The sequence below is a fragment of the Siphateles boraxobius genome, unplaced genomic scaffold (genome assembly GCF_051911475.1).
Source record: "Siphateles boraxobius isolate OS27281-9 unplaced genomic scaffold, OSU_SipBor_1 7, whole genome shotgun sequence".
Classification (NCBI taxonomy): Eukaryota; Metazoa; Chordata; class Actinopteri; order Cypriniformes; family Leuciscidae; genus Siphateles; species Siphateles boraxobius.
Window position 1 is genome coordinate 40757501 of NW_027509197.1, and position 117500 is coordinate 40875000.

Sequence of the window (117500 nt, forward strand, 5' to 3'; positions counted from 1 at the left end):
TTGCATCGTGAGATGAGTGAATCGTTACATCCCTATTAATCATTTATTAATTTAGGGCATAACATATCGCCGGCGTCGAGTCGTCTCTTCAGAGGCGTTTAGTCGTCTTATCGCAGGTGTTGGGTCATCTCATCGCAGGTGTTGGGTCATCTGAAGTCTCCGAGAGAGGCTGGATACAAACTGGAGCTGACGAACATTATTTACCTCGGGACTAGCGTCCCGAGATAACCGCAGAAGAGCAGATGGGAGATAATTAGCATAGCTGCTGTTCATAATATTAATGCATTCGATCTGATTCAGCAGTGGTATAAAAGGTAAGCATTATGTGAATGCTTGGCTAAAGAGATGCGTCTTTAATCTAGTTTTAAACTGGGACAGCGAGTCTGAGCCTCGAACAATATCAGGAAGGCTGTTCCAGAGTTTAGGAGCTAAATGTGAGAACGCCCTTCCTCCTTTAGTGGACTTAGATATCCTAGGAATGACCAGAAGCCTCGAATTTAGTGATCTTAAAGAGCGCGATGGATTGTATAGCGATAGAAGGTCTGTTAAATACACAGGAGCTAAACCATTTAGGGCTTTATAGGTCAGTAGGAATACTTTGTAATTGATACGTAACTTAATAGGTAACCAGTGTAGAGATGATAAAATTGGTGTTATATGATCATATTTTCTTGATCTAGTAAGAACTCTAACAGCTGTGTTTTGCACTAACTGTAGCTTGTTTATTGAGGATGCAGGACAGCCAGCTAATATAGCATTACAGTAATCTAGTCTCGAGGTCATGAATGCATGAACTAACTTTTCTGCATCAGAAACAGATAGCATGTTACGTAGCTTTGTAATGTTGTTGTTGACACTCTGTCAATTTAGATGAGTTGGTGTTTTCATCTGGTCGTGATGAAATATATAATTGAGTGTCATCAGCATAACAGTGGAAATTAATTCCATGTTTTCTTAAAATATTACCAAGTGGCAGCATATATATTGAGAATAGCAGAGCGCCCAACACCGATCCTTGCGGCACTCCATAGTCTTCTGACGTTATCTTCGATTTTTCCCCACTTTTAAACAGATAAAATGATAACGTTCTGATAAGTACGGTCTAAACCAGCTTAATGCCTGTCCCTTTTATTATAACAAATAAAGGTTTGAAATATCTCACTTTGCATGTAATGAGTCTATATAATATATTAGTTTCACCTTCTAAGTTGAATTACTGAACGATATTCTAATTTTTCGAGTTTCACCTGTATAAGAGTAGAACAGTGGCTAATGTTTATTTACCACATCAATTTAGTTCGACGTTAACCGTCTGTTCTGCACATTTCACAAGTGACCGCTTCGTCAATCAAACACAGTCAAGGAACTGTAAAAAAATATATTTTCATTATTTGTTATCACAACTTTTTATCTTTTGTCAATTCAACTTAGATAATTAATATGGCTCAGATAACATAATGTTTTGAGTTTCTATTTATTAAACCAATCTACTTTATTGTATGAACCCATTTTTTTAATTGCAATGAACTCAAAATTTTAAGGCAACCCAGTTAACTTACTTATTTAAGTTAAGCCAACACTATATATTTTTTTACAGTGTGGTTAGCACAAGCTTTGATAGAATATCTGTTGCAAACAAGATAAAATACGTTGTTTGTTTTCCAAAGTTACAGACACCGCTCCTGTTGGTGTCTGTTGTTTTTATTGAGTTAAAGACGGTGAGATGAAGTTCTCTGTGTCTCTTGTTTTGCTAACAGAAACTAACATTTAATTAGACAGGCCTAATAAAATTGTATTTTATTTTGAGCTGTAAAAATATGTTGAGATGGTTTTTGACACTTATACCAACATCAAAACTTAAAATAAAACTCCAGAAAGCTGTATAATATGGGACCTTTAAACGGCATGACAGCATGGATCTGTGTATTGTACTGTATTTTGCTGATGCGTACGGTCTGAACCCAGTGTCCTCGTGTGTGTTGTCTGCAGGTTTCTCTCACTCGGCGTTCACGTTTGGCATCGAGTCTCACATCAGTCAGTCGAACATCAACGGTGCGCTGGTTCCCCCGGCGGCCCTGATCTCAGTCCTGCAGAAAGGCCTTCAGTACGTGGAGGCCGAGATCAGCATCAACGAGGTGAAACTTCATACATATATATATATATATTAGTGGTGGGCCGTTATCGGCGTTAACGTGCTGCGTTAACGTGAGACTCTTATCGGGCGATAAAAAAAATATCGCCGTTAATCTATTCTCAAAGTTGGGTTGGGATCATAAAATGAATTTTTCGAATATCGTTATATTTTCGCGCAATTCCATGTGTATAGCCTATATTTGACATAATTGACGCCGCGCCTACTGTCACAGATCGCGCAGCAGGGTATTTTCCTGTCAGGGACATAAGGTGTATACTTTTACTACATGTTACGTTGGGCGACGTTCCTCTCGTTACTTTATTTTAATGCAATACGTTGTTAAATGAGTTTATTCCAAGCGCGCTGTGTCCTTTGTATGGGCATGAGCGATGCTCAATTTACAAATGATTCTGTTCAAAGACTTCATCAAATAAGTTGTCAGATGATCTGTCTAAATCGGTTCGCGAATCAGTTGATCTGTTCAGTTCCTCGCGCACTGAATCGTCTGAATCGCTTTCAATCACACTCGGAGTCGAAACAGGAAGATTTAAGAGCATCAAGAGCGTTGGATGAAGTGGCCGTGGATCTACAGTCTAGTCTAGTGAAAGCAAATCTGCAAATGCATCATATTTTTGCCAGCGATGAAGATCTTTATTAGTTGAACATCTTCGTATGCTGTCTGTGAATGAATGATTCCACAGGACGATACATTCGATTTCATTTCATTCAGGTAATACATTTTACAACCAAACAGATTATCACGCCACAATAGCACTACTAAAAAGTATGACATTATCCGGTTTTTGGACATACATTAATTTATAGGCTACAAAAAGAAATCGCTTCAGAGCGTCGGCGCACTGGTTAACAGGTTAAATAAGCTACCATTGTCCACAGTTTATGAAATGAACACCCGCCATCCCGCGGTAATGTGTGCGTATTGCGCGTGTATTGCGCAGTGGCATAATCACACGAATAGTTTACATTGATTGAAACTAATTTGTTTAAAAATGAGGCTATTGCAGTAACAAGGCAGGTTCACATAAAATCATTATGACATATGATGACATTATTTTTTCATCTAACGAGCATTGGCGATGCAAAAACGGATTGTCGTGCGTATTGTTTTTTTTCTTCTTCCAATTAGCCTACTATGCTAAAAAAAGGACGAAAACATGTTACTTGTTCAATTAATAAACAGTTTGTTTGATGACAAATCGCTAAAGATGAAATTGGCCTCCCTTTCTGTCATTGCGTTTTTATTATTATTATTATTTTTTTTTTTACGATATTCGACTTTTGCTCCTCGATTGTCGAATGGCATTTTTGGCAGAAATGCACAGCCCTACGCGATGCGAACTATTCACAAAGACTTACTTTTAGTCATTATTTGGGTAGCACACATATTCTGAATGCCTTCGGGAGAATTCAAATGAGCCATTTTAAACTAGATTAATTTCAATATTAATCTAGATTAATCTAGATTAAAAAAATTAATCTATGCCCACCTCTAATATATATATATATATATATATAAACATCAATCAAATAGTGTTTCCTCTAGGATTTTTTCCAGCTGTGGTGGCAGGCCCATTTCCCCAGAAAGGGGGCGTCGCCCATGAGTGATATTCCCGTAGGCCACGCCCCCTTTCCCCAGGTGTTTAAACCTCTCCGAAGCATTATAATATGAAAGGCTCCAATAAGAGCGGCAAAACGATTATGCGCATCCCGTGTGCAGAATAATGCACTTGAAGCAATGCGAAGTCACAACGCTTCACATTGAAAAGCTCAAAGCACAAAGCGAAAACATTATATCTATCTATGCTCAGTGTATTATATCTATGCAACAGTTTATTAAGACTTTTCTACAGTGCGCATGAAGAACAATTCATAGTGCTGTAATCTAACACACCCGGGAGAAAGGAATATGAGTTAAAATGTGCAATAAACTCCAGCAAGATAAAGTCATTTTATGCAAACCATAGACCTTTATCTACAAATAAAGTAATGGGAACATTGAATATTGATCTTGAAGATGGTGTCATCTGTCGTAACCGAACGCGACGCGCTGTTGGAATGGAGAATGACTGACGAGAGATGAGATAAAATTAACTTTAACTTAACGACTTAAATATTTTATTATTTTGACCTCACATTATGCTATCGAATGACTTAAAGGGTTATTAGTTCACCCAAAAATGAAAATGATGTCATTAATGACTCACCCTCATGTGCTCCAAGCCCGTAAGACCTCCGTTCATCTTCAGAACACAGTTTAAGATATTTTAGATTTAGTCCGAGGGTTTTCTGTCCCTCCATTGAAAATGTATGTACGGTATACTGTCCTTGTCCAGAAAGGCAATAAAGACATCATCAAAGTAGTCCATGTGACATCAGTGGGTTAGTTAGAATGTTTTGAAGCATCAGAAATACATTTTGGTCCAAAAATAACCAAAACTACGACTTTATTCAGCATTGTATTGTCTTCCGGTTCTGTTGTGGATCCGCATTCAGTGCCGCTGCTGACGTAAGACGCTGCTGACGTGTGTCTGGTGCGCCCGAGCTTCGTTTACAGTCTGAGGGAGACGCACGCTGTAAACAAAACAATCTTCACAAACATGTCTAAGGATTTCCACACAGAGGAAGACTTACATTTTTTTGCCCAGCCATATTTATTTGAACCCGAATACACGGACGCACCAGATACACGTCAGCAGCGTCTTACGTCATCAGCGTCACAGCGGACTCGTGAACGCGGATTGACAACAGAACCGGAAGACAATTCAATGCTGAATAAAGTCATAGTTTTGGTTATTTTTGGACCAAAATGTATTTCTGATGCTTCAAAACATTCTAACTAACCCACTGATGTCACATGGACTACTTTGATGATGTCTTTATTGCCTTTCTGGACAAGGACAGTATACCGTACATACATTTTCAATGGAGGGACAGAAAGCTCTCGGACTAAATCTAAAATATCTTAAACTGTGTTCTGAAGATGAACGGGGGTCTTACGGGCTTGGAGCGACATGAGGGTGAGTCATTAATGACATCATTTTCATTTTTGGGTGAACTAACCCTTTAAGAAGTCTTGGAATATAGTTCAAAAAGTTTATGGTGCTTTACAATGCTTTTTATACCTTTAGTGGGGCTTGACAATAACACAATAGTATGCACAACAGCCCACCTCGCAGAATGAATGTAGAGGAAACACTGATATATATATATATATATACTATTGCTTCAATACAAACGAACAAGCGCGCCGTTATTTGTTGCGTAGTGATGTGTGTGTTCAAGTAAGCCAGATATGAGCAGATTCTGCGCAATACGCTGTATTTAATATACCATGATGACTCACAAGTATTTGCGCTAAATCTGCGCAGAACTTCCCCAGCAAAGTGAGTAAATATAATAACACACCAAATTGGCTCGTGATTTGACAGCGTTACCCGCCCAAGATCGTTTTTACCCGCATTTGGTGCGCGTTAATTTCGAAACCCTGATGGTGTTTGATTGTAATGTGTATGAATCTCTCAGGATGGCACCGTGTTTGACGGGCGGCCGATCGAGTGTCTGTCGCTCATCGACGCCGTGATGCCAGACGTGGTTCACACCAGAAAACAGGCCATCAGAGACAAACAACAACAACAACAACAACAACAACAACAAGCCATCGACTCCACCAACTCTACAGCCCTTCAGTCCCACGCCATGAAGAACGGAGAAACTCTCAACGGCGAGGAGAACGGCACACACACGATTAGTAAGTCATTTAATTTAATATTCTACTGCATAAACACTATTATATGAGAACTGAGCTCGACGATGACATCACGGTTGTTTCCAATATACAGGTGAGACTCGAAAAAAATTAGAATATCGTGCAAAAGTTCATTTATTTCATTAATTCAACTTAGAAGGTGAAACTAATACATTATATAGACTCATTTCATGCAAAGTGAGATATTTCAAGCCTTTATTTGTTATAATTGTGATGATTATGGATTATGGCTTAAATCCCCAAATTCAATATCTCAGAAAATTTGAATATTACATGAAGTCAATAAAAAAAAAAAGAATTTAAATACAGAAAAGTCGGCCCTCTGAAAAGTATAATCATGCATATGTATATATGTATATATACTAAATATATTAGTTTCACCTTTTCATTTGAATTACTGGAATACATGAACTTTTGCACGATATTCGAATTTTCACCTGTATAAATTAACTAAATGAATATCTTTTTTTTTTTTTACAACAAAAATTAACCATCCCTGAACTTACTGAAGCTGGGCTGTGATGCTATTTTCTTCAGGAAACAAACTTGAAAATGATTATTTTCCTGTTATCTCTGTAAAGATGCTTTATTTTTTTTTGTAAAAAGCGCTATATAAAGAAATGTGACTTGACATGTGTAAATTCATAAGTCGACAGCATTGCTGAGTATTTTCTCCTTAAAACTGCAGTGAACCAAAGACAGTCTCAAAAACACGCTTTGAAATCGCTGGTGTTTCTGACGTCACAAACTACCTTGTAATTATTAATGTAATAAAAGATTCTATTTCAAATAAATGCTGTTCTTTAGAACTTTCTATTCATCAAAGAATCCTCAAAAAGAACTGTTTTCAACACTGATAATAATCATAAATGTGTCTTGAGCATCAAATCATCATATTATAGTGATTTCTGAAGGATCATGTGACACTGAAGACTGGAGTAATGATGCTGAAAATTCAGCTTTGATCACAGGAATAAATTACATTTTAAAATATATTAAAATAGAAAACTGTTATTGTAAATTTTCATAATATTTAAGAATATTACGGTTGTATTTTTAATCAAATAAATTCAGCCTTGATGAGCAGAAGAGACTTTTAAGAACATTAAAAATCGTACTGATCCAAAACTTTTAAACGGCAGTGTATATGCATTTAAAATTTTAAAATATTAATACCACTTTATTTTACAGTGTCCTTCTTACATGTACTTGCTGTAGTAATAACAGTAAATTATGCATAATGACATGCAACAAACCCTAAACCCTACCCTAACCATGTAGGAAGTACATGTAGTTAATTAAAATTACTCGGTACTTAAATATATAATTACACTGGGTTACACTTTATTTTAAGGTGTCATTGTTACAATCGCATTCTCAGTTCAGTTCTGAAAGTGTGTGTGTGTGTGTGTGTGTGTTGTTCAGATCACCATGTGGAGTCCATGGATGTGGAAGACGAGGCCCAGATTCCCGCCAGTAAAGCCACGGTTCTGCGGGGTCACGAGTCCGAGGTCTTCATCTGTGCCTGGAACCCCGTCACTGACCTCTTGGCCTCCGGGTGAGCTGACCTCTGACCTCTAGGGCCGGGTACCGAACTGGGCTTTTATAATGGCACCGACCGAATTACGTCGGTACTACCGAGTACCGGTTCACATTAAATCAATCGGTGCCAAATTTCGGTACCTAAGATCGCATTTAAATACGAATCCTGCATGTTCTGCATGTCTCTGTGTGAATGAGACACACACTCACTCACTCACACTAAGCCCTCAGTACCGAGCCGAGCAGTTCCCACCTGACTTTTATGTTCGAGTGTGTCCGAGAAGGTGCGCGAGAGACCGAGTGTGACTTTCATTTAAACTTATGTAAACTAATATAATTTATTTTACTGGACAATTTAAAGCTCATAACCATTAATATTTTGTTGTTACCTGAAGTACTTCGAGTCCAGTGTTTGCATCATGCAGTAATTTGTCCTGAAAAGTAAATGTGATGTTTGTTACCTTAATAAATTTAAGGTCATTCCTGTTTTATTTCTGTACATTTTAATCATTAACATTAAAAGCACACTCTTTTTATGACTAAAATAACAGTAAAGGTTAAAAAAAACTGAATTCTCCAAAATGAAAACGGAAAAAACGGGAATTTGGGAAAAAATAAAATGGATTTTATAGGGCCCTACTTCTGCTATTACGAAACACAATTTTGCCTGTTTATAGAATTATCTCTTTAAATGTGATAAAAACACTAAATAATAATTTTGACTATGTATTGGTATGTAATTTACGGTGGTGTAAGGTGCTGGAAAGGCTTTAAAATGGACCTTGAAAGTGCTTGAATTTGACCTTCGAAAAGGCGTACGAACCCTATATATAGCTTGAAATGCTTTGGATAATATGTAATATGTAAATGGATAACTCTCACTAAAACGGTTTTTCTGTGTGTTGTGTGATTGGTTTGTGTTTCGGCAGCTCTGGCGACTCGACGGCCCGCATATGGAACCTGAATGAGAACAGCGGCTCGACTCAGCTGGTCCTGCGACACTGCATTCGAGAAGGAGGACAAGACGTTCCCAGCAACAAGGACGTCACCTCGCTCGACTGGAACGTGAGTGTGGGCTCTAATTGCGACAAAATGTATTTCTATTTTCTCGATTACGATTATTAGATGATATTTTGCTGAGTGTGTTTATTGTGTTGATACTTGGCAGGTTTAGGAAAAGTTTTTGATATTCTTCATACTCTATGTGGTCAGTTCACAGAAGTGACAGAAATTATGACGGAAAGAACACAGTGCTACAGCGAACACACAGCGCTACAGCGAACACACAGCGCTACAGCGAACACACATCGCTACAGCGAACACACAGCGCTACAGCGAACACACATCGCTACAGCGAACACACAGCGCTACAGCGAACACACATCGCTACAGCGAACACACAGCGCTACAGCGAACACACAGCGCTACAGCGAACACACGGCGCTACAGCGAACACACGGCGCTACAACGAACACACAGCGCTACAGCGAACACACATCGCTACAGCGAACACACAGCGCTACAGCGAACACACATCGCTACAGCGAACACACAGCGCTACAGCGAACACACATCGCTACAGCGAACACACAGCGCTACAGCGAACACACATCGCTACAGCGAACGCACAGCGCTACAGCGAACACACATCGCTACAGCGAACACACAGCGCTACAGCGAACACACATCGCTACAGCGAACACACAGCGCTACAGCGAACACACAGCGCTACAGAGAACACACAGCGCTACAGCGAACACACGGCGCTACAGTGAACACACGGCGCTACAGCGAACACACGGCGCTACAACGAACACACAGCGCTACAGCGAACACACAGCGCTACAGCGAACACACAGCGCTACAGCGAACACACAGCGCTACAGCGAACACACAGAGCTACAGCGAACACACAGCGCTACAGCGAACACACAGCGCTACAGCGAACACACAGCGCTACAGCGAACACACAGCGCTACAGCGAACACACAGCGCTAGAGCGAACACACAGAGCTACAGCGAACACACAGCGCTACAGCGAACACACAGCGCTACAGCGAACACACAGCGCTACAGCGAACACACAGCGCTACAGCGAACACACAGCGCTTCAGAGAACACACAGCGCTACAGCGAAAACACAGCGCTACAGCGAACACACAGCGCTACAGCGAACACACAGCGCTACAGCGAACACACAGCGCTACAGCGAACACACAGCGCTACAGCGAACACACGGCGCTACAGCGAACACACGGCGCTACAGCGAACACACGGCGCTACAGCGAACACACGGCGCTACAGCGAACACACGGCGCTACAGCGAACACACGGCGCTACAGCGAACACACGGCGCTACAGCGAACACACGGCGCTACAGCGAACACACGGCGCTACAGCGAACACACGGCGCTACAGCGAACACACGGCGCTACAGCGAACACACGGCGCTACAGCGAACACACGGCGCTACAGCGAACACACGGCGCTACAGCGAACACACAGCGAACACACAGCGCTACAGCGAACACACAGCGCTACAGCGAACACACAGCGCTACAGCGAACACACAGCGCTACAGCGAACACACAGCGCTACAGCGAACACACAGCGCTACAGAGAACACACAGCGCTACAGAGAACACACAGCGTTACAGCGAACACACAGCGAACACAGCGCTACAGCGAACACACAGCGCTACAGCGAACACACAGCGCTACAGCGAACACACAGCGCTACAGCGAACACACAGCGCTACAGCGAACACACAGCGAACACACAGCGCTACAGCGAACACAACGCTTCAGCGAACACAGCGCTACAGCGAACACAGCGCTACAGCGAACACACAGCGCTACAGCGAACACACAACGCTACAGCGAACACACAGCGCTACAGCGAACACACAGCGCTACAGCGAACACACAACGCTACAGCGAACACACAGCGCCACAGCGAACACACAGCGCCACAGCGAACACACAGCGCCACAGCGAACACACAGCGCCACAGAGAACACACAGCGCCACAGAGAACACACAGCGCCACAGCGAACACACAGCGCCACAGCGAACACACAGCGCCACAGCGAACACACAGCGCCACAGCGAACACACAGAGCCACAGAGAACACACAGCGCTACAGAGAACACACAGCGAACACACAGCGCTTCAGAGAACACACAGCGAACACACAGCGCTTCAGAGAACACACAGCGCTACAGCGAACACACAGCACCACAGCGAACACACAGCGCTACAGAGAACACACAGCGCCACAGCGAACACACAGCGCCACAGCGAACACACAGAGCTACAGAGAACACACAGCGCTACAGAGAACACACAGCGCCACAGCGAACACACAGAGCTACAGAGAACACACAGCGCCACAGCGAACACACAGAGCCACAGAGAACACATACGCCACAGCGAACACACAGCGCCACAGCGAACACACAGAGCTACAGAGAACACACAGCGCTACAGAGAACACACAGCGAACACACAGCGAACACACAGCGCCACAGAGAACACACAGCGCCACAGCGAACACACAGCGCCACAGCGAACACACAGAGCTACAGAGAACACACAGCGCCACAGCGAACACACAGCGCCACAGCGAACACACAGCGCCACAGCGAACACACAGAGCTACAGAGAACACACAGCGCTACAGCGAACACACAGCGCTACAGCGAACGCACAGCGCTACAGCGAACGCACAGCGCCACAGAGAACGCACAGCGCCACAGCGAACACACAGCGCCACAGCGAACACACAGCGCCACAGCGAACACACAGCGCCACAGCGAACACAAAACGCCATAGCGAACACACAACGCCACAGCGAACACACAACGCCACAGCGAACACAAAACGCCACAGCGAACACAAAACGCCACAGCGAACACACAGCGCCACAGCGAACACAACGCCACAGCGAACACACAACGCCACTGCGAACACAAAACGCTACAGCGAACACACAACGCTACAGCGAACACACAACGCTACAGCGAACACACAGCGCTACAGCGACCACACAGCGCTACAGCGAACACACAGCGCTACAGCGAACACAAAACGCTACAGCGAACACACAACGCTACAGCGAACACACAACGCTACAGCGAACACACAGCGCTACAGCGAACACACAGCGCTACAGCGAACACAAAACGCTACAGCGAACACAAAACGCTACAGCGAACACACAGCGCTACAGCGACCACACAGCGCTACAGCGAACACAAAACGCTACAGCGAACACAAAACGCTACAGCGAACACACAACGCTACAGCGAACACACAACGCTACAGCGAACACACAGCGCTACAGCGACCACACAGCGCTACAGCGAACACACAGCGCTACAGCGAACACACAACGCTACAGCGAACACACAACGCTACAGCGAACACACAGCGCTACAGCGAACACAAAACGCTACAGCGAACACACAACGCTACTGCGAACACACAACGCTACAGCGAACACAAAACGCTACAGCGAACACACAGCGCTACAGCGAACACACAACGCTACAGCGAACACACAGCGCTACAGCGACCACAAAACGCTACAGCGAACACACAACGCTACAGCGAACACACAGCGCTACAGCGAACACAAAACGCTACAGTGAACACACAACGCTACTGCGAACACACAACGCTACAGCGAACACAAAACGCTACAGCGAACACACAGCGCTACAGCGAACACACAACGCTACAGCGAACACACAGCGCTACAGCGAACACACAGCGCTACAGCGAACACACAGCGCTACAGCGACCACAAAACGCTACAGCGAACACACAGCGCTACAGCGAACACACAGCGCTACAGCGAACACACAACGCTACAGCGACCAAACAACGCTACAGCGAACACACAGCGCTACAGCGAACACACAACGCTACAGCGAACACACAGCGCTACAGCGAACACACAGCGCTATAGCAAACACACAGGAAACATAATTTCTTCATTTATCCTTGTAAAGAAACCTCATTGCTGAACTGCTACTGTCTGCTGTCTCAGACGACGACATCACTTCCTGTCGGCCACCGTAACTTCTGTTGGTTGCAATTCGTAACCTCACCACTAGATGCCGCTAAAAATCACACACTGAACCTTTAAAGAAAACTACCGAGATATGATTTTTTTGTCCATATCAACATATGATGGTGAATGTTTCATTACAGTTCATTATTTTCTGTTTCTGTGTCTGTAGAGCGAAGGCACTCTCTTGGCAACTGGATCTTATGACGGATTTGCAAGAATATGGACAAAAGACGGTAAGTGTGCTAACACTGGGAGCTAATGAAGCTCACGAGAGTTTGATGTGATCTGATGTTTTAACAGGTAATCTCAGTAGCACACTCGGCCAACACAAAGGACCCATATTTGCACTGAAGTGGAACAAGAAAGGCAACAGCATTCTGAGCGCTGGAGTCGACAAGGTGAATATCTATACGTCTATACGACTTCACAAAGAAACGCCAGTGTTTACGCTACGTTCACTAGTGATGGGAATTACACCTTTATCTTATTACACCTGTGATTATAGCTCTAGATCTCGTGTTAAACTGCTTTTAAAGGTTCCTAGAAGTGCTGGTTAGAGTATAATAATGATAGAAACACTCCCCTCTTTAAACGTTTTTAAAAATCTCTTATCGACCAATAAGAGAAGACTCGAAAAGTCTTTAATTGTACAAACATCCTCCTTTAGATCGTGCTTCACGTGTCTTTAAATCTGAACTGATGACTGATTATTGTTAGTAATATTTCAACTTGGTTATCCAGACATTATTTATCAGAAAAGTATTAAATATGATCAGTCTTTTGAGGTTTATTTGCTCGTCTCTCAATCATCATTGTATTGCATTGCGTTGTTTTAAAACTACAGAGCTTTGATCATAAAACTAAGCATTTAAATATCGTCTTACTAAGACATGTTATTGGCAGATATTAATATTTATATGCATTTTATGTAAGTAATATCTATAGTAGTTGGAAAAAGTGTGAAGTTTTTATTTAATTTTTTTTATTTATTTAAGGTTAAAATAATAAATAAACCAAAAATAATTTTATATGTTTTAAATTAGATTAAAATAGAATTAAAAAAATTATAATAAAATAAATCTAAAAATTATTTTAATAAATTAATTAAAATGAACAAAAAAATCAATAGAGATGAAAATGAATAAACATTAGATTAAATATATTCAATTAGATTCAAATAATTATAAAAAAATATTCAAATAAATTAGATTAAAAGAAAAAAATTAAATAAATATTAGATATAAAGAAAAAAGTAACTATAATAAAATAAATGTAAACGAAATAATAAAAATATAAGATTATAATAAATAAAACTTATATAATAAATTAGATTAAAATAAATGTAAAAATAATTATAATAAATTGTATTAAAATACAAAAATGTGACCATACATATTAAATTAGATAAAAATAAATTTGAAATAAGTAAAAAATAATAAAATAAATCAAATTATTCCGATAAATTTGATTACAATAAACAAAAAAATTATTTGAATCAAATAAAAATTAGATGAAATATATTACATTTGATTAAAATAAGTGTCAAAATTATTTAAATAAATGTTTGTTTATTTAAAGGAATAAAATAAATGCATATTAGATTATATTAGCCTCTGAATAAAACTGAGCTTCATATTTGCACTATATTAGACTAAAAGTCTGATGGATCAAATTTGATACTCAACATAACGGTGGCCGCGGGTCCTTAAAAAGTCTTAAAATGTCTTAAATTCAGATTCGATGGGTCTTAAATATTTCTGGTTACATTACCGCTAACATTTCTCCAGTCTGACGGACCCGAAGTCCGTCAAATAACCAGTGAAGCATCGAATCGCGAGAATTATTCTGATTTTATTACATAAACAGCGATTGATAATGATAATGTATTTCTGGTAGCGCTGCCTGTCTCTGAGAGATTTTATAGTGAGAAATCAAAACAAATACAGCACACATAAAAACACTCACAGAAGAAACATACTGAGGTAAAAATTTAAAATGTTTTATTACACATGATATAGTTAAGTAACATAACATAACAGGAGCTATTTTGCTGAATATTCTCACGATTGCAAATTTTACATTGATTTTAGTTCAATAAACAAGTAGTTAATATTAATTTACTTCAATTATTTTGGTTAAACATTAAATATTACATATAGGTATGTAATATGTGTATTTCCATCACAGGTTTAGTCTTAAATTTAATTCAAAGTGGCATTAAAAAGGTCCTAAAAAGCCTTAAATGTAACTTGACGCATGTTTACAGGGCTGAGATGGAGAGAATTATTCCCTGGCTTTTCCCTATAATCAGTTGTTCAATTGTTCTCGTTCTGCAGACGACAATCATTTGGGACGCACACACAGGAGAAGCCAAACAGCAGTTCCCCTTTCATTCTGGTGAGTTCACGACCTCTGCCTCGAGGTCAGAGGTCAAAGGTCACAGAGTCTTAATCATGCGTTGTGTGTAGGGTTGGGTATCGTTTGAATTTTAATGATTTCGATTCTGCTTAACGATTCCAATAAGGTAATAAAAAAAAAATCATTCACATTTAGTTTTATTGCAAAACATTTAATTTTTTCTGAATATCATGAGCAAAAATCATCACTTACACAAGAAACGTTTGCCAGTGGTTTAAAAATACCATAGAAAAACAACTAGCTGAACTAATATAAATTTCAAGGATCGATAAAGACAAGTAAACACTCAGTAATTAAAAGGGAACAAATAAAAAAGTAGTAAATGGACACAACCGAACAAATATACGATTGAAATAAACAGATTTTTAAGATTTTCAGGTACAGAAACTAAAATAACTCTGCACTTTCTACATAAAATATACATTACAAATATAGTCACAAAAGTTATTCAGTGAAGAACGAGTCAAATTGTCTTCTGTATTTTGATTAGTGTTGTTATATAGCAGGAATATTAGTGCTGTCGCTTTAAGAGCTGCACGGATCCAGTATACTGATACACACACACACAGTCTCTCGCGCTTCAATGTTTTAAAGTCATATTGAAATGCTCACAAAGGAATCGATAAGAGGAATCAAAATTTTAATTTTATAACAAGTATTCGATTCCCAAACCCTAATAACAGATGATGATGTGAATATTAAAGTTTATTAACGTTACTGTGTTATGAAACGGATCGAGAGGTATTTTACATTGATGTTTTTATTATGCTTGTGGGCCGCTACCACTTCTTTCGTTTTGATGTTTATTTTACGATTAAAGTTACGTTTAACGTTCGCCTCCTTCCTGAACATGAACTTTGTTAGTTACGTTTGATCACTTGACAGAATAGTGTTGCCACAACCGTGTGACTCAAAGTAAATCAGATTCAAACAATAAAACCCGATAAAGGCATTCGATTAATTTCGGGTGGATATGATAAATCATTATTAGCAAAAATATTAACTAAATTCTCTTAAATATGTGCATGTCTAAAATGTAATTTTTTTCCCACCAGGCAGACAGGCACTAATGTGCACTCTCTCTTAAAGGGATAGTTCACCCAGAAATGATGATTCTGTCAGTATTTACTCTCCCTCATGTTGTTCAACCCCGTAAGACCTTCGTTCATCTTCAGAACACGAATTAAGATATTTGTGATTAAATCTGAGAGCTGGATCACTCCTCCATAGGCTTCTAAGGGATTGACACTTGTTCCCCGAAAACTTATTAAAGACATCGTTAAAATAGTCCAAGTGACTACAGTGGCTCAATCTTAAGTTTATCAAGCGACGAGAATACTTTTTGTGCGCAAAAACAAACAAACATAACGACTTTATTTCAACTATTTACTTCCTTCTCTGTGGGCCTCGAGTCAGTTAGCGTAGTGTGATAGCGTAGAGCTACGTCACACGCAGGCTCACTATTGGCCGACGCTGGTCATGTGTGTGATGATGCGTGTGACGTACAACACAGAAGCGCTGCGCTGTTACACTAGTGAACTCACTCGAGGCCCACAGAGAAGGAAATGAAGAGTTGAAATAAAGTTTTTATTTTTGTTTGTTTTTGCGCACAAAAAGTATTCTCGTCGCTTGATAAACTTAAGATTGAGCCACTGTAGTCATTTGGACTATTTTAACGATGTCTTTAATAACTTTTCGGCGAACAAGTGTCAATCCCTCAGAAGCCTATGGAGGAGTGATCCAGCTCTCAGATTTAATCACAAATATCTTAATTCGTGTTCCGAAGATGAACGAAGGTCTTACGGGGTTGAACAACATGAGGGAGAGTAAATACTGACAGAATTATCATTTCTGGGTGAACTATCCCTTTAAGTTTATCAAGCGACGAGAATACTTTTTGTGCGCAAAAACAAACAAAAATAACGACTTTATTTCAACTCTTCATTTCCTTCTCTGTGGGTGTCGAGTGAGTTCACTAGTGTAACAGCGCAGCGCTTCTGTGTTGTACGTCACACACATCACACACATCACAAACATGATCAGCGTCGGCCAATAGTGAGCCTGCGTGTGACGTACAACCAGGGCTCCAGACTAACTTTTCCACTGGTTGCACTGGTGCAACAACTTTCTCAGTTGGTCGCACCAGCATATGATTTGGTCGCACCTTTTTTTCTTTTTTTTTTGCTACATGCCAAGGGATTAATCAATGCATGCTGATGAATAGTGGTTTTAATGGACCAAGGCTAGCAAAGGCTTTCTGGGTTGCAGCAGAAATACCTGTAATATATTAATTATCATTGCCAAATTTCAGGATTTTCGTTGATTTTGGACAGTAATTTTAATCTGTACCTTTAAGCATTTTACATTTGAATTATATACAATCTATCTGTTTACATTTGAATCATATTCTATCTATCTATTATCATCTTTCTATCTTTTAAAAATCATTAAACATTCAAATGTATGCATTACATTTTAAAAGATTAGAGTGTTATAATAAACTGATACAGATTTTTCGTTATCAAAGTTTATAGTTGTAACAAAAAGCAGAAATCTCACACTCCTTACCTTCTGCATTTAATAATAATTTCCTCTTCCTCTGTCGAGCGATCATGAGAGTAATCGCTCGACAGAGGAAAATATAACCGCTGAAAAGACGTAGGAGGAAGGGGCTCTGTGTTTCGTGAGATCATTTTTATATGCCTTAATTCGTGAATTCGTAATTGGCGCGTTTCACCATCAGTGTGCAATGCGCGTGACGTCTACGTTCGTCAATAAATAAACTGCACGTGTCTTGCGGAAGAACATTGTAGAAGGAACTTCTCTCCGTTAATGTCCATGGCGAGTCACGCCGGCACTGGCGACTCCGCAGCCGAGACGACCCCGGGATAAAATAGTCCGAATATAAACACTTATTATAGGCGTACCGTAGTGATTCAGAATAAGTCAAAGACACGGTTTGGAAGATGGATTCATGATGTAGCCTACTCGTTCATTTTGAACATAAGTTACGGACTGCAGCAGCTGATACAACGGCGTTCTGTTGCTCAAGCGTCCACTCGCACAAATGCGATCACATTACATTTTAACTCGCACATTCTCAAAAAATGGTCGCAGTCTGGAACCCTGCGTACAACACAGAAGCGCTCTTGAACACCGGTAACACATCAACACCAACTATCGTAGCAAGCCTACTGTGCGATAAAACGCATCATATAATAATCATGTGTTGTGTCCCGCAGCTCCGGCGCTGGACGTGGACTGGCAGAATAACACGACGTTCGCCTCGTGTAGTACGGATATGTGCATACATGTGTGTCGCCTCGGGAGCGAGCGTCCACTCAAGACCTTCCAGGGACACACGGTGAGCAACACTACAGTTTTACACTTTACTCAACATGAACTGCATTTATTAATCTCAATCATGTTAACTAAACAAGTGTTCATTACTTCCATGAGCTCATTGTTTCTGCCTTAAATTATTACATTGTGTAAATACATTTTTCACTCACTGTGATTTTGTATATGTACATTTCTGACTAACTTCATAACAGATCACTCTAAATTGTAATGTGGACTACCAATCTCACAGTCGAATCTTCGCAGAGGTTATAAGGGTGCTCAATGTCTGATTTCACATAGAACTACCGGTTTTCTGTCAATACGTTAATATAGGAGCCTATTATGATAATGCTGTAAATACAAATGTGCAAAGGAAGAAGACTATGAAAATCCTTAGTCGGGGACACCCCTAAAATACTGTAACAAATGTATTGCTCATGTATGTAAATACATTAATGTTAACTAATGAAGCTTATTGTGAAGTGTTAGGGAGTTGAACTGTCCTGGAGCGTAACACACTAGATGAACACAGTGTTTGTTTGCTTTCAGAATGAAGTGAACGCCATTAAATGGGATCCGTCGGGAATGTTGCTGGCTTCGTGTTCGGATGACATGACGCTAAAGGTGGGAATTACTCTGCGTTTTCTGCTAATATTCCCTCACGTTTTACAACAAATCCTTCCCTCGAGGACAAAATGACCCGCGGCCCTAAAATTATACTTCATTTTTTTTTTTTTTTCAGAAAGCTCATTTTATTTCATTTTGATATTTCTATTTTTTAATGCAATTTTTACAATTTTTGTTATTTTTTATTGTATTTACCTTTAAATTACTAGATTTAATCAATAAATAATCAAATTTAAGCACATTCTTCCAATTTAAATTCAAAATAACACAATTTCATGCATAACCCTTTTAATTCAGCTTTAAATATCTCACACTGGGAGTCTTCGGTGACCTCTTGTGGGAAAAAACAATATAACATGATATTTCACGACTCTTGCCATTGAATGGCCATGAGTATGCATTCAGATACACATGTAGACATTATAAAAAATATTTTTTTTGGTAAAGTTTTAGCATTACTAGTCTGAATTTTGAGCATTTTTAGGTTTTTCTATGTGTACTGAAGCATTCCAATCATTCCTAAGTGGGTCATTGACCGATTTGTTAAATTTCTCCTCGAATCCATTAATTTTTTAGTGTATATTCATGGTTCAAGTGTGAAAAAAGTCTTTCACACCCCTCCTGTGAACACTCAATAAAAAAAAAAAATTAAAAAAAACCTATTCCTGATCAAAATGACCCGAGGGAAGGATTAGGGTTAAATATTTAGTTTTATCTACCAACTCTGATTAGGGAGAATAAACCTTTTTTTTTAATAGTGCATGATGAAATATTAAATATGATCAAATTTAGACCTTGCTGACACGTTTCTCTCGTGGCAGATCTGGAGTATGAAGCAAGATTCATGCGTTCACAACCTTCAAGCGCACAATAAAGAGATCTACACCATCAAATGGAGCCCCGCGAGCAGCGGTCCCAACGCTAGCCTCCTGCTAGCCAGGTAATAGCATTAAACAAGCTAATATTTCAGAAACACTGACGGTTTTATAGCAACAGGAGCTTCTAAAGGAGCTGCAGTGACGTGATGACATCATCAATCAGTCATTGGCTCTTTTATTTAGAAGGCGGGGCTTATTCCGCGTTGCACTTTCTCCCATTCATAGTAATATGAGTGTGGCGTAGAAGTTAGGAAAAGTGTAAAAAAAAAAAATAAATGATTAAAATAATAAATAAACAAAACATTCACTTATATACTGTTTGTATTAAATTTGATTAAACTAAAATAAATTTCTAATTATTAAAATAGATTAAGTATAAATATAATACAATTATATTTATATAGATTAAATGGTAAATAATGAAATAAATGTAAAAATTATTCCAATAAATTACATTAAAATAAATAAACTATAAAATTGAATAAAATAAATGGATATTGGATTGCAATAAATAAAAAATAGATTAAATATATTAAATTAGATTTAACCTGTTAACCGTTTCCAGAGCGTCGGCGCACTGAAGCGGTTTTTTTTTATTTAGTTCAAATTTACTATCAGATTTAATGTTATACCTTGACAAACTATACATCATTAAAGGGATACTTCAGCTCTGGGAACATGAATGTGTATTTAATAGTGATCATTTATATAGTAGAAATGTGAAATTATTTTTTAAATTGAAGCATTCTAGACTGAGAAAAGGCAGAAAATGTATTTTTTACTCATGTGGCTGAAAGACAACAACTCCCAGAATGCACTTGCTTTGCTGCCCTTACGAGGCCAGGCCACTCCCAAACCACGCCTACCGGTTACAGGCGGCAGTATCCGAAAAATTTCTCCACACATTCTCTAGGCTAATACATACTCTAGTAACAGTAAAGGTTTAAAGGTTTATAAAAAGAACCACAACCGATGGGAGTTATAACTTTTATATTAACTTAAAATTAATATTAACACTTTTACACTCAAAGCTCTTCCAGAGCTTCGGCTGTTTCCTTATATTCATTCACAGTATTGTCAGTCAGGAGCTGGATATTTCCGTCTGATGTCCTGGACAACACAGGTGGGCAAAACGAGACGATAGTCTTTACCAAGTCGCTCGCCTTGCTGGAACCATTCCATGCTGGAACCATTCCATAAAGTGACGATAGGCTGTTAGGCGATATTGTCTACAAAACAGTAAGCACAACGTTAGCAATGCGAACTATTTGCACACAGTATACTATCATAGATGTAAATATAACAACAATAGCTCAGCTGACTAACGTTACGAGGGAAGAACATTGTGATAATACCGGGTGTCCAAACTCTGTACATTACGTCTTGGTAAAAAAAAGAAAAACAAACCAAATAACGTTACTCACTTTACACTAAGCCGTCCGTTTGTCCCTGCGGGCTTTGGCTGGCGTTTCCAATTTATCTCGTCCAGAAGAAAATGGGATCGTTGAAATTCGCGACAGCAATAGGACTCTCTATCTGTTTCCATAGGCGCACAGCGTGAGCACTGACAGCTCCAGTCCGCCCCAGCTGGAGTCTGGCCGGGCTCGAGTCAGGTCTTGCTCCCCTGCTGCAGCAGCTGCTCCGGCCGCATCTTGTTCCTCCATCTCCCGCAACTGTTCATCGCTGTATTGCGGCTCGTACAGGTAGCCGCGAGCATCAGATTCGCGCAACTGATCTTCGAAATCCCCTTCTGTCATTTCAACTTCTAAACTAACGTTACCTTCCGCTATCGTGATTAGCCCACTATACAAACTTTATACACAGAGCAAGAGCCTGTTAGCTTAGCTTCTACAGAAAGATGGCTGACAATATCTTACTTTCTGTGAGTGAGATCCCGCCCCATATGGGCGTAGTGAAAACATGCGGAACTAGCTACTAGTACTGGCTGTAGTTTTAAGCCTCTGGCCCAAAAATCCTCCGATGACGCAAAATGACGATTTTTGCGTCATCGGAGGATTTTTTCCAGACTAAAAATACATAAATCTCTCATATCAGGGGGAAATGAGGGGGGGAAGCAAGGTAATTCGAAAATACTACTGGTTTTCTACTAATACAAATCTTAATGCTAAATCCTGAAGTAACCCTTTAAAAAGATATAATACTCAAGATTCAGTATTTGACCACTATTGTATTCTGAGAAACTTTTAGTGACAGTTATGTCTTAATTTGTGTCAGGAGTTATGAAATGGAAAAATGAGTCGATACCTTTAATATGAATTATGAGCGTCAGCTGGTCCATTCATAAAAAACACTCCAAGCTGTCGTCATGACAGCGATTCGCAAAACATCGTCCCTCAGGGCTTTAGCTCAAAAATGTGCAGACTTGGAGAAATATTGATATATTCTCATAGATTCACATCATATTTCTATAGACAGGAATAATATTTGTTGAATTTATACCCAAATGCGTCGATGTAATCATTATGATCGCTTCTTACTGAGATGTGCTGTGTTTTCAATTCATACCAATAGCCTGAGGGCGCTATATGCACAATAACAGTCCATATATGGACCACGAAGAAGACCCATAGTCATGTGACATTCCAGGACGTCACTGATACAGAAAGTAGCTGACAGAGATCGCTGTAACATGCAGATAAAGATGTTTTGAAGACAATAAACATGATTGCAATGATATTTGAGTTACCTGTGTTCTTCAAGCCATGCCAGGTATTTCATAATAATAGATTATATTTATAATGCAATGATAATCGATATAGATTTCATCATCGTGCAGAACACTATAAATAATAAATTTTCTGTCGGATTTTTTTTTATCTGAAGCCAAATTAGATCACAGAAGATTATTTAAAACACTCGACTTGCGTTATAAAGTAAGTTTGGAGCACAAACATGGTTTTAATCTCATAAATGGTCGTGTATTGATGGTGTGCTAAGCTAACATGCTAGCTAGCCCAGGTGCACCTGCCACCAGCAGTTATTGTTTTATGATTTTTTTCTAAATAGGAATGCTTACTGAAATGTTTCAGTGCATTTGATACCAGTTTCAAATATTTAGTGAGAACTTTGATAAAAGAAATTAGGGTTTGAAACCCTATGAATAGCCTGTGAATAGCCAGTCGTTAGTAGCTATAATGCAGACAAAAGAAATGCATATTTAGAGCCATAACCAGTCTGGAGAGGTGTAAATGTGTGCAAGGAGAGACTGACTCTGAATGGGGCTCGTTTGCACCACAAAATAATAGAGACAATAGACTGATTAGATGACTCAGAAGATAACTAAACATCAGTTTGCATTTTAGAGTCTAATCAAAATAAAGTAATTTGACATGATCTTGAAAAACATTTAACTAAATACAGAGTTTTAGACTTATCATTTTCAGATTTTAAATATAAAATGGTCACACATATGGCTTTAGCTGCAGTGCATTTCTAGATTGCTCCAGGGCCAACTTCAATTTTATTTTTATGAAGATGTTTCATGAAAGTAAATTTCTAATAACTTTACAAAACTTTGAAGCTATTTAAACATTTTATTTTCATTATGACAATAATTATTTCTACATTTACAATAAACTAATAGGTGTCAGCTTTCAAATGAGATCATACTTGTGCTTTTAGTGCAAAGGGTTCATGAACTGTATCTGTTTAAGTTTGGGTATGCCATTTCTGGGGATTTTTCAAAAGTGGCCTTGAAGGTTAACAGGTTAAATAAGTGTAAAAAATTATTCAAATAAATCAGATTAAAAACATTTTTAAACAAATTTGCAAAAAATTAAAGTAAATGCATATTAGATTACAATAAATAAAATTAGATTAAATATATTAAATTAGATTAAAATAAGTGTAAAAATTATTCAAATAAATTAAATGTACATTAGATTACAATAAAAATAGATGATCTATATTAAATTAGATTAAAATAAATAAAAAGTCAATCAATACATATGAAATATTACATTAAATAAAAATTAGATCATATATTAAATTAGATTAAAATAAATTATTCCAATAAATTAATTCAAATATATAAATATTAATTACAATAAATAACAATTAGATTAAACATAAAATTAGATTAAAATAAATCAACAAGAAACCAACAAATAAAAATGAAATATTATAATAAATAAAAATGAGACGATAAATTAAATTAGATAGAAATAAGTGTAATATTTTTCAGAGTATAAATTGGTTGTTTTATACAAGAAACTATGGACGCTTGTTTCTGCAACAGATACAAATAAAAAAAGTAATTAAAGCAACTTTTTCCCCCACAATTCTTGTTTTTTTTCTCAGATTTTTCAATATAAACTTGCCATTCTGAGAAAAAAAAAAGTTGTTTTTCCTCATAATTGGACTTTATAACACAATTCTGAGAAAGTAAAAAAAACGTCTGAATTGTGAAATAATTCTTTTTTACTTTTTTAATCTGCAATTGTGCAATCTTATTCTGTGGTGTAAACGCTTCCATACGAAACTGTAATGCCTTTCACATGTTCCGCACACGAAGATGATCACGTTTGGAAACCGCTGGTCGAAACAAACGTGTTTATGTTCCTCAGTGCCTCTTTCGACTCGACGGTGCGATTATGGGATGTGGACCGAGGCGAATGCATCCACACACTCACCAAACACCAGGAGCCGGTGTACAGCGTGGCCTTCAGTCCCGACGGGAAGTTCCTGGCAAGCGGATCCTTCGACAAATGCGTTCACATCTGGGACACGCTGGTCAGTCCCACGCCATTAGAAACCAGTACAAGTCATTAAATGGATTTTAGTGATTTTAATACTACAGGCATTCAAATTTTAGATAGTTTTGAATAAAATTGTATATTATCAGCATTTTTTTTAAAGTAATCAGATTACTTTTTCAAGTAACTGGTAAAGTAATGCATTACTTTTAAAATTTACAACAAATCTGAGTTACTTTTTCAAATAAGTAACGCAAGTTCCGCAAACTGAACGTGTGTTCTCAGAGCGGTGCGCTGGTGAACAGCTACAGGGGAACCGGAGGAATATTCGAGGTTTGCTGGAACAGTCTGGGAGATAAAGTCGGAGCGAGTGGATCTGATGGATCGGTACGTTCGCCGCCTTTTATAAAACATCGGCTAAAACTAATTCCAAGGTTTTTAAGATTGTGAGAAACAAATTCAGTCGTGTGTCCAAACTTTTAGTTGTAGATTCAAGGGCATAACGTTTATAATAAAGTAAGATTTGTTTTATTTCAATGTGTATTTCATGTGCTTTTTAATTATGCCATGTTATATTTAATTGTTTGCTGGATCCCTATATAATGTGAGTTTCAGGACAGTGCATTTTAAAACCTGTACTTTAGTATTTTATATATATATATATATATATATATATATATAATGCATGTGTGTGTGTGTATATATATGTATATATATATATATATATACTGTGTATATTATTAATATAATACAATCAATTATACTATTTAGATTTAGTGTTTTAGTATTATTTTTACTATATAATATTTTACTACTATTTTAAATTGGCTTTTATTTTTGTTAATGTTCCTTTTAATTTTAGTTTAATTTTGGTTTATTTTAGGCTATTTAGGTTTAATTTATTTTTATTTTACTTTTAGTTCTGTTTTAGTTTAGTGTTAGTTTTTATTTTTTTTATTTCCAATTAGTAATTTTCAGTGCTTCAGTTTATTTCGGTTATTTGCAAAGGCAAAATTTCTAAATTTCTTTTAGTTTATTTTTTCATTTATTTTAGGTTTATTTGAATTTAATTTGTTTTATATTACTTTTAGTTTTTATTCAGTTTTATTTATTTCCAGTTAGTGCGTCAACTTTTTCATTTACATTTCCAATTTTAATGTAGTTCAACTTTTCTTCTGATATATATATATTATTTTTATCTTTATTTCAATAAGCAGAAAATTCAATGTTTTTATTAGTTGTAGTGTTCGATTATGATATTAACCCAATGTTTTAATAGTTGTAGTGTTCGTTTATGATATTAACCCAATGTTTTAATAGTTGTAGTGTTCGTTTATGATATTAACCCAATGTTTTATTAGTTGTAGTGTTCGTTTATGATATTAACCCATGTTGTTATTAGTTGTAGTGTTCGGTTATGATATTAACCCAGAGTTTTATTAGTTGTAGTGTTCGGTTATGATATTAACCCAATGTTTTATTAGTTGTAGTGTTCGGTTATGATATTAACCCAATGTTTTAATAGTTGTAGTGTTCGTTTATGATATTAACCCAATGTTTTTATAAGTTGTAGTGTTCGTTTATGATATTAACCCATGTTGTTATTAGTTGTAGTGTTCGGTTATGATATTAACCCAGAGTTTTATTAGTTGTAGTGTTCGTTTATGATATTAACCCAATGTTTTATTAGTTGTAGTGTTCGGTTATGATATTAACCCAATGTTTTTATAAGTTGTAGTGTTCGTTTATGATATTAACCCAATGTTTTAATAGTTGTAGTGTTCGTTTATGATATTAACCCAATGTTTTAATAGTTGTAGTGTTCGTTTATGATATTAACCCAATGTTTTATTAGTTGTAGTGTTCGGTTATGATATTAACCCAATGTTTTTATAAGTTGTAGTGTTCGTTTATGATATTAACCCATGTTGTTATTAGTTGTAGTGTTCGGTTATGATATTAACCCAGAGTTTTATTAGTTGTAGTGTTCGTTTATGATATTAACCCAATGTTTTATTAGTTGTAGTGTTCGGTTATGATATTAACCCAATGTTTTAATAGTTGTAGTGTTTGTTTATGATATTAACCCAATGTTTTAATAGTTGTAGTGTTCGTTTATGATATTAACCCAGAGTTTTATTAGTTGTAGTGTTCGTTTATGATATTAACCCAATGTTTTAATAGTTGTAGTGTTTGTTTATGATATTAACCCAATGTTTTAATAGTTGTAGTGTTCGTTTATGATATTAACCCAATGTTTTATTAGTTGTAGTGTTCGTTTATGATATTAACCCAATGTTTTAATAGTTGTAGTGTTCGTTTATGATATTAACCCAATGTTTTATTAGTTGTAGTGTTCGGTTATGATATTAACCCAATGTTTTTATAAGTTGTAGTGTTCGTTTATGATATTAACCCATGTTGTTATTAGTTGTAGTGTTCGTTTATGATATTAACCCATGTTGTTATTAGTTGTAGTGTTCGGTTATGATATTAACCCAATGTTTTATTAGTTGTAGTGTTCGTTTATGATATTAACCCAATGTTTTATTAGTTGTAGTGTTCGGTTATGATATTAACCCAATGTTTTTATAAGTTGTAGTGTTCTTGTAGTTGTAATATTTATGATATTAACCCAATGTTTTAATAGTTGTAGTGTTCGTTTATGATATTAACCCAATGTTTTAATAGTTGTAGTGTTCGTTTATGATATTAACCCAATGTTTTATTAGTTGTAGTGTTCGGTTATGATATTAACCCAATGTTTTTATAAGTTGTAGTGTTCGTTTATGATATTAACCCATGTTGTTATTAGTTGTAGTGTTCGGTTATGATATTAACCCAGAGTTTTATTAGTTGTAGTGTTCGTTTATGATATTAACCCAATGTTTTATTAGTTGTAGTGTTCGGTTATGATATTAACCCAATGTTTTTATAAGTTGTAGTGTTCGTTTATGATATTAACCCAATGTTGTTATTAGTTGTAGTGTTCGGTTATGATATTAACCCAATGTTTTTATAAGTTGTAGTGTTCGTTTATGATATTAACCCATGTTGTTATAAGTTGTAGTGTTCGTTTATGATATGAACCCATGTTGTTATTAGTTGTAGTGTTCGGTTATGATATTAACCCAATGTTTTTATAAGTTGTAGTGTTCGTTTATGATATTAACCCAATGTTTTAATAGTTGTAGTGTTCGGTTATGATATTAACCCAATGTTTTAATAGTTGTAGTGTTCGTTTATGATATTAACCCAATGTTTTAATAGTTGTAGTGTTCGTTTATGATATTAACCCAATGTTTTTATAAGTTGTAGTGTTCGTTTATGATATTAACCCATGTTTTAATAGTTGTAGTGTTCGTTTATGATATTAACCCAATGTTTTTATAAGTTGTAGTGTTCGTTTATGATATTAACCCAATGTTTTAATAGTTGTAGTGTTCGTTTATGATATTAACCCAATGTTTTAATAGTTGTAGTGTTTGTTTATGATATTAACCCAATGTTTTATTAGTTGCAGTGTTCGTTTATGATATTAACCCAATGTTTTATTAGTTGCAGTGTTCGTTTATGATATTAACCCAATGTTTTATTAGTTGTAGTGTTTGTTTATGATATTAATCCAATGTTTTAATAGTTGTAGTGTTCGTTAATGATATTAACCCAATGTTTTATTAGTTGTAGTGTTTGTTTATGATATTAACCCAATGTTTTATTAGTTGTAGTGTTCGTTAATGATATTAACCCAATGTTTTATTAGTTGTAGTGTTCGTTTATGATATTAACCCAATGTTTTATTAGTTGTAGTGTTCGTTAATGATATTAACCCAATGTTTTATTAGTTGTAGTGTTCGTTAATGATATTAACCCAATGTTTTATTAGTTGTAGTGTTTGTTTATGATATTAACCCAATGTTTTTATTAGTTGTAGTGTTCGTTTATGATATTAATCCAATGTTTTAATAGTTGTAGTGTTCGTTTATGATATTAACCCAATGTTTTTATTAGTTGCAGTGTTCGTTTGATATTAACCCAATGTTTTATTAGTTGTAGTGTTCGTTTATGACATTAACCCAATGTTTTATTAGTTGTAGTGTTCGTTAATGATATTAACCCAATGTTTTATTAGTTGCAGTGTTCATTTGATATTAACCCAATGTTTTATTAGTTGTAGTGTTCGTTTATGACATTAACCCAATGTTTTATTAGTTGTAGTGTTCGTTAATGATATTAACCCAATGTTTTATTAGTTGTAGTGTTCGTTTATGACATTAACCCAATGTTTTATTAGTTGTAGTGTTCGTTAATGATATTAACCCAATGTTTTTATTAGTTGCAGTGTTCATTTGATATTAACCCAATGTTTTATTAGTTGTAGTGTTCGTTAATGATATTAACCCAATGTTTTTATTAGTTGCAGTGTTCATTTGATATTAACCCAATGTTTTATTAGTTGTAGTGTTCGTTTATGATATTAACCCATGTTGTTATTAGTTGTAGTGTTCGTTTATGATATTAACCCATGTTGTTATTAGTTGTAGTGTTCGGTTATGATATTAACCCAATGTTTTATTAGTTGTAGTGTTCGTTTATGATATTAACCCAATGTTTTATTAGTTGTAGTGTTCGGTTATGATATTAACCCAATGTTTTTATAAGTTGTAGTGTTCGTTTATGATATTAACCCAATGTTTTAATAGTTGTAGTGTTCGTTTATGATATTAACCCAATGTTTTAATAGTTGTAGTGTTCGTTTATGATATTAACCCAATGTTTTATTAGTTGTAGTGTTCGGTTATGATATTAACCCAATGTTTTTATAAGTTGTAGTGTTCGTTTATGATATTAACCCATGTTGTTATTAGTTGTAGTGTTCGGTTATGATATTAACCCAATGTTTTTATAAGTTGTAGTGTTCGTTTATGATATGAACCCATGTTGTTATTAGTTGTAGTGTTCGGTTATGATATTAACCCAATGTTTTTATAAGTTGTAGTGTTCGTTTATGATATTAACCCAATGTTTTAATAGTTGTAGTGTTCGTTTATGATATTAACCCAATGTTTTAATAGTTGTAGTGTTTGTTTATGATATTAACCCAATGTTTTATTAGTTGCAGTGTTCGTTTATGATATTAACCCAATGTTTTATTAGTTGCAGTGTTCGTTTATGATATTAACCCAATGTTTTATTAGTTGTAGTGTTTGTTTATGATATTAATCCAATGTTTTAATAGTTGTAGTGTTCGTTTATGACATTAACCCAATGTTTTATTAGTTGTAGTGTTCGTTAATGATATTAACCCAATGTTTTATTAGTTGTAGTGTTCGTTAATGATATTAACCCAATGTTTTATTAGTTGTAGTGTTTGTTTATGATATTAACCCAATGTTTTAATAGTTGTAGTGTTCGTTTATGATATTAAGCCAATGTTTTAATAGTTGTAGTGTTCGTTTATGATATTAACCCAATGTTTTATTAGTTGTAGTGTTTGTTTATGATATTAACCCAATGTTTTATTAGTTGTAGTGTTCGTTTATGATATTAATCCAATGTTTTAATAGTTGTAGTGTTCGTTTATGATATTAAGCCAATGTTTTATTAGTTGTAGTGTTCGTTTATGATATTAACCCAATGTTTTTATTAGTTGCAGTGTTCATTTGATATTAACCCAATGTTTTATTAGTTGTAGTGTTCGTTTATGACATTAACCCAATGTTTTATTAGTTGTAGTGTTCGTTAATGATATTAACCCAATGTTTTATTAGTTGTAGTGTTCGTTTATGACATTAACCCAATGTTTTATTAGTTGTAGTGTTCGTTTATGACATTAACCCAATGTTTTATTAGTTGTAGTGTTCGTTAATGATATTAACCCAATGTTTTTATTAGTTGCAGTGTTCATTTGATATTAACCCAATGTTTTATTAGTTGTAGTGTTCGTTAATGATATTAACCCAATGTTTTTATTAGTTGCAGTGTTCATTTATGATATTAACCCAATGTTTTAATAGTTGTAGTGTTCGTTAATGACATTAACCCAATGTTTTTTAGTTGTGGTGTTCGTTAATGATATTAACCCAATGTTTTTTAGTTGTAGTGTTCGTTTATGATATTAACCCAATGTTTTATTAGTTGCAGTGTTCGTTTATGATATTAACCCAATGTTTTATTAGTTGCAGTGTTCGTTTATGATATTAACCCAATGTTTTTTAGTTGTAGTGTTCGTTTATGATATTAACCCAATGTTTTATTAGTTGTAGTGTTCGTTTATGATATTAACCCAATGTTTTATTAGTTGTAGTGTTCGTTTATGATATTAACCCAATGTTTTATTAGTTGCAGTGTTCGTTAATGACATTAACCCAATGTTTTAATAGTTGTAGTGTTCGTTAATGACATTAACCCAATGTTTTAATAGTTGTAGTGTTCGTTAATGACATTAACCCAATGTTTTATTAGTTGTAGTGTTCGTTAATGATATTAACCCAATGTTTTTATTAGTTGTAGTGTTCGTTTATGATATTAACCCAATGTTTTATTAGTTGCAGTCTTCATTTATGATATTAACCCAATGTTTTATTAGTTGTAGTGTTCGTTTATGATATTAACCCAATGTTTTATTAGTTGTAGTGTTCGTTTATGATATTAACCCAATGTTTTATTAGTTGCAGTGTTCGTTAATGACATTAACCCAATGTTTTTTAGTTGTAGTGTTCGTTAATGACATTAACCCTGTGTAAACCCCATCTTGTTTTTCCAGGTCTGTGTTCTTGATTTACGGAAATAGCGTTTGCTGAATCCGGATGAGGATTGTGCAGCTAAAGCCTTCAGCGCGTCTGAACTCGTTGCTTCCGTGGAGCCGGTCGATTGAGATCTGGGAACAGAGTCTTGATTGTTGAAACCCAAATTCGAGGGAAACGTCCACTAGAGACGGTCAGCGAACAGCGGGTGCTGTTGATCGACGAGGAAGAGCTGGAGACGTGTCTTTCGAGAGGTTTCATCGCATGTTTTTGTCCAGCGATGTCACGCATCAGTATCGCTGAGCGCCGCTGATGTTCGTTGGGCATTTTTACTGCGGAAAACATTATTAAACACCTTTAATTCAAGACGAGACTTCACGTGTGCGAGAACCGTAAATACTTCTGATTGTTTTCCTACTTTAACGTGTAATACTGAGGTGAATGAAGACGCCGAGTACTTGGGAAAATATGTTTGATTCTCAGATATTAAATATACACGTGTATAATCTCCCCGCTGGATGTACATTTAATGAATGTAAAGATGTAAATGGGACCACAGATTTTATAAACTGTGTTTATAAAGTAATCAATCTTTCATACTTTTAGTTTTTTCTGATTTTGTGAACGTCATGCCTGCTGGATCGGCAGCAAACGCGTTATGAGATTGTGATGCATGTTATAAGGATACGTGCCTCAAAATCTGTTATCGTAAGTGGGTGAAGTGCATTCTGGGATGTGTTTTAGTTAGTGCAGGTCTTCATGCTTGTATGCATCAATGTCGTGTCCAAATCGGGTGCGATGTGATAAAAAGACAAGTAATAAAAGCGCCCTCTTCCATGCAAATCTGATTTTTTCCCCCTTGTTTTGTTGTTGATTGGTTTCTTTTCTGTGGCGCTGCGCTGGGAAGCTCCGCCCACCGTGAAATATCATTGGTCCAAAATCCTAATTTACATTAAAAAAAGGTGTTTTAAATTATGCAATCAGGCTGTCAGTCAATATACCATCTTTATTAAATAATTACAAATGCACACAATAGGATGAACGAAACATAAAAATGATATAAAGTTGAATAAAAGCTTTTCCTTCCTGGAACGTGTGATGTTTCAATCACAAATGTTTGGACCAATGAGGTTTCACCGTGGGCGGAGCTACTCACGTCACTGCAGAAATACAAACAATCCAACCGTCAAAAACGTCACGGATGAGCAGGTAAACGACACGCTTTTTCTTATTGACATGAGCGGCAAAAATGTTAACCGTTTATCTGAATAAACCCTAGATTATCACTTTATCTCGCATGTCGTCTGATTTGGACACGTGATGCAGCAGAAACATGACTGTGTTGACAGGATTGTTTGTCAGGATGATGTCCTTCTACTGATCTCTGTGTGTGTTTGACCGGTCACGCGCGTTATTAACCCTTCAGGGACTGATGAGCGGTTACGTTAGTCCTGCTGTAAGTTAAACTTTTAAAACTGTGATTGGCGCCTTTTCTTTCGACGCGATGGTTCGTTATTTAACCGCCACTGTGGGTTTAATTTCGTACTGTACGCGCGTCGCGCGCGTTTGACAATGTAAGATGGACGTTTCGTTTTTAATTATTTCCACAAAACCAAGTTTAGTTTAATGGGGAATTTATTTGAGATGCATCAAAATCATCGCGTTTCTTCATGACGCGGCTTTCCTCAGTTCACCGGAACCGGAAGCCCTTATTGTCTGTGTCAGACTGTAATCTTGGCTCGTCGAGATCCTTGCGGTTCATGATGTTTTGACGTGTATCTGACAAGTATAAAGTTTAACTCTGTTTTGTGGACAAAACTGTATCTCAATGTCTCAGAGGCTCAAATAAATCACTCTATTTTGATATCACGAACAGTCGTGTTTGATTCATTCATATTGCACGCCATGACTTTTGTTTGGAATATTTTATTTTTTTTAAATATCTGAAGCAGCTCAACTGTTTTCAACATGGATAATAATCATAAATGTTTCTTGATCATCATATTATAGTGATTTCTGAAGGATCATGTGACACTGAAGACTGGAGTAATGATGCTGAAAATACAGCTTTGATCACAGGAATAAATTACACTTTACTATATATTCACATAGAAAACGGCTGATTTACTTAGAATAATATTTCATTTTTTTTCTGTATTTTTGATCAAATAAATTCAGCTTTGATCACAGGGTGAAGGTATCTGTGTGTTACTGTCTTTTCCATTTAAGCTAATTATCTGACTCCCATTTTATCACGACCTCAAATTTCGGTTAGATTGCCAATTGGTTATTGGTCAGTTATATAATAGTTTAGCAATACATTTGATATTTCTAATTAACTCTTTACTTATATTTTACCCGGTCCTCACGCCTCGTTTAACGCGCGTCTCACGATCACCAGCTCGCCAGCTTCGCTCACTAAACAGAGGTTATTGCTATATATCTGAGACGGTCACCTTCACGCTTACACAATCAAAGATACTTTGGTAAAGTCTCCTTGATTGCACACTTGAAAGTAAAGTAATGTTTACTTCAGTAGAGGTATGACCACATACAGATATAAGCTGATCAACTTTACTTCTCTTATAATAGCTTTGGATTGGCCATGCCGTGGTTTCCCACGTACACTTATCTAAAGTAACATTAAATTAAAGCAGAGGTAAGACGCACCCAGATTTAGATAGAATTTACATTTTTGCTGTTCTAAACGGCATTTCACTTCTTGTCTTTGCAAAACCAAGTACATTTGAATTAGTGCCAAATATAAGTCATCACTAATCTGAGCAGACTTGCGATAACATACGAATCTGTTTAATCTATTTGGGAAAATAAAATTCAAATGTAACAATTTATTATGTCAGGTAAATGTTCAATGCAAATTTCATAATCAGTTCAAAGATAATAAATACAAAACATCAAATGCTCTGGAATACGCTCCCGAGCCTCTCGTTGCATTTCCTAAGACAGAAACTTTCACATGGAAACATTTGCTAACAGTGGGAATTTGCATTCAGAGTTTAAACCTTTTGGGAGCCGGATGCCATTTGCCTGGAAGACACACACTCCTATGTGTGTGTTTGTGTGTATCTCTAAACTCTTAACAACTTTAATACCTTTTGGTTTACTCCTTTGGGAATGAGACCTTTGTACCAGTTGTACTGGACATTTCAAATGATACCAAACATGTATAATACTGTTTGATAATTATCCACTTTAAACCATATTAAGGAAAAAAAAAAAAAGTTTGGTTCCGGTTGGTTGTCAGTTGAGGTCATGGGTCGGTAGGGACTTTTTTTTTTCTCCCGTGGCAGCAAGGGATAGGAAGGAAATTATTATTATTCATTTTAATTTACAGTAGCAATGGATAGGCTACTCTATTTTTTCATAACATAGCCTACCTGTACATGTACTCTACCACCACCTTGTGTTACCAGCATGTTACACACACACACACACACACGCTGATTTTAAATGTGTTCGCGGGGGCAAACGGGGTTGCTTTATTGTAAAGGGTTACCGATTAGTTATACACCGATTCAGACGTCTCATGAGTTCAGTGTTGGAAAGATCAGTTGTTTTTAACCATTCATTAAAACGAATCGGTTCAAATGAGTGATTAGTTCGCGAATTGGACGTGTCTTTATCGGACGTGTGCGTGTTGTGTGATTATCCCGGCGATTAGGACATCTCACAAGATTTGTGTCATCACAGAAAACATTTCATCACTGGATAGTTTTTTCGTTTATTTAAAGTGTGGTTTATATGTCAGCTGAATGCTTTTCAGAGAAGATAAGGCAACGTATTTTAGCACAATTCCCACCAGCGGTAATTCAGGAAAAAATAAATCTCCGAATGCTCCACATGAAACTTTAGTCTTCCGACCTTGCCATCGTGTCGATTTATTTTCATATGTGTGAGGGAGAGAGAGCAAGACAGTGCTTAGTTTTTCGCCCGGCTCCGCAGAGAGAGCGCGCGCGACCGAGACTCTCTCTCTATCTCTGCTGGTTCAGTTCACGCGCACTGTCACGAGCGCAGCAGTGCATCTACAGGACAACAACGATGTGTGAACGCCCGTGGCTGCCTCGTTTGCAGTGTTGGGGAAAGTTACTTTTAAAAGTAATGCATTACAATATTGCGTTACTCCCCAAAAAAGTAACTAAGTACGTTACTTAGTTACTTTTTATGGAAAGTAATGCGTTACATTACTTTTGCGTTACTTTTTCTCACCTGCATGTGCTTGTTTGTTTGTTTTTTAATAACAGCTGAAACAATCTATTTTTGCCAATTGTTAAGGCCCTTTCACATCAAAAGTTAAATGAATAAGCCTAAGGCTGAAGGAAATGCATATTTACTACTGTACAATAGAGGGCGCCGCTCAAACAAACCTTTCAGCTGGTGCTGTTCTTGATTAAATAACAATAGGATACAGGAGAAGGAAGTTTAACACTCTTATTTCTAAACCTAATCTAAAGTCATTTTTGCTTATTAGTATGGTTGAATTAGATCATTGTAGGTCAGCAGCAAAGACATTGGTTAATAAAGTGAGATTAAATACATAAAGTATATTTGTGAAATTTAACATAGTTAATTATAAAACTTTTGCACAAAATTATGTGATTGCATTTGACTGTTTTTATTCATTTTGGGGAATACTGAATGTTTTTGTGCAAGTGAGATGAGTAAATGCATGCTCAATGGAAATGCACACAACACCTCACTTTATTTCTCTCAACATGGGGACAGGAGAGCTGTCAGTCAATAAATGTGAAAAAGTAACTAGCGTTACTTATTTGAAAAAGTAACTCAGATATTTTGTTGTAAATTGAAAAAGTAATGCGTTACTTTACTAGTTACTTGAAAAAGTAATCTGATTACGTAACTCAAGTTACTTGTAATAAGTTACCCCCAACACTGCTCGTTTGTTCGCATTGCTGGAGGACAACAGGCTATACAAATACGGTGCTGTATAAAAACATAAATTATAGTTCGCCTCAAAGTTTTTTATTTGTGTATTTATTTAATTTGTATTATTTCTTCCCCAAGCTCATAAAATACATTTGGGTCGCACATAAATTGACAGTGTCGGTCGGAAACCGGAACCAAACAAATGTTTTTGTTATGCCTAATTCATATTAAACCTGTTATCTCTGTAAAGCTGCTTGGTAACAATCTGTGTTGTAAAAAGCGCTATATAAATAAAGCTGACTTGACCATTTTTACTGTATTTTTGATTAAATAAATGCAACTTTGTTGATCAGAAGAAAATTATAATCGTATTTATTATGAACTTTTGACCACTAGTTTTTGTAAAGAGGTAAATTATTAATATTAAAACATTAATACTACTTAAATAAAAAATTTCTATAGTCTAGCCTTAACAATGATTTTGTTGTTTCACTATTCAGGAAGTCAAATATAAGAAATTAAAGCTGCAAGCAGCGCTGAAAAGGGCCCTCGCACCCGTGCCACCGCCACCCGGCGGGTTTAGGAAAACAGAGCACGGTGGGCTGTACGTAAGTATAGGACGACTATGTTAAAGTAATTTGTATTTGCCACACTTTCTGCTACCAGCAGGTGACGCTATTGCTATAACTGAATATGAGCATGGTCATGTGTTCAGGACAGGACTCTTCAAAAATGTGAAGTTTGGGGCAGATCGGACATTGAATGGCTGAAATTGGGTGTACATTTGTCAGGCCGTATAGGGCACACCCTTCGGCGAAAACTCAAGATCTTCGCAATTTAACGTCACAAAGGCCTTAAGATTACACTCACCAAATTTGAAGAGGATCGGATCAAAACTGTAGGAGGAGTTTGTTAAAGTACAATGTCTGGAAATGGCAAAAACTGCCCAAAAAGTTCAAAATAGCTGACTTCCAGTTGTGTTTAGTGCTATGCTCCAAGAGACTTTTTTGTAGGTATTGGGTCATTACATCTATGTACCGAATTTCATACCTGTACGAGAAACCTAGAGCCGGGGCAATAATTTAGGGGGGGCAATTAAGCCATTTTGCCCCACACAATTCTGAAACCCACATCACACGTACATTTTCACCACTTCTGAAGCGTGTGCAAAGTCTCATGAGTTTGAGCATGTTTAGGTAGCGATTCACTCTAAAAAGCGATTCACTTTGGAGAAGAAGAAGCGGAAAAATAATAAACGGAGCAAAAACAACAGGGTCCTCTCACCATCGGTGCTCGGGCCCTAAAAACATTACACACTTCATCTTTAATCACAGTATAATTTAATGAAATATAAAATGAGTAAAACATAAGCAACAAGTGTGCTGGGAAATTAATACTGTATTTTTACAGTGAAATCCTTAAAACAGTGTTTTTTTTATTACAAACAAGTCTGTTTGCAAACATTGATACTCAGATTTAAATGAAAGTGTCATTAATACTGAATAATGTGTGGTTTTAGAGAAACCTCAGGCAGAGATTGTCTGTAGAAATGCATGAAGACTCTGTTGTGATGAAGCGTATGAAAGCGTTCAGCGTGCGGAGATCTCCAGAGACGCTCCGTTGGGCTTTACGTCCTCAAACTCGCGCTGTTCACTGGATATGTGGATTTCTACTGTACTAGACTCTGAATCTGAGAGATGAGATGCAGAACACTAGTTAATGTCATTTCATAATTACATTCACAACAGTGTCCAAATGTCACGTACGGACTGACGTCTTCACCCTTTATTCAAATATTATAGATTCAAATATGATTATAGGTTCAAATATTAAGTCGATTGTTTTATTAGTGATAACGCAATGAAACATGACGAATTGTACAACATAATTTTGGTCCAGGCAAATCATGAACACATGCAAGAGAAGCGACCAAATATTAATAACTGATTTGTTTGTTTTTTCCTGTCAGATATGGTTTTCTGTGCATTTTTTGCATAGTAAAATAAAACCTGTGGCTGTAGTTTGACTTTTTTGGCAAATAATTTTGTTAGATAAATACCTTAAACAAGTTAAGTGTTTTGTTCTTCCCTCATATTTAATTTATATATATATATATATATATAATTTTTTCATACTTTGATGGTTTAATCAAACTTGTAGGGTCATTAAAAACAAATATCCCTTCCAGACATAACTTTTGGACACTGCTGTGTGTGTGTGTGTATATATATATATATATATATATATATATATACAAATAAAATGTGTAATGTTTGTAAAAAGGAGAAAGATGTGTAGTCCATGTAAGCGTTTGACTATTTCTGTCACAATACCATAGTTACAGTGAGTGATACTACATTAAATCCATGGATTAGTGTTGTCAAAAGTGCCGACTTCGGTACCCAGTCGGTACTGAAATTTAAAAAATGTGACACTTTGAGTGCAAACGTAAACACCTCTGATTGGCCATTGTGCTCACTCGCTCATCGGATATGTCTGTGATTGGCTGCAATGATCAGCGCTTCAAAAACATGTTGTAAATATACATCAATCTCCAGCAAGCGCTTACACACCGTGTCTGATGCGCCGCTGCTGCTGCGAGATATGGATAGACAACGTTGGCAGTATTGACAGCAAAATAGGCTACAGAATATTTCGTTCTGTATTGACAGGTGCAATATTTGAAAATCGATAATTATTATTTTTAATTATATTTATATTTGCATTTATGTCAAAACCTATAGACTTTCAAACATAAAAATGTAATTTATTAATATGTATTTGTGTCAAAATGACACATTAACACATTTTCCTATTTTATTTTGCCAGGAAACGCTTCCAACACACTTGCGTGTCGCGTGAAAAATAGGCGTCGGTTCTATTTCTAGCATTCATCCGTTTTTTAGAAAAACGGCTTCTATGGGGCCATAACGTAAGATACAAAGTAATGGCGCTTTTTATACATTGTCGTGTTTCTTTAGAAATACATAATGGACAAATGAAGTCCTCAGATGTAAAGTTATCTGATCCGATCTAGTCAATGTAATGCTAACAGCGGGTGAAGTTCTGCTACAATGGCGGCTCCCGCGAGGCTTCAGTTTCCGGCTGACGGATTACCGCCTTGTAACTTATCTTATAACCATAGACATGTATTTATTATGTCTATGCTTATAACTAGTGATGAGTCCCAGTTTAGGACCCAGGCAATCAAAACACATGTTATGGGTAATCGCTTTAGTGCCTGGTTACAAATCAGATATCACTTTATTAAACTACGTTATAACGACCATTAATGTATTTTAAATATGTTTCATACTATATATAACCGAAGCTATAGATTGTGAAATTAAACATTTCTCATTCTTAGTGTTTTTTTTAGTTCGCTTAGATAGTAGCACATAGATATCCGAAATTAGAGATAACGTTTTTTTCAGCATCGACAAATTTTTCGATAAAAAATTATAACAATAAAAAATAACAAATATGATACAAGCATAATTATGCTTGTAATCAAGACATGCTTGTAATCAAAAATATATATATTATGCCTTACTGCTTAATAACAATGTCGCAAAACATAGCTAAAAATGCAATTTCTTTCACTTTATCTATATAAATAAGCAGGATAAAAATAAAAGATTCTTACATGAATTAAAGTTTGATTACAATAAGAATCGCGAGATCAGCTTTAGATCAGGCATATCACTGGGGTCCTAAGCTGGGACTCAGCACATGTCTTACCTTCGGAGAGCACGCTAATGGCGTCTGACGTCTGCTGTCCGTTAGCGCTCAGGCTCTTCTTGATCTCCTGAACGTGACTCTGGTAGATCAGTGTGGATCCCACCGCCGGTGTGTATCCGCACGCCGCAGACGTGGAGCCCGAATCCCACGCTAGCTCTCGCCGTCTCTGCCGGCTGAAGTCCAGGTCCAGACCCGTCCACCCGTGGAACGCCAGCGTGTTCAAGAAGCCCTGCATCGGGTTCAGGATCCCCTGAGAACACACAGCGCGCTTTACTCAATGCATCAATGAATGAATCACCAGAAGACTTCAAAGACTGTCTGTCGTCATGCTTGACTGCATGAAAAACATGTTCTGCAAGTATCAAATATGATCATCAGTCTTTTTTTGAGGAAGGTTTATTTGCATTGTTTTAAAACTACAGAGCTTTGATCATAAAACTAAGCATTAAATATCATATTATTGACAGATATTGATATTTATATGCATTTTGTGTAAGTAACTGCTATACTGTTATAAAGATCTGCATGAATTATGAAAGACTTAAATTCCACACAGAAGACTTCAAATACTTTTGAATTAAGAATGTTGAGATATTTGTGCGGCATGGAAACAATTGTCAACTATGTTTCAATTGTTTTCAAAAAAATTTTTTTGTAGTTTATTAGGACTTTTATGTTATTTTTTGGTTTTTGGGTTATTTTTATGTTATGTTTTGGTCAACATGCGTCGTTTCTAGGAATACATGCAATTAATTACATTTATGTAGCTCAAGTGAGCTTTATTTCTACAGCGCTTTATACAATACAGATTGTTTCAAAGCAGCTTTACAGTGATAAACAGGAAAACTACATGAAATGTAAAGCAACCAATCACAGTTTGTTTTGTTCCACGTCATGTTTAGGGTCTTGAAAATGTAACATCGATGTCTTTACAATAACAGACCGGAGTGTAAAACTCTTAGACGTATTTTAAAGAGTCTATCACGTGAACTTCACATACTTTTATAAATCCAGCGTTTAGTTGATCCTGATAAGTGTACACATGACTGCGTTCTTTTTCCATGAGGGGGTTTGGCTTCACATCGGCTTTGTTTCCAGGAGGATCTTTTTGCTTGTTTTTGTGTGTGCGTTCAGCCAATCAGCACACACTTACATCACTGGTAGTAACTCTGAAGTAGGAGCTAGTTTAGTCCCTTATACCTAAAAATCATCCCAGTTTAGGAATTGATGGATATTTGATCTTGTACTCACCATGATGAACCACGTGATGAGCGCGGCGTTGCGAACATTCCTCAGATCGCTGGCTTTAATATCATCCTGCATCTCCAGATAAAACAGCAAACTCTCATTGATGATGTTGGGCAGCCAGCTGATGAAGACCACAGAAAACATACTATTAGTTTACTAGATGAACAAACAGTGAACAATACTTCTATAGCATTTATTAAATTAATTTCAACATTTACTAATACATTATTAAAATCAAAAGTTGGATCTGTCAATAATATTTAATGCACTGTGAAATATTAGATTTTTACTAACTAATGTTAAAAAGATCAACAAATGCTTTATTGCTCACTGTTAGTTTATTAAGAAATAAGACCTTATTCTAAAGTGTTACCAAAAACATTTATAAAAAAAAACCTGGATTTTTTAAGAAGCAACGCAATTCAAATGCACTTTATTTTACAGTACATGTACTTGCCTAAGAGAACACTGGTTAATGTAAGATAACTACATGGATTAAGCTTAGGTTCAGGGTTAGTACCTAGTTGCTGTAATTACTAGAAGTAGTACATAGGTAACAGTAAAATAAAGTTCTGGCCATAATTATTCTCTCCATACACTGCAAAAACAATGTTGTTCCTCAGTATTTCTGTCTTGCTTTCTAATACAAATATCTAAACATTCAGCAATTTAATTTTGATTATTCTTCTTCTTCAGTAAATAAGACTTAACCCTTTCCCCGCCACAGAGAATTTTCCTTTGATGCGTGTTTTGACTGTTATACGGTAGGGGGCGCTATTACACATCTTCTGAAAGACCACAGAATCTCTGGATCATCCGTTTCTCAGCTTTTGTTCAAAATGTTTCTTTTTTATAAAACACCCACATTCAAGTGTTGATAAAAAAAAAGAATGCATGAACCTTGAATAAAATGGGTTTTTAGCTCATGTTTGTTCATTTAAAAACAGTGTCTGTGCTCTTTGTTTATATAGTATATTGCATGTTCAGATTCACAAAATATTGTGGAGGTCATGAAAGTTTTGTAAAACTTTTTGTGAGTTTTTTTTTTTTAACTTAATATCTTCAGTGATTTTGTTTCTCCAGTAAATGTATCTTGATTTAAAGCTACAATATGTAATTTGTTTCGCCGCTAGGGGTCGCTAACCTCTTACAATAACAAAAGCGTAGGTTTTCGACGCAGTGAATAAGCGGAATTATGGAACTTGTTGTCATGCCGATGGATTTAATAATGTTTATGGATGAGTGAATACATTGATGTTTTTAACATGACTGTGGTGTGAAACGCCGCGATCGCTAATGAGAGACAGATAGCGAGTCCCGCGGATATAAAGGAATAAGGACAATTCATTCTGCCGAACTAACGTACCCGCAAGTGCTGAATTAATACTCACACACGTCAGTATATTAGACGAATAAAGCTTGTGAGGGAACGCAGCGCTGTTTCACTTGGTCTACACTATCACACTAAACTGCATTTGAGTGTGTTTCAAGTTATAATGTTACTCTATGTGTTAGTTTGTTTGCTGTATGAGACTAGCCGTAAGCTAGATCAATATTAGAATAACATTCTGATCATATTCTAACATTTCATCATGTTGAGCTGTATAACTTTTATGTACATTTTCTCACCTGTCTAATAAAGCTCATGTAAGAGCGGCGTCTCGGTCGAGTGGAAGTTAGTCGCGGACGCTAGCTCTCGGCATCTCGAAAACGCCACGCTGATATTGATTCTCGTTTTATTTCTCCTTTTGTCCCAAAGTCTGCTTGCCATGGTCCATAATGTTTGAACGAAACAACAACAGCGTTAGTGCGCCGCTAGAGTAACGCAGCTGTCCACGGCTGTCGCCATGGTTACTATGGCAGTACGAGCGGAAACCAGGGATAACGCGGATATTACGTCATTGACAGGCGACAAGTGAACAGAGACGGGCACTATTTAAAATTGTGCATTTCTCTGAATTTACAAATTCTTGGAAACATTTAGGATTGAAACAAATATATAACACTGTGCCAAGCAGTTTTTGGATATTTTTAACCCAAAAATCTTACATATTGTACCTTTAAGAATGTTTAGATATTTGTGCTGGAAAACAAGACAGAAATACTGAGGAAGAACAACATGTTTTGCAGTGTGTGATTAAGATGTTCAGAGGAGGAATATTGGCTTGAAATGAATCTCTGCTCCATGAATATGAATCTTACCAGATGACAAACACCAGCATGATCTTAAAGAACCGTATTTTGATCTCAGATCCGAGTCGGCGCTCGTTCTCGGTGTAGATTCCCTGCTGGCCCTTGAGCAGCGACGTCACTGCAAGAAAACACGGGTTTCTCTAAAATAAAATCATGAATAGGGATGTACAAATATATCATCCAACATATCGGTATCGGCTGATATATGTTCATTTTTAATGTTATTGTTTACGGCCCGATAAGAAAATGTGGCCGATATATTAAAGCCGATAAATAGTGTATTATTTCCTTCAGCTGAGACTCTTCAGATGTGCAACTGTTCAACATGATGGTTTTGAATTGCTTGAAATATGGTTGAAATCACTTCAAAAAAGGAAAAGAGTTCAGTGCAGCGCAAGTCTGTCATATCGTCAACATAAAATCATAATGAGAACATTATAATTATGTGTTTGGGACATGGCTTTTAATGATGAGACTTTTGTTTTTTTAATCAGGCTCTCAAAAATTATATAAAAATTTGGATTTAGAGTTATCGGCTAATATATCGGTTAGCGGCTTTCAAATATAAAGAATTAATGGTTATCGGTATCAGCCAACATTTTCATATCGGTGCATCCCTAGTCATGAATCAACTGAACTGAAGATATTTCTACACTGAAACAATTGGCTTTATAGGTTAATTTGTTTACACAACATGACCTAACAATGAGCATTACTTCTACGGCATTAACTCATCTTAGTTAAAGGAGGAGTTCACTTCAGAAAGAAAATTTCCTGATAATTTACTCTCCCGCACGTCATCCAAGATGTTCATGTCTTTCTTTCTTCAGTGGAAAAGAAATGAAGGTTTTTGAGGAAAACACTCCAGGATTTTCTCCATATAGTGACTTCAATGGAGTCCAACGGGTCGAAGGTCCAAATGTGAGTTTCAGTGCAGCTTCAAAGTCTCGACACGATCCAGCCGAGGAATAAGAGTCTGATCTAGACAAACCAGCGCACATTTATAACTAAATAAACATTTATATACTTTTAACCACAAATGGTCATCAAGTCCACGACTTCACGCATTACGTGATCACGTTGAAAGGTCACGCGGTTGGGCAAAAAACTCCATCTCATTTTCTCCTCCCACTTCAAAATCGTCCGATATCGTTGTTTTACCGTTTTTTGTAAATGGCGTTTGTCTTTGTCTTTGCACGTTCTCTTTGTAAACACTAGATCTGTTCTTACGCCTATGTCACGCTTGACCTTTCACCCTGATTATGTAATGTGTGACGCATCACAGCTCGTGCAAGACCAGCATTAGTGGTTAAAAGTATATAAATGTTTATTTAGTTATAAATGTGCGCTGGTTTGTCTAGATCAGACTCTTATTCCTCGGCTGGATCGTGTCGAGACTTTGAAGCTGCACTGAAACTCACATTTGGACCTTCGACCCGTTGGACTCCATTGAAGTCACTATATGGAGAAAACCCTGGAGTGTTTTCAACAAAAACCTTCATTTCTTTTCCACTGAAGAAAGAAAGACTTTCAGACGAATACAATCAGAGTTATATTTACATTTACATTTAGTCATTTAGCAGACGCTTTTATCCAAAGCGACTGACATCTGAGGACTAAAGCAAGCGAGTCATCGTGAAGAGGGAAGAACGACGCAAGAAGTGCTCAAAATACAAAGTTCAGGCATTGCTCAGAGTAGCAAGAGCCGGACAAGGGAAGATTTAAAAGGGAAGAGAAGGCAAAAAAAGAAAATAACCAGAGAATCGAAAACAACCTTACCTTGTGGTAGATACTACACTGAAACAACAGGAGAACTGGATGTTCAGAAAAACGACTTGCGCTCTCTAATATTAATAAATGTCCTGACTCTTCCAGGCTTTATAATGGCAGTGAATCGCAACCAACAGATTGAAGCTCATAAACGTGCATCTATCCGTCATAAACGTGCATCTATCCGTCATAAACGAACTTCTCGCGGCTCCTGTGTGTTAATAAAGACCTTCTGAAGCGAAGCCATCCATTCAAGTCAGAAAAATATTAATATTTAAAACTTTATAAAGTAAAATAACTAGCTTCTGGCCAAACAAACATACGGATTCATGTGTGCATGTGTTTGAGTGATGATGAGTGTGTGTGTGTGAGTAGTGAGTGTTTGTGTGTGAGTAGTGAGTGTGTGTGTGAGTAATGATGAGTGTGTGTGTGTGAGTAGTGAGTTTTTGTGTGTGAGTAGTGAGTGTGTGTGTGAGTAATGATGAGTGTGTGTGTGAGTAGTGAGTGTGTGTGTGAGTAATGATGAGTGTGTGTGTGAGTAGTGAGTGTGTGTGTGAGTAGTGAGTGTGTGTGTGTGTGAGTAATGATGAGTTTTTGTGTGTGAGTAGTGAGTGTGTGTGTGAGTAATGATGAGTGTGTGTGTGAGTAGTGAGTGTGTGTGTGAGTAATGATGAGTGTGTGTGTGTGAGTAGTGAGTTTTTGTGTGTGAGTAGTGAGTGTGTGTGTGAGTAATGATGAGTGTGTGTGTGAGTAATGATGAGTGTGTGTGTGAGTAATGATGAGTGTGTGAGTGTGAGTAGTGAGTGTGTGTGTGAGTAGTGAGTGTGTGTGTGTGAGTAATGATGAGTGTGTGAGTGTGAGTAGTGTGTGTGTGTGTGAGTAGTGAGTGTGTGTGTGTGAGTAATGATGAGTGTGTGTGTGAGTAATGATGAGTGTGTGTGTGTGAGTAATGATGAGTGTGTGTGTGAGTAGTGAGTGTGTGTGTGAGTAATGATGAGTGTGTGTGTGTGAGTAGTGAGTGTGTGTGTGAGTAGTGAGTGTGTGTGTGAGTAATGATGAGTGTGTGTGTGTGAGTAGTGAGTGTGTGTGTGAGTAGTGAGTGTGTGTGTGAGTAATGATGAGTGTGTGTGTGAGTAATGATGAGTGTGTGTGTGAGTAATGATGAGTGTGTGTGTGTGAGTAATGATGAGTGTGTGTGTGAGTAATGATGAGTGTGTGTGTGAGTAATGATGAGTGTGTGTGTGTGAGTAATGATGAGTGTGTGTGTGAGTAATGATGAGTGTGTGTGTGTGAGTAATGATGAGTGTGTGTGTGTGTGAGTAATGATGAGTGTGTGTGTGAGTAATGATGAGTGTGTGTGTGTGTGTGAGTAGTGAGTGTTTGTGTGTGAGTAGTGAGTGTGTGTGTGAGTAATGATGAGTGTGTGTGTGTGAGTAATGATGAGTGTGTGTGTGAGTAATGATGAGTGTGTGTGTGTGTGAGTAATGATGAGTGTGTGTGTGTGAGTAATGATGAGTGTGTGTGTGTGTGTGTGTGAGTAATGATGAGTGTGTGTGTGAGTAATGATGAGTGTGTGTGTGTGTGTGTGTGTGTGTGTGTGTGTGTGTGTGTGTGTGTGTGTGTGTGTGTGTGTGTGTGTGTGTGTGTGTGTGTGTGTGTGAGTAATGATGAGTGTGTGTGTGAGTAATGATGAGTGTGTGTGTGAGTAATGATGAGTGTGTGTGTGAGTAATGATGAGTGTGTGTGTGAGTAATGATGAGTGTGTGTGTGTGAGTAATGATGAGTGTGTGTGTGAGTAATGATGAGTGTGTGTGTGAGTAATGATGAGTGTGTGTGTGAGTAATGATGAGTGTGTGTGTGAGTAATGATGAGTGTGTGTGTGTGAGTAGTGAGTGTTTGTGTGTGAGTAGTGAGTGTGTGTGTGAGTAATGATGAGTGTGTGTGTGTGAGTAGTGAGTTTTTGTGTGTGAGTAGTGAGTGTGTGTGTGAGTAATGATGAGTGTGTGTGTGAGTAATGATGAGTGTGTGTGTGAGTAATGATGAGTGTGTGAGTGTGAGTAGTGAGTGTGTGTGTGAGTAATGATGAGTGTGTGAGTAATGATGAGTGTGTGTGTGTGTGTGTGAGTGTGTGTGTGAGTAATGATGAGTGTGTGAGTAATGAGTGTGTGTGTGTGAGTAATGATGAGTGTGTGTGTGAGTAATGATGAGTGTGTGTGTGAGTAATGATGTGTGTGTGAGTAATGATGAGTGTGTGTGTGTGTGAGTGTGTCTGTGAGTAATGATGAGTGTGTGTGTGTGTGTGTGTGTGAGTGTGTCTGTGAGTAATGATGAGTGTGTATGTGAGTAATGATGAGTGTGTGTGTGTGTGTTGAGTAGTGAGTGTGTGTGTGAGTAGTGAGTGTGTGTGTGTGTGAGTATTGAGTGTGTGTGTGTGAGTGTGTGTGTGAGTAATGATGTGTGTGTGAGTAATGATGAGTGTGTGTGTGTGAGTGTGTGTGTGAGTAATGATGAGTGTGTATGTGAGTAATGATGAGTGTGTGTGTGTGTGTGTGTGTGTGAGTAGTGAGTGTGTGTGTGTGAGTAGTGAGTGTGTGTGTGTGTGAGTATTGAGTGTGTGTGTGTGCGTAGTGTAAATATCAGCAGTGTGTCGCATTACTCGCAGAAGTTGCGCTCAGACTTAAGTGGAATCCGTATGTTCATTTGGCCGTAAATAGTTATTTTACTTTATAAAGTCTTAAATATTAATATTTTCTTACACAAACTCATCGTTTTGCTTCAGAAGGTCTTTATTAACACACAGGAGCCGCGAGAAGTTCGTTTATGACGGATAGATGCACGTTTATGAGCTTCGGCTGTTGGTTGCGATTCACTGCCATTATAAAGCCTGGAAGAGTCAAGACATTTATTAATATAACTCTGATTGTGTTCGTCTGAGAGAATAATGTCATATACACCTAGGATGACGCGAGGGCGAGTAAATCATGGGCTAGTTTATATTTTAAAGTGAACTCGTCCTTTAAAGGCTTGAGCAGATTCTCACTCACCGGCTGATACGGTGCGAGCGAACAGCACTGGGTTGACGGCGAGCACCAGGAGCATCGGGGCGTATGTGGTGACGTAGTGCGGGACGGCGTGCTGAAGGCCATTCTCACAACTCACATGACAACACACACACTCAGTTCAGATCCACAGTGCAGGAACGGCTCACGTCACAGTCATGCATATCAGTTCATGCATTGACTAATAATAGCAACACTAAAGTCATGGATCGGATTCTTAAAGGAGTAATTCACTTCAGAATTAACATTTCCTGATTATGTACTCATCCCCACGTCATCCAAGATGTTCATGTCTTTCTTTCTTCAGTGGAAAAGAAATGAAGGTTTTTGTTGAAAACACTCCAGGATTTTCTCCATATAGTGACTTCAATGGAGTCCAACGGGTCGAAGGTCCAAATGTGAGTTTCAGTGCAGCTTCAAAGTCTCGACACGATCCAGCCGAGGAATAAGAGTCTGATCTAGACAAACCAGCGCACATTTATAACTAAATAAACATTTATATACTTTTAACCACTAATGCTGGTCTTGCACGAGCTGTGATGCGTCACACATTACGTAATCAGGGTGAAAGGTCAAGCGTGACATAGGCGTAAGAACAGATCTAGTGTTTACAAAGAGAACGTGCAAAGACTAAGACAAACGCCAGACAAAAGTATATAAATGTTTATTTAGTTATAAATGTGCGCTGGTTTGTCTAGATCAGACTCTTATTCCTCGGCTGGATCGTGTCGAGACTTTGAAGCTGCACTGAAACTCACATTTGGACCTTCGTCCCGTTGGACTCCATTGAAGTCACTATATGGAGAAAATCCTGGAGTGTTTTCCTCAAAAACCTTCATTTCTTTTCCACTGAAGAAAGAAAGACGTGAACATCTTGGATGACGGAGAGTAAATTATCAGGAAGCGTGTAAAACGTACACACTGCACCTTTAAGTGTGTGTTTTATCGTCACCTGGAGATGGAGGGGTAGTAGAGCATTGCAACGCCCTCGACACACAGCAGAAGCGTCAGACCCCACGTGATCATGTGATACAGGACGATGGTGCTACGACAGAGACACGCGCGTCAGGAAATTAAACTAACATCTGCTCTAGCGTTTACAATAACAAGATGCATGATGGGACACACCTGATGCCAGCTGATCTCTTGACCACTAAGAAAACATCCACCGCGTAACAGAACGTCCACCAGAAGGAGGCGCTGAAAAACAGCTGGATCCACATCTGGAGATGAATACAAAACCATCCTTTACATTATTAAACTCAAGTATTATTGCTACATATTCTTAAAATCAAAAATAATCAGGATTTTTTTTTATTTAAATGCATTTAAAGCATATTTGATAGAAAAAATGTCAGTTTGAAAAGGTAGAAAGGATATGATTTTAAATAAACTAGCAAAATTAGTTTTTTTATTAATTAATTTTAAGGCTTTAATTTGTTATTATAAGACTTATTTGTAAGACTAAATGCATAATGTTTAGATTATTAATGTGCCTATAATAAAGTGAACTTTAACTACTTGGCTATTATTCTTTTCAGTTTTGTTAGTATTTATTTTTATCTCATTTTCCGTTTTGACACCATTAGCAGATATTTTTTCTTGTTTTAAGTACAAACTTACTATTTAGTTATTATTTCTTGTTTATATTTAAATATTTTTTATTTAGATATTTATTTTAATCTTGTTTTCCCTTAGAATTACATTTATTTTTCTGACCCCACTGGCAGATATTTATATTTTTCTAAGTATAAAGTCACTATTTAGTTATTATTATTTTATTTATACGGTACATGTAGGCTATTATTTTTTATTTTGTTGTCCTTTTGAATTACGTTTATTTTTCTGACCCTGTTTACTTTATATATATATATATATATATATATAATGTTTAGTTGTATGTTACTGTTATTTTGGGGTTGATTTTTTTTTGTTGTTAAAAATTATTTGAGAAGTTACTTATAATATGATTAATCTTTCATTTTATGCAACTGTATGTTTATGCAGGTACAAATAGCTGCAGATCTAACCACTTTCAGTGATATTTACAGTACACATGAACTATATAACGGTCTTGTACACGTGTCTCACCGCACTGCCGACACAGAACACCTCGGGCCAGACGTCCGTCCCGTTCCCAACGGAGATTCTGTCGACGAGATCGGGAAGGCCGAGCCAGATCGACGAGCGCACGATGATTCCTGCACAAATGCACCAGATACACTATTACAATATCACTCCATCTTTGATGAGCATGTACGAGTATCGTAAAACATGAAAATACTGTATGTAGCCACTATCTGTTATTTTGTTCAATTTAAATAATGATACAAAACATCATCAGTCCTTCCGTTTTTATCTTACAGTGATTCACTATGGTAAGCCAGTTATAAGCGTTTATTTTGGATCGCAAACGCATTGTAATGGTCACTTTGTGCATTTACTGTAATTCGAGGAGAAATGAGAACTGCGCATGTGCGCAGAGAGAGTCGGTAATGGATGTGACAGGTGAGGAGAGATAACCGATCTACCGACTTTTGTACACTTTCTTTTATTTCCCTTTCTATTTGTGACCAGAGTTGAATGTTTATTTGTATACTTTTTCTCACTCAATCCCCATGTGTGCGGATGAGTGTGACGTTTAAGTCATTTTATTAAACCCGGGGAAAATACGGCATCTGTTCCTCCGATTGTTTTTCTCTCTGGGCAACAACCTCTCAACTTTGCGTTACAATATGAGGTTTTACGGTAGAGTATCGTAAAACATGAAATACTGTTTGTAGAATCTGTTATTTAAAAGGTGCACTGTTACTTTTTTTTGCGGGATTCAAATAACGTTAATGATTCAAAACATCATCAGTCCTTCTTCCGTTTTTATCTTACCCTGATTCACTACGGTAAGCCTTATAAAGCGTTTATATTTTGGATCTGACGGGATGGTTTCCGCGGGAAAATGTCACTCGGTTGCTTTGACGTGTGTGTGTGTGTGTGTGTGTGTGTGTGTGTGTGTGTGTGTGTCCCAACAAAAAAGGTTGACACGGAGCTACTAAATCTCCAAGCTCTGGAGAATCTTCCGTGATGGAAATCAGCGATGTTATTACTTCAGTGACGAATTCAAATGCTTTCTTTACTGGATCTCTCAGCGCTGTGTAGTAACTGTGTGGGAATTGAAATCGAATCAGGAATCAAAATCGAATTTAGAATTGAAATCGAATTTAGAATCGAAATCGAATCAGGGTATCTTCCGTCCATTTCATTTCCAATTTGAAATGTAATAAGGAAAAACGAGAAAACGCGCCTTTAGTCGTTTTTTTGTTTTTTATAAAAAACGAAAAAATGAGATTTCGGCTTGATTTTTCATTTTTTGGTTAACGGGTCAAAAACGGATAAATGACTTCAAAATCCGTTTTGCACATGTGGGCAGTCAAGACAAGTCAAGTCACCTTTATTTATATAGCGCTTTTACAATACAAATTGTTTCAAAGCAGCTTTACAGAGATAACAGTCACGCCCCTCTCAGCCGATTGGTCAAGGAAAGCTGAGCCTGTGACATCATCAGTAATTCCCCAAGTCTTTTCAACAAAATTTCAAATAATCTTTTCGTTCCCTCATCGTGGACAATATAATTCATTCCCTCATTCGTTTACTAAATCGTGCATAGTATCTATTAAATGATCCCTGCTTTTACTAAATGGTGACCACGTTGTAAATAACAATAATTAGTTGCCTTATTATTGAACCTTAGGCATAAGTTACTCTCAAATTCCTAATTCGTAGCCATGATAAATAAATGTATCTGCATGCTGTGTGCATTAATGTGAAGAAATGGCTAGGAGAGTGACGTCATGTAGGATGTTTTTAATGTTTTGGATAGGATTTGGCATGAGTGAAATGAATAATGTGAATGCAAATCGATTAACTTTTAATTTTTAAGTATTTGCTGTTTACTGATTATTGTTTATTTTTTCTCTTTTCTTAATTTCAGGATATTTCTCAAATGCATTCAGTCCTTTGTGCGTTCGCTGCTGTAAACCGGTCGAGAGGGACAGAGAGACCGAACACGCTGAATTGTGTGTCCAAAGTGATCTTAGATGCTTATTTCTTAATAAATTACTCTAAACTGCACATTGTCACTGTATTATTTTGTCACATTTTAAGAGTAACATTTAATTTAAAATAATTACCAGCACTGCATAAAACAAGTAAAATCTATTTAAAATATCAAATGGTTTTACTTAATTATATTAATTACATCAGATTTGTAAGTAAAAATTACTCAATATAATTTAACAGGTCAAGTTATATGTACTTTTTCACTTTGTTGATTTTACTCGGCTTAGTTAAGTAGATTTACTTAATTTCCATAAATTTGAAATTTACTTGAAAAATAGCAGTGCAAAAACTTGTCTTATAAAAATTGAGTAAATTCTACTTATTGTTTTTCTCAGTGCAGTTACATTTTAATTTACTATCATCGGAACCCATCACCAACAGCAGTTTTGCATTACAGTATTTGCAATGAGCACCCCTTGTCCAAAACTGAGCGTATTGTCTATTGCAGCACTACACAGATTTAACTCTGCACAGCTAAATAAAACCGGCTGGGTGCAGATTAATATTTAATATTTCTGAAATAAATATTTCTGTGAAACGCGTTAAGTTGCACAGCCCTGTACAGTTTAAGAAGCGGTACGCAGAGCCATTATTTTGTTGAAAAGACTTGGGGAATTACTGATGTCACAGGCTCAGATTTGCTTGACCAATCGGCTGAAAGGGGCGTATCATGACCGCCCACATGTGCAAGACGGATTTTGAAGTCATTTATGACCCGTTAACCAAAAAACGAAAAATCAAGCCGAAATCTCGTTTTTTCGTTTTTTATTAAAAAAAATAAATAGATAAAGGCGCGTTTTCTCGTTTTTCCTTATTTAATTTCAAATTGGAAATGAAATGGACGGAAGATACCCTGAATTTAGAATAAAATTCGAATTTAGAATCATAATCGAATCGGGAATAGAATTTAGAATTGAAATCGAATTTAGAATCGAAATAGAATTTTGAATCGAAATCGAATTTAGAATTGAAATCGAATTTAGAATCGAAATCGAATCGGGAATCGAATTTAGAATCGAAATCGAATCGGGAATCGAATTTAGAATCAAAATCGAAACGGGAATCGAATTTAGAATCGAAATCGAATCAGGAATCAAAATCGAATCGGGAATCGAAATCGAATCGGGAATCGAATTTAGAATCGAAATCGAATTGAAATCGAATTTAGAATCGAAATCGAATCAGGAATCGAAATCGAATCAGGAATCGAAATCGAATCAGGAATCGTAATCGAATCAGCAATCGAATTTAGAATCGAAATCGAATCGGGAATCGAATTTAGAATCGAAATCGAAACGGGAATCGAATTTAGAATCGAAATCGAATCGGAATCGAATTTAGAATCGAAATCGAATCGGGAATCGAATTTAGAATCGAAATAGAATCGGGAATCGAAATAGAATCGAATTGGAAAACCTGAATCGATATCGAGCCCTAGTGTTTTATTGAACAGAGACTGTCAGATGTCTCTCTAACAGAGTTCACTGTAAAGCATCATCTATTGTGATAGAGCTTGTAATAAAACAAGAATTAGCATTAGCTTTTCGGAGATGGCGAGAACTGAGGGATTTGAAATGTTGTTATTACTCGACCATAACTCTATTGCGAAGGTTCGTTTCATTATAGTTGTTGTAGTGCTGGAGTTTATTCTAAAGGAAGTACCGTGTCTATGCAGTTTTGTGTTTAACTGCTAGAAGGCTAAAGAAAGAGTGTATCATGAATCTCACAACGGTTGCCTCGTGTTCCTGACACTGAATGAACTCTATGAATAGAAACCTGAAATAAACTCGTTCTGAGAATAGCACGTGTGGTTTTGCACTAATTAAGTGTCTCAAAGAACATGCAGTAATTTTACTGAAACACAACATTACTGGCATAACAAGCATTTGAGGATCCGTGACTGATCTGCACGTCCAGCTGATATATAGAGCAGTTCTCTTTCTAATAAAGCAAAACTGTAAACCGTGTACAACACATTATGAACAAATAGAATAATGCATTAATTCATGCAAATCAGCTTTACGGCAAAATCCAGTTTGTAAACATTTAAACAGATTATTTGTCTGAATGAATGTCTACAATCTTACAAAAGTGAACAGCTTATGAAACACACAGACTGACCCAAATCTTGTGTGTGTGTGTGTGCGTGAGAGAGAGAGTGTGTGCATGTGTGTGCGTGCATGTTTGTGGGGGCATTTGGTCCTCACACACACACACACACACACACACACACACACACACACACACAAACACACACACACACACACACACGTTTGTTTTGCTATACTTCTAAGGACCTCCATAGGCATATGGTTTTTATACTGTACAAACTGTATATTCCGTCTCCTTACACTAACCCGACTATTTTTACATTTTCAAAAAAAAAAAACATTTTATTATGTGTGTGTGAGAGAGTTTACCTGAACTTTACATTTCCTTAGTTCAATTTTGGTGAGAAAGGGTCTTTACATTTGCCAAAAAATATCACTTTTTTGTAATGAAACGCTCAGACCAGGTGAGAATAACGCAAAAGTAATGTAACATTACTTTTCTTTAAAAGTAACTACGTAACGCAATTAGTTACTTTTTAAGGGAGTAACGCAAAAACTTTCTAAGTAACTTTCCCCAACACTGCTCACAAGTATAGCTAAACAAACGCGCGTGTGTGTGTGTGTGTGTGTGTGTGTGTGTGTGTGTGTTACCTGAACATCCTAAAATATCACACACGCTGATGATGAGCAGAATCCTGAGGGACGAGGTGGGTTTAGGACGCGGAGACCGGAAGCTGCTCCGCTTCGGCAGGATCTGCAACACGCAGAAGAAGAAGCTCAGGCTCGCGCTGCACGCGCACATCGCGCTGAAGAGCCGCGGCGCGAAGCCGATGACGAACTCGGTGGCGGGATCGCGGTTCGGGCAGCAGAAGGTCTCGAGCCGCGGGGACGCCATGACGATGACGAGGAGGAGAAGGAGCGCGAAGAGGATGATGATGATGATGAAGAAACTCAGTCATGTCACTGGCTGAGGATCACGAGCTCCACCATCATGTGCTTCGGGTTAATCTGACTGAACTACAGCTCGAGTTACAATAAAGCACTGCAGAAATTCCACCTCGTGTGTGTGTGTGTGTGTGTGTGTGTATGCCTCCGTCTGATATATAACTTTATAAATCATAGTGTTTTGTTTATTTTACTGTAGGCCTACTTGTTAAACACACACTCTCACACACACTCGCTTTCTCTCTCTCTCTCACGCACTCTCTGTCTCTCTCTCTCACACACACACACACACACACACTTTCTCTGTCTCCAACACACACTCAATCGCTTTCTCTCCCGCCACTCCACTCACACACCCTCTCTCTCTCCATCACACACACACTCGCTCTCTGTCTCTCTCACACACACACACACTCGCTCTCTGTCTCTCTCACACACACACTCACTCTCTCTCCCTCACACACACACTCGCTCTCTGTCTCTCTCACACACACACTCGCTCTCTGTCTCCCTCACACACACACTCACTCTCTCTCCCTCACACACACACTCAGTCCTCTATCAAACACACCTGGAGCTCATCATACTCTTCTGATTCTGTGATCTGACTGGATTTTAAACGGTCTCTGTGGAGAAAATAACAGCGAAGAATAAAACACAGCAGACAAAGTGTTTATTGTAAAACTTCCTGGCATTTCCTTCGACAACACTGAATGAAAAACACATTTCCAGACACAGTTTCTCATCTGCACGTTTGTCCTGCTGATCAACACAGTGAGTAAAAAGTGTGTGTGCGCGCGAGAGAGAGATTGAGTGTGTGTGTGTACAAAACAAAATGCACACAAAGTGTCCCTGCTTGATATACAACCACTGAAGAACATAGTCGGTTTTGATGAGAAAAAAGAAACAAACGAACCGAGTGCGGATCACAACAGAAGTGCTAACGGTACCGCTTTGAAGCGCGCGTCCGTTTAAGAACGAGCTTGATTTAAAAAACAACGCATTTCAGCGCTAGATTGCCTCTTATTTTACAAACTAACGAATATGCGAGATTTTTCAAAAAGTGGGGGATAATATCGACCTTTTCAATAAGTGGTGGACATCATCATCATGTCCCACCCGCAAATTATTCTATGTGAGTTTGTCATGTGATCAGAAACTGGCGCAGTCAGTCTGACGTCACTAGAGGGCGCTGTAACACCAGCTTTCTGTTTTCAAATTTTGTTTTGTTGTAATGTCTATATGGTTTCCATGGTGACCAGCTGAAATCAAACACTTAAAAGTTTTTTATTTAAAGTAAAAAAAAAAGGAGATGGTTTTAGTTTCAGTGAATTAGGCCTATATAACGCCTCTGCAACCCTGTTCACATAATATTTCACAATTCTGCGGTGTTTCGTGGATGTTTAGGTTTCCTGGCACTTTATAAGAGTATCCTGGGTGGTTGCTAAGGCGTTGTTGGTCGTTGCTAGGGTGTTACTAAATGGTTTCGTACTGTCTCATGCAAAGTCCTGAAGCCTCTGAGAGATCATGTGTTTCTGAACATTGATGTGTGTTTGTAAACAACATCTGATGTTTAATGATCGCAAACACAAGGTACTTTTCAAACAAAATCAGGCTTGTTATTAAATAAACTTAGTATTTCTGTAAATCCTGGTTGCATTTTGTTTTTCAGGTTCAGTTATAGTTATAATTTACTAACAAAACAATAAAAAGACTTGAAATTAACTGAAATACAAATAAAATAATAATTTTATTATAATTAATATTTGATCTGTAATAACTTATTTTATTTCAGTTAGCTGCCAAGGCAACATTTATCATCTCTATTTAGTTTAAAATCTAAAATTTGATTTACTGTAATCAAACTAAATTAAAACCAACTAGCAATATTTAAAAATATAAACGAATAAAATGACAAAAGCATATTACGAAATTACTTTTAATTATTATTAGCATAACTAAACATAGACAAATAAAACCTAATTCAAAATATTCATAAAACTAATAACACTGATGTCAATAATTAGCAAAATAACCATATTTAATGAAAATAACAAAAACACAATGACTTAACTAAAACTTTAAAATGAAAATATAACTCTTTTAATATAACTCTTTTATTCCAGCTTCATAAATTCATTTTTGTGCGCAACACGCTGATTTCACGCAGCCGCCATTTTGAAATCGTAAGCGAGGCTCTGGTGGGAAGAACCCCGGAAGTAAAGATAAACAACAATGCCTTGGACTACAAACCTGAAGCTGCTGGCGCGATTTACACTATTAGATGTTAATATCCAATATAGGATATGTATTCCTGCTTCTTTTTTCACTTTCTGAAAAAAAAAATATTTATAAAAGAATTTCACTGTACAGTATATAGTCTAAAGTATGAACGAAATGTATGTCATTTTTGGAATAACTAATTTGTACATTAAACACAATAATACGCCATCGCATTCGCGATTCTTCTATCATTAAAGGCGACACTTCAGGTTTTCTTCCAACCGGAGCCTCGCTTTCGATTTCAAAATAACGGCTGCGTGAAATCAGCGTATAGCGCCCCCTACCGTATAATAGTGAAAACACGGATCGCCGGAAAATTCCATCAGTGGCGGGAAAGGGTTAAAAAAACCCTAATATCTAAAACAACTCTTGTTTCAGGGGAAACACGTGCTGATTTGTCACCAGGGCAACAGCGGCTAATATGAGCCCTGATTACAGGAGTCAGTCTCTCATTAACTCTCTATTGATCCGTCAGCTTCATTAGCGCATCAGTTTAATCAGAAGAACAGCAGGACTGAAGCTGTAATCAGTGACTAATCAAGAGAAGAAGAAGAAGATCACACACTTGTGAATCTGTCTTCTGATTGGCCAATGCACTGATTCCAGTGGCGATCATCATATTTCTATTTAGTGCAACGATTAATCGCATCCAAAATAAAAGTTTGTGTTTGCATAATATGTGTGTGTACTGTCTAATTATTTTTTATATATAAATACACACTTATGCATGTATACGTTTAAGAAATATTTGCATGCATATACTGTTTATATATTATTTATATGATATAAATATGTATATTTTATATATAAATAAATACAAATTCTTAAATGTATACATGCATGTGTGTCTATTTATACATGCAAAATAATTAGACAGTACACACACATATATTATGCAAACACAAACTTTTATTTTGAAGTTTTCGATCAAAGAATCGGGTTTTGGCGACCTTTTTATCTGTTAAATATTAACCCTGTAAAGTCTGACATAAAATAATAAGAATTATACGCATGTGCATCTTTTTTTAAACCTTTTAGACAAAAGTGCAGTTGCTATGCATCATATCAGGCTTTTATGGCTCATATAGTGAGAATATGAGAAAAAACAGCTGTTTTATTTAGAGACTCAAACTGAGCAAAAATATTTTCTATTAATATTTTATAGGGTTAAAAAAAACAACACATTCAATCCAGTGCAACCAATGTCATTTTATATGTAAAAAGGATTTCCTTTTTATTTGTGCACAAACTTGACCTCTTTCATACTGACCTCTGACCTTTTGACCCCAAACACTGCAGTCTCTGCTCTCATTGGCTCACTGTACGTGACGAATCATAAGTGTTCTTTTTATAGGATTTGATCTCAGCATCTTCCGAACCGTCTCCAGATAATGAGATATAATATATTTGATCACTTTTAAAACATGTTTTATTATTATCGGGAACCAAAACGATAGTATTCACTTCACAGAATGTAATGATTGCTAATGTGAATCCCAGAAATGCTCACTTATGTCAAGACAAAACACTTCTAGGTTATTCATTTAAACAATAGAATAACTACAGAGAGGATAATATCAAAACAAACTATAATTTCTTCTTCTGTGATATGAATTAATCTGAGAATAACAGAATTTAATAGAATTATCACACAGAAATGGCCCAGTTTTATAAAAAATCTTGAATATGTAGTTGATGAGAATCCATTAAATTACACTGTAAATGATTTGCCAAGAAAGTTTCTTTACTGTAACGCAATTTATACAATACAGAACTACAAAAATGTATTTGCTTTATTATGTTTCTATTTACTTCCTATAATAATAAAACATTGGCTGATGCATCTTCCAACTTACATGTAAATATAAATCTGTAACAACTTAAAAGTAAATGTACTTTAAATGTTATCGAGGCACAAAAAAGCACAGAATAGCGATGATAAAAGTGTCGACAAAAAGTGTCATTTTTTTATTCATACATTCATTCACACTTTAATAAAATACTAAATATATATTAAAAATCAAACTGAGTTAATTACATTTGCATGATCATGAGAATTTTACAACATGTTTATAAATTAAACTGGTTTATTCTCTGAGTGTGAGTGATAAAAACACATGCCGTTTCGGACCGGTTCTGATGACATCATCATGATGCTCTGGGTAAAAGCGCACAGTGACCCGATATATATATATATATATATATATATATATATATATATATATATGTATAATTATGTTAATTACATTTGCATGATCGTGTTTTATAAATTAAACTGGTTTATTCTCTGAGAGTGTGTGATAACAACACACGATGTAGCTTTTCCCCCGCGTCGTTTCGGACCGGTTCCGATGACATCATCATCATGAGGTTCTGGGTAAAAGCGCGTCGTGACCCGAGGCGGTTCAGTGTGTAAACCTCAGGACGTCCACAGCGAGTAGGCCGTAGTAAAGCTGAGGGCCACGAGGAACGACAGCAGAACCAGAAGAACTTTCTGCATCCACACACACTTCTCCAGCGTCTGCTCCAGGCGGGAGTTCGTCACCATCACACGCATCAGCTGCAGGACACAGGCATGGGGGCGTTAATGTGTGTGTTAGGGCTGTCACGTTTGAGAAAAATCAAATTCGAACGGTTATCGAATATCAAGTAATGTATTCGAATATATTCGAATTTCTACGAGATCAAAAAAAAAAAAAAAAACACCGTAACGGAGATTCAATCACACATTTATTAACAGTCTGACAGTCATAAACAGGACTCAGGCCTGTCTGAAAACATTTTTTTGACTTAATGTTTTAAACAGCAGGTTAGCAATTTAATCTATATAAAGTGCACTAAGCTACATGGAAAAAAACTGCATCGGACAATAACGTGACGGCTTAAACAGCAGGAGTAAGGCCTATAGCCTAGCCTCATTTCTTATTTCAATTCATTTCTTAATATTGTTTGCTAGAAACACCAATTTATCAACTTGATCTGGGTCAAGTGCGGCTCTCTTTTTATTGGCGATGTTGGAGTACACGCGTTCAGTGCGCGCACACGTGCCTGACACACACAGATTTGCGCGTCAATGTTGAGAGAAGTGGTATACGGAGTAGCTGTAGAACCCAAAATATTTCCAGACTCGACTTTTTAGATGAGTTGAGGTCGTAATTCTGCGCTCGGGCTGTCGTTCTGTGCGTTATCTTCCATTTTCAAAACAGGGAGGCTATTATTCGCTTGATTTGGTCATGGGCTTACGCTACAATACGTTTAGAGCGCCCGCTCCTGGATGAGATGGCAAACAACAATAAAAAACAAAAAACGGTCTAATCATAGACTGTAAAAAATGCGCTAAACATGGCACTTTAAAAACCGGATAGTTTATTTATAGTTCGAATACGGATATTTCACGTCATGTTCGAATGCATATTTGAATATCGAATAAAATTTTGACCCCAAACTCATTAAAAAAAAAAAAAAAAAAAAATTAAAAATTGAGTGTTCATCGGAGGGGTCCAAGACTTTCGTCACATTTGAACCACGAATACAAAAAAATATATATATTTATATATTTTGGATTCGAGGAGTGTTGTGGTTGAAATTTTTAAAAGTAAGAAATCCTTCCCTCGGGTCAGTGTGTCCCTTAGGAATGAATGGATTGCTTCAGTACACATAGAAAAACCTAAAAATGCTCAAAATTCAAACTAAAAACTAAAAGCAAATAATGATTTTATAATATCTACATGTGTATCTGAACGCACACTGACTTTAGGACCCAGCGGAACAGCTCATTTACTCCATATAGAGATATAACGCCATCTAGAGTCGTGAAATATCATGATATATTATTATTTTTAACACAAGAGGTCAAAGACTCCCGATGTAAGATATTTAGAGCTGAATTAAAAGGGTTATGCATGAAATTGGGAGCTATTTTGAATTTAATGTGAGGAATGAGCTTAAATTATTACTTATTTATTGTTTATTGGTAAATAAAAGGAAAAAAATCAAAAACAAAATGCATTGAAAAATTGAACAAATATTATCAAAATTAAATAAAACGAGCTTTCTGGACAAAACAAAATTAGGTTTAATTTTAGGGCGAGGGAAAGATGTGTTAAAGTGCGAGGAAAGGATAATCAATAAATGAAGTTATAATAATAAGACACAATAAGGCAATCAAATGAAGTCAGTATCATCAAAATCTGTCTTTGCAATGAAGAGGAAACACATTAAATGCAGATCAGAGGGACATGGACGCATTTAACCTGCAGTTACAAATGCATCAATAATGTTTTGATGTTTTAAACATAAAACGTTGAATATTGATGATTTTGAAATTATAAAAAAAAGATACTTTATATGTGGAATTAAAACCGCCAGTAGGTGGCAGCAAGTGACTGTTAATGAGTGAGTCATTGAATCATTCATTCAACCAATTTGTTCAAACAAACGGCTGATTCATTCAGAAATGCATTTGACTCTTAATGAGCGAGTCATTGAATCATTCATTCACTCGATTTGTTTTAAAGGACTGATTCATTTAGTAATGAAACACAGCTGTGTGTTGCTGTGTCTTTGTTTGGAACTATTTTCTTTGGCAAATGGAGCAAAAACAGGCAATACTGCATCTAAAATGTAAGTCACTAAATATTAACTTCTTGTTTATTGAACTTTTGTATAAAATCAATATCACATTTGCAATGGTGTTGATGTTTGGAGAAGAAAACGGCACTCTTTGTGAGACGCTGATTAACTGTATCGAATGATATAGTATTTTGGCCCCATGTCTTGAATATTGTGTGTGTTTTCACTGCATTTTAATAGACTAAATCTCGCAGTATGTGTTTTTGTTTGTTTTTTGTAAAGTGAGGTAAAGGTAAAAACAATCACGATATTAATCAATATTAATTAATCAAACGATATTACGTAAAAATGACTTATTTAAGCGTTTTTTCCTTGGAAAAAAAGATTCTTCATGCCTTAAAATATCTTGAATGTAACTCGACACCCTTGCCTCATTTAGTATGCGCGGTTCTATGAATATGCAAATGAGCCCCGCCTCCACTCACTCACTCAGAGATCCACTGGTTGACGATCACACGTTGATCTGATTGGTTACAAGGTAGTTTGTGACGTCAGAAACACCAGCGATTTCAAACCGTGTTTTTGAGACTGTCTTTGGTTCAAAAAAATACTCAGCAATGCTGTCGACTTATGAATTTACACATGGTTTGTGTTAAAGCATATTAAAAACACCACATAGACACATAAACAACATTAAAAGCTGGATTTTCACCACAGGGGGACTTTAAGTGTACTCTGCATGATTATTTTGCACTAGTCTGAAAGAAGACGTGTAATGTCAGCAAAATAGAGCAGAATCTCATAATTAACCAAAAAAAAAAACTTTTGCCTTATGAAAGTAAATGTAGGGTGACCATATTTTGCAACGTGCAACAATGTTACTGTACTTTAATTCATAAGGTAATACATCCATTCCATTCAACGTTTGGCCCACAACAATAGAATAAAAAAAGTATAAAAAAATAATATATATATATATATAGTATTATTTTTTTATTCTGTTGTTGTGGGCCAAACGTTGAATATATATATATATATATATATATATATATATATATATATATTAGGGGTGTCGAAATTAATCGTTTCTACGATGCATCGCGATGCAGACGAGGACGATTCAGTATCGGTTCAGTAATAGACCATAACCGGTTATACTGACGCTTTTCTGACGTCATTTGTCGCGTGTGTGATTTGTCGCGGTAGCATACAATGGCAGAGGAGGCGAGACGCGAGTGCGAGTAACTAAAAATGCTACGAATACTTTAAAAGCCTACATCTATTCTGGGCACATTTCGGCTCTAATGAATAACCTGGTAAGCACGACCTGGAGAAGACGCGCGCTGTGCACGCTCATGTCACGCACACATAGAGCTGATTTAAGTATCCGAACCCGATGGTCAAATTACAATTATTCTCTGTTGTTACGCGTGATTATAAATGGATGATCGTTACCTTCAACAACGGACTCGGCGACGGTTGATGCGCATCTCTAGGGTAACATTATACACTGATGAATGAGCGCTGCTTTTAAATGAACATTTCTTTACAACAAATTGTTTTGACACAATTTCATTTACTAAATGGCATAAACAGGCTTTACTCCCTTGAAACTTAAACTGGAATGTCACTGTTTCTGTCAGTGCTACTTCCCGAACAGGCGAACACGCGCACGCACACAGTTTAGCTTTTAACACCTGTTACATGACACCGTTTCATGGCCATAGGTTAAGATCAAATAAAATATCTACGACACTATTTCAGTAAAAAATAATTTCAATCCTCCTGATGTTCTGTTGTGTACTTTCCTCATGTGGGCTTTAGGTCGCTATAGCACTTTATTCGACACTGACACGTGTTGGCCAGCTTTACACGGATCCCGACCGGAACTAAAACACGGGAATGGTCTCGGTAAATCATCTGTGAATTTACATTTGGGCTTTTTTTCCGCGGTTCAGGAGCCGTGTGCCACTGTTGATAAGCAGTAGCTGCGTTTCTAAATGTCGACAAAAAACTATTGCGAAATAATGGCGTTTCCATTAACCGATGTCATGTGACTAAAACGTCATATTTTCCTCTCGCGATAATCATTCTAAAAATACGGCGACGGATGTTGGTGGGTTTATGTTTATCAGCCACTGCACTGGCCATTATTATTAACCGAAGGAGACGTGTGTGTGTGTGTGTGTGTGTGTGTGTGTGTGTGTGTGTGTGTGTGTGTGTGTGTGTGTGTGTGTGTGTGTGTGTGTGTGATATCCAGCATTTAGTCTCGCTTTTTTTCTTATCGGTGCAAAAGAAACTCAAAATACTCTGTTGATTTTGATCTTACATATTAAGTGTTGTACATCATTAGATCCTGATAAGTGTCTATTTTTTTTGTGGATACTCACAATAAAAATAAAGTGTTGTGCTTGTCGCCAAATAAAGAAAAACAAAAATGATGCGCGTTCTGCCTTCTCTCTGTCAGTGAAGTCCATTCTGAAACACGTCCGAAAATTAACTGTAATTCCGCGAATACTTGTCATACAGGCACGAGTGTTTTTCCATAATGAAGCTTGAACCCTCTTCTTTTAAATGAATTAATTTATATAAAAAAACAAATATTCTCAGTTTATGTAATCTGTTTGAAAAGAGAGAGATGTCAGTCTTTTTCTTTCCAGCTCATTATACCTGATTACGTGTTAATGTGCCACGCCCATGGAGAGCGCGCGGTATTCAAACGCAAATGATCTAAGGCAAGCCATTCAAACATGCCAACGCCCACCAGCTGGATTATAAAACACATCGTGTTTAGTAAGTATCTTACTAGAGCTGTGTACACAGTGTATCCCTACGCTGTGAGGAATAATACTATCTAATAACCCTGGAAAATGTACCAGAAGTGCTGGTAGTTTCATTTCGAGGAGCAACGGATCCAGCTGATGTAGTAAGTCATTTATTCTTAAGTGCTTTGTTCTAATCGCGATATTGAATAGTGTCTATAAACCGCAAAAAGACTGTTTAAATATGAATGTAGTCTGTGTGTAGGCTAAATGATGAATGAACGGCACAGGCGCACGCGCTTTGTTTACTACAGTTATACAGCGCGTGTCTGTGCCGTTCATTCACTCTCGCACCTACATTAGTAAACGTTATTTTTACATGAACGCATCCAAACTATATTGCTATAGCCTACTAAGATGAGTAAAAATATACTGAAATATGTTGAAATAAAATGTCTGTATAAGCAACAAACTGCAAATTCACATGTATATGCTAATATATCATACACAATATGTTACAAATATTGTAACAAAGACTAAATATGAATGTTTAGACAAGATTTTGTGATTAGTTTTGGATAGATTATAAAGTTTTGACTGTAAAAAAAGACTACTGTCACATTAAATAGGTACGCTTTTGTTAACCAATTTCTGCTCATGTTAAATATACTTAATATATAGTGATGATATATGATATATAGTCTGATGTTTTGTCAAAAATAAAGTAGGTATATAGAATTATCAACTAAGATGTTATTATAGTGTTTGTTCCAATATTCAAACTAATGAATCCTTACCTTTTTTAATACGTATGATAAAATGTATACTTTTTAAAAAGAAATACGCTTGAAATATTGTTAAAATTGTAATTGTTGTTGTAATTGTAACCTATTTGTAATTGGTTACAATTTCTAATTGTAAAATATGTATATATAGATAATTTCTTTTGTCCTTGCATTCTTTGGGACCCTGTGACACATCTGTGTGAAAGGGCTAATTAATATGCAGCTCATTATGTATGCGGCACATTATCCGGCCTTTGTCTTCTCAGGTGTGAACACGCCTCCACGCATATTGCCTTTCCAAACAAAAGGTGTCTTATAAAATTTAAATCAATGTATTGTTTTGTGTAAATGATTAGGCAGGATGATTTTCAGATCATTTTGAAGCAAAAACTCTATGCAACAACACTCATTAGTCAAAAGTCTTGTGGACACATATTTAATGTGTTTTGTGTCCTTATTTCAGACACTTTAAGTTTTAGTTTTTTCAATAACCACGCATAAACATTATTCTCTAAAAAATACAAACATGTACATACATGTTGCTCACATTTTACGGTAGCCCCGTTTGTGCTATATAGAGTGAATTTACACCTTTGCCATTAACATGTTTATAAATAACTGAAAAAAGCACAAGTGTCAGAGCATGTCAGAACACCTCAAGGACCCCAAAAACCCCTTAGACCTCAGAGGGTTAATGGCCAGGAAAGACTCTTATACTGTGAGCGGCTCATATGAGGAGTTTCTCTTTCATTTCTGCTTCCAGCTCGTGATTGTGGCGTTTCTCTGAGGTTCAGAATCCAGTATTCCTGTAATTCTTTTGTCTTTTAAGAGTTTAATAAAGAACTCTCGTATTCTGTCCGAACACACCGCGTCATCTACGTCAGGTGACTGTAAATGCACAAAAACTGTTTCCATTGCAGTTTTGCTAAATATTTCTTTTTCGAACTGCCTGAAAAACCTGGTGGCGTGCGAGAAGGCGGGGCCTAAAGCAATGCAAAACCGGCGGCTGTAGAAAACAAAAGCAGAATCCTGGACACTTTGGTTGATCTAGACATTTTCTTTAGGTCCTAAAAGACGTATGGAGTGAGTGTTGAACAAGTTCTCACCATCGTCTGCAGATCCTGATGCTCATTGGTGGACGTCACTGACGAACTATCAAATGAATTGCTCAGAATAGATTTGGGACTCTCTAGGACGTGACAGCGTAGCCTGTGGGAAACATTATTAGTTTGAAATAATATTAGTTTAACTCCTGTTAAAGCATCACTGAACAGCGTCTCTCATCTGACATCTCCAGCGTAACTGAACTGATGCATCATATTATATAGCACACACTAACACTTTATATAAACTCGGTATTCGGTTAATCAGGCGTCATGCAGATCTAACACTTATACTGAGATATAACGTTTATTCAGACACATTCAACATCTCTCACAGTTTAGAAAATGGTAATAAAATATGACAAGAACTCACTGGTTTTGTCCATCGACTGTCTCACACATGAATTATGTTGAATATCTGTCAGCTGTTAAATGGACAAAACCAGTGAAATTTTAAAATTAGGCCAAATTATTAAGAGTTACCATTTTCTAAAATGTGATAATGTGAGAAATGTTGAAGGTGTCTGAATAAATGTTGGTGTGTGTGTGTGTGTGTGTGTGTGTCAGACGTCACCTGTGCTCCATGATTTTGGCTTTTGAAACCTCCTTCCAGAACTGAGATAACTCTGGGACTCCAGTGCCGCTCTCCATTTCTGCTGCCATGACCAGGAACCGGTCCTGAGGAGACGCCTGGAAGCCTGACACACACACACACACACACACACACACACGCATGCAGACACGCATGCAGACACAGACACACACATCAATCGATGCCGTAGTAGATAAAACACTATTCAAAATGATGTCTTGTTAGATTTATTTCATGCACATTGCATTGAAAAATGGCGGGAAAAGGCTCTTCCTGCTGACGAAAACCCTCTCAGTTGGAGGCAAAAATCGTGCAATGACACACTTGACCAAACCTGCTGATCGTTTAGAGCTGTGTGTGTGTGTGTGTGTGTGTTTCACCAGCTGGAAACACTGTCAACAGAAAGCGCTCAGATCAAGAGCGTCTGGTGTTTGATGAACATGTCGAGAGCAGAAGTGTGTGTTTCTGAACAACAGTTTGCTGTGGTGTGTTCATGTAGTGAATTACGCTGTGTGTTGAAGTGTGTTTTCTCAGATTACTGATGGACGGTTAATAAAGGCCTTCTGAAGCAAAACTATGAGTTTGTAACTTGGTAATTATTAATTTTTTTCTTACACAAAGTAAAATAACCAGCTTCCGGCCAAACGAACATAAAGAGTCTCTTCTTACGCCTAAAGCGCAACTTGTGACGTCAGAAGTAGCGTATTGTCTGTGTGTGTGTGTGAGAGAAGTGTGTGTGAGTGTGTGTGTGTGTGCGTAGTGTAAATATCAGCCGTGTGTCGCATTACTCGCAGAAGTTGCGCTCAGACGTAAGTGGAATCCGTATGTTCATTTGGCCGTAAATAGTTATTTTACTTTATAAAGTTTTAAATATTAATATTTTCTTACACAAACTCATCTTTTTGCTTCAGAAGGTCTTTATTAACACACAGGAGCCGCGAGAAGTTCGTTTATGACGGATAGATGCATGTTTATGAGCTTCAATCTGTTGGTTGCGATTCACTGCCATTATAAAGCCTGGAAGAGTCAGGACATTTATTAATATAACTCTGATTGTGTTCGCCTGAGAGAATAATGTTATATACACCTAGGATTTGTAATTTATATTTTAAAGTGAACTAGTCCTTTAAGATTTAAAGGTCCCATTTTGTCAAAACTGAAATTTCCTGGGTTTGTTCATGATATCAGAGCTCTATGAAACTACAATATGAGTTTCAAAACAGTCGATCCACAGACAAATGCACACAGCCTGCATAAAGTAGCTGTGCCTTTTCACGAGCCGTAAAAATGTGATGTCAGAACTACTCAGTCTCCGCCCCCACCAATGATGGGCCAATCAGAAGAGAGGCTCATGATTATTAAGTAGACTGGCCAAAATCTTGGCCGAGCTCCTGAGAAAGGAGCGGTAAACATATATTGAGATGGTTTTTGGTACTTATACCGCAAATATATATTCTTAAGGACATCCAAACCTTCAGAAAAAAATGAAACTTGTACAATACAAGACCTTAAAGATAGAAAGTGTCTGTAATACGGCCAGAAAGGCCAGTTGTTCATGATGAGGTGTTTACCTCCGTGAAGAGAAACCACGATGTCCACACTGGATCCGGGCTCACAGCTGCTGTTACTGGGCTTTACTCGGTACTTCTCTGGAGCCGTGGTCCGTACCTGCGCGCACACACACACACACACACACACACCGCAAATGAGACCCAATAAAGGGAACCAACAAAGCTATATGATGCCACACTGTAACCATCATTTTCTGGGAAGGACATTGGGAACGCTGTCAAAATGTTGTGTAAACAAAGCATCTCTTTTAATAGAGCTACTCCCAAACTACACTAATCCACTAAGCCACAGAACAGGCTCTGATTGCAAACACAAACGGCGGTAACTTATGAACTTCCAAAGAAATGTTCTGTAAAGCGCCTGGGATTATAACCGTGGAAAAGTGTAGCGAGACCAATGCCATCATCAGCAGAGAGTCAAGTCCACTTCATTTATACAGCGCTTTTGGCCAATTGAAACAACGTCAATTTCGCAAAAACTTCCATTTATCTTTATTTATTTAACTTAAATGATTGAAACGTGAAAGCATTATGCAATCATTTAAGACAAGAATGTATTTTTAACCATGTTAAAATGGTGTAATATTTATGAATTTGGTTGTGAGTTCGCTTGAAGTGAGACTCCGCCCACGCGCTCTTCTGATTGGCTGTGATTTGTGATTGATTTTGTGGCTTCTGTTGTGGACAGAGTAATTGCTAATCGCATAACGTCTGGTCGGGATTCGCTTTAAAAGTGATAATGGAGTCTCACCTTAAAGGCCACGTGGTTTTTGGTGACGTTGTTGAGGACGATCAAACACCTCTTCTCTGATTCTTTAGCACTGAAGCTGAGCTCCTCTGCTGGACTAGGAAAAACACACACACACACACACACGATTATCAAGAACGCATACACAACCTTTACTAACGGTTAACAGAAAAAAAAAACAGTTGATAAGTTTGATTCATTTGTGAATCAGTTCAAACTGTCGACCTCAGTGAATTGATTCAAAACTCTGATTCATTGTCATTTTAGAAACGTTCTCTAAAGTCTCCATGTGTCATTTTTCATATATTTTAAATCTTTAGGGATGCATGAAATATCGGCCACCATATCGGTATCGGCCGATATCGGTTCATTTTTAATGTTATCATTATCGGCCCAAATTTGTCTGATATATTGAAGCTGATAATGTATTATTTCCTTCAGCTGAGACTCTTCAGACGTGCACTGTTCAACATGACGGTTTTGAATTGCTTGAAATATGATTGGAATCACTTTGAAACGGAAAATACGGTTTGTCATATCGGCTACATAAAATTATAAGAAGAACATCATTATGATTGTGTGTTTGGGACGTGGCTTTTACTGGTGAGACTTTTGTTTTTGCAATCAGGTTCTAAAAAATGACACACAAATTTGGATTTGAGTTATCGGCCAATATATCGGTTATCGGCTTTTAAATATTAAGAATTATCGGTTATCGTATTGACAAGACAAGTTTATTTATATAGCACATTTCATACACAATGGTAATTCAAAGTGCTTTACATAGAAGAAATTAAAATAATCAAAAGAAATCAGAACAATTAAAACCGTTTAGAATAAAAGATAAAATACAGAAATAATCAAAAGAAATCAGAATTATTAAAACAGTTTTGAATAAAAAATAAAATACCGTTTGACCGTTTTAAGGAGTATTGGCCACAATTTTCATATAAATATTGCTGTTCATAACTATGTATTGTGATATTTGTGCATATAAATTAACATGATTAAATGTGATTCTTCCTTTAGTAAAACATGCCTTGATTAAGTAGATTGTGACCGTTTTAAGGAGCGCGAGGGTGTACCTGATCAGTGTTGCCAACTTAGCGCCTTTGTTGCTATTTTAGCGACTTTTCAGACCAGAATTAAATGAGAAAACACATTAGGCAGGCAGAACGCAAGTACGACACGATGACATCATGAATATGCTAATTGACGTCATGAATATGCTAATTGACGTATATAGCGACTATTAGGAAAGGCGATAGCTACTTTCCTTTGAATATAGTAGTCAACACTGTACCTGATGTGCAGTAATGTGCCCTTGAAAGTGGTCGTGGGTTTTCTAGCCCCTCTCAGTCGTCCAGGTTCTCCTCTGTCAAGATCATCTGACTTTTGACCGTCTTCAATGAAATTCACCTGCGAAACACACACAACATGACGACATTTTGTATTTTTACAATGATGTGATAATAATGGAAATGCATGACATCAGCTCTGATTTTTGGCGCATGAATGTGTTCTGAACTTTTGAAACTGATGAACTTTTAAAACATTTTATAAACAAGAAATGATACAAAAGGAAGACATTGAAAGAGAGGGTTGCAATACATTTTTAAATGGATAATAAATACGCTTTTCATTTTTAATGAAAGTTATGGCAACAAAGATGTCGAGCAGGGTCGCAACTTTATACAAATGAACAGTTATGCCACAAGTAAATACCAATGAGACCAATGATCATTGCATCACAAAAGTCAAACATGCTAATTTTATTTCAACCGTTTTTATGATTTTTATACACGTCATACACGTTGATCTTAAATATATAATTTGAGTAGCAAAATTTATGCAATTATGTCAGAAAAGTACAGTGACGTCTGTCTTCACCCTTCATTCAAATATTATTAAAGATATTGTAGTCAAATTGCGTAGTTGTGTTTAAAGTCGATTGTTTTATTAGTGATAAGGCAATGAAACGAGACAAATTTTTGGCACTTGCAAAAATATATAAGATATTAATATATAAGATATTAAAAATAAAAATAAATTAATAATTGATTATCTTGTAGTCAATGTTTGCTTTTTCCTGTCAGCTTTTTGTCTTTCTGTGCAAATGTTTTGCATAGTAAAAAAGCAAAATTTATAATTTAATGAGTTCTGGCGAGCAAATGAAATGCAACAGAGTTAAGCAACTTTACACAAATAAGCAGCAACGCAATGTGATTCCCAATAGATCAATGGCATCAGCAACACAAAGCTGAAATCAGAACAAAAGGCCAATGTGAACACGAGCCCTAATGTCATGTGACTTCTCACACACACACACACACACACACCACCTTAACCCTTGCAGGAACTTTTCTCCACTTCAGTTTCGAGTCGATCGAACACGCACACACACACACACACACACACACACACACACACACACACACACACACACACACACACACACACGTGGGAGAAGCGAAAACTGCTGAACACACACTTTCTTTGTGCTCGTGCTGCAGAAGTGTGTGAAACAAAGTTGAAGCGAAACTTGGCGTGACCGAACCACACATGCAGTGTGTCGGGGGTTAAAGGGTCAAAGGTCACGTGACCAACCGTATGATGCGTTCATCGATTAAACAGGCAGGTTTGATTTGAAATGTTCTGGACTTTATTCAGTGTTTGATTGAAAATGTAAAAAATTACACAGCTGAACTAGATTACATAATGTTTTTCACACAACATTACATTTTACAGTACGTCAGTAAATCAATCAATCATCATTTTATTGGTTACTCTTTACAATAAGCTCCCATTAGTTAACGTTGGTTAATGCATTGGTTACAGTATTTAGTTAAAACAATCAAACTGATCATAGTTAGTTCATGTCAGGTCAGAATCATTAAACAATATTAACAGATACAACTTTTGATTTTAATAAAATATTCATGAATTTTGCAATTAACATTTGGAATTGCAGAATACGTACTGTTTATTGCTAGTTCATGTTAACTAATATGAACCTAAAGTGATCATTAGTGATGAAATGATTATATTGTGTTATATATCTCCATCTTTGGGAAACACTCAGTATTGAATCACAGTATCGATCAGAGAAATCACTCATAAGAACAAACATTTTCTAAATAAAAACAGACTTGTCTTCATAGGTTTGTTAAAATACCGAAGATCTAATATATGAAATGTGAAAAATGTGGAAAATTCACATTCAGCTTCATTTTGACGGAGTGTTAGTGCAAAACTTATAATATAATTCGATAGTGGGTCTATAATAACAATAACTCGAGTAACAGATGCGTGAGTGCTAGAAATGGTTAATTATCATAACGATACAGTAATGAAGAAGGCAGTCACATGACAGTGGTTCTCTGTAAGCTCTCAGGGCTCCTACACACGTTACATGCGGTGAATCGAGTCGCATCAGCTTAAAATTAGTGTGTGTTTGCCTGAATATGTTCACAAAACCCAGTGTTTTTCCCTTTACGGCCTCGGAATCAATTGATTCACTGTTTCTGACAGTCAGACTCAGAAAATGTAACCATAATTGTGTTTGAGGAACCAGAATTATGCTTTTAGAATATTGTTTAACAAGCATTAATTGTTTTTTACTGTATTCTATTTTTTTAAGAATTATTTATTAAAACAAATCTTTACTCTGAGTATCTTTGATTACATGTGTTCATATGAAGAATCAGTAACTACACTGATTTAAGTCTTTCGAGTCTTAAAGCGATCGAAATAAAAACAGATATTTTGAAGAAATTTGAGGTCCAAACAACACCTCAATTACTTTCATTATTTAGACGAAAAATGCCAAGATGTTCTTAAAATATCATCTTTTGTGTTCCACAGAAAGTAGCAGTTAATTGAATCATTCATTCAAGAGATTTGTACAAAAAACGCTGATTCATCCAGTAATGAAACAAGTATTTGAGTGAGTCATTGAATCATTCATTCAAGAGATTTTTTCAAAAATGCTGATTCATCCAGTAATGAAACAAGTATTTGAGTGAGTCATTGAATCATTCATTCAAGAGATTTGTTCAAAAACACTGATTCATCCAGTAATTAAACAAGTATTTGAGTGAGTCATTGAATCATTCATTCAAGAGATTTGTACAAAAAACGCTGATTCATCCAGTAATGAAACAAGTATTTGAGTGAGTCATTGAATCATTCATTCAAGAGATTTGTTCAAAAACGCTGATTCATCCAGTAATGAAACAAGTATTTGAGTGAGTCATTGAATCATTCATTCAAGAGATTTGTTCAAAAACGCTGATTCATCCAGTAATTAAACAAGTATTTGAGTGTGTCATTGAATCATTCATTCAAGAGATTTGTTCAAAAACGCTGATTCATCCAGTAATTAAACAAGTATTTGAGTGAGTCATTGAATCATTCATTCAAGAGATTTGTTCAAAAACGCTGATTCATCCAGTAATTAAACAAGTATTTGAGTGTGTCATTGAATCATTCATTCAAGAGATTTGTTCAAAAACGCTGATTCATCCAGTAATTAAACAAGTATTTGAGTGAGTCATTGAATCATTCATTCAAGAGATTTGTACAAAAAACGCTGATTCATCCAGTAATGAAACAAGTATTTGAGTGAGTCATTGAATCATTCATTCAAGAGATTTGTTCAAAAACGCTGATTCATCCAGTAATGAAACAAGTATTTGAGTGAGTCATTGAATCATTCATTCAAGAGATTTGTTCAAAAACATGGATTCATCCAGTAATTAAACAAGTATTTGAGTGAGTCATTGAATCATTCATTCATGAGATTTGTTCAAAAACGCTGATTCATCCAGTAATTAAACCTGTATTTGAGTGAATCATTAAATCATTAATTCATTCAAGAGATTTTTTCAAAAATGCAGATTCATCCAGTAATTAAACAAGTATTTGAGTGAGTCATTGAATCATTCATTCAAGAGATTTGTTCAAAAACATGGATTCATCCAGTAATTAAACAAGTATTTGAGTGAGTCATTGAATCATTCATTCATGAGATTTGTTCAAAAACGCTGATTCATCCAGTAATTAAACAAGTATTTGAGTGAATCATTAAATCATTAATTCATTCAAGAGATTGTTTCAAAAATGCAGATTCATCCAGTAATTAAACAAGTATTTGAGTGAGTCATTGAATCATTAATTCATTCAAGAGATTGTTTCAAAAACGCTGATTCATCCAGTAATGAAACAATTTTAGTGATTCAATGACTCACTCAAATTCGTAATTAAACATTTTCAAAATGACTGTAGCAATTAACATTTTGTCAGAATCTCTAGTAAATTGTTATTTTGTTTAGTTGTCTGTTCAGAATCATGGGAGAATCACTATCAATTTGAAAAGACAAAAAAAAAGTGATTCTCAATTTATCCAGGATCGTGCAGGATCACTTTTTACACGTTTAATTCAGACTCGCATCTCAGATAAATCATTTTTCTGTGACTTTGCAGATTAAAATGAATCTAAATGGTTTCATAATTGACTAATTTTGCAAGATATTTTCGTGTAGAAATAAAGCTGACTTGATTTGTAGATTCAGAAACACATTGCAGGAACGCAGACCGGTTCTCGATCTCCGACAACAGCAAACTTTAGTGTGTTTGAGCCCTTATGAGTTTAACATCATAACACAAAAATAACAATGTAAAACCGCAACTAAAAAAAACAACAACTTCATTTAGCTTTGATTGATCAAACTGAATAAACCCCGTAACCTGACGGTAGTTTGTTAAATAGAAATCAATGGAAGTGATTAAAATCATGTGAAATGCCACTGAAATGCTTTAAAACATCTGAAACGTGAGCGTTGAACATACACAAACACAAGCGTCTTGGATGTTGTTGAAATGGGGTGGACAGATGAATCTGGTTTCGATCTGGAAACTTCAGGCACTTGAGGGTGTAGAAACATCTACAATGTCTTATCAGTCCTTGTTTTAAGACACACAGACAGAGAGGGACATCAGAAACACATGCTCGAGGATAACAAGCGCATTGAAGAATCCTCGAAATTCTTATGGAAAAAGAGTTAAAAGCCAGGAATCAAATCAAACATGAACCTTTGATCTGAAGCAAAATATAATGTTAGGAAACTTGCAGTCAAGAATCAGTTGCTCTGTGGAGAATGACTGGCATTTTACATCTGATGCACTCGATTAGAGCTGCACGATATCCGAAAAAAACTGACTTTGCGATGTTTTGCTTTTCTGCGATACATACTATATTGCGAAAATGAAAAATACAGGAATGATGACTTGGATATTTCTATTTGAAAATAATTAATCATTCTAGAATGAATGGGGCTGATTTTATGGAAGCTTGTTTCCGCCACAGAATAAAACATTTTAAAAGATAATTGCGACTTCGCAATTGCGACTTTACATCACGCAATTCTGACTTTATAACACGCAATTGCGACTTTACATTTCACAATTCTGACTTTATAAAACGCAATTGCGACTTTCTCACAATTCTGACTTTATATCTCGCAATTCTGACTTTATATCTCGCAATTCTGACTTTACATCACGCAATTCTGACTTTATAACACGCAATTGCGACTTTACATTTCACAATTCTGACTTTATAAAACGCAATTGCGACTTTCTCACAATTCTGACTTTATATCTCGCAATTCTGACTTTATATCTCGCAATTCTAGGCAAGGCAAGGCAAGGCAAGGCAAGTTTATTTATATAGCACATTTCATACACAATGGTAATTCAAAGTGCTTTACATAGAAGAAATTAAAATAATCAAAAGAAATCAGAATAATTAAAACAGTTTAGAATAAAAGATAAAATACAGAAATCAGAATAATTAAAACATAAAATAAAATACAGTGCAAACAGTCGGACGAACAGTGGCACAGTGCTCATTCAGTAAATGCACAGCTAAACAGATGTGTTTTGAGTCTGGATTTGAATGTGACTACTGTAGGAGCACATCTGATCTCTTCTGGAAGCTGGTTCCAGCTGCGGCTGGCATAGTAGCTAAAAGCAGACTCGCCATGCTTAGAGTGAACCCTTGGTATTTCTAGCCGATGTGATCCTAATGATCTGAGTGATCTGTTGGGTTTATATTCACTGAGCATATCTGCAATGTATTGAGGTCCTAGGCCATTGAATGATTTATATACCAGTAATAATACTTTAAAATCAATCCTAAATGTAACTGGCAGCCAGTGTAAAGACCTGAGGACTGGTGTGATGTGTTCATATTTTCTGGTTCTGCTCAGAATCCTAGCAGCAGCGTTCTGTATGAGCTGCAACTGTCTTATGGTCTTTTTGGGAAGGCCAGTGAGGAGTCCATTACAATAATCCACCCTACTGGTGATGAAAGCATGCACAAGTTTTTCTAAGTCTTGACTTGAAACAAAGCATCTAATTCTTGCAATATTTTTCAGGTGATAATATGCTGATTTAGTTATTGCTTTGACATGACTACTGAAACTAAGGTCTGACTCCAGAGACACACCCAGATTCCTGACTTGATTTTTAGTTGTTTGACCCCTAGACTGAAGGTATGCGTTCACCTTGAGAACTTCATCTTTGTTTCCAAACGCAATGACTTCAGTTTTGTCTTTGTTTAACTGAAGAAAGTTTTGGCACATCCAATTGTTTACTTCATCAATGCATTGGCAAAGGGAGTCAATGGGGCTGTAATCGTTAGGCGATAGGGATAAGTAGAGCTGTGTGTCGTCTGCATAGCTATGGTAAGCGATTTGGTTCTTTCTCATTATTTGGCTCATTGGGAGCATGTACAGGTTGAATAGGAGTGGCGCAAGAATTGAGCCTTGAGGGACTCCGCATGTCATGGATGTCCACTCAGACTTATGGTCTCCTATACTCACATAATAACCTCTGCCTCCTAAGTATGACCTGAACCATTTTAGGACTATCCCAGAAACCCCGACCCAGTTTTCCAGCCTGTCAAGAAGTATTTTGTGATCGACAGTGTCAAATGCAGCACTGAGGTCGAGTAGTACCAGCACTGATAATTTGCCTGTATCAGTATTTAAGCGAATATCATTTATTATCTTTATGAGCGCGGTCTCTGTACTGTGGTGCGGTCGGAAACCAGATTGAAAATGGTCAAAGTATCCATTCGAGCTTAAGAATTTGTTCAGCTGATTGAAGACAACTTTTTCAATGATCTTGCCTATGAAAGGAAGATTTGAGATCGGTCTATAGTTGTTTAATATGGTCTTATCCAGATTGCTCTTTTTCAGGAGGGGCTTGACAACAGCAGTTTTCAGGGAGGTCGGAAAACTCCCAGAGAGAAGTGAGGCATTTACCACTTCTAGGAGATCTGCTTCTAAGCTGTGTAACACATTTTTGAAAAAAGATGTGGGAAGTGCATCAAGGGCGCAGGTTGATGTTTTTAGTTGCTGTACGGTTTCTTCCAAAATTTTGCCATCAATTTCTTCGAAATCAGACATAGTGGCTACTTTCTCGTCCTGTTGTCTGATCTGCCTGACACCAGCGCAACTCAAGGATGTGCTGATCACCTTTCTGATATTATTGATTTTCTCAGAGAAGAAAGAAGCAAACTCACTGCACTTTCTCACTGAGAGCATTTCACTTGGAATCTGGCTTGGGGGGTTTGTCAGTCTCTCTACAGTAGCAAAAAGAGTGCGCGTGTTGTTTATATTGCTGTTTATAATATTCGAGAAAAAAGTCTGTCTAGCTTTGCTTAGTTCCTTATTAAAAGCATGGATGCTGTCTTTGTAGATGTTATAATGGACTACAAGTTTTGTCTTCCGCCACATGCGCTCTGCTTTTCTGCATTGTCTTTTCATATTTTGCACTGCTGTTGAGTTTCTCCAAGGTGCTTTTTGTCTGCCACTCTTCTTCCTGACTTTCACAGGAGCAATATCATCAATTACACTCTTAACTTTTGAGTTAAAAGAATCAAGGAGAAAATCAACAGAGTCAGCAGATATGCTTGGTGTTAAAGATATAGCCTTCATAAATAGTACACTAGTGTTCTCATTTAAGCATCTCTTCTTGACAGACACAGATCTAGCTTCAATGGCAGGAGAGATCAATATATCAAAGAAAATACAAAAATGATCAGACAGTGCTACATCCTTAATAACAATTGATGAAATGTTTAGACCCTTACTGATAAGTAAATCTAGAGTGTGTCCACGATTATGTGTGGCTCCATGTACATGCTGAGTCAGATCAAAAGTTTTTAAAACAGTTTTGATTTCTTTTGCCATATTGTTTTCTGCATTATCTATGTGAATGTTAAAATCTCCAGCAATGGCAAAGCAGTCAAACTCTGAGGAAATAGAACTTAACAGTTCTGTTAAGTTCTCAGCAAAAGCTGGAGAGTATTTTGGAGGCCTGTAAACAATGATAAGTAAAATGCGTGGAGCACCTTTTAACACAATACCCAGATATTCGAAAGACGGGTAATTCCCAAATGATATTTGCTTACATTGATAGACATCTTTATAAAGAGCAGCTAAACCTCCGCCTCTTCTGACAGCTCTGCAGACACTCATAAAAGTAAAGTTAGGAGGGGCTGTTTCATTGAGGACTGTTGCACTGCAACTTTCTTCTAGCCAAGTTTCATTTAGCAACATAAAATCCAGGTTGTATGTGGTTATTAAGTCATTGACTAAAAGTGATTTATTTTTAAGTGAGCGGATGTTTAAAAGTGCTAACTTAACAGTCTTACTTTTTGTCCCCACAGCAATCTTGGTATGTCGTGTAATAGGCACCAGATTAGATGGGTTTGCTGTACGGCTTTTGAAGGCCTTAGACTTTCTATCATGTAATTGAACAGCAATAGAAAAAGATACAGGCACACTGGGTTCCCGCTTGTTCTGTAAACATTTGAGAAAGTTATTGTTATCATAGCGGGGACCCGACACATATCACTGAGAGCTGGTATCAGTTGTTTTTGGTTCACCTCGAGCCGCTGGAGGAGGGTGTGGGCCCTGGCGCTGTGGCAGAGGCCGAAGAGCTCTCACAGGGGGAGGGGGAGGGCGAGCTGGGCCCGTAGGCTTTGGTGGTTGTGGGGCCTGGCGTTTTTTGGTTGGTATCTGGGGGCTCGCAGCAAAAGAGTGGGATAGTCTAGTTCCAGCGTGCACCAGTTGTTCCATTTTCTCTGAGAAGCACAGAAGTGGAGATGCTGGAGAGAGTGATAATGTTTCCAGTGAGAGTGATTTTTGCTCTGGTGTTATTGGAGGCTGTAATGTGCTGTCCTGGTTTCCCTGGCTGTTTTCCAGAAAGTCATCCTTGGGTGCTGTATCTTGGAGCAGTGCTGGTATGTCACAGTCTGTCTGTGGTGAGCTCTGTGGGCAGGGCTCAGCTGAGATTGTGTCCGTGAGCAGAGGTTGTTGTGGCTGAGTGGTGTTATCACTGTCCTTGTGTGATGTGTCAACCGCTTGTCCATTCAGGGGCTGAAGTGAAATCCTGTGGTCATTCATACTGTATCCAGGTGTGTGTGTGCCATTCAGGTTGAGTGGATTGGCACACATTGCAGAAGGATGACGGAGGGAGAAGTAGATATTGTCCTTTAGCACTCTTGAACCAAGTTTGTTTGGGTGGTGGCCATCCTGTTGAAACAGTTGCCTCTGACTCCAGAAAAGATTGAAGTTGTCAATAAAGTTCACTCCTTTTATATTGCAGGTTTTTTGCAGCCATGTATTAAGCCCAAGCAACCGTGAAAACCTGTTTGTTCCTCTTGCTGGGAGTGGTCCACTGATGAATGTTTGAACTTTCAGTCTTTTAAGTGTTTCAAAAAGTTCATTGAAATCCTTTTTAAGAAGTTCCGACTGCTCTTTATGAATATCATTCTTCCCCACATGAATGATGAGTCGATTTGCAGTCTTATGTTTCATCAGAATGTTCTGAAGTTCCCTGTTTACATCAGATGTTGTTGCTTGTGGAAGGCAGCACGTTGTTGTATCCCTGCTATTAATGTTTCTGATTACGGAGTCGCCCACTATCAGAGTCCTGGGCCCGGCTGCGCTGTGAGCTGAGTGCCGCTGTCTGCTCGACCTTGAGCCCCAGTTAGCATCAGTGTTAGCTACTGGCTGATTCTGTCTGTGTGTGATCACATTCATCAAATTTGGGGATTCCTCATTCATTAATACTTCAAATCTGTTCTCAAGATGTATAGGCGGTGGTAGGAGACCAGTGTTTGCAGTCCTTGTCAGAGCCGTATCTGGGGTAGAGGATGCTACTGCAGTAATATGTGATGCTCGTGACAATCTGATGTCTCGAGTGCCTTTGGGTCTCGCACCCTGTTTGTGCCATCGATTAGTAAAACGATCGGCTTGTTTCTCTACACTCAGTATGGCCTGTCGAGAAGGACTAGATTCATGGGACTCACCGGCTGTATGCTGAGGACGTCCATGACGAAGCTCTGTTGTGTGTTCCGTCTGGTTTGGTGGTCCCGCAATTAACTTTGTTTCAAGAATTGCAATCCTTTGTAAAAGTCTGTGGCAGTTGGAGCAGCAAGTAGATTCCAGAGGAGGCATTTTCTTATCCTTATGAATGTAGGCAGTTTTGTTTTCTCTTCCCCGGAATGTAAGCTTTCAGTGGGAGGCTGGTTGAATAAAATAATTCTGCTTTTTTTTTGTAGTAATCCAAACGTTTGAGCACTGTGCTGATTTGCTGAAGTTAAAATTAGGTGATAAAAGGAGATAAAATATAGAAATATAAAAGCGATAGAGCAAAGCGCGGAGCAGTAAGCGAGAGCGTCCGAACAGTAGCTGAGCAGGAAGTAGAATTTCTGACTTTATAACACGCAATTCTGACTTTATAACACGCAATTGCGACTTTCTCACAATTCTGACTTTATATCTCGCAATTCTGACTTTATAACACGCAATTCTGACTTTATAACACGCAATTGCGACTTTACATTCCACAATTCTGACTTTATAACACGCAATTGCGACTTTACATTCCACAATTCTGACTTTATAACACGCAATTGCGACTTTACATTTCACAATTCTGACTTTATAACACGCAATTGCGACTTTCTCACAATTCTGACTTCATAACACGCAATTGCGACTTTACATTTCACAATTCTGACTTTATAACACGCAATTGCAAATTTGTCAAACAATTCTGACTTTACATTTCGCAATTCTGACTTTATAACCCTCAATTGCAACTTTATATCACGCAATTCTGACTTTCAATTGCGGCTTTAATATCACACAATTCTGACTTTATAACACACAATTGCGACTTGTCACGCTATTCTGACTTTATTTCTCTCAATTGCGACTTTATATCACGCAATTCTGACTTTTAAACTCACAATTCTGACTTTATAACACGCAATTGCGACTTTATATCACGCAATTCTGACTTTCAATTGCGGCTTAATATCACGCAATTCTGACTTTATAACACACAATTGCGACTTTATATCACGCAATTCTGACTTTTAAACTCACAATTCTGACTTTATTTCTCTCAATTGTGACTTTATATCACGCAATTCTGACTTTCAATTGCGACTTAATATCACGCAATTCTGACTTTATAACACACAATTGCGACTTTGTCACGCAATTCTGACTTTTCAACTCACAATTCTGACTTTATAACACGCAATTCTGACTTTCAATTGCGACTTAATATCACGCAATTCTGACTTTATAACACACAATTGCGACTTTTCAACTAACAATTCTGACTTTATAACACGCAATAACGACTTTATAACGCAATTCTGACTTTCAATTGCGACTTAATATCACGCAATTCTGACTTTATAACACACAATTGCGACTGTCACGCAATTCTGACTTTTCTACTCACAATTCTGACTTTATAACACACAATTGCGACTGTCACGCAATTCTGACTTTTCTACTCACAATTGCGACTTTATATCACGAACTTCTGACTTTCAATTGCGACTTATCACGCAATTCTGACTTTCAATTGCGACTTTATATCATGCAATTCTGACTTTATAACACACAATTGCGACTTGTCACGCTATTCTGATTTTTAACACACAATTGAGACTTTATATGAACCAAACCATTCTGAAACAATCTGAAACCGCTGGCGCATATGTTTTCCCGGATTTGACAATTGCACAAAGCCATATCGCAATATAAATATTTTTCCCAGTATATCGTGCAGCCTTATGGCTTGTTCACACCAAGGACGATAACTATAACGATAAAGATATAGTTCTAAAAAAAGATAATTCTAAATATGTAAGAATAGCAGAGTCCACAGTACAAACGGCACAGAGAAACAATATCGTTGGAATCATTTTGAGAAATATTTTTTTCCAGCTGATGAACGATAAAAACATTGACAGCCAATCAGAATCCATCCTGCTTTAAAGAGCTTGATCATTTACAGAATAAACAGAACAATATCGTGATTCGCTAATATAGTATTGTATCATTCTTAGTGTAAACGGGCCTTTACACTCGAAAATGAGTGAAGATCTCAATCACAAATCAATCATCTGAACCTCTGAGCTCATGCTGAGAGTTTGAGAGTCACATGATGAATCTGCAGCGATCAATGAGATGTTTGAGCGCATTAGCCGTCGCTATTATAATTAGCATATTTATTCAATGTGACGTCAATCAACACGTCTGCTAACAGAACAGAAGATCAGATCAGATCAGGGCTGAGTGATAATGACGGATATGCAGCACAATGCATCGGGTTTCAAACGGGGTTAGTATCGTAAACAAAGCTATTTAAAAAAAGTGTTCATTTGAATAAAGCTGCAATAAAAGTTGAAAAACTTAAATAAAAACTTAAAATTAAAAAATGTTGAGAATAATCTTACATAAGTTTACGTTGAAGCACTAAAGTTATTAACTGGAAATGTATAAATAACTAAAACATAAAAATAAATTAAACCTAAATAAAAAAAATGTTGCCCTGGCAATACACTGATATGTTTAAGTTGAAGTACTAAAATTATGAACTGGAAATAAATCAACTAATACTAAACTAAAACATAAAAATATATATTTTTTAAAAACTAATAAAATGACAAAAGCACAAAGAAAATCACAAATTAACTCTTTACCCACCACCGTTTAAAAAAAAGCTGCCAGCCACTGCCAGCATTTCTGATCATTTTCTTTTGTTGTATGAATATCTGAACATGCAATATATCAAAACAAGGAACAAAAGCCTCTACTTTTAAACAAAAAGATTTAAATGTTTTATTCTATGTTCATGCATTCTTTTTTTGATCAATACTTGAATGTGTGAATCAGCTGCATTATTTCTTCTAAGTTAAAAACAAAATGTTAAATTTGTTTTTCATTCAATTTTATGTTTTAGTAAAAAAAAATACATGGTAAATACTGCTATTTATCATTGAACATTTATTGAACATTGTCTAAATGCTGAAAACCATCACATTGTATTATTATTATTTTTATTATAAATTGGAGTTAGGAGTCGAGTCACCTGATTTTAACATGATCACATGATTATCATCTCACTACAAGGTCTCAGCCGCGTTATTAAAGCTGCAGCATTAGCATGCTTTGATTTTAACTCGCAGACGTTGTGATGAGTTTTGATTCAGAAGCAAATGCATGCGTTATTGCATGATTTAATCAAAAGTATGAGAAGAATGGACAGAAGTTTTAAAAGTAAGAAAAGAATCTGTAAATCAGGCATAGAGGAGTTAAATCTCAGAGACACGAGGAACATGTCTGGGCCACATTTCAAAATCAAAAGAAAGAAAATATTTTGCATAAATGACAGTGTTACCACTTTACAATAAGATTTTTTTTAACATTAGTTAATATGAACTATGAGCAATATAGCTTACAGCATTTATTACCTTTGTTAATGTTAGTTTATAAAAATACAACTGTTCACTGCTTCTTCATGTTAGTTCACAGTGCATTAACTGTTAACAGACACAACTTCTGTTTTTAATAATGTATTAGTAAACTTAGAACACAAACTAAGATTAATAAATGCTGTAGAAGTATTGTTTATTGTTAGTTTATTTAACAAACTGCATTGTAAAGTAAAGTTTCACCAGAAAATGAAGTGAATATTTCGTGCACCATTTCTTTTTTTTACCAAGATCCAAAAGTGTGCGTATGCAAAATCCAGTGCAAAAAAAATTTGAGCAAATTCATATATGCACAATATATATAATTTCATCAATAGTTCCTGTAAAAAAAAAAAAAATGCATTATAAGGTTTTGCCAGAAATTAAGTTAATTTTTGCACTTTTTTATTGCCTAATTCAAATAATGCAAAACCGTAAAATGCATTGCAAAATAATCTTGCAAAATATAATTTCTTTGGATTTTTTGGGGGAAATGTGACCTAGACGTGAGGAAACGAGGTATACCTTCTTTGGTCTGATGGATTGCTCATTGAAACTGGACTCGAGAGTTTCTTTGGAGTCGGACTCTAAATCCTTGATGTCACTCTCATCCTCGCTGACGATTGGACCGTTTTCACAGATTGGAGACTGGAAGTCGTCGTCCAGGAGAGGCGGATAACTGTACTTGAATTGGTCCTATTAGATAAAACAAAAGAATATTATCAAAAATCTTAAAGCCATATTTTACTTAAAATGTCCCCCTGTGGTATAAAACAAACCATGTGTAAATTCATAAGTCGACAGCATTGCTGAGTATTTTTTTGAACCAAAGACAGTCTCAAAAACACGGTTTGAAATCGCTGGTGTTTCTGACGTCACAAACTACCTTGTAACCAATCAGATCAACGTGTGATCGTCAACGTGTGAGTGAGTGAGTGAGTGGAGGCAGGGCTCATTTGCATATTCATAGGACTGCGCATATTAAATGAGGCAAGGGTGTCGAGTTACATTCAAGATATTTGGATAAGGAAAAAACACTTACTTAATACGAGACAGAGTTCTTTATTAAACTCATAAAAGACAAAATTACTACAGGAATACTGGATTCTAAACCTCAGAGAAACGCCACAATCACGAGCTGGAAGAAGAAATGAGTGAGAAACTGCTCATATGAGCCGCTCACAGTATAAGAGTCTCTCCTTGCCATTAATGCTGGATTACACACACACACACACACACACACACACACACACACACACACACACACACACACACAGGAGCTCTCGAAGCTCCGCCCTCTGCGCCGGGAGCAGCAGCTCATTTGCATTTAAAGGGACACACACAAATGGCACGTTTTTGCTCACCCTCAAAAGGTGACAATTTTAACATGATATAAAAAATGTCTGTGGGGTGTTTTGGGCTAAAACTTCACACACACACTCTGGGGACATCAGAAACTTATTTTACATCTTGTGAAAAGGGCATTATAGGACCCCTTTAATCAAATTTTTTCTTTTTCTTTTACCCAGCCCTAATAGTTTTAGATTATTGCAAGCTTGTGAATTGAAATGGAAACGTGAGATTTGTGCCAAAGCCCAGTTCAAAGTAATCCTCGTCTTATATTTACGTACCGTTCCTCCCATGTACGGTGGAAGGTGTTCGGGGCCGACGTACGTCTGGATGTCACTCTTGGTGACAAACTTGAGTTTACTGATGGCATCGGGGCCGAGCCACGTCTTCACGATCTTCCAGGCGGCTGCGGCACACAAGACAAGCTAGTCAAGTCACATTTATTATACAGCGCTTTTTACAATACAGAGTGTTTCAAAGCAGCTTTACAGAGATAACAGGAAAATAATGCAACAAAATGTGTTTCTAGAAGAAAATAGCGTCTCCGTGATGGTTCATAGTTAGAACAAATGAACATCATTCCAAAGATCTGTCATTTATCAACCAATCACAACTCACCATTCATGATCCAGGGCATCTCATACATGATCATTTTGGCTGTGATTAAAACAAAAAATACATAAATGTTTAAACAAACCAAGTGACTGTGGAAAGTTATAATCTGTAAAATGAGGACATTTTGGAAATCTTTCTATAATACAGAGATTCCCAACGTTTTTGTGACAGCCAAATCCCTTTAAGCTATTTCGGTAACACTTTTAATATTTCGGTAACACTTTACAATAAGGTTTATTAGTTAACATAAACTGAGAATGAGCAATACTTCTTCAGCATTTATTAATCTTAGATAATATTAATTTCAACATTTACTAATACATCATTAAAATCAAAGGTTGTATTTTGTTAACATTAGTTAATGCACTGTGAACTAACATGAACAAACAATGAACAGCTGGATTTTTATTAACTAACATTAACAAAGATTAATAAATACTGCAGCAAATGTATAGCTCATTGTTAGTTCATGTTAGTAAATACATTAATGTTAACTAATGAACCTTAAGTGTAAAGTTTTACCAATATTTCAGTAATTTATCAGTGCATTGACATCTTTTTTAGTAAGTTTTATTTTGATTTGTTAAAAGAATGTATTACATTTGATTTATTTATTGGCTTTTCATCAAGTCTGCTATAACAGAAGGTTGAATAAACAGAATACACTCACAAAGAAACTTTGGATAGTACACTTTGAAGCAGTTAATGATATATTTCACAAAGTCCATATCCTAGAAGAGAAGAACATGGGAAAGAACGTTAGATGCAGCAAAACACAGTCAAGAACAGCAGATTTATGTTGTCCAATTCTTTCTAGTGTCAGAATTTATAATCATGAAAAAAAATTCAGAATTTAAGCTTATGGTGGCGCTAGAGAGTTTTAAGCAGAGACCATAAATTTGGTGTGAATAATGTTCAGATCCTTTGCAATAAATGTGCCAAATTTCGTGATGTTTCTCCAAACGGTTATAGGAGAGTTTAATCTTTTCATTGATTTAGAGTCTATAATTTATAGAGCTGGATGAAATGATGGTGTATACTGTAATTTTACTATACCATTCATACCGCGGTAAATATATCTGCCTGTCTAGTAGTGAGCAAGACTGCTTTACATTATTATAAAACATGTATTTTTGGGGGGGTTTGGGTCATTAAGTTTTGGATAAAAAAGAAGAGAAAAATCCAAATTTATTTAATATATCAAGCATTTTTCAATTTCAATTTGAATTGTTGAATATTGAAATGCATGTCAGTGAGTGTTTATCACTGACCCACTTCATGAAGACTAAACCGTTGTTTCATGTTAAACTGTAACGCAGCCGTTAATCCATTAGGTAACTAACTGTTACAGGTCACCGTTGGGGTCAAATCTAACCACTAACCACAGTACTGAATACACACACTGATCAACACGATCACTACTAGTACACTACTACAACCGGTTAGTCATTCTGATCTGAACAGATTGTGCAATCCTGTTGTTTACTCGAGTAACCTTTAGCTCCGTTTGTTGTTGACGCTTACATTTGCTCTCCATATTCGTTCCTTGAAGCAACAACCTTTTGCATTACTGACTTTTCAATGAAAGTTTATTACAGGAAAACAACAGAATGGTTTTTATATGGAATATTTATTCACTTGGCATGGTCATGGTATAATTTGGAGGAAAACAAACAACTTTTTACATTTTTCGCCTTTGTCTGCTTAGTTGGGGACATTTAATATTTAATATTCAACAATATTATTGCTCTGCCTGCATTGACACTATTATAAGAGAACTGAGCTGGACGATGACATCACGGTTTTCTCCAGAGCGGCTATATATATATATATAACTAAATTAATAATGTTTTTACAATAGAAATGAACCATTGCCGAACTTGCTTAAGCTGGAATGTGACGCTATTTTCTTCTAGAAACACATTTTGTTGCATTATTTTCCTGTTATCTCTGTAAAGCTGCTTTGAAACACTCTGTACTGTAAAAAGCGCTGCATAAATAGGTGACTTGACTTTCTAACTATTTTATTTGAAGAAATTCCCCAAGAATCAGAATTAAAGCGAGTGAAATATATAACTGGAAGCACGTTAAGCTCTTTATAAGCTATAGGATCAACATTAGAGACGCAGCGAGATTCAAACTCAAGAGAAGCAGGTTTTGTGTTTCTAGAGATCATTCAAAAAGTCATATTTTGAGGTAATTTTGCTGCTAAAGTTGGTGTGAATAATGTTCAGATCCTTTTCAAAATACTTGATATTTTACAGAAAAGCGTTAAACCCCTAGTCGCCATAATGAAGACACTATCACATGACAGTCCTTCATATTATAAACATGCAAAACCAATTTACAGTCATATAAGATAAGCATTAATTAAAGCGCACTGTAATTCTGGCATTAGGTTTGATGAGGCTCAGCTTTGGCCAGAAACATGAGACGAGGACATTTGCTGTTTGACGGGAAAGTCTCTTGGATTAAGCAAGCGAGTTGGATTGACCGAAGAGATTTAAAGGCCACGTTAATCTGCGAAGCGTTGAAGGGCGTCTGTCCCTCTGCACCTTCGACTCATACAGCATATAATCACGTTTATATAATACAGATAATGACCTTAAAATGACTTGCTAATCTACTAATCAGAACAAACGAGGTTCACTTTTCTTCATCGGTTTATGTGAGGTACATCCAAACACTAAAACTAATTCTGAACTATGATATTGGGCTGTAACTATTATTATTTGTGCTTCATGTTCTTTTGAAAGAGGAACGCTCTAAATATTTGTTATTTGTAGTGCTGGGCAACGATTAATCGTGATTAATCGCATCCAAAATAAAAGTTCTGTTCGTTTATATAAAACTTTGTGTTTACAAAATGTATATTTTGTATATATAAATACACACATATGCATGTGTTAGTGCTGGGCGGTAAACCGGTTCAAACCGAAAACCGGTTTATATTTTCGTCACGATATTGATTTTGAATAATCCGTCATACCGGTGTATTTAATTACACAACATTCGGAACGAACGTTACGCTGCACGACACTGTTTCAGACGGACCCTTTACAATGTTGCACTTCTAAGCAGCGACGAGTGAGAGTAAACAAACAGCAGTGTCTGTTACGTTACATGGACGATGGATGCGGAGCGCATTATTGTAGCGCGAAAGTACATTAATATAATGCGCGAGTGCGAATCTCTCTGCTCGCGCGCGGAATATAATGTACCGCGCTCTCAGATACACGCGGCTCTTGTTAAAATAGGTCTATTTTCTCTGTGTTCGCTCAGAGAATCCTGCACTTAAAACGTGTTCAGTGCAATCGCGAATCTCTCCTCTTCCCCAGCTAACAGTTTTAGGTTATAAGAACGTTTTCACAACGTTACCATTAAGTTATAAAAACGTTAACGTTATTTCAGAATGTTCTAGAGACATTCAAAATGTCCAGTTTTTTAGACGTTGTATTAACGTTATTTCTTGGTTATAAGAACTTTATTCAAAACGTTATAAGAACGTTCAATTCTCCCGTTATATAAACGTTGTATTAACGTTCTTGCTTGGTTATAAGAACATCATTCAAACGTCATTAGAACGTACAATTCTCCCGTTATATAAACGTTGTATTAACGTTCTTGCTTGGTTATAAGAACATCATTCAAACGTCATTAGAACGTACAATTCTCCTGTTATATAAACGTTGTATTAACGTTATTTCCTGGTTATAAGAACGTTATTAGAACGTTAAGAAATAACAATTTTAGGTCATACTGGGCGCTATTCTATTCTACAATATTCACTAATGACAGTAAAATAGACCATCCTAAGTCAATTTACTGCAGTAATTCCTCTCTCAACCAGTAGAAAATGCTTTGAACACCTGATTATGCATGAAAAAAAACCGTCATAAACCGGAAAACCGGCATAATTTTGAAAAAAAACGTGATATAAATTTTTGGTCAAACCGCCCAGCACTACTAGCATGTGTATATATATATTTAAGAAAAAAATTATTAATATATAAAATATTTAAACTTATATACAGTAGTCAACATTTGAAGTGGATCAAACGTGTAATGTTCGAAATTCATGTATAACTTTGATAAAGTTTTGATCCACTTCAAATGTTGACTACTGTAATATAAATTATGCATAAATATGACAATATTTCTTCAATATATACATGGATATGTGTGTGTATTTATATATACAAAATAATTATACACAGTACACTACACATATATTATGTAAACACAAATTTATTTTGCATGCGTTTAATCGTTGCCTGCACTAGTTATTTGTGCAGAGTGTGTGTAGCATTGTCAGTATTTAAACATTTTACACCTGATTTTGGTGTTCTTATTTTATGAGCATGTGGAGTAAAGTGAATAACTCACTATATTACTGAGTCCGGACTCTGTCATGTCGAACACGACCGTCAGTGGCATTCCTGGCTCTCGCTTAGCGTAGCGCTCCAACCAGAACGCCACATACCTCTTCTTATCCACTGTCGTCTTGGCATCCTTCACGTGGAGTTTCACTCTGAACCAGACTATATCAAACACACACACACACACACACAAACACAAACACACGGGAAGAAATACAGATGGATGGATTTCATTTATTGATTAATAAATGACAAATAAATGCTGCATTTGTAATAAAAGTACTTCATTTACACTGAGAAAGCACAGCGAATTTATGTTATGATTATGTTTCCAGTGGCCTTAATCCATGCACAGCTTTTCAAAATGTCACAAAAGCGTTTTGTATGAAATATTGAAGGTTTTAAATAAGTGTTTTGCAGAGTGGCGCTACGAATTTTCTAAAATCTGGTTTTATTGTGGCATGTTAAATTAGTGTTCAACAAATGCGCCTGTATATATTTATATACACTTATATAATTTAGAATTTTTATATATATATATATATATATATATTTTAGAAATTTTAGAAAATTCGTAGCGCCACTCTGCAAAACACTTATTTAAAACAGCTTATGTGACATTTTGAAAAGCTGTGCATGGATTAAGGCCACTGGAAACATAATCATAACTTAAATTCGTTGTGCTTTCTCTCATATATATATATATATATATATATTAAACACGCATATATCACACAGTCTTAGTGTAAATGAAGTACTTTTAAAGTGAACCTCGTGTATATATATATAATTTTTTGTATTATTATTATTATTTTTTTTAAGTTGCACTGAATTATAAATTATACTAACAATATATGCATTTTTTCTAATATATATATATATATATATATACAAATCTTATATATATATATATATATATATATATATATATATATATATATATATTCGTAAAACAATTTTTTTTTTTACTCTGATCTACTTGCTCTGAAATGGCACGAAAGCATTGAAAAACAGTTTTAAGAAAAAAATATATATAAAAAAATATTTAAAACGCTTTTCCCCCCCAAAGTTTTCATGTTTATATATATATATACATACATATATATACAATAAACGTTGTAGTATGTTTTTGTAGTCAAGTAGACTCAAAATTAAGTAAATCAGTAAAAAAACTAAATCTATTTAAGTATTAAGGCATGATTTCCACCACGTCTTTCCACTGAATTTCTGTAAGCACGTTTTATTTCAATTAAAAACGGCGTTTATAACATGCAAAGCAGGATTAACCTCCACCTACAGAGTTTGTTCCCTTCTTTGTCGTATCCGTGAAGGTAAACCGCCCCGCTCTCGAACATCCAGCGGGGAATACTGTTCTCCGCCAGATCTACAGCAGGAACAACAACAAAACTAAATACCATTCATTCATCACATTCTCGACTCATCACAACACTATCAGTTTAGCAACAGTGAACATTTGATAAGAGAAAATCAACACTGACTGATTTGGTTGGGTAGCAATGAAAGTTACTTTGCTGCATAAATCAGCTGAAATAACTGAATGAACACACTGAAGGATTTAAAGACGAGAGACAGACAAGAAGAGGATTGTGTCGCTCGAGATCAGCATACAATCAGCATTTCTGACGAGCACAAAACAGTTCTGTAAAGCCATTCTCTAAATCTCTATAAATATAGTCACCATTCATCCATAAGGAACTCATGTTGTCATTGGGATCAAAAGGAAAATATTATTAATAAAATGATATTGATCAGTATTACAGGACTGATCATTACAGTGGTCAGTAAATGCTTTCACTCATATTTCAGAGAGAGATTTTATGGGGTTGGAAACTGTCATTAAAATAATTTCACACTGCAAAAGATTGTATTAGTCCTAAAATAAGTTACATTTTCTTTTTGGTAAATGTGGCCAGGACGTGTTTGGATACTAATAAGTACATAATAATTTCATCTTTCTATGTTATAAATAAAGTCAATTATGAGATGAAAAGTTGAAATTATAACATAGTCATAATTTCGACATTCTGTTATTAATATGACTCACTAAGTTGTTTATGTGATGACAAGTCAAAATTATGACGTACTAAGTCATATTTTTAGCATAGTATGTCATAATTTTGACTTTCTAAGTCATATTTTTAACAGTGTCAAAATGATGACATACTAAGTCATTTATAACAGAAAGATGTACATACTGGGTATGTCAATTTCGACTTTTCATCTCATAACTGACATAGAAAGTCAAAATTATGACATATTTCAGACAGTTTTAGACGGAAACTGTCATTAAAATTATTTCACACGGCAAAAGATCACATAAGTCTGGAAAATTTGTTGAATTTTCTTTTTGAAAAATGTGGCCAGGACATGTTTGTCTTTCACGAGATTCGCAACAGGAACTATCATGTGAGTAACTTCCTCATTTCAGTCTGTTTCTGTGAAAAAGCATCACTCACACACACACACACACACACACACACTCACACACACACACCGTTGAGCTGAAACTCTCTCCTCCACTGGAAGCTCTCGTCGATCATCTTTAAGGTGTCGTCCACAACGAAGTGTCTCCATGTGAGGTATCCTTCCACCAGAGCATCATCTCGGAGAAGCTTCTCCACGTCTCTGCCGTCATATTTGTCTTGAGACTCTGTGAGATCGAGTTAGAGAAAGCAGAGCAGGGTTTCAATTAGTTGCATGAGCATAAGAGACGTCTTTCAAAAACATTAAAAATAGTAATGTTTCCAAACTTTTGACCGGTGCTGTACGTGTACTGTATGTGTACGTGTGTGTAAAATAAATAGCGATGCACTAATATGAAAATTTTGGCCGATACCGATAATTCTTTATATATGAAAGCCGATAACCGATATTTGGCCGATAAATCTTAATCAAACTTTTTATATACATTTTGAGTGCTTGATTAATACAAAAACAATAGTCTCACCATTAAAAGTAATGTCCCAAGCATATAATATATTTAAAAATATATATATAATAAATATAATTTCTTTTATTTTTAAGGATGCAGGATATATCGGCGGGCCACCATATCGGTATCGGCTGATATATGTTGATTTTTAATATCGTTAGCGGCCCAATAAGAAAATGCTCCTGATATATTAAAGCTGATGTATTACTTCCTTCAGCTGAGACACTTCAGATTCACACTGTTGTACAACATGATGGTTTTGAATTGCTTGAAATATGATTGAAATCACTTTGATCACTTTGAAATCAAGTCTGTCATATCGGCTACATAAAATTATAATGAAAACATCATTATAATTGTGTGCTTTGGACATTGCTTTTAATGGTGAGACTTTTGTTTTTGTAAACAGGCACTCAAAATGTATATAAAATTTGAATTTAGATTGATCGGCCAAAATTTTCATATCAGTGCATGGCTATTTATTTCTCACACACACACACACACACACACACACACACACACACACACACACACACAGCACCAGTCAAAAGTTTGGAAACATTATGCTCATCAAGCCTGCATTTATTTGATCAAAAAATACTGAAAAAAATAATAATAATGTGAAATATTATTACAATTTAAAATAATGGTTTTCTTTTTAATATACTTTAAAATTTAGCTTTGCATTAATTAAAGCAATAAATTATTTTAAACACACTACTCTGACACTAAACAATACAAGTTAACCTGGTTATAACACTATAAGGAAATGTTTTAAAACAGCAACGTTACATGAGAGTATATTTTCATACTACATCCCAGGAAATGTCATAAAACAATATATGCAAAGACTGTAAGACTGACTTTTTTCACATATTGCTACTTATTCCTCACTAGTGCTACTTTCACAACAGCAAAACAAAAATCAACATTATGATTAAAACATGAATTTTGATTTCTGACTGACAGTTCAATCCAACAGCTGTGATATCAAATATTAAACATCTGCTCTTATAATGGATGACACGTGATCCTCAAAAGTCCTAAATGTCATTGTGGATACTTTTTCATATTTAATATCTGAATTAATAAGCAATTATGAGATCAAGACTTCTGTGATGAATGTTATTGTGAAGCTTGAGAACTTAGCGTACTGCTAACTCACCCTCAACATACTCGCTTTTAAACCTCTGTCGTGTTTCTTCGATCTTAGTCTCGATGTCCTTTTGGAGAGAGCGAAATATTATTAATAAATCCGTTTAAGATGAGAAAAAAACGCGTAATGCTTGTTTTGTTTAGCTGTCTGATTACCTGCTCTGATTCCGTCTGTCCTGCCTCCGCCATGATGGTGCGCACTGTCAGTCAGCAGTGGCCTGGTCTTCAGTGGAATAGACCGCAGATTCTATGAAACTGGACTCAGGATGACGCCATGTTGGTTCGGAGATGTCAAACTAACCTTTGAACAGGCTTTTGCAGCAAGATAAAGTTCCTCTGATGTCCTCTGGCAATTAAAGGCAAATGATTGCATCATGTGCGCAATCTAAAAACAGTAAAAGCCTATGACAACATCACTTATTTGTGAAACGGTGATTGAACTGTAGCACTGTTTCTTTAAGAGATACCCGGAAAACGTGACGTGCAGCAAATACGCGCGCACTTTGAGGAAGAGAAGAAGTGTTTGAGAATAATATACACACACATTCATTCCAGAGTAAAACAGTGTATGAGAGTCATGCAGAGGTACAGTATGAAACCAGTTTTGTCATATATTAATTCCGGGATTTAATAGTGTATCATATGTTGTATAACATGGAAGCCCATTTCCGCCAAATGAGGGGAATAAGCATTATTTTGTAAACCAATATGACACAAAAAGTCTGAATTAGTCCATACAGAGTCAATTATGAGATGAAAAGTCGAAATTGACATACTAAGTCAATCATAACATCGAAAATTGAAATTATGACATACTAAGTCATAATTATTAAGTAGAAATTATGACATGCTAAGTCAATTATGAGATGAAAAGTGGAAATTATTACATACTCAGTCATATTTATAACACAGAAAATCGAAATTTACATACTAAGCCATTTTTATAGCATCGAAAGTCGAAAATATCACATACTTAAGTCATATTCATTAACGTTACATCGAAAGTCGAAATTATGACATTATAAGTCAATTATGAGATGAAAAGTCGAAATTATGACATACTAAGCCACATTTATAACATGGACAGTCGAAATTATGACATTCTTAAGTCAATAATGAGATAAAGTCGAAATTATGACATACCAAGCCACATAAATTGACATAGGGCCTACTTAAGTCAATTATGAGATAAAATGTTTAAATTATGATTTACTATGTCGTAATTTCGACTTTTCATCTCATAATTTTTTACTTGGTATGTCTAATTTCGACTTTCTATGTCATTATTATGATTTACGAAAGCATGATTTTGTTTTCTTATGTAGAAGAAATGGGCTTCCTTCCATATTAACATTAAAGGCACAATTTCACTGTAAATCAGTTACAAACTAATTAAAACTAATTTAAACAATTTCCGTAGAAACCATGTATATAAGCACTTTTAACTAGCTTAATAGTGCCTATAGTATGTTAAATATTCTATATTTTCAATATGTTAAATTTTAAAGTCTCTTAAGTTTATTTGTTCATCATTGTATTGCATTGCATTATGTTTTAAAACTACAGAGCTTTGATCATTGAAAACTAAGCATTTCAATTATCTAAGACATTATTGGCAGATATTGATATTATATGCATTTTATGCTATACTGTTATAAAGATCTCGTTGTTTTAGATTACAAACTAGGGATGCAGCGAATTGAAAATATTGGCCGATACCGATAATTCTTTATATTTGAAAGCCGATAACCGACATATTGGCCGATTAATTTAAATCCAAATTTTTATATAATTTTTGAGAGCCTGATTACAAAAACAAAAGTCTCACCTTTAAAAGCCACATCCCAAACACACAATTATAATGTTTCATGATAATTTTATGTAGCCGATATGGCAGACTTGTCTTGCACTGAACTGTATTCTTTTTTTGAAGTGATTCCAATCATATTTCAAGCAATTCAAAACCATCATGTTGAATCTGAAGAGTCTCAGCTGAAGGAAATAATACACTATTTATTAGCTTTAATATATCGGCCACATTTTCTTATCGAGCCGATAACATTAAAAATGAACATACAGTCAAACCAAAATATATTCAGACACCTTCAACATCTCTCACATTATCACAGTTTATTCGCTATAGTTTAGAAAATGGTAATAAAATACGACAAGAAATCAGTTGATATTTCACTGGTTTTGTCTCACACATGAATTATGTTGAATATCTGTCAGCTGTTAAATTTAACTCCACAATTAGATAATACCAGTTTAGCTCAACCAGTTACCAAGCAATGCTTCATGTTGTTCAGTCTGTGCTGTAAAAAGGTGCATTAGTTATTAAAGAAAAAACACTTCAGAAAACATGATCAGCTCAAAGTGTCCCAATCATTTTTGGTCCCAAATATTTATAAATTTTACTGGTAGTCACTGTATGAAGATTTTTTTGGGTATGTCACAGTTTACTTTATTTTGCTCTCCTCACTTACATAAATGAACTATAGTGTCCTGCACACACTAGTGAAAAACATCAAATATATATATATCTGGTGTCTGAATAATGTTTGCTTTGACTGTATATCGGCCGATATAAATGTGTCGTTTTCCATGTTAAAGTTTCAAGTGTGTTTCCTCTTCTTTTCCCTCCAGCTTATCTGTGGAGTGGCGTTTGGACTCATAAGACGATGGCAGCGGAGCGGCGCGTGTCGATGCTCTCGTTCGGAGGAGAAGTGCTAGCGTTCCAGTGCAAGAGTTTAAGCTCAAAAACCCGAGATCATCGCAAAGGCTCAGAAGTTTCTTTCCTCCATCTTTCCTTCGATAAAACCTCGCAAAGCTTCTCCGTTACAGATCATAAAACACAGCCGATACACAAAGAAAGCTCTTCAGAGACGCACGTCGTTCACTGCGCTTCTGCACTCGATGCGCAACTGAGACAAAAAGTGCCGTGTGTTTTACTGAAAATATGCAAGAAAAGGACATCGGCTTTTAAATACATGCTTTACTCCATATGTGCTTCAAATGAAGGAAAGCTTTGTGTTGAGTTTGCGTTACCGTACGAGATTAGAGACCATATTTCAATATTGCAGGGTCCCACGTTGATTTGGAGTTATGAAAACTCAGTTTTGTATGTGTCGTCGCAGAGCGGCGGTGTAAAAGAAGTCCCGATTCTCTTCGAGTCGATCAAGTTTATCGGCGAACTTCCTCTTCGTAAAAGAAAACTAGTGATTCATGGCACTACGAATGACCCGTCTGGTGCGAAAAACACACTTTATTTCATCGAAGACGAACGCTGTGCCGCCGCATGTTTCGTGCCGAACGCTTACGTCTCTGTGATGCAGTGCATGATGGTTCTCTCCGCGGAGGAAGATGGCGGATCGCTTAAGTCACGTGTTCTGGCGGCCACGAGCACGAAACAACTGGTTCGCTTTGAGAACGGATTCCCGCGGGATGTGTGCGCTCTTCCGTACGAGCGTCCGCTGAGCGTTCAGACGGTTCATACGCTGAGGAACGAGTGTCTCGTCGTCGTGAGCTTCAGTCAGGGGAACGTCTGCGCCGTGTGGAGCGACACTTTCCAGGTGAGAGATTATTTTGTATTTAGAAGTGTTAAAGGGGTCATCGGGTGCCTGTTTTCCACAAGTTGGTGCGTTCTTTAGGATCTTCATGTAAAGTTTGGAACATACTTTGGTTAAAATTCGTCAATGGTTAGCACCCTTTCTACAGTATACACATGGCTGAGGGCGGAAATATGCTAATACAGGAAATATGCTAATACAGGAAATATGCTAATACGGGAAATATGTTAATACAGGAAATATGCTAATACGGGAAATATGTTAATACGGGAAATATGTTAATACGGGAAATATGTTAATACGGGAAATATGCTAATATGGGAAATATGTTAATACAGGAAATATGCTAATACGGGAAATATGTTAATACGGGAAATATGTTAATACGGGAAATATGTTAATACGGGAAATATGCTAATACGGGAAATATGTTAATACGGGAAATATGCTAATATGGGAAATATGTTAATACAGGAAATATGCTAATATGGGAAATATGTTAATACGGGAAATATGCTAATAGGGAAATATGCTAATACGGGTAATATGTTAATACGGGAAATATGCTAATACGGGAAATATGCTAATACGGGTAATATGCTAATATGGGAAATATGCTAATACGGGAAATATGCTAATACGGGAAATATGTTAATACGGGAAATATGTTAATACAGGAAATATGCTAATACGGGAAATATGTTAATACAGGAAATATGCTAATATGGGAAATATGTTAATACAGGAAATATGTTAATACGGGAAATATGTTAATACGGGAAATATGCTAATATGGGAAATATGTTAATACAGGAAATATGCTAATATGGGAAATATGTTAATACGGGAAATATGCTAATAGGGAAATATGCTAATACGGGTAATATGCTAATATGGGAAACATGCTACTATGGGAAATATGCTACTATGGGAAATATGCTAATACTGGAAATATGCTACTATGTAAATATGCTAATACGGGAAATATGCTACTATGGGAAACATGCTACTATGTAAATATGCTAATACGGGAAATATGCTAATACGGGAAATATGCTACTATGTAAATATGCTAATAGGGGAAATATGCTACTATGGGAAACATGCTACTATGGGAAATATGCTTCTATGGGAAATATGCTAATACTGGAAATATGCTACTATGTAAATATGCTAATACGGGAAATTTGGTACTATGGGAAATATGCTAACACGGGACAGTTCGTCAGCGGTCGTGGGCAGAGCATGAGCTATATGACATCATATTGCTCAGAAAATCCAAACGGCTTGATTATTGAGTGTTTTGGCTTTTTGAGGACAAAAAAAAATGAGTGAATGGATTTTTTTCATTGTATGGTGGTTGTCCACACACTGCGAAGACACATTTATATGCAAACACCATATAAAAGGGAATTTTGCATCCGATGACCTCTTTAAAGGTGATATATTATGTCCCTTTTCACAAGATGTAATAGGCCTATGAATCTATGGTGTCCCTAGAATGTGTGTGTGAAATTTCAGCTTAAAATTCCCCGCAGATCGTTTATATTAACGTCTGCACCGTGTGCAACGACACTTTCCAGGTGCGGGTTATTTGGGATTTAGACGTGTTAAAGTCAGCATTAAACATTAGTTACGATCGTCTTCATTTCTCTATAGTGTTGTACATCCGAGTGAAACGCTTCTGGAACAAGAACAAATGTGGGCGGGGCTTGATTTTGTCTGTGGGGAAGTTGTGGTTTTCTATTGGTGCATCTCATGTGATTGACAGGTTATAGCCCCGCCCTCGTAATCAGAGAAGAAATGCTTATAGCTTGTATATTTTTGCAAACATTTGGAAAAAAAAATATAAGAAAAAATACAATTAAAATTAATTTGAAATGAAACGGTTTTTATATTTTATATTTATTTAAAATAATAAAATAAAATAATTTTAATTAATATTTCAGGATAAGGTACTTTAAAATCGTTTTTTAACCATATTAAAATTATACAATACTAAACAAAAATATTATAATTTCTGGTAACATGCAATGTAATGTTTTATTATTATTACTATTATTTTATTATTAAATAATATTTTTATACTTGAAGGTACACAATACTTTTTTATATTTTTATTTATCTGTTATTTTTATTTAGTTTTTAATGTCTATTTATTGAATTATTATTAATTTATTTGGTTCTTTTTAGTCGTTTTTTTATTTAATTTTATAACTTTGCGGGGTGTTTTATTTATTTATTTATTTATTTATTTTAAGTATTATTATCAGCCAATATCAGATACGATTTACGATTTTATTTATTTTTATGACTTTTTCAGGTCTAGAAATCACACTTTTGAAATCCCCCTCATGCATTGTCTACGTTCTCCAAAACCCTGGAACATAAAATAAAAGACCAAAATAAAAATGTCAGTCGTAGAGGTTACAAATTAAAATAAGGAGCATGATGTAATCTGGATTCTTAGATGGTTTAGCTGTTTTTTGGTTTCATTTTAAATAATTTTAAGTCATCTTTCGGCCACAGAAGCATCTGAGATGCAGGACCTCGACTCTGTCAACTTCAGTTTGCAGCTTCGACCTGTTTAATAATTAATGTTCGATAAACATAAGCAGACTGTGGCTGTTTGAGAGCTTGTCCTGTCAATCTCAGCACAGGAGTTTACTGTACAGGATTTACTATTAAAACCGGCTCGCAGGACTTGCATTTAAAGGTTAGCGTTTCCACCAGAACATTTCAAAGCTGCAGAAAATGTCAGATTATATATTATCTTTCCCTCGATGCATCGCGCGTATGCTAATCCGGGAGCTCTTTCCAGAGACGTCCTGTAAGAGGAACGTTTACACACAAACTTGAGTTCAACTTGTCAGTTTTATGTCTAATGCAGGTTTGTGTTAAAAATGCATTAAATAATACGCTGGTTTTCAGTGTATTTTGGTACTTCGTAAACATATATATATATACACTAAAAGGCAAAAGTTTTAGATCGGTGAGATTTTTAATGTTTTTAAAAGAAGTCTCTTCTGCTCACCGAGGCTGTGTTTATTTGATAAAAAATACAGTAAAAATTGTGAAATATTATTCCAGTGTAAATCAGCTGTTTTCTATGTGAATATACAGTAAAGTATAATTTATTCCTGTAATCAAAGCTGAATTTTTAGCATCATGATCCTTCAGAAATCATTCTGATATGATGATTTGATGCTCAAGAAACATTTATGATTATTATCAGTGTTGAAAACATTTTCATTTTCAGAATTCTTTGATGAATAGAAAGTTCAAAAGAACAGCATTTATTTGAAATAGAATCTTTTGTAACATTAAACACTACCGTTCAAAAGTTATTGCTCAGTACGAAGTTTTATTTGATTTTTTGGGGGGGGAATAAATAAATTAAATTAATACTTTTATTCATCAAGGACGCATTAAACTGATCAAAAGTTACAGAATCTTTTGGAACATTATAAATGTCTTTACTATTTCAAAATAAATGTAGAAAATGTAGAATAAATGTGTGTGTGTGCTTCTTCAAAACATTAATGAAGCCTCATTCTTTCTGCTAACTCAGTTTCTTGAAGTGTGTGTGTGTGTGTGTGTGTGTGTGTGTGTGTGTGTGTGTGTGTGTGTGTGTGTGTGTGTGTGTGTGTGTGTGTGTGTGTGTGTGTGTGTGTGTGTGTGTGTGTCAGGTGGCGTGGTGTTGCACAGGAGTGTGTTTGCTGCTCGTCGATGACTTCGTGAGATGCGGCTCGGATCAGATGCTGCTCGTGTTCCCGGACCAGAATCCTCCGGGAGATCTGCTCAGAAACTTCACGCTCACCGATCTGTGCGCCGTCACTTATTCTGTGCGTCAACGGTTTCATTCTTAAGCTTTTCATTCATAACACAACATTTATATTGCACATCCCAAAGAGTTTGATCGAATGCTCTGACATTTATTAACCCTTGTGGGAAATTTGGAAATTTTTGTCTTCTTCAGTTTTGTTTTGTTTTTGATAATTTTGCCTGTGTTAATGCAAACTGCATAAAGTTTGGCACAGGTGTGTATGTTTATAGGAATGTTACTATTTCACCCCCATTTCCTTTAATAAATCTATTTTGCACTAGAAACACAAAATAGTTCCACTCAGGACCTTAAATACAAAAAATGTCCCCATTGAAACCCATTAAAAATGCTATTTTTAATCCCAGGGCCATTTAACTATAAAATGATGCAATCTTTGTTAATAGGCTTTCATTCTGTTGGCAATTTAATTGTTAATTTCTTTTTTTACCAGATGGTGTCTGTCAACAGTTTCATTCTTAAGCTTTTGCTTCATAACGCATCGAATCGAATGCTCTGACGTTTATTAAAGTCCCCCTGTAGTTGATCATTTTATCCCTTAAAACTCATCTTTAATCACCAAAATGACATATTTAAAAGTTTTTTCCTTGAAAATAAATTTCTTCATGCCTTAAAATATCTTGAATGTAATTCGACACCTTTGCCTCATTTATTATGCGTGGTTATATGTATATGCAAATTAGCCCCGCCTCCACTCACTCACTCACTCACTCAGAGATCCACTCGTTGACGATCACACGTTGATCTGATTGGTTACAAGGTAGTTTGTGACGTCAGAAACACCAGCGATTTCAAACCGTGTTTTTGAGACTGTCTTTGGTTCACTGCAGTTTTAAGGAGAAAATACTCAGCAATGCTGTCGACTTATGAATTTACACATGGTTTGTCTTAAAGCATATTAAAAACACCACATAGACACATAAACAACATTTAAAAACTGGATTTTCACCACAGGAGGACTTTATTCCAATTTATAATTTTGCAATCATGATAATGAACATTCTGAACAATTAAAAAACTTCCATGAACAATGTATAAATAATGTTTTAACATGAGAACATTATTTAAGCCCAGAAAACTGAAGGAACATTCTAATAATTTTACTGGAAGAATGTTTGTTCATAACTTTGACAGAACATGAATCAGAATGTGTTATTAAACGACTGCTCTCTATGAAATCATTATTTCGCAGCAATATATGTGCAATCAAACACAAAAACAGGCAATTATGTGACTTTCTGACTCATTTTGTGTCACAAATTAACAATGAGATAAAGTACAAGAAACTGACATTAGAGTTAAATGCATTCTATGAAATAAATGAATCTGCTGTGTGTTAAAACTGTAAATGCTCTGCAGTGCGGGCGATCAGACGGTGCCGTCCTGAACACATCAGACACAGCGCAGGAGAACTTTCTCCTCACGCTTCAAGCGTTAGAGTCCAGACTGCAGGTAAGTTAACTCTACTGACCAAATAAAGCTTCAATGGGGTTCTGGATACAACTCTAGGCTTTAGACTCGATTTTAAAGAACCCTTTCTATACAAGGATACATTTTCCTAGTGATGAAGTATGTTTACGAACTCTTTAATTCATAAAATTGAATTAAAACCAAATTAATTGAAACTAAACCCATAAAATGGTGGGAACCAATAAAAGGCTTTTTCTTATAGACTCTTAATGAGTTTACTTTCTTCTAAAAATAGACATAAAAAATTGCTCAAGCAACCGGTATGCAGTTATTTCACATAATTTGTTAATTTTCCCTAACATTCTTTTAGTATCATAGTTTTTATTAATATTTGTGGCAACACTTAACAGTAAGGTTTCTTTAATTAACATGAAATACGATATTTCTACAGCCTTTATTAATCTTAATGTTAATTTAAACATTTAGTTTTAAGATCCAAAGTTGTACCTGTTATTAGTTAATGCACTGTGAGCTAATGTGAACATGAGCATTTTTATTATATAACATTATCAAAGGTTAATAAACGCTGTAAAACTATATTGATCATTGTTAGGTAATGCATTAACTAATGTTAACAAATGAGAACTTCACAAAAAGTTTGTGTAACTTTACAAATGGAACTTGTAAAGTTAGCATAGTTTGTATTAAAAAAAACTTTTTATTTTATTGTTGTGTTTTTGCCATTTTATTAGGTTTTGTCTTTTAATGTCTATAGTTTTAGTCATTTTTATGTTAGTAATTTTAGAACATCGAGTTAAACTGAATGAAAATTAAAAAATGTTTAAATGGCAACTAGCTGATTAAGCTGAAATAAAATAATTATTTTTTTCCCATATTTTATTTTATCTGTTAAAGTTTATTATTTTTTTATTCAACAATAATAACCCGGTTCAAAAGATCCAAAAAGAACACAGTAATTAAAATGCATATCTCAATTTTTAAAAACTAAATAAAATGTTTAAAAACTAAGTAAAATTGCTTTGTTTGTATATTCCAAGTCATGTGATGATTTGACGCACATGTGACCTGTCGTCGTGTTCACGTGTGATTTTTTTTTTTTTTTGCATGCTTTTTATGATGATTTTAGACTAACAAATTACCATTGTGTCTTTTCTTTATGCAAAGCATCATATGACTTCAGAAATATAGTGCACAAATCATGTGCACTTTCGGTGCTTTTTCTCCATTCCTTCAATACGAAGTGCATAACTGTAAATGCATTTTAATTTGTTTTTAGATATGCATTGAGATATAACTCTCAAATGTCTTCCTCTCTGCTGTTGTTATTGGTTTGTTCTGACTTCAGAGCGGCATGAACTTCCTTGAAGACCTTCAGAGCGACGTGGAGGTCAAAGACAGACTCATACTACAGTCATTAGTGGCCTTGACTGACCTGGTATCAGGAAGAGAACATGTGATATTCCCTCCAGAACAGGTTCTTCAACTTTCATAGTAAAATGGATTAAAGAGGACCTGTTAGAAAGTGTTTTCAGGCTCTACTAGAACAGGTTTTCCTGCTTGAATGTTGATTATTTTCCTCATATTCCCCATTGTTGCGGCTCCTCTCTTCCCAGTCTGTCAGTAACGCTCTTGTTTACTTCCTGTCTCTATGAAGCCCCTCCTTCTGAAAAGCACACTGTGCTCTGATTGGTCGGCTGGAGCAGTGTGTTGTGATTGGTCGAGCGCTTCGAGTGTGTTTGGGAAATGTCCCGCCCCTTACCATAACCGCCAGTTTAACACACTACTAACTTACTCAACCAGGCCCCGCCCCTTTATTCTGCGCATGAATTATTATAATGAGGAATATTGTGACGTGTTCGTTCCCGGAAGAAACTCAAGATACAATGGGTGCGTTTCAGGAGTTCAGAAACACTGACGCTGATATAGGGAAGAACTCACTTTTTAATGCTCAAACAGCAACACTACACAGATTAAAACGTTAAAAATCGTAACAAGACCCCTTTAACCCTTTAAGCGTCACCCCTCCTTTTTTGAATAGACATGAAAATGCACATTCCAAACTTAATGGTTATAATTCCAGAATGCTTTGGAATATAGATGTATGTTTTAAAGAAGACATTAGGCAGATTTTTGTAGAAGTTAAATAAATTAAGAAAGTGAAATGGAAAAAAAGTTATAGAAGTTTGAGTTTCTGAAAATGTACAATGTAAAAATTTAATTATTCATATTTTATAAGAAATATATATTTTCAAAACATGTTGGCCTCCAAAACTGCAAGAAAACCAATCGAAGCCAAAAATCTGAACAAGTTGGGTTTCAAATTTAAGGTTGATATCTCATAAAATGAGCTTTCTGTGAGTGTGTGTGTGTGGGCGCAGTAACACACTCTTCCACTAGGAACTCCAGACTCCATTACTGCCCATATAAGGGCGCCTTCATTTCCATATGTGGTTGAGTGATCTGAACCATTACTTCAACAATTTTCATACAATTTATGAAGTAGACTTAACATATTCATACTAAAAGCTTAAAAACTAAAATTTTGCTTTCTGAAAAAATGAAGAAGAAAAAATTTTGGTTCTGGAAGGTCGTGATGTTTGATGCACCATTGAACAACAGAGACAGTGAAGGTTCTGGAAAGAGACTTTGTTTCTTGTTGTAATGGAGGTACTTTTTCATGCTCAAACAGCAACATTACACACTAAAGAAAGATGAACATGGGAAAAAAGCAGAATAGGTCCTCTTTTAAAAGTGCTGAAATTTAAAGTCAAGGTTTGAACACACTTTTTAGATCCGGTTTGACTGTGATTCTGCCGCAGGAAGGGCTCGTTTCTCTGTGGGATGACGATGATGATGCTGGAGATGAAGAGCTTGATGTCTTGGATGTCTTGGATGATGGGATGGACACTGAATGTGCTGAAGCTCTTCTGAAAGTGGACAGAGTTTGGCAGAGAGTCATTGGACAGAGTTTGATCGTCGGTGTCGTTCTGAAACCCACGGATAACACGTATGTCTTTAGAAATCCATCCTAAGAATAATAAAGGCGTTTTCTAAAATGAATTTCACTAAAGGATGAATCAGATTGGAACTTTTTTGTTATTTACACTACTGTATAAAAGTTTGGGGTCAGTAAGATTTTATTTATGTTTTTCAAAGTCTGCTCAATAAGGCTGCAATTATTTGATCAGAAATACAGTAAAAATTGTGACATTTTATTCCAATTTAAAACAGCTGTTTCTATGTGAATATACAGTAAAGTGAATTTATTCCTGTGTTCAAAGCTGAATTTATTTGATCAAAAATACAGTAAAAATTTAGAAATTTTATTCCAATTTAAAACAGCTGTTTCTATGTGAATATACAGTAAAGTGAATTTATTCCTGTGTTCAAAGCTGAATTTATTTGATCAAAAATACAGTAAAAATTGTGATATTTTATTTCAATTTAAAACAGCTATTTCTATGTGAATATACAGTAAAGTGTAATTTATTCCTGTGATCAAAGCTGAATTTATTTGATCAAAAATACAGTAAAAATTTAGAAATATTTTTATTCCAATTTAAAACAGCTGATTCTATGTGAATATACAGTAAAGGGTAATTTATTCCTGTGTTCAAAGCTGAATTTATTTGATCAAAAATACAGTAAAAATTGTGACATTTTATTTCAATTTAAAACAGCTGTTTCTATGTGAATATACAGTAAAGTGAATTTATTCCTGTGATCAAAGCTGAATTTATTTGATCAAAAATACAGTAAAAATTGTGACATTTTATTCCAATTTCAAACAGCTGTTTCTATGTGAATATACAGTAAAGTGTAATTTATTCCTGTGATCAAAGCTGAATTTATTTGATCAAAAATACAGTAAAAATTTAGAAATTTTATTCCAATTTAAAACAGCTGTTTCTATGTGAATATACAGTAAAGTGAATTTATTCCTGTGATCAAAGCTGAATTTATTTGATTAAAAATACAGTAAAAATTTAGAAATTTTATTCCAATTTAAAACAGCTGTTTCTATGTGAATATACAGTAAAGTGTAATTTATTCCTGTGATCAAAGCTTAAATTATTTGATCAAAAATACAGTAAAAATTGTGACATTTTATTCCAATTTAAAACAGCTGTTTCTATGTGAATATACAGTAAAGTGTAATTTATTCCTGTGATCAAAGCTTAAATTATTTGATAAAAAATACAGTAAAAATTTTGACATTTTATTCCAATTTAAAACAGCTGTTTCTATGTGAATATATAGTAAAGTGTAATTTATTCCTGTGATCAAAGCTGAATTTTCAGCATCATTACTCCAGTCTTCAGTGTCACATGATCCTTCAGAAATCACTATTATATGCCGATAATCTGATAAATTGAGGATTTGCAGATTAAATGCATCAATGTCAAGACATATAATAACAGCTGTGTCTCTTCCTGCAGGTCTGTAATGAATATGAGCGTTTCCGTCGTGGATTCTCCCGTTATAAACACTAAGATCCTGCAGTTCCCGGAGTCAGATGTGTGTGTTGCTCATGGCCCGTTTGATGAGGAGAAGAAGATCAGACGCTCTGATTGTCCCGTATCAACACTTGCTCTGGTCGCCGTCACTGATTTGGCTCCTTTATTAACCTCGGGCTGCGTCAAATGTCCCATCATGCTCCATTACAGCACTAAAGAATCATCCGGGTCTTCTCGGGTTTCTCAGTTCTGCGGGGAAATATCAGTGGATCTCAAAGATATTTCCATGGGGAAGTTTCATCCACGTCTGTTACGGGACAGCAAACTCAACACAGGTCAGATCCTTAGAGGAGGGGTTCACAATTTCCTGATAATTTACTTCCACGTCATCGAAGATGTTCACGTCTTTCTTTCTTCAGTGGGAAAGAAATGAAGGTTTTTGAGGAAAACACTCCAGGATTTTCTCCATATAGTGACTTCAATGGAGTCCAACGGGTCGAAGGTCCAAATGTGAGTTTCAGTGCAGCTTCAAAGTCTCGACACGATCCAGCCGAGGAATAAGAGTCTGATCTAGACAAACCAGCGACATTTATAACTAAATAAACATTTATATACTTTTAACCACTAATGCTGGTCTTGCACGAGCTGTGATGCGACACACATTACATAATCAGGGTGAAAGGTCAAGCGTGACATAGGCGTAAGAACAGATCTAGTGTTTACAAAGAGAACGTGCAAAGACTAAGACAAACGCCAGACAAAAGTATATAAATGTTTATTTAGTTATAAATGTGCGCTGGTTTGTCTAGATCAGACTCTTATTCCTCGGCTGGATCGTGTCGAGACTTTGAAGCTGCACTGAAACTCACATTTGGACCTTCGACCCGTTGGACTCCATTGAAGTCACTATATGGAGAAAACCCTGGAGTGTTTTCCTCAAAAACCTTCATTTCTTTCCCACTGAAGAAAGAAAGACATGAACATCTTGGATGACGGAGAGTAAATTATCAGGAAATTCTAATTCTGAAGTGAACTAAAACTTAATTTCAGTTTCATAATTGAAGTGTTAAATAGGTTTTCAGAACGCCAGGATCACTGATGTTTTAATAAAGGGTTCAAGCAAAGCTGGTATTCACAATGCAGATGCATAAACATGTGTCTGTATATCTGTGCAGTTTCTAGGATAAAGACCGAAATATAAATAATCAGTTCATAGTAATAAAAACTAAATAATCATTTAAATCTACTGAAAAAACATGAGGACACATGACTACTTTAAATATATATGTACCGTATGTACACGTAACATCTTGTGACTGGCATTCATTTACAGTCCACCGAAAATATGGATAAAATGGCATTTTTACATTTACACTGAACACTGATGTTTGTTTTTTACTGACCCTAAAAGTTTGATTAAACCATCAAAATATGCGGAAAATATTTTATATATTTTAAACGTATTAAATATGAGGGAAGAAAAAAACACTAAAGTTGGCTAAAGTATTTATTTGAAAACATTATTTGGCAAAAAATTACATATTTAAAAGTTTTTTCCTTGAAAATAAATTTCTTCATGTCTTAAAATATCTTGAATGTAACTCGACACCCTTGGCTCATTTAGTATGCGCGGTTCTATGAATATGCAAATGAGCCCCGCCTCCACTCACTCATTCAGAGATCCACTCGTTGACGATCACACTTTGATCTGATTGGTTACAAGGTAGTTTGTGACGTCAGAAAAACCAGCGATTTCAAACCGTGTTTTTGAGACTGTCTTTGGTTCACTGCAGTTTTAAGGAGAAAATACTCAGCAATGCTGTCGACTTATGAATTTACACATGATTTGTGTTAAAGCGTATTAAAAACACCACATAGACATATAAACAACATTTAAAAACTGTTTTTTAACATATTTCAACTCAGATCAATATTTCGTGTCTAATTATTTACTTACGTAGCAAATATCTGTGTAATAAGCGGATAATGTACATCCAGCCAGTTGTTATCTCAGAATAAACCCCTTCAGGTGTGTGTGTGTGTGTGTGTGTGTGTGTGTGTTCTCTCAGAATAAACCCCTTCAGGTGTGTGTGTGTGTGTGTTATCTCAGAATAAACCCCTTCAGGTGTGTGTGTGTGTGTGTGTGTGTGTCTGTGTGTTATCTCAGAATAAACCCCTTCAGGTGTGTGTGTGTGTGTCTGTGTGTTATCTCAGAATAAACCCCTTCAGGTGTGTGTTTGTGTGTGTTCTCTCAGAATAAATCCCTTCAGGTGTGTGTGTGTGTGTGTGTGTGTGTTATCTCAGAATAAATCCCTTCAGGTGTGTGTGTGTGTGTTATCTCAGAATAAATCCCTTCAGGTGTGTGTGTGTGTGTGTGTGTGTTATCTCAGAATAAACCCCTTCAGGTGTGTGTGTGTGTGTGTGTTCTCTCAGAATAAACCCCTTCAGGTGTGTGTGTGGTTTTCTCTCAGAATAAACCCATTCAGGTGTGTGTGTGTGTGTGTTCTCTCAGAATAAACCCCTTCAGGTGTGTGTGTGGTTTTCTCTCAGAATAAAACCCTTCAGGTGTGTGTTTGTGTGTGTGTGTGTTCTCTCAGAATAAACCCCTTCAGGTGTGCGTATGTGTGTGTGTGTGCGTTATCTCAGAATAAACCCCTTCAGGTGTGTGTGTGTGTGTGTTCTCTCAGAATAAACCCCTTCAGGTGTGTGTGTGGTTTTCTCTCAGAATAAACCCCTTCAGGTGTGTGTGTGTGTGTGTGTGTGTTCTCTCAGAATAAACCCCTTCAGGTGTGTGTGTGTGTGTGTGTGTGTGTGTGTGTGTGTTCTCTCAGAATAAACCCCTTCAGGTGTGTGTGTGTGTGTGTGTGTTCTCTCAGAATAAACCCCTTCAGGTGTGTGTGTGTGTGTTCTCTCAGAATAAACCCCTTCAGGTGTGTGTGTGTGTGTTCTCTCAGAATAAACCCCTTCAGGTGTGTGTGTGTGTGTTCTCTCAGAATAAACCCCTTCAGGTGTGTGTGTGTGTGTGTGTGTTCTCTCAGAATAAACCCCTTTCGGTTGTGTGTGTGTGTTCTCTCAGAATAAACCCCTTCAGGTGTGTGTGTGTGTGTGTGTGTGTTCTCTCAGAATAAACCCCTTCAGGTGTGTGTGTGTGTGTGTTCTCTCAGAATAAACCCCTTCAGGTGTGTGTGTGTGTGTGTTCTCTCAGAATAAACCCCTTCAGGTGTGTGTGTGTGTGTGTGTGTGTTCTCTCAGAATAAACCCCTTCAGGTGTGTGTATGTGTTCTCTCAGAATAAACCCCTTCAGGTGTGTGTGTGTGTGTGTGTTCTCTCAGAATAAACCCCTTTCGGTTGTGTGTGTGTGTGTTCTCTCAGAATAAACCCCTTCAGGTGTGTGTGTGTGTGTGTGTGTGTGTGTGTTCAGACGAGGCCAGAGAAGACCTGCTCAGTCTGATTGCGCTGTTGGACTCCTGGTTGTTCCTGATCGAGTGTCCGGATCACACACTGGCGGATGTTCAGGGGTTTCTCCACGAGTCGCTGTGTGTGTCGGTGCTGGACGTGGACCGGCGGATCATCGCTGACCCCAATGACCTCAGGCTCTTCCAATGGGACCAGAGATCCCCGTTCCAGGCGCTGTTGAGCGTCCACTGCATGTAATGACACACACACACAATAGCGCTGATGAAGTTGATGTAGTTTTGCCATATTTCCTCCATGTTCTCGAGCGGCTGCTTCTTCTCTCAGTGGATGTTTACATGCACAACTGTTTCAATCACACTGAATTCATTACGATTGATGAATCCGAACGTAGTGTTTACAATGCACGCTAACACTCTGTCCTAACTACAAGCGACGCGCGATAATAGGCGTCTTTTCCATGTCAGAGTTTAGTCCTAACCAGCGACAAAACACATGAACAAACCGATTTGTGATCATTTTATAGACATTTATATATTTAATCCACAATCCCATCGATGGTGGACCTCGTACGGATCAAATCCAAAGTTCAGTATTTTTCTCTTGGTATCTCTTTTCATGTGTTTTTGTATTACAAAAAATCAGTTAATATTGAATTTTATTCTGTTGCTTCACATGACTTCAGAAATGCACAAGCCACATATATTATATATTTATTTAACATATATATATGTGTGTGTTTATTTATTATTATAATTATAAAGTATTATTTTATATTGTATTAATAATATGTATATTTAATAATCATACTACTGTTTAATATTGTTAAATATATAATTTTAAACAAATTATAATATATTTCATACAAGATTATCAGTTCTATATACATCATACAATACTGAATTTTATTCTGTTACACAGACTTCAGAAATGCACACACACTATATATATATACATTCAGGTGAAACTCGAAAAATTAGAATATCGTGCAAAAGTTATAATTGTGATGATTATGGCGTACAGCTTATGAAAACCCCAAATTCAAAATCTCAGAAAATTTGAATATTACATTAAATCAATAAAAAAAGGATTTTAAATACAGAAATGTCGGCCCTCTGAAAAGCATAATCATGCATATGTATATAGTTATATATACTAAATATATTAGTTTCACCTTTTCATTTGAATTACTGAAATACATGAACTGTTGCACGATATTCAAATTTTTCGAGTTTCACCTGTATATGTGTGTGGAATCGTGACAATCGTTATCTCTGTAAAGCGGCTTTGAAACACTCTGTTGTAAAAAGCGCTGTATAAATATAGATGACTCGACTCCACAGGGACGACCTGCGTTTGCTGCAGTTCCTGCACTCGCTGTGTGACTTCCTGCCTGCGTCGCATCATATCCTGTTTCTGGAGACCCGGAGGTCACGCGGACCCGGGCCGGATCTGGGCCGGACTCTGGAGACGGAGATCAACACTGTAATACAGGATCTGTCGTTAGTGCTCCAGTTTGGAGAGAGAGGAACGACGGGACTGGAGGAATCAGACACCGAATCCTCAGAGCCGCTCCAGAGACGGAGGGAGGCGTGGCTTAGGGAGCGGGGGCGGAGCCACACGAGGATCCGCCCCCTGGTGGACGGCTCCGCCTACAGCAGACTCGTGGAGCGGATGATTGACAGGCAGCTGGACGCTGATGAAGTCGCTCTGACGGAAGCGGCTCGTCTGTAGGTAAACGCACATTTTGAAAACGTTTAAAGTTTTTAAAAAAAATTATTTGTAAAATGACAATTTTGTAAATGACAAATCGCGAATCTCTGAAGACGATGACGTCATGCTCATGCGTGTTACGTGTACAGTCTATAGTGTTTCATCGCCATCTACTGGTCTGGCAGCAGAACACAGCGTTTTCTGAAAAAACTTTTACAAATTTACATTTGTAGTTGAATTATTCCTTTTAAAACAGCTTGGTAATGATGCAGGTAAAGATCAGAAATAACCCATGTTACTTTGCATTTCTCTAGGAAGGAGATGAAGTGATTATTCTCCGTATGTTTCAGCTCGGTGTCGGTCCAGATCGAGCTCGAGTCTTCATGATTCTCCAGCGCTTCACGGCTCTAAAACTTCTGTGACATTTCCACTGAACACACTTGAGCTTTTCAACACGACCCAGGCAGTCCTGCAGGGACACACGTGATGAAACATGTTCAGATCATCCATTACTGTCCTTTACCTACAGGAAATATTTATGTTTACAATAAATAAATAAATAGTTGGATGCAAAAGCTTTTTGTTTTCCACTGAAGACCTTATACATGTAATCAAAGTTGTAAAGAAAGCAAATATTATTGGACTACGTTTTACCAAAATATACTGTTTTATTCTTTCTACTTCAAAATGTCTCATTTTATTCATTGTTGCATATTTACATATATAAATACACGTGTGTGTGTGTGTAATATACACACATATAAACGTATAAACACACACACACGTACATACATGCACGGACCTATATATTCACACACACATACATATACAGGTCCTTCTCAAACAATTAGCATATTGTGATAAAGTTCATTATTTTCCATAATGTAATGATAAAAATTAAACCTTCATATATTTTAGATTCATTGCACACCAACTGAAATATTTCAGGTCCTTTATTGTTTTAATACTGATGATTTTGGCATACAGCTCATGAAAACCCAAAATTCCTATCTCAAAAAATTAGCATATCATGAAAAGGGTCTCTAAACGAGCTATTAACCTAATCATCTGAATCAACTAATTAACTCTAAACACCTGCAAAAGATTCCTGAGGCTTTTAAAAACTCCCAGCCTGTTTCATTACTCAAAACCGCAATCATGGGTAAGACTGCCGACCTGACTGCTGTCCAGAAGGCCATCATTGACACCCTCAAGCAAGAGGGTAAGACACAGAAAGACATTTCTGAACAAATAGGCTGTTCCCAGAGTGCTGTATCAAGGCACCTCAGTGGGAAGTGTGTGGGAAGGAAAAAGTGTGGCAAAAAACGCTGCACAACGAGAAGAGGTGACCGAAGCAGCACTGGACTGTTGCTCAGTGGTCCAAAGTACTTTTTTCGGATGAATGCAAATTTTGCATGTCATTCGGAAATCAAGGTGCCAGAGTCTGGAGGAAGACTGGGGAGAAGGAAATGCCAAAATGCCTGAAGTCCAGTGCTGCTTCTCTGTAGCCCAGGTCAGGCGCTTCTGCCGCTGTTTCTGGTTCAAAAGTGGCTTGACCTGGGGAATGCGGCACCTGTAGCCCATTTCCTGCACACGCCTGTGCACGGTGGCTCTGGATGTTTCTACTCCAGACTCAGTCCACTGCTTCCGCAGGTCCCCCAAGGTCTGCAATCGGTCCTTCTCCACAATCTTCCTCAGGGTCCGGTCACCTCTTCTCGTTGTGCAGCGTTTTTTGCCACACTTTTTCCTTCCCACAGACTTCCCACTGAGGTGCCTTGATACAGCACTCTGGGAACAGCCTATTTGTTCAGAAGTTTCTTTCTGTGTCTTACCCTCTTGCTTGAGGGTGTCAATGATGGCCTTCTGGACAGCAGTCAGGTCGGCAGTCTTACCCATGATTGCGGTTTTGAGTAATGAAACAGGCTGGGAGTTTTTAAAAGCCTCAGGAATCTTTTGCAGGTGTTTAGAGTTAATTAGTTGATTCAGATGATTAGGTTAATAGCTTGTTTAGAGACCCTTTTCATGATATGCTAATTTTTTGAGATAGGAATTTTGGGTTTTCATGAGCTGTATGCCAAAATCATCAGTATTAAAACAATAAAAGACCTGAAATATTTCAGTTGGTGTGCAATGAATCTAAAATATATGAAGGTTTAATTTTTATCATTACATTATGGAAAATAATGAACTTTATCACAATATGCTAATTTTTTTAGAAGGACCTGTATATATATATATAGATACATGCACACCTATATATATATATATATACAAACACATGTACATGCATACACACACCTATGTATTATACTATGTATACACCTACAACTATGTATACACCTACATACACACCTATATATTCATACACAAACCTATACTGTATAAACATACACACTAACACACATATGTACATGCATACACATACAGATAGATATATACAAATTAACACATACATGTGTATATATATATATACACACATATAAATACACACATATATACATATTGTAAAGCATTACTGTTAAATGCAAATGGTTCTGACTGCAAATGATTCTGGCAAATGTCAGTTTGTTAGGTGCTACTTTGAGTTGATTGCATCAAATATTTCATTATTTTCTGTGTTTGTTTACTGTTGCTATTTCTGTCAAGTAATCACCCCCATGATGTGATGTTTAATAACAGTCCACATGCGTTTGACTTAATCTGTGCACTTCATTTCATCTGCCAGACTCTCTGACACGACAAGATAAACCGTGTTTTCAGACAGACCAGAGCAAATATTCATAACAATCATCCACTTCAAGTGTCCTCGCCGCTGCCCGTGTTACCATGGAAACCAGCATCCGTCTCCGTCTGGAGATCGTGTCTGGGATCCGTCAGAATGGTGAGTGTGACGGCCTTGGAATATTTCTGTTTTTTGAAGAATTTCTTTGTTGCATTTATTAGTTGAAAAACCAGCATTTTCACTGTAATAAGTTTTAGTTTGACTATTTAAAGACTATTAATTAAAAACATTTTATATATATAAAAAAAAATCGTATTGACCCCAAACTTTTGAACGGTAGTGTATATATATATATAAACTACCGTTCAAAAGTTTGGGGTCAATACGATTTATTTTTTAAAAATGTAAGAAATGAATACTGTTCTTCAGAAAGGACGCATTAAATTGATCAAAAGTGACAGTAAAGACATTTATAATAATGCAAAATATTTATTTTTTAATTAAATGCTTTTCTCTTAAACTTTCAAAGAATCCTGAAAAAAATTAATCACGGTTTGCCAAAAATATTAAGCAGCACAACTAATTCATATTATAGTGATTTCTGAAGGATCATGTGACACTGAAGACTGGAGTAATGATGCTGAAAATTCAGCTTTGATCACAGGAATAAATTACATTTTATTATATATTCACATAGAAACAACTGATTTACATTATAATAATATTTCATAATATTACTGGGTTTGTTTTGTATTTTTAATCAAATAAATACTGCATTGGTGAGCAGAAGTGACTTCTTTTAAAAACATTAAAAAAAAATCTTACCGACCCCAAACATTTGAAGGGCAGTGTATATACATAAAAAAGTCAAGTCACCTTCATTTATAAAGCGCTTTTAAAGTAACACCAGGTAGCTTTTCAACCTTCATAATATATTTCCAAGTCTCTTGTGATGGTGCATCGACTTACAAGGTTGAATGACACGTCTGCCATAGCCTGACGGGGTCTGTAGCGTTTTTAATCGTACTTTTAAACTTCGGGTTTCGGGTAGTAACCGCCGAACAAAGAGAACTACAAAACTCGACTGCTTTACGGCATATACGTCACTTCCAGCACCACCGCCACTTCCTTAAAATCGCAGGGCTGTCAAGTGTCACGCATTGGGCGTGACAGTCACTCATTTCGGTCTTTTGTCACGCTCTCCCGCCACACATTGTATTTCTCACGCTGAAAAACTATTTGTAATATATTTAATATGCCGCAGCGCCCAAAACTCTGGCCGCGCCGCTCTCACTGTGGAACAGGCATGAATTCAAGCGCGTCTCCTCTGGTG

General features: G+C 36.4%; 5 protein-coding genes across 8 annotated transcripts in view; 3 read left to right on the top strand and 2 right to left on the bottom strand.

Annotated features, from left to right (window-relative positions):
• The window catches only part of tbl1x (transducin beta like 1 X-linked), a 43575-nt gene extending 10438 nt beyond the window's left edge, over positions 1–33137 (top strand). The window contains exons 3-15 of the mRNA XM_077216463.1: positions 1990–2135; positions 5678–5903; positions 7347–7479; positions 8393–8528; positions 12711–12774; positions 12842–12939; positions 14878–14938; positions 18202–18323; positions 18851–18925; positions 19750–19868; positions 24393–24558; positions 24807–24908; positions 31288–33137. Coding sequence (XP_077072578.1) covers positions 1990–2135; positions 5678–5903; positions 7347–7479; positions 8393–8528; positions 12711–12774; positions 12842–12939; positions 14878–14938; positions 18202–18323; positions 18851–18925; positions 19750–19868; positions 24393–24558; positions 24807–24908; positions 31288–31314 — 1475 coding nt within the window. The 3' untranslated portion in view covers positions 31315–33137. The remainder of the gene's footprint in view (positions 1–1989; positions 2136–5677; positions 5904–7346; positions 7480–8392; positions 8529–12710; positions 12775–12841; positions 12940–14877; positions 14939–18201; positions 18324–18850; positions 18926–19749; positions 19869–24392; positions 24559–24806; positions 24909–31287) is intronic.
• Positions 8682–12677, top strand: LOC143723732 (uncharacterized). Its single transcript, XM_077216469.1, has 3 exons — positions 8682–9456; positions 10681–11120; positions 12448–12677. The coding sequence occupies exons 1-3, from the start codon at positions 8697–8699 to the stop codon at positions 12454–12456; spliced, it is 1209 nt and encodes a 402-aa protein (XP_077072584.1). The 5' UTR covers positions 8682–8696; the 3' UTR covers positions 12457–12677.
• A 4358-nt stretch (positions 33138–37495) lies between the features above and the next one.
• Positions 37496–55818, bottom strand: gpr143 (G protein-coupled receptor 143). Its single transcript, XM_077216468.1, has 9 exons — positions 54999–55818; positions 50275–50384; positions 49312–49406; positions 49136–49228; positions 48169–48278; positions 43364–43472; positions 41165–41282; positions 39914–40163; positions 37496–37862 (listed from the first exon to the last, which is right to left on the bottom strand). Exons 1-9 carry the CDS (start codon positions 55240–55242, stop codon positions 37762–37764), a joined length of 1230 nt encoding a protein of 409 aa, XP_077072583.1. The 5' UTR covers positions 55243–55818; the 3' UTR covers positions 37496–37761.
• Positions 55819–55834: 16 nt separating this feature from the next.
• On the top strand, positions 55835–114133 carry fancb (FA complementation group B). Of its 4 annotated transcripts, none has more exons than XM_077216452.1 (10): positions 55835–56066; positions 97664–98589; positions 102276–102431; positions 103790–103882; positions 105207–105335; positions 106681–106868; positions 108301–108653; positions 111740–111968; positions 113076–113466; positions 113760–114133. In XM_077216452.1, the coding sequence occupies exons 1-9, from the start codon at positions 56006–56008 to the stop codon at positions 113464–113466; spliced, it is 2526 nt and encodes an 841-aa protein (XP_077072567.1). In that variant the 5' UTR covers positions 55835–56005; the 3' UTR covers positions 113760–114133. The 4 variants fall into 4 exon arrangements, with proteins under 4 accessions (XP_077072567.1, XP_077072569.1, XP_077072568.1 ...); XM_077216454.1 differs by lacking the exon at positions 55835–56066 and adding an exon at positions 93293–93336; XM_077216453.1 differs by lacking the exon at positions 55835–56066 and adding an exon at positions 95503–95602.
• Positions 59510–95437, bottom strand: mospd2 (motile sperm domain containing 2). Its single transcript, XM_077216462.1, has 15 exons — positions 95174–95437; positions 95028–95085; positions 93425–93580; positions 92207–92293; positions 90917–91071; positions 87201–87261; positions 86534–86572; positions 86197–86321; positions 85091–85261; positions 71012–71127; positions 69712–69805; positions 68961–69057; positions 67372–67495; positions 66801–66903; positions 59510–60135 (listed from the first exon to the last, which is right to left on the bottom strand). Exons 1-15 carry the CDS (start codon positions 95204–95206, stop codon positions 59995–59997), a joined length of 1560 nt encoding a protein of 519 aa, XP_077072577.1. The 5' UTR covers positions 95207–95437; the 3' UTR covers positions 59510–59994.
• Positions 114134–117500: the final 3367 nt, after the last annotated feature.

What these genes read in the sequence shown, in the direction of transcription:
- LOC143723732 (XM_077216469.1), top strand. Translation starts at nt 8,697, where the DNA reads ATGACGGAAAGAACACAGTGCTACAGCGAACACACAGCGCTACAGCGA. An exon ending in CGCTACAGCGAACACACAGC is followed by an intron (nt 9,457 to 10,680) that starts GCTAGAGCGAAC and finishes GAGAACACACAG; the next exon opens with CGCTACAGCGAACACACAGC.
- gpr143 (XM_077216468.1), bottom strand. Translation starts at nt 55,242, where the DNA reads ATGGCGTCCCCGCGGCTCGAGACCTTCTGCTGCCCGAACCGCGATCCC. An exon ending in TACTACCCCTCCATCTCCAG is followed by an intron (nt 48,279 to 49,135) that starts GTGACGATAAAA and finishes TTGTCATGTGAG; the next exon opens with TTGTGAGAATGGCCTTCAGC. An exon ending in CATTAGCGTGCTCTCCGAAG is followed by an intron (nt 37,863 to 39,913) that starts GTAAGACATGTG and finishes CTCATCTCTCAG; the next exon opens with ATTCAGAGTCTAGTACAGTA.
- fancb (XM_077216452.1), top strand. Translation starts at nt 56,006, where the DNA reads ATGAAAAACACATTTCCAGACACAGTTTCTCATCTGCACGTTTGTCCT. An exon ending in TGATATTCCCTCCAGAACAG is followed by an intron (nt 105,336 to 106,680) that starts GTTCTTCAACTT and finishes ATTCTGCCGCAG; the next exon opens with GAAGGGCTCGTTTCTCTGTG. An exon ending in CTGTTGAGCGTCCACTGCAT is followed by an intron (nt 111,969 to 113,075) that starts GTAATGACACAC and finishes TCGACTCCACAG; the next exon opens with GGACGACCTGCGTTTGCTGC.
- mospd2 (XM_077216462.1), bottom strand. Translation starts at nt 95,206, where the DNA reads ATGGCGGAGGCAGGACAGACGGAATCAGAGCAG. An exon ending in AGTCCGGACTCAGTAATATA is followed by an intron (nt 87,262 to 90,916) that starts GTGAGTTATTCA and finishes CTTCTCTTCTAG; the next exon opens with GATATGGACTTTGTGAAATA. An exon ending in AAAACCACGTGGCCTTTAAG is followed by an intron (nt 69,058 to 69,711) that starts GTGAGACTCCAT and finishes GTGTGCGCGCAG; the next exon opens with GTACGGACCACGGCTCCAGA.